A 129,184-nucleotide genomic window follows, 5' to 3' on the forward strand; every position below is an offset into this window, starting at 1 on the left:
CAACAAGGCCCAACCTAGGCTTAACCCGAGCCCATCATATGATAACCCAACAAAAATTAGGGTTTCAAAACCCTAAATCATCAGCTCAGCCGCCGCTTCTGTTGGACTTCCAGCTGCCGCCGACTTCAACTCCTCAGCTTCCCAGCAGTGAGCCAATCACCGAGCCACCACTCCGATGGTCCAGCCGCCGACCCAACTGCTCCACTATCGTCATCTACAGCAGAATCAATCAAACAGAAAATAAAACATCATCAACAGTAGACCAAATCACCCTCAAATCTGAAAACCCATTAAAAAAGTCCTAAATCCCTAAATATTTGGCTTTTGGTACTAACCCGAGCCTAGGAACATGATTCCTATCAAATGGAGATGATGATTCTCAGCAAAAAAAGGACCATAAAAAAGATACATGCAATGACAGGGGGGGCATTCGGGTTGTTCGAGAAAAGGGAAGAAAAAAACCTAGAGAGCCATTCTGTGAGAGCCCAAAAACGAAAAAAATAAACCAAAGAAGAAAAGGAAAGGAGGGATTCATACCTAGGTTGGAAGTTTGGGGAAGCTGAGTCGCCGGAGATGGAGAAACCGAAAGGTTTCTCCTCGGATTTACCACGTTTGAGCCACTTTTAGGCCAAACGGAGGCCAGATCCTTGCTCAGGGCCTGGAGACGCTTTGAATAGTGTCGTTTTCTCTCCCTCCGGCGCCGGCGTACGGCAGCGGCCGCCGGTCAGAGGCGGCCGGCACGGCGGAATCTCGCCGTTTCCCAGAGAGATCTCTGGATCTCTCTATCTCACTCTCTCTCTCCCTCTCTGTTTTTAAGCAATGAAAGAAATGAGGCAGAGACTGAATTTTGGCCTGATTTTGGTCATTTATGCGCGGACCAGAACGGCGTCGTTTAAGCCAAAGGGGTTTCCGTGTTTTCATATTAAGGGGTAACTACTCTTTTGGTCCCTGATTCTTTGTAACCGTGTTATTTAGCCATGGAATGAAGTTTACATTATTTCAATTTGAGCCTTTATCTTTTCACTTTTATATTTTAGTCACTATCCTAGGTTATATCATTTTTTGTTTATATTTGGTTCTGGGTTCAATATTTATAAATGTTGCATCTTAGCCACTGATTTAATATTTCATGTATGTTTCTTTGATATTCGAATCTGGCCACCACATTTATAAATCTTTTATTTTAGTCCTTGTTTTACTTTTGGTTTAATTATTATTCAGCCTTCATGTTTCTGTTTTAATTTCAATCTAGTCCTAAGCATTATTTATGGCTTATTCACATTTCTGATGTTTGTATTAGTTGTTGTTTGTGATTTGGGCCCTGTTTATTTTGTAATTATTTTTTAGCCCTGTTAATTTCTGCTTTTACTAATTTAGTCCATTATGTTTATGTATTTTTATTTTAGTCCTATTATTACATGTTATATTATTATACTCATATTTTACTTTGGCCACAATGTTTGTATTAGTTTCATTTTAGTCACTGATTTTGTATGTTATATATTGGCTGATTTTCGATTTTGACTTTAAGATTTGTAAATCTTTTTATTTTAGTCACTAGTTTGCATTCGGTTTAATTACTATTTTAGTTCTTACATTTCTGTTTTTGTCATTTTAGTATTTTAATTTTCTATTTTACTGTTTTGCCCTTTAAGTTGTTATTACCATATTAATCATTGTAATTATTAAATACTTACTTTATGACTATTTTATTTTGGGTTGTAATATTCATTTGTATTTATTTCACTATGTATGTACATTTTTCATGTTATGTATTTATTTGTACCATATGTAATTAAATATGCTTAATTTTATTTGTTGTAAATATTTATTTCACATATTTCTATTTCTATTTATTTCCATTTTTTCTTTATTTAAATATTGTCCAAATACTTTTAAGAACACGTATGCGTAGAATGAGCGTGGAAAGTATCACTTGGTCGAAGTGGTGCGATCCGATAAGGCATTTTAACGACATAGGAACTTGCAACAAGTCGAGTATATTTCACTAATTAATTTGTGCAAATGATGCGATGTGTGTTATTTTAAATAGTAATTTATTTTATTTTATGTAAATGTCAATCTCAAAATTTGCATTTGTATTCAATTCACATTTTAGTTAATCAATTTATTTTGTTGTATGCAAACATCAATTTTATTTATATTCGATTCACATTTTATCAAGAAGGAAATATTCTTTATGGATGAGAAATAGTCGAGTTAGCTTTCCCGATGGAGGATTGCTAATTTCGAGATTTCTTTTCGAGTTAAAGAATTTTCTCTAATTATTTAATTCGGAGCAAATTAATCAACGTTCGATAAATAGATCACATTTTAACTTTATATTCGACTCATAAATTCCACCATTTACAACGATGTGTAAGCGACACAGTACCAATTTTGGGCGTTGCGGGGTGTTTACCCTTCCCCGCACGTAACCGACTCCCGAATCCATTTAAATGAATCTTTGGTAACGCAGACCGAATCTTGTCTTAAAAAATGATTTTTCTTAAAATTGTTTTAAAAGACGTTTTTAGGTATTCGACCTACCTAACCCAAAGGTTGATGGCGACTCTTTTTAATTTTATTCAAATCAATTCAAAATCACCCATTTTTTTCAAAATAAAGTTGTAATCGTTTTTAAAATAATATTTAATTGTTTTTTATAAAAAATGGTTATGACACAAACCATTTCTACAAACATTGACAGAGACGATGATTTAACCCCTTCAGATCCATACCCTGTTGAAATTGCAGAATATAGACCCTATTGGGTCGAACAACCAAAAGAGGATTTGGAAGCTTGGGTGGAGTACATACGAATAAGGAAAGCTCAAAAGAGGAAGATTTTGATCGCCGGAAGCCATTTTAATCGAGTTGAAAAGAAAGGGTTGGAGTATTTGAAACATTGTAAATTGATCAGTGATCCCCCAAATCCCAGAGCTTATGCTTACTTCTTCCGCTACACTCCGCTACTGGGCAAGAGCATGATCGGAGATTACCTTGGGGATCCCGATGAATTTAACCTTCAAGTTCTTAAGGAATTCACAGGAACTTTTGAATTCAATTGCATGATTCTTGATTCTGCTCTTAGAACTTATCTTGAAACATTCAGGCTGCCAGGAGAATCCCAGAAGATTCAACGTATCCTCGAAGCTTTCTCCGAGAGATTTTTCGATCAACAATCATCCGAGATTTTTGTGGCTAAGGATTCAGTGTTCATACTTTGTTATTCTCTCATTATGTTGAACACGGATCAATATAACCCGCAAGTGAAGAAGAAGATGACTGAGGAAGAGTTTATAAGGAACAATAGAGCAATCAATGGAGGGCAAGATCTCCCTAGAGAGTACCTCTCCGAGCTTTTTCACTCTATTTCCAACAATACAATCACTCTTTTTGGTCAGGCTGGTCCAGTTGAGATGAACCCGAGCAGTGGATCGAGTTGATGAACCGAACCAAACTAACGCAAACCTATATCCTTTGCGATTTCGATCGTCGACTGGGAAGTGATATGTTCGCCAGTGTCGCTGGCCCGACAATTGCAGCCCTTTTGGCGTTCCTCGAACATGCCGACGAAGATGAAATGCTCCACGAATGCATCGAAGGTCTCATCTCTTTAGCCAGGATAGCTCAGTATAGACTGGCCGACACGCTGGATGAGCTCGTTGCCTTGTTCTGCAAATTCACAACACTATTGAATCCTTATGCATCTGCAGAAGAAACCTTGTTTGCATTCAGTAATGATATGAAACCGAGAATGGCTACACTCGCGGTGTTCACCATAGCAAACCACTTCGGAAAGTCACTTAAAGGCGGTTGGAGGAACATCGTGGACTGCTTGTTGAAACTCAAAAGGCTTAGGCTACTTCCTCAATCGGTCATTGAATTCGACGTCACTTCCTCTTCGTCGTCCGACGCCCTGGACGGTTTGAAATCAGAGTCCGGTATAATATTCCCCAGCCATGATCCTAAATTCGCCAAACGCGGAACAACATCCGATGTTGTTACTCGTTTCTCTCATTTTATATCACTAGATAGCTGGTAAAGGCCAAAAGTTCAGTACACCGATTGAAGAAGAAGAAACAGTTGGATTTTGTTGGGATTTGATCATTGTCATTTCTTTAGCCAACATTAACAGACTCCCTGCGTTTTGGGCTTCTTACCATGATTATTTGCTTGATGTTGCTCAATTCCCTCTATTTTCACCAATCCCATTTGCAGAGAAAGCCATTATGGGACTTTTCAAAGTCTGCCTCAAGCTACTAGCTTCATACCAAGCAGATAAAACACCGGAGGAACTCATTTTCAAGTCTATAAATTTGATGTGGAAGTTAGATAAAGAGATTCTCGACACATGTTGTGAGTTCATAATACAATCGGTTAGCAAGATTATCATAGAATACCCAGCAAATATGCAGACTCAACTGGGATGGAAATCGGTCCTTCATTTGCTATCAGCCACCGGTCGACACCCTGAGACCTATGACCAAGCAGTGGAAGCTTTGATCATGTTGATGTCCGATGCCTTCCATATCTCAAAGATAAATTACGCTTACTGTATCGATTGTGCATTTGGTTTCGTTGCCCTTAAAAACAGTCCCCTCGAGAAGAACTTGAAGATCCTCGATCTAACGGCGGAATCAGTGAAGTTGTTGATCCATTGGTATAGAACTGCATCATCATGGGAACAGCCGAGTAGTTACGGTATTTCAAGCACTTCATCAAGCGACGATAACCCGAAAAGAATAGAATCCGTTAACTTCATAATGAATTTATTCGTCAAGCTAGGCGAAGCCCTAAGGAAAACCAGCTTAGCACGTCGAGAAGAGATAAGGAACCACGCAATATTATCTCTTGGTAGATGCTTTAAACTAGCAGAAGATCTTGAACTCTCTCCAACAAGGTGTATAAACTGCTTTAACCTCGTGATTTTCGCGATGGTGGATGATCAACACGTGAAGATGATCGAATATTCTCGACGTGAAAACGCGGAGAGGGAGACGAGAAGCATGGAAGGGACACTAAAGCTTTCGATGGAGCTTTTAGCGGATGTTTATTTACAGTATTTGCATCAGATTGTTGGGAATCCAGGGTTTAGGACGTTCTGGTTGGGGGTTTTGAGAAGGATGGATACGTGCATGAAAGCTGATTTGGGGGAATATGGGGAGACAAGACTCAAGGAAGTGGTGCCCGAGTTGCTGAGAAAGATGTTAACGAAATGCAAGAGACTGGAATTTTAGTACGCAAGGAAGATGATGATCTATGGGATATTACCTACATTCAGATACAGTGGATTGCTCCTGCACTTAAACATGAGCTTTTTCCTGATGAAACCTGAACAGAGTCCAATACTAGTGAGATTAAGGTTAGTTTCAAAGTCTAATCATGAAGAGATTACCAACACGTAGCCAGGAAAATCAATGGCTTTTTTGTTCACTCATATATATATTCAAACTAATTTATAAGATTTAAATTTTTATAATAACCATTTAAGAGTATATAATATTCATCTTACAATACCAATCGGGTAATAATCGAACGGTGAGAAGGGCCCAGATAGGAGCTACTCGGTTCAGGCTTTGATTTGAGCCACCGTAGCAGGCCAACAAGATATTTGGGCCTCTCTAGTTGTATTTGGATCTCTCTAGGTAGCTGCTATGCTATTGGGTATATATCTCTATTATTATTTTTATTATTAAAAAATTTTATTACTAATTGTTATTTATTTTTATTATTAACACACACAAAAATATTTCATTTATTTTTTTTTTTGAAAAAATCATCACATCTTAAAATAAAATTTATATTCGTAATTTTATAAAATTGAGACAATACAATATTTTTTTAAAAAGATATCAATTTCTAAGTATCGTAGAATTGAAGTTTTCTCCTCGGGTAATTGATTTACGAACTTAACGCATATCATCAAAATTATGTTTCCAAAGAGAATTTTTATAAAATAAACTTAAAATTAATTTTCTCATTGCAGCCGACAGATAAAAAGAAATAGATGGATACTGTATTAGGGTTGGTAGATGGTTGAAGTAGTGATACATAGCTAATCTAAATGCTACTGATATTTGGTGGATTGTTCTCTTCGGTGTGGACAGTGGAGCCAGAACCGGATTCCGATCAATGTGAACGAATCATACATGAAATTTCATGTGGGACTTGAAATTAAAAAATCTTAATTCGTATCCCAGATGGACCTAACTCCACTGCATCGCGGTTTATTATCCTGCAGCATTCTATTTACATCTTACAAATTAACTTCAAATTTAGGTTGGACTAGAGTTATTTCCTTTCACATTTCATACTGTAATAGGAACGTATAACAAACAAGATAAAAAAAATATTTTCATATAAGAGAACAGAAATAGAAAGTATCCGAATATCAAGTTTTATGTTGATAACAAGTCTTTTGCCACTTAACACGTAATTCAATCGCCAATAATCTAACATCCTTGTTATGCTTAGGTCGGAATGATGAAGGGTGGAGTTTTTGTCGTCACATGCCGACAGCTTTGCAGATAAATATGGAAATCAAATAGATCCTGCCAAGCTTATTTTTCTGAAAATTCACATGAGATGGTTGGATTCAATTTGTCAAAACTCAGAAACATGTTCAGGTGTTGTAATGTCGACACGTGTGCGGCTTATCTTCCTCTCATAAATTCGGCTTTCCATTCCACTAACTCGTGATCAATTTATGAGCAAGTTAAACTCAATCGCTTTCTGTGTCTTTCCTTTGACGTTCCTTTGTTAACTTCCTTGTAAACAAATACTATATACTAATTGCCAATTTGCCATTTGCTACAACTTTACAACTCAAACTTACATTAAACTTTACATGAAAACTTTAAGACGCTGAAAAATAACAGTTGTGGTTAGCACCGTAAAAAGGGTTACGTCCATTGATGCTAGATCCTTATTTTTTTTGGCTATATTAAAAGATTGGAGCCCATCTCTTCCTACCATCCGAACTGGTTTTGGTGAAACGATATTTGATGCATGCATGCCCTTATGCATTGGCGTGACATCAAATCAACCCATCTACTGGTTATGTTTTCCATCAATGACCCAAAGCAGGGCAAAAGTGCCCAAAGTGGAAATGTTTAATTCTCAATCTAATGCACTCATCTAATTAATTTTTGATCTAGGGTGTTTTTTACAGGGTTTTAAGATCTCTCGGCGTTTTCAGGATCGAACCATATTTCTCGACTTATTTAGGGTGAATTCCATTGTTGAAATCCCGACGTCTTTAGCAAGAAAAAAAGTTAGTGTTTTTACATAAATATCACCTTAACAGAAATTAATTACTTTTTAGATACTATTTAAGAATATTTTACAGATTTAATAAATTTTTAAATATTTTCTATAAAATTATTCATGCATTAAATTACACAATACAATTATGTCTACTAATTATCACTTGACACTTTCTGATGCGTATATGATCCTTTCAAAATCCTATACGTATAGTATATTCTAGGATTTTGAAAAATAATTTTATAGAAAGTCGCGACACATTCACCGCATAGGATTTTGAAAAATAAATATTAGTTATAAAACTTTTATAAATATTTTTCAAAATCCTATGTGGTGCATGTACCGCGCCTTTCTACAAAATTATTTTCAAAATGATGATGATGATGATCCGTAATATTTTATAAAATTATTTATATTTTAAATTACTTACCCTCAAAGTTTTCTTAGAATATATTTATACGTATAGGATTTTGAAAGAGTCAAAACGCATCAGAAAGTGTCAAGTGGTAATTGGTAGACATAATTGTATTGTGTAATTTAATGCATGAATAATTTTAGAGAAAGTATTTAAAAATTTGTTAGATTCGTAAAATATTCTTAAACAGTGCCTAACAAATAATTAATTTCTGTTAAGGTGATATTTATGTAAAAATGTCAACTTTTTTTTCATGAATTTCAATTAAAGACGCCTATAGATCCCAAGAAATAATCAACACCCCTAAAGACACCGAGAGATCTCAAAATCCTGTAAAAAACATCTTAGATCAAAAATTAATCGGATGAATAAATTAGATTGTGAATTAAATATTCCCACATCCTTATTTGGGCCCTTTTGCCCCCAAAGCAGATAGGTCTCTGCCTTGTTTCTTTTTTCATTTGAAAAATAAAACATATATTTGTATTTATTTATATTAAGAAAAAGAGGGTGTTATCATTAGGTCCAATGGGGTACCAAGTTGTGGCTAAATTACACCGTTTGCTTTAAATTTTCCCTTTCTGACACCGTTTGACCAATATTTCCAGAAGTAGTACCCTTTATGCTGAGTTGGCAAAGGCGCGTCCCCGGGGACGCGCTTTACCCGTGTTTTCGCTGAGTTGGATGCCACGTGTGAAAGGCGCGTCCCCGGGGACGCGCCTTTGCCAACTTAGCAGACACTATTTTGTTTTATAATAAATAGTTTATTTTTATTATTATTATAATTAATAATATATTATGTAAAATGTTTCGATTATAATGTAAGAATTATCAAGTTTCGATTATTTTTGATTTTGATTATCGATCTATTAATTTTATCAGTTAATTATTTAAATGTTATCAATCTAGTCATCTCATATCAATATTTAACGAAAATATTGATGCATAAGTTAATAAATTAGTATAATTACATATTTAATCTTCAAGACTTACATATTTTATAAAATTAGTCTTATTGAAAATTTAATTTAATAAATATAATCCTCCAATCAGAACATGAAATGTGTCATCGTATACATAAATTTTTTAATAACTTTTAATTTGTTTAATTTAATGTTTTTCTCTACTTAGAAGGTGGAATTATTATATTTTAAAAAAAAATTATAACTAATAATATTAATTATTATATTAAATAAATATATTAAATATATTTATGTATTTAAAAGTTAAAAGTTAAAAAAAATTATATAGGTGTACATACATTGACAAATTATATAAATGCAATAACATTAAATTATTAGAAACAAAAACATTCATTTAAATACAATATTAATTACATAAGAGTTAACGGTTATATGATAACAGAGCTGGACATTTTTTTCTATTGTGCCCGATGTTTCTACAATGCCACATCGTTTTTGTTCTGTTGACTTCTCCCGAATATCCATATCACAATGTATTCTAGTAGATTTTGGACGACCTGAGTCCCTCAATAGCAATGGATCTGGTACAATTGTAAGCCAAGTTTGAATCTCATTTGGGTCTCTTTCATTTCCTATGGGCGGAAACTCAAATTCATATACCTTGAATACTTGTGAAAGTTGGTATACGGGATCAACATAATTTTTGTAGTCCAAATGCGAATGTGAGCAAGCAGCAATGACATGAGAGCATGGATATTTGATTGCTTGAAAGAAACCATAATCGCACCACCTCTCTTGCAGATTAACTCTGAAAGAGTTAGCTTCAATCCCTTGTAGCGGACGTGGCATTTCAGTTACACGAAACAATTCACGGGTGCAAGAAAAATTTGTAACTAACATCCCATTTGATGCAGCCACTTTTTTCTGTAAATCAACTACTAGTCTTGGGTGGTAAATATGTCCGTTTTGCATCCAAGTAAGAGCCTGTCCACCGAGCTTTGCAAAGAGTTGACCCAAACGAAAATAAGTCGTTTTAACCAACGCCGTGACTGGTAAATCAACTACTAGTCTTGGGTGGTAAATATGTCTCGTTGGCATTTCCATATGTAAGTCGAAAACATTGGCAGATGAATGTCTGCCCCTTGAAGTAGAAGAGATGTTTCCATATGGATTATTGTGAAGCCACGTGGGTTGAGATCATAAGCAGTTGCAGATGAATGCCTTTCCTATTGAACTTGATGGCATGGTATATGGCGTTGGATCCGCCATTAATGATGTGAAATCATTACAATTGTCGGGCTATCAACTTGATCAGTTTGATATGCAATGCCAAGTGAGAGGAATATGAGAGACCACAGTTGCACGAACCTCAATAAAAGTGGCATACATTTCAATAAGAGATTGTGAACTCCCCATATGAGCATCAACCATCATAGAAACATCATCATCGTTTGAAAGCTGAAATGATGTATACGTGAGCGGAAAAAGTTCAGTAGGAAATCTGTACTGAAGTGAAGATAGTCTTCTCTGGCCTGCTACACGAATCTTTAACGAAATTTTTGTGATTAACTCCTCAATTGTGATGTTTCTCTTCAAGGTTAAGGGGATATAATGATCTGACTCAAAACAACCCCCTCTTCAGCTTCCTTAATTTCTCCATCATACAAAACAACAGCAGAAAGACGACTCATTTTCAGAGAATTTGAGAATTTAGAGTTTGGGAATTTGAGAATTTGAAAGATTGTGAACTATTCACATGAAGGCACGTTCCCGGGGGGGCGCCTTTCATTATTTCGTCAGAGAATATGTTATCATTGCCCTATTATGTCCAGTCCCTCGGGGACACTAGATATATCAGTACCTATTATTTCACTATTCAAATGAAGGCGCGTTCCCGGGGGCGCGCCTTCCATTATTTCATCATAGAATATGTTATCATTGCCCTATTATGTCACTCAGTCCCTCGGAAACACTAGATATATTAGTACCTATTATTTCACTATTCACATGAAGGCGCGTTCCCGGGGGCGCGCCTTCCATTATTTCGTCAGAGATATGTTATCATTGCCCTATTATGTCACTCATGTCCCTCGGGACACTAGATATCATTACCTATTATTTCTCAGGGACATGAGGCGCGTTCCGGGGCACGCCTTCCATTATTTCGTCAGAGATATGTTATCATTGCCCTAGTATGTCACTCATGTCCCTCGGGACACTAGATATATCATACCTATTATTTCATTATTCACATGAAGGCGCGTTCCCGGGCGCGCCTTCCATTATTTCATCAGAGAATATGTTATCATTGCCCTATTATGTCACTCATGTCCCTCGGGGGCACTAGATATATCAGTAAACCAGGTAAATTATAACCAAAATTAACTTCTTTTGAAAACTCTTGCCAATTCACCCCCCTCTTGGCTGATTCCGTCGATCGATGAACTCAACATAAGTTGATTTTAATGTATACGTTTTAATATATATGTTAATGAAAATCATATGTATGGATAAATTTAATTTCAATTTAAGTATTGTGAACTATAATTGGAATATAACTTTTAATTTCGAATACAATTGGAATATTAAGTTGAAATTTAATGTTAAATTTCGAATACTATAATTTATATTTTAAATTTAAATTTGAATATATTATTTTTATTTTTATTTAAATTTCGAATAATATAATTTGTATTTTAAAAACATTTATCAAACATTTAATGTTAAATGTGAATAAAAAATAACATTAAAATATGTATGTAACAACCATGAAACATTTAAATAACATAACCAAATTACATAAAATTATGAAATATAATTATTTAAATAACATTAAATATAAATGGATCACCGATGTCGTCTTCTCGAATGAGTTCCACATGGCGGTGGTTGCCTATTTCGTGAAGGATTTCTTCGTGGAACTTGTTCTTCAGTCCTCTCTTCACTATCATCATCAGCAGCATTTTCTTCATTTGGTGTAGATGACGCTGAAGGGGCTGAAGGCCTGTATAAAATAACGACCTGAGAGGAGCTAAACAATCCCACCGCTCCCCGGGAACTGTGGAAACTGTGGAAACATTGGCATCGATATGTGATCCAGATGGAGATTGAGGTGTCTGCGGAGAAGCACCACCAGCCAAATAATGCATATGAACCATATGTTGGATCATTAAACATAGTCGTATATGCACCTCCATATGGTATAAAACCCTGCGGGCTAGGCATGTAACCTGGGCTAGGCATGTAACCTGGCGGGCTAGGAATGTAACCCTGCGGGCTCGGAATGTAACCCTGCGGAGATGGCATATAAAACTGGTGGGCTTGGCATATGAAGTGGAGGACTGGGCAGTACCCCTGCGGCATCGAGGAATAAGGATGTTGTGGTGGGATGATGCAGAACCGGTAGCGCCTTCTCTCCGTCCACGCGTCAGGGGACGATGATATTGAGACGGTTGACGTCTTTCTCGACGCCTAGGAAGTTAACCCCTCGTGCTTCCGCCGAAAGTAGAAACGGCTTCCCATTTTCATTAAACCAGTCCATAGTTATCCGTAACCATATGACCAGTTTCAGCGTAATATTGTCGAGGGGCCAACAATGTATATCGGTTCTCCCAAAGCGCAATCCAATCTCTGTGTCTCACCACCCAGTTAACATCTTTCTTTCCCCGTCTATCTATGTTACGCACGTCGTCTAAATTCCTAGGAGCTCCAGGAATATATTGCGTACAACCATACTGACGGAGCACGCGATCAACTGGATGCCACTCAATAATAGCATAACATATAAGAGGTATAACCGATATCCCTCTAATGACCCACTAATGTGGGGTGGGATGCAAGCTTTCACTTCATCGCTCGCATAAGGTATCCACTGAAATGAAATATAAATATACAATTCAAATAAATAAAATATTCTAATTATATCTAACATTTTAAATTAAAATATTAATAATTAAACAAATTTAAAAACATACCTCAGACCCAGCTTTCGTATCAATAAGTAAAACGAATTCCTCTAACCCAGTAGGTATACTTTTATGGTCATTTCTTTTCATCGACCACCTATGAAATATAATATAAACTAAATATCACCCTATTTAATTGAAAATATTTAAATCAAAATTTAGTTCGAAAATTACCTCAACAATAAGGGAAATACGTATCATTCACGATCGGGCATAAAAAGGCATGCGGAACCACGCCCATGATTGTAGAAGCAGAAAACATCCACCGATAGCAGTTTTCTTATAATTCGTCGCCCGACATTTCTCTAAAGAAATGCCAAAGCAGCACCCCAACTATATCTTCCAGCTTCATCAAAATCGATCAGATGCCGCAACCACATACAATGCACCTGGTTGCGAGATTTGTCGGGCATCAATATTCCTCCAATTATTCGTAGAATATATGCCCGAGCACATGCCTTTCCTTGATCCTCTGAAGCATTTTCATTAAAACCTCAAAATTAGCTTTCAACCAAGATAAAGCTATTCTACCTCCATTAAACTCTGGCGGAGCAGCTCCAAGATAATCAATGCACATTGATTGCCAATCACCATCCGCCATACCACATCATATTTCCGTCGACGGGAAGCCCCAGATGCATAGACATCCTCCAATGTAATTGTTGCCTCTCCACATGGAAGGTGAAAAGTGTGTGTCTCGGGCCTCCACCTCTCAATCAGTGCAGAAATTAGGACAGGTTCGAGTTTGCAACCGCCTATAATTGTTGCAATATACCTGAACCCGGCAAAGCCAATGGCAAAATACGTTCTGGTGTCGGTATACGTGGATTTTTAATAAAAGTCTCTAAAATACGATCAGCATCCTAAATAATATACATTAGAAAAAAATAAAATTAATATAAATTCATAATAACTTAAAATAAAATAATTTAAATATTAACATTAATTATAAAAAAAATTACCATATCGCTAAAATGTCTGGAGATATGATCAATATCCAATCGCAACAGCATTTCGTTTTCCATTAGAACTGTAGACAAAACATATAATTAGCAAAAAATTAATAATTCTAAATAAATAATAATTATATAAATATTATTTTTAAAAAAAATAATATTTACATAAATATATTAATATAAAAAATAATAACTATTTAAAAAATACTAACATAAAATTAAATTTCTTACCACTAATAACAAATTTAAAACTCAAATAGTTGGAGAATTTGAGTATATAAAGAGGAGAATATGATTTTGGTGTGAAGAATGAGGGAGGGTTGAGTGAGTTTATATAGGGGAGGAGGAGGGGTAGTTAGGAAAAACGGATGGGGGCATTTATGACATTTAATGGAAGGCGCGTTCCCAGGGATGCGCTTTCCACACGTGTCTGCTGATATGACAAAGGCGCGTCCCCGGGGACGCGCCTTCCACACGTGGCATCCAACTCAGCGAAAACACGGGTAAAGCGCGTCCCCGGGGACGCGCCTTTACCAACTCAGCAGAAAAGGTGCTACTTCTGAAAATATTGGTCAAACGGTATCAGAAAGAGAAAATTAAAAAAAACGATGTCAGTTATGTAATTTATCCCCAAAGTTGTCATCGATTAGATGAGAGAGACCAGACAGATGGAGATGGAGATGGTGATGGGATTTGATGCTTGAAGGGCAAAGTTGTTGGTTGAAGGGACCACCTGAAAGAAACAGTCGTATCTCTCTATAATGATTGGTTAATCACTTCTTTCCTATTCTATTTGCTCACTTAATAATAAACCTCATTTTTACTAATAATGTCATCGTCCTCGTAAAATAAACCAAACTTTAAAGTTATACAGTTTTTATTAATTAGAGAAAAAGTTAAGTACAACTTATATTCTCTATTAATAAAAGTAATTCAAACAACAAATATAGATATATTTATTTAAATTTTCTTTTTTAATCAATAATTTATTTAAATTTAATAAAAAAATATTATAAAAAATTCTTTTAATATTTTTTATTTACTTGATATATTTATTTAGCTAACAACGAGATGTAAAAAAACTAAATAAATACTTAATTAAAGCATATTTTGGCTCCGAATTGCGTGCGTATTCTTAACCTTATATTCTTATTAATTAAGAATTTAAGAGTACTTCTCCCTTTTCTTTTCTTTTCTTTATTTCTTTTTCATATATTGACTTTACACTATGTTTATTTGTTTGTTATTTGATTTTAAATTGTTTTCCCTCTCTCATCGTAATTACACCTTTCACAAGTCAAAGTATTCTTTCTTAAACTAAGGGTATGTTTATTTGTTTGTAATTGATTTTTCAGAAAATAAATTACTGGAATTTGAATTATTGGAACTGGGAAATGAATTACTGGAATTTAAATTCTGAAAAATGAATTACATTTCTGGAAAACATTTTCCGGAAAATGTTTTCCGTAAAATGAATTACATTTTTCTGAAAAACATATGAAAAACATTTTATGATGTTTGGAAGATGTTATTTAAACCTTTTTTCCACTAGTTGAAGAGTTTTTTAAAAATTATTTATTACAAATATTAAATATAATAAATAAATTATTTATCATAAATATTTAATATATTATTTTAAAATATTAAATAATTTATTTATTATTAAATATTATTTTTATAACTTTATTATAAAAATAATAATTTTTGTATATTTTAGTGAAATAAAAATATTATAAATTATATTATTATTTATTAAAGTAATAGTGTTATATTATATTTTAAAAATAATTAGTATATTTTAAATATATTTATTAAAATATTATTAAATATATAATAATATTATTCATTATTAAATATATTAATTTTTTATTATATATATTAAAATAAAATATAATATCTTATTATTATAATATAATTGATTATTTTATATAATATTAAAAATAATATTATATATTATAAATATTTAATAAATAAATAATATTTTGATGAAAATGATATTAAAATATTTTATTCATATTAAATTCATAAAATAAAATTAGTTTGAGTTTTTATTCTTTAAAGTAAAAAGTTCGGAAAATGACTTACGGAAAATGAATCCGTAAGTCATTTTACAGAAAACACATGAAATTCTATTACTAGGAAAATGAATTACATTCCGAAAAACCAATTACGTGAAACAAACACGGAAAATATTTTTCGAAAAACGAATTACATGAAATAAACACGGAAAAACATTTTTCAAAAAACGAATTACGTGAAACAAACACACCCTAAGAGAAAAGAAAATTAGAGAAAAGAAATATTATTCTCGTTTCTAAACATACACACGTTATTTGATTTGAACTAAGAAAAAAGAAAATATTCATCGATCCCACTTTAGCTTTAATCAAAGTTTTTTATTATTAATCTTTAATCAAAGTTGAATTACTGTTAATGCCACCTTACCAGCTCATATTAATCACATTCATTCTTAAACTCATTTTTTATATAGTTGACTGGTAATTAGGTTTTTTTAAATGATGCTTAATTAGGGTTAAATAATCCATTAAATACATTAAACAAATTAGTATCGTTTTACTCTACGAGATTATATTCTTATGAATTTGATTTACTGTTTGATTCAAAATGATTGGGAAAGTTAGATCCGTCAAGTTTCTCATATGTAGAATCATGTTGCGGACGCTTTGGTTAAACTATATAGATGACAACTTTATGGTGAGAGTGTATACATCGATCCACCTGCTACGGTCACTATGATCATTAATCACGAAACTCCTGAGACTTCTAAAGAGACTCAAACCAATAGACCAAAACCTTTTAAATTCTTTAATTTCTGGACCAAGCACCCAAATTTTCTTGAATAAGTTTTTTCCTCCTGGCACCTTCCTACTCAAGGAAACCCTATGCAAAAACTTTTCATTAAACTTAAACGTTTAAAGCCTTGCTTGAAGAAATTAAACAAGGATAATTATAGTGACATCTCTGCAAGGGTAAAGCAAAAGAGAACTGAGCTAGAGCAGATTCAATTATCTATTTTAAATGGGCAGAATTCTTTAGAAAAAGAACTAAATGTCCAAAAGGAGTTAATTGCCCTAGAGGATAATGAACTTATGTTCCTTAAACAGAAAGCAAAGGTGAGATGGATTAAAGAATGTGACAAATGCTCTAAACTCTTTCACACTACTATTGCCTCTAAATTCAAAAGAGATACCATCAGGGTTCTTATCAACAATGAGGGTAAAAGACTTGAGTCTTATGATGATATGGCCAATGAGATCATTGATTATTTCAAGAAGCAACTAGGAACTTCTGACCCTAATATTCTTCCTTCTTATTATGCTTTCTTGAAAAATCTGCTTCGGTTTTCTCTACCTACTGAGACTGCTGCTCAGCTTACTAAAACAGTTTCTGCTGAAGAGATCAAAGAAGCTTTGTTTAGTCAAAGAAACGACAAAGCTCCAGGCCCTCATGGATTCACTCATATATTCTTTAAAATCTCTTGGTTTGTGGTAGGTGAGGATGTTATCAATGTCGTAACATTCTTCTTTCAAGAGGCTATAATTCACCAAGCTTTCAACTCCACCATTTTAGCCTTGATTCCTAAAATTCATAACCCCATCAAAGTTAATGATTACAGACCCATTTCTTGCTATTCAGTGGTATACAAAATTATCACAAAAATTCTTATTAAAAGACTCTCTTTGGTGCTACCAGATCTTATTACTCTCAATCAATCTACTTTTGTGAAAGGGAGATCCATAATTGACAACACCCTTATTGCACAAGAATTAGTGAAAGGCTATGGCAGGAAAAATATTTCCCCAAGGTCTGGTGTAAAAATTGACTTACAAAAGGCCTTTGATTCTCTCAACTGTGACTTAATTTCTTCTACTCTTGTTGCCATAGGACTGCCTCACACTTTCATAGGATGGATTGAAGCTTGTTACAGAGAAGCTAGATACTCCATATCATTTAATGGATTTTTCGAATGACATAGAGGTATTAGGCAAGGAGACCATTTATCTCCTATTCTTTTTGTCCTGGTTATGAACATTCTCTCTAAAATCCTCAATCTTGCTGCTGCTAGAGGAATTTTTGGATATCATCCAAAAGGCAAGAAGTTATGTATCACTCATCTATCTTTTGCTGATGACCTTCTAATATTTTGCAAAGGTAATCTTGAGTCTATTGTTGGTGTTATCAGTGTTCTCAACCACTTCTATTCCCTGTCTGGCCTTAGTCTTAATGTCAATAAGATTGAATTCTATGTTGCTAGAATTTATACTGGAACTCTTGAATCTATCAAATCTGCCACTGGATTTAAACAAGGTTTTCTGCCAGTTAGATACCTTGGAGTTCCTTTGGTCACTAGGAAACTTACTAAAATAGATTGTTTTCCTCTTCTTGACAGCTTCAAAACTAGACTTCACCATTGGTCTGGAAAATATTTAAGCTATGTTGGTCGTTTTGAACTTATAAAAACTGTCCTCTATAGTGTTGTTAATTTCTGGTTCCAACAGTTCATCATTCCCCAAAAGGTTATCAATCGTCTTGAGCAGCTTTGCTCTCGTTTCCTTTGGAAAGGATTCGATAAAGCTGTCAAATGAGCCAGGATTAGCTGGAATAGACTATGCTGCCCCAAATCTGAAGGAGGCCTTGGTTTGAAGGATCTTAATTCGTGGAACAAGGCTTGCATGATTCAACTCATTCGAAAACTTATTGCGAGAAATGGTTCTATGTGGGTTGCTTGGATTCACTGTTATGTTATTAAAAATAGTGAATTAAGTGACATCAATGTTAGTTCTTCCTTTAGCTGGAGCATTAGAAAGCTTCTCAAACTTAGAATACAGGCCCTTCCTATTATTTCTGCTGGAATCACTAAAACCTCTGCTATCTGGGATGAATTAAGGGAGCATAGAGAAAAGGTTTCATGGCAAAAATTGCTCTGGTTTCCTCTCCACATTCCCAAACAAAGTATGATTTCTTGGATAATTATTCTTGTCCATCTTCCTACACGTGATAGACTTTTTAGAATGGGAATCTCAAATGACCAACTTTGTATCATTTGCAATAACGAATCGGAATCCAAAAACCACTTGTTTTTTTAACTGTCTATGCTTCTTCTATCTGGAACTCTATCATGACTCTTACCAACTTGTGAGATACTCATAGGACATGGAATTCAAGGATTGAATGTGCTGCTCAAAAATGGAAGGGAAAATCCTTACTTTCTATTATCCTAAGAATTGCTTGGAACGCTTCTAACTACTTAATTTGGGAGGAAAGAAACATAAGGATTTTTAAAGGTGGATCAAGAACAACATATCAAATTCTCAAGTCTATCAAGGAATTTGTTCGTATTCAGCTTAGTAATAAAGACATTAATAGGATTGATCATGTTAATTCTAATTTTTGTAGCCTTTGGGGCCTTGACTAATCAATTTTTTGTTGTAAATAGGGGCTTTTTATCCCTCTTGGGATGATTGTTATTTGTTGAACTTTCTTATTGGATAATAAAAATTTACTTATCCAAAAAAAACATTAATCAATTTGTTTGATAAATTCATAATTGTAGGTACATATGTATAATGTACATTGTCATCATAAAGTATGACACATAATTAAGTGACTAATTATGTTACACGTGTCATTGGTATTAAAGTGTCATAAAATAAAAGTGTAGATACTATAAGTTGTATTTATAATTTGATGAAGGTTAGAATCATAAATACTTAAAAGAATGACTTAATATTTGATCTATATAAAAAGGTAGTGATCCCAAAAAACAAATTAACTTGTATTACTCTTATCTCGCTAGAGAACTTTTACGACAAAAGAAAATATATCTTCTTGTAATAATAATCAAATAAAGATTTAAAAATTGTAATTTACTCAGTTAATTTAGATAAATTTTTTAATTTATTATTTTTGATGGTTTAAGATAATAATAATAATATTAAGTTGTTAATTTTATATCAAAGTCCTTTTGACTTATTTTCTTAGATTTATCATGCGGCTAATTAAGAGTATAAAATATATACCATTGGGGCCATCTAAACCACTGCTCATAGGCTCTGTCAGATATTAATACGATAACTATATGGTACAAATATAGATATGTAAGAATAATTTGTATAAAGAAAAGTTGAATATTTACATAATTAAAAAATATTATTTTATCAATTTTTACATAAAGATAAAATAAAAATTGGAAATATATGTGACATGTGAAAGTAGCCTTCGCTTGACACTTGTCGTTTATGACAAGAGTAGCTAGCATTGCCGGCTGGCATTTGTAACGGTTCAATTGTGATTAGGGGGTCCACGCGGGCTTTTGGTGACCTGTACCAGCCCCAAGTGATTATTTTTCGTTGGCATGATAATGATAATAAATTAGAATCGGTTAGTTCTACATAATAATAATTTGAATTATACTACAAAAGGATAACGATGAAGAACCTCTGCTTTCGCTTCTACTCATCGAGAACAACTTGACTTTTTTTTCCCGGTGATTATTTAATAAGAGTCAAATAAGTATAATTCAATATTGGCATGCAATTAATGAATTGCAAACACAATACATTAATATATGTTTATTGTTTAATGTATCATGAAATTTTGAATATTTATTTTTCAAATTTGAGTAGTTGAAGCAAGGGCAGTGAAATAAGATTATTATGGAGTTAGATTGTTAAGAAATGATTAATACGATAATAAAAGGTAATGTTGGCGATATAATATTTAATTTAATAATTAGAGATTGTTTAGAAATGGCTACCAGTGTTTTATTTTATATATAAAAAAAGTATCACATAGCAAGTATATGAAATTTGATATTTATAAAAAAAAATGCCAACTTGCCATTGCTATGATTGTGCAAGATAATAAGAATACATTAAACATTTCGTAAATGATTAAGCGTGAAACACTTTCCTTTTCTTAAGCATTTAGAACTGAAATTTGGGCATACGATTGGCTCAAAACTATCCCAAAAAAACGTATATATATATATATAAAAGATAAGATTCTGTTACACAATTTATTTATTTTTATATAGAGTTAGGATTGTTAGCTAACTGAAGTAGATGATTGAGATTAACAATATAAAATGAGAAGATATTCACTGAAAAAAATAATGAGTTAATCTCAACTATCTATTTTCACTTATCCAACAGTCTTAAATCTGTACGAAACTCAAAAAATTTACATTGTGTAACATGATCTTATCCCTATATATATTAATTATGAACAGAATTTCATTCATTTTACAATTAACAGATAATTTACCATGCTCAACGGACAGTGGCGGGTGCCAAATGCGGTTGGCGTTGGTGTGAGGTAATCCCAAACGCGTGCAACCCAAAAATAGTGTACTGGAAAAAAGTGGAATAAGGAAAACGGACGCGGTGCAATTCCATAGCGGGAACGCGGGGATAGAGGGCCCTTGTTATCTATCTTTTTCGACGCCTCCCTGCAAAACGTGACGCGTGGGACCCGTAAAAGGGGGGCCAAACGCTCCCTCGATTTATGTCGTTTTCTTTTGCGTTGAGCCACTTGATGTTGGTAAAATGCATTTGGACCAGATAGAAAGGGTAGCTATCTATGCAAGTTCAATGCTTAATGAATGATGATAATTCATCATCATTATCGAGCTTTGAAGGGGATGGGTAACATGCATCGAGTTCTAGACACATCATAAGCCATTGTGAATAAAAAAAATTACGATTATCATAATAATTTGTCTAGCAATATTTATTTATTGTAATAAATTCCATTATCATAATAATTTGTCTAGCAAATGAATTTGTTTATCAATCATAAAATTCTTTCTCAATTATTATATCACTTCATAACATACATAAAATACATTCAAAATACATAAAAATTTAAAATTAATCACTTTTATCATCTTTAACCTGTACCACTAGTTTTTCATTCTCTTTATTCCTCAATCTATTGTACCTTACGATTCACTATTCTATATTAAATAAAGTAAAATGTCTATATCCGCCATATTACCATCTGTGTATCAACAGTTAATTCTTTGTTTACTCCTAATACATCTCGTTATTGATAGTCCTTTTTTAATTAATCATCAATATTTATTGGTCAATTAATTCAAATCGGATTTTACAAATATTTATTACGGAGACAATCTTTCTAATTCAGTTTATTCCATTCGTAAATACTAAACTTCGAACATTTAACATTGTTTAATAAATCTAATGTCTCATTTCAATAAACCAATTCATCGTCTTTATTATCCTTTCCCAATTTTTTGTTCCCAATAACTAAATGAAATTTTTATATTACTAAATGCAACGAGAAGGTCATTTACCATTTGGCCTCGGAAACAACTGCATAGGTCGATTTCTTAAAAATCATTTCATAAACATAATTATATAAATCAATGTATATCTCACGTAATTTGCTTATTGATATTTATTTATTTTGAATGAATTTAATTTTTTAAAATCGTTTAATTATTTTTTAATAGTAGGGTATAATATATTCACTTATTATGAATGATTTTAAACATTAATGAAAATGTTTCACTTCACCTTTATCTTTCTAAAGAAATATTTCTATTTAAAGTAAAGTAATATTATGGAGTTGTGAAGATAATAATCAAAGTTGAAGCAGAAACTAAAGTGGCGTATTGCTTTTATTCACGACATACGGTTGAAAAGTTGTAAGCAAGCTGTTGTTTGGATCACAGGAAGTAAACTGGGAATCATCTGTCCCTATTCAAGGCTAAAAAGTTTTAAGGCATTGACAATCTTGCCACCAAATACGGGCGGCCGGAGAAATGCGCCCAACTGAAGTTTAAATTGTAGCTCAAGAAAAGTAAAGAAATGTGAGGAATTTCGAATTGACTCCTCACCGACAAATAGTAATAATAAATGTTAAACAAGTTTTCTAGAAATAATAAGGGTTAAAGTTCTTGAATTATTTTAAAATTTTATCCAATTAAATATTAAATCAGAACAAAATCAAGCCCTAAATGGTAAGTAGTAAATTAGAAAATTTAGAATAGGAATAAATGTAAACAGAGGAAACAGGGTAGAGTAGTAAATTAGAAAATTTAGAATAGGAATAAATGTAAACAGAGGAAACAGGGTAGTAAAGTATTTTGATAGAGCGTCGCTAGTAGTTAATTTAGTGCAAGAGTTTTGTGATTTGACAACAGAAATAAACGAAACTACTACAGCAACAAATCTTAAAAACTTGGATTAAATGTGCACTGTATCAATGTCACCTCTATGCCATTCATTGCCCACCACAAAAATTTATGGACCAATAACTCGTGATACCAACAAGCCACCCGTCGGATCTTTCTCGTGTGTGGCCAACCTTGGCCGGAATATTCTCCTCCACCGACTACCTTTTAACAACTATTACATTATTCTGTTGTCAACAATTATTGATAGTTACATAATTAGCATTTTGGGTAACATTTTGCCTAATATTGTATGGATTTGTTCTTGTTAGCTTTAGCTTTGTAGTTTGGGCTTCAATGAAAACTAAACTCAGCCTTCCAAATGAGTTACAATTTGTCTTCTTTTTATTATTAAAAAAGGGGGGGGAGTGGGATGTTCTGGTGGGCCTTGAGCTGTGATTTAGCTGTCATCTGGTTGAATTATTTATTTCTTCTATTTTTTTTTCTATTTCTCCTACACGCACACGCTTCTCCAAAATACCCCATTAAAAGTTCACCTCTTTGGTGTCTCTCTGCTCAAACCCCAAATACCTGTCTTCTTTCTTTATTTGATATCAGAGTGCACCCACATTTGGAACCCAAGCTTTGCTTGTAGCGAGAGAGAGAGAGGCACAAAGCGGCATTCGTTGAAGCAGATGACTTTTTTGAGATGAAGAAGAACAAGACTAACATCAAGCTCCATTTCTCTCATCTCTCACTTTTCATCCTCATTTCTTTCATTGTTGGGTTCTGTTCATGCGAGCAGCAGAATACCATTTCGAGCCATGGAGGTCTCAGTGACAAAGAAGTGTTGTACATCAGGCAGCGCCAGCTTCTCTATTACAGAGATGAGTTTGGCGACAGAGGGGAAAATGTCACTGTCGACCCGTCTCTTGTGTTTGAAAACCCCAGACTCAGAAATGCTTACATAGCTTTACAAGCTTGGAAGCAAGCTATTCTGTCTGACCCTTCTAATTTCACCGGAGATTGGGTTGGATCTGGTGTTTGTGATTACACCGGAGTGTTCTGTGCTCCTGCACCTGATAACAAGACAAACAGGACCGTTGCCGGCATTGATCTGAACCATGGTGATATTGCCGGGTACTTGCCGGAGGAGCTTGGGTTACTCACTGATCTTGCATTGTTCCACATCAACTCCAATCGCTTTTGTGGCAGTGTTCCGCACAATTTTATCAAACTGAAGTTACTGTTCGAGCTGGATCTTAGCAATAATAGGTTTGCTGGTAAGTTCCCTCAAGTGATTCTCAAGCTGCCTTCACTCAAGTTCTTGGATCTGAGGTTCAACGAGTTCGAAGGGACCGTACCCAAAGAACTGTTCGACAAGGACTTGGATGCCATTTTCATCAACCACAACCGCTTCAGGTTCAACCTTCCGGGCAACTTCGGCAACTCCCCTGTTTCTGTTATTGTGTTGGCCAACAACAGGTTCCATGGATGCGTGCCGTCCAGCCTTGGAAACATGACGGGTCTCGAGGAAATCATTCTCATGAACAATGGGTTGAGATCTTGTTTGCCCGAGGAAATTGGTGCGCTTAAAAATTTGACTGTTTTCGATGTTAGTTTTAATGAGTTGATGGGTCCTTTGCCTGAGAAAATTGGGCAATTGGTGAGCCTCGAGCAGCTCAATGTGGCTCATAATATGCTATCGGGGAAAATTCCGGCCAGTATTTGTCAGTTACCGAAGCTGCAGAACTTCACATTCTCGCTCCAGTTTACTCGCCTCCACCACCACCTCCACCTGTTTACTCTCCACCGCCCTCCACCACCATCACCTCCCCCCTCCAGTTTACTCGCCTCCACCACCACCACCTCCAGTTTACTCGCCTCCACCACCACCTCCACCTGTTTACTCTCCACCGCCTCCACCACACCCTCCCCCGCCTCACCACCACCTCCACCTCCGCCACCATCACCTCCACCGCCCTCACCACCCCTCCACCTGTTACTCTCCACCACCTCCGCCACCATCACCTCCCCGCCCTCACCGCCACCCCCGACCTCACCTCCACCACCTTCACCCCCACCCCCTACACCTGTATATTGTGTGAGGTCCCCGCCTCCACCAAATTCACCACCTCCACCACCTCCGTTGTTTTCCCCGCCGCCACCAGTTCCTTACTACTATAGCTCCCCTCCACCACCATCCCCGCCAAATTCTCCACCACCGCCTCCACATTCACCTCCCCCGCCAATTTACCCATATTTATCGCCGCCGCCACCACCACCTGTGGTTCACTCCCCACCACCACCTGTGGTTCACTCCCCACCACCACCTTCACCTCCACCATGTATAGAACCGCCTCCACCTCCACCATGTGTAGAGTACTCACCGCCGCCACCATCGCCACCTCCCCCAATTCATTACAAGCCACCCCCGTCACCTTCTCCACCGCCACCCTTTGTAAAATATTCCTCACCCCCACCACCAACAGTTCATTACTATTCACCTCCACCACCGCCAATTATTTATGAAAGCCCGCCACCACCAGCTCCTGTGTACGAGGGACCATTGCCACCGGTAATTGGAGTATCATATGCTTCACCTCCTCCACCACCTTTCTATTGATTCTATTAAGAATTTCTCCCCTCTAACCTTCTACACAAACCACAAAAAGAATGTTCACAAAATTGTATTTGGCTATCATCAAGATTTCTTTTTCTTCTCCTTTGCATTTCATTATGACCAAAAACAACTCTTCTTTCGCCTTGGGAGCAATTATCATCGCTCGCTGAAGAAACTCATTCAAAAAAAGTCTTACCATTTCGGAAAACCATAGGGTTGACCTCATCAATGTATGTTATTGAAGGTTGTGGAACGAAGAGAATTCTATATTTAGTTGAAATTGTTATGGATATTTGGAGTTGTGGAATAAAACTTGCAGAGAAAAAGAGATTAGGTTGCATAGAATGTTGTATGTATAGAGATGAACCATAGATTTTCCAGGCTTACAAAGGCAGCAGCCGCTGCTTCTGCTGCTGCTGGTTTGTGGTTTTTTTACTGTTATTATTCTCTTTTCTTTTTCTGTTTTACTATCATACTTTTGTTTAATTTTTTTTTTCTTTCTATAGTCCCTTGAACAATTCTGTATTTGATTGTTTTACAGAATTCAGTTATTGCTTTCATGTTCACCCTTTATTTTCCGTTGTGATTATTTTGTGTCTTGGTTGATCAATTATCTTGGCATTTTGGGTTTGAGATGAGATACTTTTGAAAGACCAGTTGATATCTGAATGTTGAACAAAATCACCCTCATCTTTCAACACACATTAAACTACCAATTTCCAGCTGTTGAGCATCATCAAGAAAGTCTCGGTTGCCTGTATAGTTCCAGCAATTCAGGTAAATTATTGGTAAATAAGAGGGGGATTTGTCTTGGATTGAATTTTTTCATCCAACTCCAGAAATTTCGATGGAGGCGGCAAGTGCTAACTGAGATCTTTTGTGAACTTGAAATGGGCCATTCAAGTCACCCCACCGAACAGCCACTTTAATTTATGGTTCTTTTATCATTAGATTAATGTTTGATGGGATTTAGTCCCATGTGCAACCCCCTAATGGTGGGTTTCCTTTGAAATTTCGAGTTTCAAACCAGATATCTTCACGCTTACCCTTTTTCTTTTGGAATATGGAATTTGAAATGTTCAACTCCCTCTATCAGCCATGATTGATGCTGTCTAGTGATGTTTGACTGTTGTCCTCCTTTCACACTAAAATTTACATTTTCTCCTCTGGATGGTGTGCCATTCTCAACTGTAGCACAAAATCTATCAAATTCCTAAAGGTTTTGTTTCCGTTGTTATCAAGCTTCTTTCGAGAATTTGAAGAAAACAACACAGCTAAACTCCTGTCTGGCTCTAACACGAACTGGGAGCATGTGAAATGTGTGAATCACCATAACTGTTGCTTTTTCTTTCTTTCTGTTTTTTTCACCCCTACTTTTAAGATGGGAGAGGATGGTGTTGGCCCAGTATTTCCCTAATTAAAAGTTAAAGAAAGCACACAACTTTCCACTCCATTGGTGGAACCCAGAATATTGCTTTCTGTATTCAACCGCTAAAACAATCCCATTAGTTAAAAGGAAAGATGCCTACTTTTTCAACCTTTGAGTACTGCGGTTTGATCTCCAATGTGTACACTATCTTGGACAAAGTGAAGTAAGCTTTTAATTTTATTTATTTCCCCAATTTGCATTATAATATATACAATTAATTCAAGGATCTATGTAATGTGCTTACTTGCTCTTGTGGTTTTCTGGCCTTGGAGCAATATTAAAAATAAAGGGTCCATGTACACACCTAATACTCCTCTGATAATAAATTAAAAACGAGAATGGAATATTAAAGAAAGAAGAGCCGGCTGTGGGATCATAGCATTATTAGTTACATCATAACAGAGTTTTCTACTTGTAATTGCCATTGAATGATAGTTGCAACTATATCCAAACAATAAATAATAAAGAGAGTCCTAAAAATGTTACAGCCACATGGGGCACATCAGAAAGGTAATGTCAATTTGAATGGCAAAATGATTTTTCTTTTGGGATTTTGTTTTACCTAAAAAATGGGACACAATTATCATTTAATTAGGGGAGTTTGGGGCTTGGACAGGCTGTTGGCTCACATTTATTAATGGCCTAATCATAAAGAGTCACTGTTATGGCATATGAAAATCGACCGACCCCTTCAACCAGCCACATGAAGAAATTAAATTAAATAACCTTGAACTAAACAAAGATCTCTCTACCAAATCCCCCAATGATAAGGCATTGTTAAAAAAAAACAAACGAATCCTTACAAAGAGATGAGAAGATGCCACTTATTAACACAAAATAATGCATTGTATTAAAGAGGATTTAAATCCCTATGAGAATCTAGAATACTAGTTGATAATTGTGAGAGTAGGGGAGGGCGGCCGATGCTAATTCTTCTGTTTTGGACATCACTTTCTGTAATATTCGCACCCCAAAGGTTTCTTTTAGTATTAAATAAATTAATTTTGATATTTAAGAGTTTAATTCGGTTCAGCCTTTAATTCAATTGAGTTTATATGGTTATAGAGGTGATAGGAAATATATAGCATTTAGCATTGGGAGTTGGATAGCCATTGATGTATGAAACCATAGTCAATAATTCCATCAACGAGTGTTGGGTAGTATTAACCACACATTATCATCTTCTTTACCAGAAACTGGTCGATGATGGAAAACAATAAATGATTTTGATTAAAATGCAACGAATTTGTATATTGAGAAAATTGTTAAGTTCATATAATGATGAGATAAGTCAAATCATGTGAATTTAGTTATTAATAAAACTTATGTAAAAATAAAATTATTTCTTAAATGTATATATAAAATACAACTATATCAATCAATTGATTGGTTAAATATGGAATTGAATTTTTATTTTTTAATATTCTCGAATTAGCACATGTTATCTAATACATAATCATCGTCTTTCTTTTCATGGAAAGAACAAATAGGCCTAAGATATAGTCCAAAGGTTATAAGGAGCCTATCCATTTGGACCCTTAAACTATATGATTTGGGCCCTATAACTAATTTTGAAGTTGAGCTCAGCCCTATTCACTCCCAATTTCAATGAACAAGTTTGCAAGTTAAAAAGCTTCTTTTATTCTATCAAAAGCCACATCCTACTTAAATATAATAATAAGATGGATCGAACTCTTGAATTAAGTGATTCAAGTTCGAACAATATTATCTATACATGTGTGTAGGTTTAGATCTGGATTTTTTCAAAAAATAATAATTAAAATCGAATTCCAACACCACACCACACTCGTCGGACTAAGATTCATGATTTCAGTCACATATTCAATGCTCTTCGATCGCTGCTTTATTTATTCCACTTTTATTTAATTCTGTATAAAATATAGTCATGAGCAATAATTATGAACTTTCATGAAAAGAGAGAAAAAGAAGAGGTTTTTAGCCTTGGATTTGAAGCTACCTTGATTGACGTTCTCCTAGTAATGATATAGCATTGTGTGTGGACAAGTCTCGAACAGCTAAAGCAGGTGATTCGAACATGGATCGCGAGAATAGTGAATCATTTTCCACGGCACTCATTAATTCTTACGTACTAAAACAAAACAGTTGAGTTATTGGTATTAATAATAAAAGTGGGAAAAAAAAATTAAACAGACATCGCACAATAAATTATTTTGTCCCGTTGCACTTTCAGCGTATGAGCCAGCTTCTTCTAAATTGATTTCTCTATTTAAAAAAAATAAAACGAAAAAGAAAGAGGAGAATGTTCTTTACATTCTGTTAGGTATTATATGGACGGTCCGATTTTGTATGGTCCAAAGAATAAATTCCATGTGATTTGCAAATTTAATAAGAATAAAACAAAATAAGAAAGATGTATGTATAGATCATAAGAGAACCCCATACTATGAATCTATCACATTTGCCGTGTCATGAATGGTAAAAATCCATTTAACCTCGTTTGTTTTGTTTTGTTTTTCGTCTAGTTTGCATAATTACATTTATACATCTTTCATTTCATTTCATTATTAAATATACATGGTTTTTTTTATATGTTAAAGTAAAGGAAATTACGAATAATTACTTTTTAAATAAGAAAAATATTCATTGGCACCTTTTCTTTTAAAGAAAATCCACCAGAAAATTGATAAATATGAAATGTTAATATGAATTTTTAAAATAATTGTAACTAATAATATCATAGTTTTTTTGTTACAAAATAATTATATCATAATTTAATACATTAAGAATAAACACATTCATTAATCGTTAGCTATGTATCTCTTTCTAAGAAAATCAATTATAAAAGCATAGGTTCAATGATTACTTGCGGTGGGTGTGCTGAAAATTGCACCATGCTTCTCCAAAAGCTGGTAAAGACATTTTTAGGACATATATTTTTTGAAAATGATAATTAATATTCATCGATATTGATCACAATTTACTTTTGAATTAATAAAAATAATTTATTAGTTAAATAAAATTCTCGTAAACAAAATGAAATACTTTTTTTGTATATATGTTTATTAATTTTGTGAATTAATGTCTGAGTTTTTATATATAAATATTTGCTAGTATCTATAGTTTTCTTCCATTGGTGTACAATTAAGCAAGCAGACGGAATCAAAAGATTTGCCTGAACCAATAAAATACCTTGTTCTTAAAGCAAAATCTAAACACGTAAGCTTTTTCAGAAGAATGATGAATTTTCTCACCGAAATCACTTCTTTTTCTCGACAACCAAACAACGAAAACAGAGATTGCATTTTTTATACGATAATTTCCTGCATCATCGTTTATCTTAAACGAAAACCTTTTGTGCCTTTGAGTGAAAACATCAATCAATAAACACCAATTTTCCTTTGCCATCTGCTGCCCCCACTTTCTCAACCAACGAGTGCTTCTTAAGCATTAGCCCTCAATATGATATGTGAAATATATTTTAAATTCGGTACGATATGTGAAGTAATAATAATAATACTAATATGAAAAAATCTAAATATTTTAAGATATTTTTTGTTTGAAAATTTAAAATAAAAAATGTTATTTTTAGGGAGCGTTAATAATTTTTTTACGGTAATAAAATTTTAAATAGTTTTAAACTAAATAAAATTACATGTATCTTTTTAATGTTCTTTTAAGATTTCAAAAATACGTAATAAATTTTTCGTTTACATAAAGCTTACGGCGGGAGAAGGAAAAAGAAAGCAAACAAAAACGCTCCAAAAGCAATCTCTCTGTATCTCTCTTTATATTTTCCTAAAAACACCATTCGGAAAGAACCAAATAATAAAATAAGATTGAGAGATCGCGCAATATCGCTCTGTTTGCATTTTCTTCGATTATTCTTTCTCTGTTTTCTGGTTCTGGAAAATAGTGATGAAGAAAGCTCTGCTTTGTTTGCTGCGACGATTCTGTTTTGGATCTTAATGCTTTGGGCCTAAGTGTTTTGAGGTAATTAAACATTCATTTCTTCATTGATTGCATTCCTCTGTAACTTCAGTTCAGTTATTTTTTTCCCGTTTTTAGTTTATGATTCTTGTGCTTAAGCATTTATATTGGGTTTCTGAAAGGAAATAAAATGATTTCGAAGCTCATGCAAATAGTGATAAAAGAAATGTTTCGGTTTCTGAAAGGAACTTAAATTTTCCTTATTTCATTGCGCAATCAGAACAAAGAAAAAATAGTTTAGGAGGCAAGTTGTCAATTAAGCCATATAAGATTGGAAGTTAACATCATTAATCCTGTTTTGAACTTCTGCTCAAATCAAATCACCGGATTAGGAAGTTTGCTAAAAACAAAAGGACTTCTTGCAACGGGAGAAAAGGATTTCAAAGATTCCTTTACTCATCTCTTAATCCTTTCACGCTTTTCCATGCAAAGAGAAACAAAACCATCTTTCTTTTTAATTCCGGGAAAAAAGAAAAATTAGACTGTTGTTTTAATTCTTATTCTGAATGTTGCATGAACCACAAGTAATACTCCATTGCCAAAATTTATTTCTCTTTACTCGTTAACAGCCAAAATTCGGTGCAACGGTTTGGTTTTAAACTTGGAATCCATTAAATTCAAAGGAAAGAGGAAAAAAAAAGTAGAAATTTGCCGTGAATTGCACGCAATTCTTTAGCTTCTTGCTTGTTGTACTTGTAACAGTATGTTATGTCAGATGAGAAATCAGAAATGGTTTTTCTTTGTGATTAGTTTTACTCTAATTAATGGTTTTAATTTATTGGATCAAGGTTGTTTAGAGCCTTTGAATTTTATTTATTTATTTAACTTTTTAATTAAAAAATTGGATCAAACAAGCTTATAAATTAAAAATCAGACTAATTAAGTCATTTAATTAATTTTAATAATTAAATGTTACTAACTTTTCTTTGAGATATTACTTTCACATAATATAGTTCTTTTTGCTGACATAAGGCAAAAAACATTATAACTTAATACGTGACACATCGATTGATCTGAAAAAATATTAAATTAATGATTAATATTAATCAAATTGATGAATTGATGAAATTTTAGAATACAAGAGAACAAGTACAAATCAAGCTCGTACCTAGTGGTTAAAAGTATAATTGTTATATTTATAGATTATAGGTTTGAGTATCAGAAATTGTAAGGGTGTTTAAGCTTTTATTGTTAAAATAATTAAAAATATTTAGAATAAATATATTAAATGCGTGAAAAAATTTTATAAACCTAATTTAAATTAATTTAATCACGTTTAATTTTCTTACGCTTTATTGTAAACCGAAATCATTAAAAGCCCAAATCCCGTTTTTCTTGAGCACAAATTTCGGAGTTTTAACTTTTTGGCATTTAGGTGGATCCACCGGGACAAAACATGATTATATAATGTTACTTTTTTTATTTTATTATTGTATTGGTTTAGTAATTTTACTGTAGATAACAAGATTCTCGGTGGACTGGAATCGACTGGTTTACTACATTCCTGGAAATATACGAATCCGTAATGTGATTAAGAGTGGAAGGTGAAAGTGAAATGGAGAGTGGTTTAGGAAGTAACAACCGCAATGAGAGGCAATGGGTTTTTAAGGATGACTCGTGGTTTAGCCAGTTCAGGAATGGCTTCAATCCTTGGATGGCTAGATATGTCTATGCTTTGATCTTTCTGGTTTCGAATTTGCTGGCTTGGGCAGTTCGAGATTATGGCCGCAATGCCTTCCCTGAAATGGAAAGTAAGTTGCTTGTTTGCATCAGCATTATTTGTCAAAATGTTACGTGGAATACACTATACTTGCTTTTGTATTTGCAATCAGTTTCTTCATGCTAGAGTTCTATGAAGGTGACTTCAATAATGTTAATCAGCATGTATGTGGGAATGTGGTTGCAGAACTGAAGAATTGCCAAGGTGGCCACGGTTGTTTGGGAGCCGAAGGAGTCCTACGTGTGAGCTTGGGATGTTTTGTATCCTCAAGTCATTATAATGGATATATATGTGTTTTTCTTTGTTGATAATAATGACATTAAGAGCTCAACGGCTAGATGTAGAATGCCAAATAACAGAATGCTGAATAGAACTTGGCTTACCAAAAGTAGCTCTCTTCTCAAACCTTATAGATAATGAAGAAAATAAGAACTAGAAGCTACCTTATTTATAGTTCTGTAATTCCAGTTTTTATTTGTTTATTTTTTTAATTTTTTGAATATGTCATTATTCCTTAATTTAATTTTAGGCATTCTATATTGTAATGTTTCTTTCCACTGCTGGCAACCCAAGGATGTACAATTGCAGAGACTCATGGCATTCTGGATGGTGGTCTCCAAAGTTTGGCCTCTGGATTGCCTTGACAGCTACCTCCTTTTTGATTCCTACCTTCATCGTACAGATATATGGTTCTGTTCTTCAACCCTCTTTCCATAATTAATTCCAGGACTTTAGCTTCAGTTTTCATGTTAATCTGATCAACATAAATGGTCTGACATGTTGTATTCTCTTCCTCCTTTTTCCTTCCGTTGCTCTTACTGACAGGGGAGATTGCTCATTTTGGTGCCGGGTATGGGTACCATAGATTCCTTTTTAAAATTCCCCTATGTAAAGATGTACAAATTTTATTGGAATAGTCTGTTCGGGAAGTTGAAGATGCTTCCTATGTTACACTTCAGTCATTCTTATATTCTGCCTATCATTTTCAGGGTCTTTCTCCTAGTTCAGCTCGTAAGCGTAATCAGTTTCATTACATGGCTGAATGATTGTTGTCAATCTGATAAAAATGCTGAAAGATGGTAAGACTCATCTCTTGTATGGTTCAATTCTGAGGCCGAGATAATGAACTTTAAATATGTATATTTGTTATTTTTCATATGGTTAAATTCTTGGAAATTTGGTATGGTTCTCGCACAATGCCTTCAATGCTTTTTGAGATTGGAAATAATTTTCTTAGAAGTAAAAAAAATGGTGACATAACCACTCCTTGGTATGTATTTTGGTTTTACTGCTGCTAAAAATATCACTTTCTTTTTGTAGCCACATCCATGTGATGTTAATTGCTACTGCCGCATATATTATATGCATAATTGGGATCATCTTGATGTATATCTGGTATGCACCAGAACCGTCCTGCCTTCTGAACATTTTCTTCATCACATGGACGCTGGTACTCCTGCAGCTAATGACCAGTGTTTCCCTCCACCCGAAAGTATGTTCCTGGCAATCCTTGCCCTTTCATTTCCTAAATTTTATAATACAATTTTGAATGAAACGCATGATACCCTTGTTTTTGCCAAAACAGATCAATGCGGGCTTCTTAACTCCAGGGCTTATGGGGCTCTATGTGGTATTCATCTGTTGGTGTGCCATTCGAAGGTATTTTTTAAGCTTTTTGGATTGAGATAAGTCTGTTCTATGGTTTTCAGAGTGCATCCATTAACATTTCAGGGTTATGAACTGCAACCATTGAAATTGGTGTTCAAACAAAGAAAATGGACCTATGGAGCAATACCCTTGAATCCCGTCACAGTCCTAGGAAAACCGAAAATATATAATCTTCCCACTTTCTGTGCCAATATGACGGATTAACAATTATGAGAATCAAAAGTATTTTATCAATTTATTGTTAAATTCAATTAGATAAGCTCTTCTTTCTTTGCAGTGAACCAGCAGGGGAAAGTTGCAACAGAAAGGCAGAGGCATCAAACAAGACAGACTGGCTCACCATCATAGTAATATGTCATTCTCTGAAAAATCTATTGAACGTTTTGACCCAAGTACCGATGACTGCTCTTTTAACTTTCATAACTTAACGAAATATGATATGTTATAATGAAAGAAAAAGACTTTATTTTCCTGATTTGAAGAGATTCTAAGACGTATAACTGTATCTTGTAAAGTTTACCTGGAGCATGATAATAACTCTGTGAATTCTTTCAGAGCTTTGTTGTTGCGCTACTGTCTATGGTTATTGCTACATTTTCAACCGGCATCGATTCTCAATGTTTTCAGGTTTGTTCTGCTTGAATCATAAATGTTTTATTTCTTGTCTCCTTATTTTCCATGAAAATGCATCTGACAACAGATTCAGTTCGGGAAAAAGGAAGCACGTGCTGAAGATGCTGTACCATACGGTTACGGTTTCTTCCACTTCGTTTTTGCCACTGGTGCGATGTACTTCGCAATGCTGCTGATTGGCTGGAATACTCATCACACCATTAAAAAGTATGTCCCCCTCGTGCATTTGTAGTTTGATTTATATTGAATTTCGAATAAATGGAATCATACATATATTATAAGACGCTACTGCACTCCATCTTCTCGATGACTAATTTACTTCTTGGTAACATCTTATCCGATGACATCAGATGTTTTACTCCATTGTACTTCTACAGATGGACAATCGATGTTGGTTGGACAAGTACTTGGGTCAGGATAGTGAATGAATGGCTAGCTGTCTGTGTTTACTGTAAGTACTTTAACTAGAACTAGAGATGTCCATTTCTCTTGTGTTACTCAAATTCGGGTACAATAAGATATTGTGGTTGCAGTGTGGATGCTGGTTGCTCCTGTCATATTGAGGTGGAGACGAACGACGAGTGAAGCTGTTTGAACAAAAGCTTTTGGAAGGTGCTCAAAATGCCATTACAGTCTTACTCTGAACACAGAGGGATGGAATTGAAGCATATATAGTAAGCATTGTTGAAATGGAGAAAGTGCCTGGGATCTGCACATGTCAAATTCTTTTGCCTCGCTCCCCTGGGGGGGGGGGGTAATACAGTAAATTACATATATTTAATTAAAATCTGTTGACACTTGTTATTTGTAAATACGCAACCGAGTGAAAGATATGAATTATCTTTGTCCAAAGGATAAAAAAAAGCAAAGGAAATTGTAGGGAAAATTACATTTTTGGTAGGGTTGCAAAAATCAAAAGGCAAGAATTAAAAGTGACACTAGTTTCCTATTTTTATTTTTAAATTCAAAAATTAAAAAGGAAAACCGTATATTGAAATTGTAACATTGTCATGCATCCAAATGAGATTGTATTAATTTAATGTCTTTATTACGGAATAGATGAATTTAATTTTTCTATTAGAGAGATTGATTCAAATCAAATTCTATATTATTAAATATATAAATGTAATCATTACACTAATAAAAAACTAAATAAAAATATTATTTTACAGATTTAATATTTACTATTAATGGCATTGAAATATGAAGAACTATGGAAAATAATATAAAACTGATTTTATCAAAATTTCTTTTTTTATTGCTTTTTCAAAATTTTAAGGATTTATTTTGATTAATCAAAAATTGATTCATGTTGTACACTTGATTTTAATGAATAAATCTCCTAATAATTTTTTTTTATATATATAAAATCTTAAATTAAAGATTTATTCAAGTAATATTAAATTTAACCACCATCGGCAGTAATATGAAGAAAAGGGCTTTGTTCTATGCAGTCGGCCTTTTGCTCGACGGTTTTGGTCTACTTTTTGACCGTCAATAAGCTTTATTTACTTAATTGTCATTCCCTAATTGTGATTTTTTTTGTCAAACTGTGAAGATACTAAATTTTTTATCCATATTATTATTATTAATATTATTATTATCCTTATTATTATTAATATTATTATTATCATTATTATTATTAATATTATTATTATCCATATTATTATTATTATTATTATTATTATTAATTTATATTAAATATATTAAATACATAATAATAATTACAGACCCATTACATTTGGACCGGCCCAGTTACAAATCAACCAGAACCGGTCCAGATCCAACCAGAAACCCTAAATATTTGGGTTTCCAGTTAGGGTTTCTTAACCCTAATCTAATCAGCCGCCTCAGCTCATAGCCGTTGGATCTGGCAAGATCCAACGGTCCAGATGGCTCCAGAAAGGAACCCTAGGGTTTGATACCCTAGGGCCACGCGGCGCCGCCCCAGCTTCCACGCGGCTGCCGACAGTCTTCTCGCCGCCTCCGCCGCTGCCACGTCCCAACCGAAGACTCCAGAAGATAAAATGGCAGCCGTCCACGCCATGGCTACTCGGTGAGTCACCACTGGTAGTCCGGTGACTCACCGAGAGCCCTTCTTCGGACCGGTCCGACGGATACAATGGTGGTGGCTATAAAAGCCACCACCCCACCTGCGAAGAAAAAAAAAAAAGGAGACAGAAACCGGAGACAAAAAAACCAGAGACAGAGACAGAAAAAAAAACAGAGAAAGGAAAAAAAAACTATACCAACGATCTCAGTCAACATCAACAAAAGGAAAAAAAAAAGGAAAAGAGAGGAAAGAAGCTTACCATGTCAACGGAGAACCACAACCGTCGCCGGATCTCACCAAAACCTTCGAAAAGCCGAAGGTATTATTTTAGATTTGCTCCGATTGGGAGCCGTTTAACGGAAAAAAACATCGGAACCGTCATTAGGACGGTCCGATCTACGTTTAGATAAAAGAAAAATTTTTTCCGGCCACCGAAGACCAAGAGAATCATTACAAAGACTACTGAAACTTACAAAGATTGGCACGAGAAGTTACCTTTTGCTCTATATGCATACCGAACTACTGTTCGAACATCTACTGGGGCAACGCCTTTTTCTTTAGTCTACGGGATGGAAGCAGTCTTACCAATTGAAGTGGAGATTCCATCGCTCCGAATATTGAGAGAAATAAAATTGGATGAATCTGAATGGATCCAAGCTAGATTTGATCAATTGAACCTTATTGAGGAGAAAAGATTGAAAGCTATTTGCCATAGACAGATGTATCAGAAACGAATGATGAAGTCTCATGACAAAAAAGTACATCCAAGAGAATTCCAAGAGGGTGATCTAGTATTAAAAAAGATCTTGCCTATACATAAAGATTTCCGTGGGAAATGGATGCATAATTGGGAAGGACCATACGTTGTGAAAAAGGCCTTTTCCGGAGGAGCGTTGATCTTGGCAGAAATGGATGGAAAAATTCTGAGAAATCCAATAAACTTGGATTCTGTCAAGAAATATTATGCTTGAAGAAAAAGAAAAGAAAGAAAAGAAAAAAGAAAAGAAAAATAAAAAAATAAAAAAGAGAAGAAAAAAAGAAAGGGGGTCAAGGTGAAAACCCGCAAAGGGCATCTTGTAACCAAAGGAAGGATTTGAGTTGAAAACCTGAAAAGGCGGCTCAAATGCAGGTTGATATTAGGCATCTGGCAATTGAACCCTCTTAAGATTTTGACAGTTTGGGAGAAACTTCACATCTACAAGCATTTTGACAACGTTTGAGATCTTCCAGACAAAAGCTTACATCATCTCTAAATTGTGTCAACTTGATTAATTTAGAAATACTTATGCTTATAATTTGTTGAGACATTTGAATTTTTATTCTTATGCTTGTCATAACTTTGAATACAATTATATCTATTTCAAATTCAATTTATTTGAGATTCAATTTATTTTTGGAAATTCAATTTATTCTTTTCTATTGAATTAACATAATTTTGAAATAATTAAAGATTTCTGAATATCACTTTATGTTAATACTTTTAAATACATGGAATACAAAGTAGGCAAATCATCACTAGCTTAAAGCCATGAACATCAAGATTGTTACAAATGGTGCTACCGACAACAAGGTCGAATCCGCCAAATCTACTCATCAATTGCTCCAACCGATCACCAGTCAGTTCTTGCACATCTGTTTTCAAAGATATACTAAAACAGTAGAAGATGATCTTTGCAGTACTGATTCCAGCAAAAAGAAACAAGACATTGATATTAATGGGAAATATGTCTCTATACAGATCCTTATGTATGGTTTTTAAGGAAACCTAGAAGTATTTCCACCTCATCAAGTTCAAGTGGAGCAACTTTATTCCTTCCAACCCATACTAGATTCCATTTTCAGCATTCATTAAGAACATACTTCTGGACACTCTAAGGTGGCTCATTGTCATAAGCTTCAAGAACCTTACAGATCCTTTCTGTCAATTTGGCACTTCCTGTACATGTTTATAAACAGTTTAACTTTATTCTTGGATTCCAAGAAGGCCATCATTTCTTTGTCAATGGAAAAGCATCAGCACATGAAAGAAGCAGAATAAGAGAAACTCTGTTGGCAGATTATGAATATAGCCTTTTTTAGTGTAGCAGCATGGAAATGCTTCGAATCTACAAATTCTGGCTTTACATCGACTAAGTACTGTGATATCCCATTCCAAACATTAAATGGAAGATGAATTTACCAATAACATCTTCTGGAAGTGTTCTTTGAGTTATCTAATCTGGTTGGACAAAACCAATCATTGAATTTGGAAGATGAATTTGCTCATAGTAGAAATAAGGAGACTCAATAGCATCTTCTGGAAGTGTTCTTTGAGTTATCTGATCTGATTCGGTAGGAACCCCAGAACCGATCATTGGAATAGAAAGATGAACTGCATGATCATCTTCATTAAGAAGCTTCTTTTCAAGCTTCCTCTGCTTCTTCCTTTTCCACAAATCATAGCCCAAGTTTTGCATTTGCTTGTAATTGGGATCATTGCATAATGACTTCCTATTTTTTACCAGAAGAAATGCATCAGCAGCCTTAGTCATTTGAGCAGCACATATGAAATTTGCCAATTCTGCAATTGATGAATCTGGACCACATTTCTTCAGGGCTATTGAAGTTTCAGCCCATGAGAATCCCATTTTTGTCAAGTATAACAGTTTATTCTCCTCAGAATTCAAGATTTCTCGGTATTAAAAGAACTATCGATATCTGTGAAATCATCTTGAAAGGTCACTTCATAATCAGATGAGTTGTTATCAGAATCAACATGTTGCCTGAATACAAGCTTTTCAAGAGTTTATACTATTGAGTTTTATTCTCAAGAGGTTTTGTGACATTATATCTACATCTACATTTGTCAAAGATGATAGATTCTTTGATTTGAAGAAGACAGATATATTGGGTTTTTATAATTGAAGAAATACTCAATTTACCAGTCTGAAATCAAACAACTTAATATTCATGCATCATATTTAGGCATTTGCAAAAATAGATGCATTTTCATTCATTTTTATTCTTGTTGAATTTTTAACAGAAATTTCAAAGATTTTAGCAAAGATTTCAAATCCACTTGATGGATCATACGTTGCCAGAGAAAGTTCATAATGAGAAGAACTCATCTGAAGAAGGAAGAGAAAGTTCATAATGAGAAGAACTTGTTCAACTTTTTGTTTGAATTCATCATTTGATGAATCAACATTGCCAGAGAAAGTTCATAATGAGAAGAACTCATCTGAAGAAGGAAGAAGAAGTTCATAATGAGAAGAACTTGTTCAACTTTTTGTTTGAATTCATCATTTGATGGATCAACATTGCCAGAGAAAGTTCATAATGAGAAGAACTCATCTGAAGAAGGAAGAAGAAGTTCATAATGAGAAGAACTTGTTCAACTTTTTGTTTAAATTCATCATTTGATGGATTATTTTTGCCAGAGAAGGTTCATAATGAGAAGAACTCATCTGAAGAAGGAAGAAGAAGTTCATAATGAGAAGAATTTGTTCAACCTTTTGTTTGAATTCATCACTTGATGGATTATTTTTGCCAGAGAAGGTTCATAATGAGAAGAACTCATCTGAAGAAGGAAGAAGAAGTTCATAATGAGAAGAATTTGTTCAACCTTTTGCTTGAATTCATCATTTGATGGATCAACATTGCCAGGTAAAGTTCATAATGAGAAGAACTCATCTGAAGAAGGAAGAGAAAGTTCATAATGAGAAGAACTCATCAAGAGCTTATTCAACCTTTTGAATGACTCTATCACAAAAAGAAGGTCATCATCATCCCCAGCAGAAAGTTCATAATAAGAAGAATTTATTTGGAGAAAAAGAAGAATTTATTCAATATCTCCATAATGATCAAAGTAAAGTCAAATGGATAAAAAAATTTATTATCTTTTCATCTTTGCCCTATTCTTGTTAACACAAGAATGAGCAAAGAGGGGCAGCTGAAGATACTAAATTTTTTATCCATATTTTTATTATTAATATTATTATTATCCTTATTATTATTAATATTATTATTATCATTATTATTATTAATATTATTATTATCCATATTATTATTATTATTATTATTATTAATTTATATTAAATATATTAAATACATAATAATAATTACAGACCCATTACATTTGGACCGGCCCAGTTACAAACCAACCAGAACCGGTCCAGATCTAACCAGAAACCCTAAATATTTGGGTTTCCAGTTAGGGTTTCCTAACCCTAATCTAATCAGCCGCCTCAGCTCATAGCCGTTGGATCTGGCAAGATCCAACGGTCCAGATGGCTCCAGAGAGGAACCCTAGGGTTTGATACCCTAGGGCCACGCGGCGCCGCCCCAGCTTCCACGCGGCTGCCGACAGTCTTCTCGCCGCCTCCGCCGCTGCCACGTCCCAACCGAAGACTCCAGAAGATAAAATGGCAGCTGTCCACGCCATGGCTACTCGGTGAGTCACCACTGGTAGTCCGGTGACTCACCGAGAGCCCTTCTTCGGACCGGTCCGACGGATACAATGGTGGTGGCTATAAAAGCCACCACCCCACCTGCGAAGAAAAAAAAAAGGAGACAGAAACCGGAGACAAAAAAACCAGAGACAGAGACAGAAAAAAAAACAGAGAAAGGAAAAAAAACTATACCAACGATCTCAGTCAACATCAACAAAAGGAAAAAAAAAGGAAAAGAGAGGAAAGAAGCTTACCCTGTCAACGGAGAACTACAACCGTCGCCGGATCTCACCAAAACCTTCGAAAAGCCGAAGGTATTATTTTAGATTTGCTCCGATTGGGAGCCGTTTAACGGAAAAAAACATCGGAACCGTCATTAGGACGGTCCGATCTACGTTTAGATAAAAGAAAAATTTTTTCCGGCCACCGAAGACGGTGGCCGGCGGCGGCGGTTGACGGCGGATGAACGCCGGCTAACGGCTGCCGGCCGGCTGGGCTTCTCTCTGTGTTAGAGAGAAGCGAGAGAAATTTCTCTCTCTCAGAGAAGAGAGAGAGAAGGAAGAAAAGAAATGAAATGGCTGGCCCTTCGGGCCAGCCGATTTGGACTTTTATAGTCCTTCCCGAACGACGTCGTTTCGGGAAGGACTATACGCGTAATTTTGAAATAATTAAACCCTGTCCGCAGTCCCTTGTATTTGTAAATTTTACATTTTAGTCACTAAATTGAATTTATAATATTTTTAATTCAGTTTTCAAATTTTAATTTCTTTTATTTTAGTCCTTCATATTAAAATAATATATTTAGGATAAATTACAGATTTAATCCCTTAATTTTAATAAATAATTTTTTAATCCCTAGTTCATATTTTTAATTTATTCTATTATAAAATTTGGATTTTAAATAATTTCCTTTTGGTCACTAAATTATTAAATTAGAAAATAAAATATTTAAACCCTATAATTTCAATTAATTAGTAATTAGTAATTAGTTTTATTTTTATAATTTAGTTATTCATTTTATATGTCTTCATTTATTTTATTGTTTTTAAATATATTGTTTTAGTAATATTTTTATTTTATTATATTGTTAAACATTTTTTATATATTCATAAATATACATATAATAAATAGTATTTTTTTAAATATTTATTTTTAATATCGAAGAAAAGGACAGTCTTAATACAACTAGATGTCCTATTATGATATTTTAAAATTAAAAAGTAAGCAATACTATTTAAATTAATATTTATCAATATCAAAGAAAAGAGCTGTCTTAAGGCACCTAGAAGTTCTTTTCGGATATTTTTAAATAAATATTTTTTATATAATTTTGAAATAATAGGATTATAAATTTATATTTTTGAATTTTTAAATTTTAATAATAGAGACAATTTATAATTAAAAAGTACCAATTTTGGGCGTTGTAGGGGTGCTAATCCTTCCCTAAACGTAACCGACCACGAATCCCTTTTTATTATTAAAAAGAACGAATTTTTGGTTATAAAACGCAGATCAGTGCATCTTTTAAATAATGTTTTCTTAAAAACTTTTTTTTAAAAGATAATTTTTAGGTATTCGACCTACCTGACCCAAAAGGCCGATGGCGACTCTCAAATTATTTTCAAAATTATTTATTCACATCAATTTCCCCGCCAAAATAAATATTTCGTGCCCGTACGAAAACCGGTTACGACAGCTTGGCGACTCCGCTGGGGACTGGTCAAACTTTTAAAAATTTAATTATAAATTGTCTCTATTAACTAAAAATTAAAAATTCATATATTTAATTTTTAATTCTTTCTTTTCAAATTTTTTATGTATTTATTATTTTTATAATATTTATATGTTTTATTTGCAAGTATTTTATTTTATTAGTTATTTTGTCAGAGGTATGAACATTTCTCCTCACACACAACACTTGCATTGCATAACATAAAGCTCTATAATTGAGTTGTCCCTTTTAAGTGGGAGTGAAAGCGACGTCTTCGTGAGAATTTATTCTCCGTGTCAGACCTAGCAAGTAACTTTCGGGGTTCATATGCTCTATGTCTTCGTGAGAATTTATTCTCCGTGTCAGACATAGAGAAATGTATCCCCTCGAATTGAACTCGATCCACTTTAGTCTGTAATGGACTAGGATTGAGGGTTAGCAACCCAAGGGGGCACTAACAAGGACAATTCGGGTACCTTTACTCCTAGATCTGAAACCCTGCATATAAAAAACCTTAGAAACTCTTCCAATCCGAAGTCATGCCGAAATTTTTTCCAAAATAGGTGTACACACAGGAGAAATAATTCTGTCTTTTCTGTTAATTTATTTATTGTTTAAATTACATGCTTATTTAAATTATTTAAATTTAGAAAAGCATGTTTAAATAAAGAATATTTATGTAAATGTTATTATTAAATTTCTTTATTATGTAAACTAATTTTCTTTTTGTGTGTTATTTATTTTTCTGTTTGCATTGCATCATACAGGATAAAAGACATTGATCCTTGTGTTAATTGTCTCATTGGAAAGCCTTCATCTATGGATAAAAAGTGTTCAAGTCAAGTAATTCTAAACTCAGAAGTAAGACAGTGGGCTGAAAATTTACAAAGACAAGAAGGAGACAGTCTGCAGGATGATTATGTATCTGACTTGGCCAGTTATGCTCCAGTTTCATTAAAAAGAAATGATATGCAAGATTTGCGAAGCATTTGGGAAAGTTGGGATTCAAACAAAAAATTGCAGTTTTATCAGACTTACGGAGACATTCCATATCTGCTCTATGTAGAAGTTAATGATGAATTACTCCGAGCCCTAGTTCAATTCTGGAATCCAGGGTACAATTGCTTCACTTTCAATAAGGAGGACTTGGTCCCTACTATTGAAGAATATACAACTCTGTTACACCTTGAAGGTGCTTTGAAGAATCGAATCTATTCAAAGTCAATTAAAACTCAACCTTTTCAAGTTAAATTAGCAAAGATTGCTGGGGTACGAGAAGAATGGGTAGCATCCCGTACCAAACAAAAAGGCGAAAGCGAAGGCATTGCTTGGACCAACATCAGAGAGCTTATTCAGAGTCATCCAGACGCTAAAGTACGATTCGATCTATTTGCTCTGGGTATATATGGTATGGTCATCTTCCCAAAAGTATTGGGATATGTTGAAGCTGCAGTGGTAGACTTGTTTGAACAGCTACCGAAGAAGATTAATCCTGTTTCTGCAATCCTAGCAGAGACCTTCAGATCGTTAAATTCTTGTAGAAGACTAGGAGGTGGACGATTCTCAGGGTGTACTCAGTTGTTATATGTGTGGATCCGTAGTCATTTCTGGAGAACAGAAAAGGTTTCATATCGACGCTTTAATACGGATTATTCACCATTAAAGGAATTTCTGGAGCAGGAATGGCCAAAAGAAATTAAGAAAGATATGTGGATTAATGCCTTTCGAAATCTGCAAAGCAATGACGTTGTTTGGCGAGCCCCGTGGCAAATACAAAGGGAATTCTTTTACAGGTGTGGTGATTACAACTGGATAATGCTGCTCGGATTATGGGGAGGAATTGGATATGCACCACTTCTGGTTATAAGACAGTATGAAGGTCGTCAATTTGTACCTGTCACTGCTGGACTACAGTCATCTGAGTTCGCATTCCACAGCAAAAATTATAAAAGAAATATCATGGAAGCCGTTACAGCTTGGAAAACAACTTTTTGTATTCGAGCTAAAGCAGCAAAAGAAATGCTAACTCCTGATTATGAAGATTGGAGATCTGTCAGAAAAAACGAAAATATTCCTCTACCAGATCAAAATGAGGATATTTCTATGGAAGATCGCGTTAAGGTGGTTCCATCAGAGATTGAAATCTTGAGAGCTGAGTTTAAAGCAGAAAGAGATGGCTGGTCGAAAGAGTTAGAGCAAATGAGACAAGATAAAGTTATGTTGGGGGTTGACATTGACTTTCATTCATCACAATGTGCAATGTTGAGAAAAGATAAAGAAAAAGGTGAGGATGAGTACAGAGCCTTACAGAAAAATTACCAGGAGTTATATAAATCCCGAAAATCATCAGGACCCAGCCAATCGACGGTACAGATGACCAGAGAATTGAACATTGAGAAAAGACGAGTTGAAGATCTGAAAGGAAAGAATAGCCGTCTACTCAAAAGCCTGGAAAAAGGAAAGCAAAAAATGGAATATTTCGAGGTCGACAGAAGAGAGCGAATTATAAAACACAAGGCTGAACACCGTGAGATCATGAATGAAATGCAAAAAGAAAGAGATCGAGCCAAAGATTTAGAAGAGATGAAGAATGACATCTTTGTTAAATTTGAAAGCGAGAAAAGTATCATGTTCAAGGAATTTGAATCTGAAATGAACCAGTTGATTGCTGAGCTTGAAGTCAGAGGCCAAAAGATGGAAGAATCCAATGTTGAAAAAGAAAAATGGGAGCTAGAAAGAAAAAATTTCAACACCAGACTTGAGGTAGAGCAGGAAGTGGCTAGCAACTGGATGCAAAGATGCAGAAACAAAGATGTTCAAATCCAGAAGCTTAATCAAAGAACGCAAGAAGCACGAACAAAACTTGAAGAGGATCTGGATCAGTCTAGAAACAAAAACTCAGAGTTTAATGCTTACATTTTGCAACTTGAAGAATCATTGTTTCAAGAAAAGGTTCGTCTAGGGCCTAATGATCTCAAAGAAAGTAATGAAGAAAATGCTTCACTGCGAAGACGCATTAGAGATCTTGAAAAAATTCTGCACAATTGTCAAGTCAGGATCACTGAGTTAGAGCAGACTCTTGGAGAAATGAATGAACAGTGGCAAAAGTCAACTGAGTTTTATGTTGAAAGAAGTGAAGAAAGAAGCAATATGGTGTTCGAGGCCATGGTTCAAATGAGCGAAGTTGCCAGATATGTTGGGGAACTAGCTGTTGAAGCCAAAATAATTGAGCATCAAGTTGATCCAGTTTTTAAGTATGGAAAGAAGGTGTCATGGTTAATGAAAGAAATTATAGAGCTTAATAGGAAAGCTACGCCTTATCTGTAGTTCTGAACTATTATAAAGAAACTTTTGTATGCCGATGAAAGTTGTTCTATGACAGTTAACTTTTTAGGATCAATATCTTTTTTGCATACATACATTTTGCATACATTCATCAGTCATTTCATAATTTTCACTATGAATTATTTTATTAAGTTAAAATTCATCAATTAAAATTTGAAAAAATAATATTAAAAGATTTTTCAATCGCAGTTACTCTGGCCAAAAGAGAAATACTACATCACTACAGTACTAGACAAGCTACTAAGAGAATTATGGAGGATAAAATACAGCGTATTGAGGAACAGCATCATAAAGAACAAGAAGAAATGAGAATGAAGTTGGAAAAAATTGAAGCCAGTATTGCAAATTCACAAGACAGTATGATGAAGAAGATATAGGACATGTTTAAAAGGCAGGCTATCAGTGGAAAAATGCATGAAAATCCTGTATCTTTTGACCAAGAACCCATATACCCTCTAGGTTTTCCACCAGAACCAATTTATCACTCTGGTACTACCCCTATACAAATCAATGCTCGTACATCTGCGTTACAAGAAGTCAAACCACATGAGGAACAACAAGTGGATCCTGCATCTTCAAGCAAAAATCCGCTTATATCCGATGTGAAAATAGGGGACCTTAATACTGAGCTTTTGATCCCAGATTTAAATGAGCTGAATGAGAAACAAAAAGTAAATGAAGAACTGACCAGACAGATCAAGAGCTTAGAAGAGCGAATGAAATCCGTGGAAATAACTGAATCATTCTATGGATTTGATGCTAGTGAGCTGAGTTTGGTTCCAGACCTAATCCTCCCTATCAAGTTTAAAGCTCCCGAATTTGATAAATATAACGGTACTACATGCCCTTCATCCCACATTACTATGTTTTGTCGAAGAATGGCAGGATATGTGAAGGACGAAAAATTGTTAATTCACTGCTTCCAGGATAGTTTGACAGGACCGGCTTTAAAATGGTATACTCAATTGACCAAAGCCAACATTAGATCTTGGAAAGATTTGGCTAAAGCATTTTTAGAGCAGTACCGCCATGTGACAGACATGGTCCCTGATAGATGGACTCTCCAAAACCTGGAGAAAAAGAATAATGAAACATTCAGACAGTATGCCCAGAGATGGCGTGACACTGCGGCCCAAGTTCAACCACCTTTGTCAGAAAAAGAGGCCACAGTGATGTTTGTCCATACATTGAAGGCTCCTTATTTAAACCATCTAATGGGGAATGCAACCAGAAATTTTGCGGATTTGGTCATTTCTGGAGAATTAATTGAAAATGTCTTGAAAAGTGGCAAGATTGAATCAAATGATGGGTCTAGTTCCAAAAGACCTACGTACCGGAAAAAGGAGAATGAAGTCAACAATGCAAATTCTTACAGCAAGGATTCATCGAAAAGTGTTACAATAACCCAGCCAAGGGTTAAGAAAGAGGAAACAAACACTAATCGAGCAGATTCCAGAGGATCTCGAAAGGAAAATGAAAGGTTATCTTTTACACCTTTACCAGTACCATATGCAGAGATCTATGATTCGCTGTTAAAAGCAGATGTTATAAGGCCCTATCCTTTGGTTCCCATGCAACCACCATTCCCTCCTTGGTATGATACAAAGGCACACTGTGTTTACCATGAAGGAATTACAGGACATTCTATTGAAAACTTTCTAGCATTCAAAAGGGTGGTTCAAAATTTGATCAACACTGGGAAGTTGGAATTCAATACATCATCCGCATCAAGTCATCCATTGCCAAATCATGGAGATAAAAACGTGAATGCAATTCAGGAAGAGAACAGAAAGAAAACAAAGACTGACATTTCTGAAATTAAATCTCCATTTGTTTGGATATTCCAACAACTTTCTTTAGCCGGTATAATTCCACAACAATTCAGGCCAAAGCAGAATGAAGGCAAGAATTATTGTGAATATCATCAGGAGAAAGGGCATAAAATTCAACTATGTCATGAGTTTAGAAATTTGGTGCAAAAATTGATGAACAACAGAGAAATAGAATTCTTTGAAGAAGAACCCGGGAAAAAAGAAGATGATGTTTGCTCATCAGAGGATTCTAAACCAAATCAAAGAATAAATGATCCTGTCATCATTAATGTGAAATCATCCACGGTGATTCCGGCACCAATAAGGCCAAAAGTAGTTATTACCACTCCTCTACCATTTCCATACAAAGATACCCGTAGGGTACCTTGGAATTATACTACCAATGTTTCAATGGTAGGAGGACCTGTTTCTTTAGAAAAAACAGAAGAGAAAATACAGAGTTTGAGTACTACATTGACGTCTGAAGCAGTGAGCGAGGTCGGTTTCTTTACAAGAAGTGGGAGATGTTACTCTCCCGAAACATCTAATGCTTCAGAACAAGTGAAAGCAAAAGGAAAAGCCATGGCAATACCTCAGAAGGTATTTGAGGATGAATCCCTTCCAGCATTCAATGAACCTGTGACAGAAAAACAAGCTCAAGAATTTTTGAAATTCTTGAAACATAGTGAGTATAGTGTGGTTGAACAACTACACAAACAACAGGCGAGAATTTCTATTCTTGATCTTTTGATGAATTCAGAAGCGCATAGGAATGCTTTGATGAAAATCCTCAATCAAACATTTATCCCCGAAGATATATCCCTCAATAAACTTGACAGAATTGTGGGACATATAGCCGCTGACAATTACATAACATTCACAGACGATGAAATACCAGAAGGCGGAATGGGGTCAGTAAAAGCTTTGAACATCACGACACATTGTCATGGTCATGTGTTGCCAGGAGTATTGATTGACAATGGGTCTGCTCTCAATTTGATGCCTCTAGTCACACTTCAAAGAATGCCTCTGGATCAATCACACATGAAGAGTTATCAGAATGTGGTACGAGCATTTGATGGTACTCAAAAAGAAGTGCTTGGGAAAATGGAAATACCTTTGTTAATCGGCCCAGTCGTGTACAATATTGACTTTGTGGTGATGGACATCCACCCCACATATAATTGTCTATTAGGAAGGCCATGGATTCATTCAGCAGGAGCCGTTCCTTCTTCATTACATCAAAAATTGAAATTTGTTGTTGATGGACAACTAATATGCGTCAGTGCTGAAGAAGAAATCATTGCGTCTGTAACAAGCGATGTTCCATATATTAACACCAATGATGAGACTCTTGAATGCTCTTTTCGAGCTCTTGAATTTGTAAATGCAACCTATATTGCAGAAGGAAGCAAAATTCCATATCCCAGATTGTCTGATTGCACCAAGATGACGGTACAACAAACTTTAGGCATCGGAGCTAAAGCTGGGAGAGGTCTAGGAAAGAATCTTCAAGGGATTTCAGTTCCTATCAGTATAAAGATGAAAAAAGACCGTTTTGGGCTGGGATTTAAGCCCAATCTTCAGCAAAAGAACAAAGAGATGAAAAGAAGATGTGAAGACAGAAAGGCAAAATTGAAAGGGGGAGAAATCCTTTGGAAACACATGTCTTTCCCACAGTTGAAGACCACATTCAGATCAGGGGGAACAATTAATGTGGAACAGCAGCTTGTTGAAGCCTTTAAAGAAGAAAAGTTGACGAAAGATCAAGACATAGTTGAAGAAGCTATGAATGGATTATTTATCAACATGATCATGAATGACAACAAGACTGGCAAGTACTTGGATAGGATTCGACCATGTCTTCCTGGAGAAACACTCACCAATTGGACCACTAAAGATCTTCCTATAGTTTTTAAAATTAATGCAGAGTAATATTCAGAACTAATCTTTATGTTTAGCTCAAAAATATGAAAACTTTTTGTTATCTTGTAAAAGAAATTATGTTAAATATAAGAAATTTTCTTTAAAATTTTCAAATGGCAATCATTCTTTACATTTTCTTACATTTTTACATTTATTTATTTTCATAAATTTACTATATTCTTTCGGAAATGTTCCGACTTAAATTTGCAGGTGTCACCGTGTTAATAGCATGTGTATTCCTAAATTTAATCCAGTGATAAATTTAGAGCAGCCTATATGTCTGGAAGAAATCAATGGTTGTGAAGATGAACTGGAATGTGATATTCCTACTGAACTATTAAGATTGGTAGAAAAAGAAGACAAACAAATTCTACCCCACAAGGAAAGGGTTGAGACTGTGAATTTGGGAACAGATGAAAAAATAAAAGAGGTGAAAATTGGTACCACTCAGACAGTCCAGACAAAACAAGAATTGATAAATCTCCTTCAAGAGTTCAAAGATATATTTGCCTGGTCTTATCAAGATATGCCTGGTTTGAGCACAGATATAGTAATACATAAGCTTCCAATCAATCCAGAATATAAACCAGTCCAACAAAAGCTCAGACGAATGAGGCCAGAAATGTTATTGCAAATCAAAGAAGAAGTGATGAAACAGATCAATGCAGGGTTCCTACAGGCAGCTAAATACCCAGAATGGGTAGCTAACATTGTTCCCGTACCAAAGAAAAATGGGAAAGTTCGAATGTGTGTGGATTACAGAGATCTCAACAAAGCTAGTCCAAAAGATAGCTTTCCATTACCCCACATAGACACATTGGTGGACAATACTGCAGGGCATGCATGGTTTTCATTTATGGATGGCTTTTCAGGATATAATCAGATAAAAATGAATCCTGAAGACATGGAGAAAACAACATTTATAACCATGTGGGGCACATTCTGTTATAAAGTGATGCCATTTGGATTGAAAAATGCAGGGGCAACATATCAAAGAGCCATGGTAACTTTGTTTCATGACATGATGCACAAAGAGATTGAAGTATATGTAGATGACATGATTGCCAAATCCCGAACTGAAGAAGAACATATTCAAAATTTGAGGAAGCTTTTCCAGAGATTGAGGAAGTATCAATTAAAGCTCAACCCCGCTAAATGCACTTTTGGAGTAACTTCTGGGAAACTTTTGGGATTTGTAGTCAGCAAAAAAGGAATTGAGATTGATCCAGATAAAGTAAAAGCAATTCAAGATCTTCCACCACCCAACACAAAAAAAGAAGTTCGAGGCTTTTTGGGGAGATTAAATTATATCTCGGTTCATTTCTCAATTAACTGACAAATGTGATCCAGTGTTCAAATTACTTCGAAAGAACAATCCTGAAGTCTGGAATGAAGAATGTCAAGAAACTTTGGATATTATTAAGAAATATTTATCCAATGCCCCAATTTTAGTATCACCAATGCCTGATAGACCATTAATTCTCTACTTGACGGTCTTCGAAAATTCGATGGGATGTGTACTAGGACAGCATGATGAATCAGGAAGGAAAGAAAAAGCTATTTATTATCTGAGCAAGAAATTTACCGATTGTGAAGTTCGATATCCACCAATACAAAAATTATGTTGTGCTTTGGTGTGGACTACTCGAAGACTCAGACAATATATGTTATACCATACTACTTGGTTGATATCCAAACTTGATCCTTTAAAGTTCTTAATGGAATCACCAGCTTTGACAGGCAGAATGGCTAGATGGCAGATGTTATTATCTGAGTTTGATATTATCTATGTCAACCAAAAAGCGATAAAAGGAAGTGTCATAGCTGATTTTTTGGCCAGTCGTGTATCAAAAGATTATCAGCCTTTGAACTTCAATTTTCCCGATGAAGATCTGTTATGCATATCCATGAATGAAGAAGTCAAAACAAATGATGCATTTGCAACTTGGAAGCTTTATTTTGACGGAGCATCTAATGCTTTGGGACGAGGAATTGGGGCAGTGTTAATTTCTCCAGAAAATATTTATTATCCCTTTACAAGCAGACTGGAGTTCTTTTGCACCAATAACATGGCGGAATATGAAGCTTGTGTCATGGGGTTGAAAGCAGCTATAGAAAGAAAAATCAAATTTCTCAAGATATATGGAGATTCATCGTTAGTGGTGTATCAATTGCAAGGAGAATGGGAAACAAAAGATCCCAAATTGTTGGAATACCGAAATTTTACCCTCGAATTAGTAAAAGAATTTGAGAGAGTTACCTTCAATTATCTCCCTCGAGAAGAAAATCAAATGGCAGATGCTTTGGCTACATTAGCTGCTATGTTTCAGGCAACTAAGAAAGTTGATATGATGCCAATCAAAATGCAAGTATATGAAATTCCTGCACATTGTTATAGTATGGAAGAAGAGGTAGATGGTAAACCGTGGTATCATGATATTCTGCAATATATCAAAAATCAAAGTTATCCACCAAATGCATCGGAAATTGATAAAAGAACTTTGAGAAGAATGGCTGCTGGATATTTTCTTGATGGAGAGATTATGTATAGAAGAAGCAGTGATCAAATGCTATTGAGATGTTTAAATACTAGCGAAGCTCGAAATGTCATTGAAGAAGTACACAGCGGAATATGTGGAACACATGCAAATAGTCTTTCCATGGCCAGAAAAATAATGAGATATGGATACTATTGGGCTACCATGTACACAGATTGCATTGATTACGCAAGGAAATGTCATAAATGCCAGATATATGCAGACAAGATTCATGTACCCCCATCTCCTTTACATGTAATGACAGCACCCTGGTCATTTTCTATGTGGGGAATAGATGTCATTGGGGCAATCACACCAAAAGCATCAAATGGACATTGCTTCATCCTTGTGGCAATTGATTATTTTACCAAATGGGTTGAAGCTGCTTCATACACCAATATTAAGAGGTCCACAGTCTGCAAATTCATAAAGAAAGAGATAGTTTGCCGATATGGCCTACCAGAAAGGATCATTACAGATAATGCTCTGAACCTGAACAACAAAATGATGACCGAACTTTGTGCACAGTTCAAGATCAAACATGCAAACTCAGTGGCATATCGTCCAAAGATGAATGGGGCAGTTGAAGCAGCAAATAAGAACATCAAGAGAATCATTACAAAGACTACTGAAACTTACAAAGATTGGCACGAGAAGTTACCTTTTGCTCTATATGCATACCGAACTACTGTTCGAACATCTACTGGGGCAACGCCTTTTTCTTTAGTCTACGGGATGGAAGCAGTCTTACCAATTGAAGTGGAGATTCCATCGCTCCGAATATTGAGAGAAATAAAATTGGATGAATCTGAATGGATCCAAGCTAGATTTGATCAATTGAACCTTATTGAGGAGAAAAGATTGAAAGCTATTTGCCATAGACAGATGTATCAGAAACGAATGATGAAGTCTCATGACAAAAAAGTACATCCAAGAGAATTCCAAGAGGGTGATCTAGTATTAAAAAAGATCTTGCCTATACATAAAGATTTCCGTGGGAAATGGATGCATAATTGGGAAGGACCATACGTTGTGAAAAAGGCCTTTTCCGGAGGAGCGTTGATCTTGGCAGAAATGGATGGAAAAATTCTGAGAAATCCAATAAACTTGGATTCTGTCAAGAAATATTATGCTTGAAGAAAAAGAAAAGAAAGAAAAGAAAAAAGAAAAGAAAAATAAAAAAAATAAAAAAAGAGAAGAAAAAAAGAAAGGGGGTCAAGGTGAAAACCCGCAAAGGGCATCTTGTAACCAAAGGAAGGATTTGAGTTGAAAACCTGAAAAGGCGGCTCAAATGCAGGTTGATATTAGGCATCTGGCAATTGAACCCTCTTAAGATTTTGACAGTTTGGGAGAAACTTCACATCTACAAGCATTTTGACAACGTTTGAGATCTTCCAGACAAAAGCTTACATCATCTCTAAATTGTGTCAACTTGATTAATTTAGAAATACTTATGCTTATAATTTGTTGAGACATTTGAATTTTTATTCTTATGCTTGTCATAACTTTGAATACAATTATATCTATTTCAAATTCAATTTATTTGAGATTCAATTTATTTTTGGAAATTCAATTTATTCTTTTCTATTGAATTAACATAATTTTGAAATAATTTAAAGATTTCTGAATATCACTTTATGTTAATACTTTTAAATACATGGAATACAAAGTAGGCAAATCATCACTAGCTTAAAGCCATGAACATCAAGATTGTTACAAATGGTGCTACCGACAACAAGGTCGAATCCGCCAAATCTACTCATCAATTGCTCCAACCGATCACCAGTCAGTTCTTGCACATCTGTTTTCAAAGATATACTAAAACAGTAGAAGATGATCTTTGCAGTACTGATTCCAGCAAAAAGAAACAAGACATTGATATTAATGGGAAATATGTCTCTATACAGATCCTTATGTATGGTTTTTAAGGAAACCTAGAAGTATTTCCACCTCATCAAGTTCAAGTGGAGCAACTTTATTCCTTCCAACCCATACTAGATTCCATTTTCAGCATTCATTAAGAACATACTTCTGGACACTCTAAGGTGGCTCATTGTCATAAGCTTCAAGAACCTTACAGATCCTTTCTGTCAATTTGGCACTTCCTGTACATGTTTATAAACAGTTTAACTTTATTCTTGGATTCCAAGAAGGCCATCATTTCTTTGTCAATGGAAAAGCATCAGCACATGAAAGAAGCAGAATAAGAGAAACTCTGTTGGCAGATTATGAATATAGCCTTTTTTAGTGTAGCAGCATGGAAATGCTTCGAATCTACAAATTCTGGCTTTACATCGACTAAGTACTGTGATATCCCATTCCAAACATTAAATGGAAGATGAATTTACCAATAACATCTTCTGGAAGTGTTCTTTGAGTTATCTAATCTGGTTGGACAAAACCAATCATTGAATTTGGAAGATGAATTTGCTCATAGTAGAAATAAGGAGACTCAATAGCATCTTCTGGAAGTGTTCTTTGAGTTATCTGATCTGATTCGGTAGGAACCCCAGAACCGATCATTGGAATAGAAAGATGAACTGCATGATCATCTTCATTAAGAAGCTTCTTTCAAGCTTCCTCTGCTTCTTCCTTTTCCACAAATCATAGCCCAAGTTTTGCATTTGCTTGTAATTGGGATCATTGCATAATGACTTCCTATTTTTTACCAGAAGAAATGCATCAGCAGCCTTAGTCATTTGAGCAGCACATATGAAATTTGCCAATTCTGCAATTGATGAATCTGGACCACATTTCTTCAGGGCTATTGAAGTTTCAGCCCATGAGAATCCCATTTTTGTCAAGTATAACAGTTTATTCTCCTCAGAATTCAAGATTTCTCGGTATTAAAAGAACTATCGATATCTGTGAAATCATCTTGAAAGGTCACTTCATAATCAGATGAGTTGTTATCAGAATCAACATGTTGCCTGAATACAAGCTTTTCAAGAGTTTATACTATTGAGTTTTATTCTCAAGAGGTTTTGTGACATTATATCTACATCTACATTTGTCAAAGATGATAGATTCTTTGATTTGAAGAAGACAAATATATTGGGTTTTTATAATTGAAGAAATACTCAATTTACCAGTCTGAAATCAAACAACTTAATATTCATGCATCATATTTAGGCATTTGCAAAAATAGATGCATTTTCATTCATTTTTATTCTTGTTGAATTTTTAACAGAAATTTCAAAGATTTTAGCAAAGATTTCAAATCCACTTGATGGATCATACGTTGCCAGAGAAAGTTCATAATGAGAAGAACTCATCTGAAGAAGGAAGAGAAAGTTCATAATGAGAAGAACTTGTTCAACTTTTTGTTTGAATTCATCATTTGATGAATCAACATTGCCAGAGAAAGTTCATAATGAGAAGAACTCATCTGAAGAAGGAAGAAGAAGTTCATAATGAGAAGAACTTGTTCAACTTTTTGTTTGAATTCATCATTTGATGGATCAACATTGCCAGAGAAAGTTCATAATGAGAAGAACTCATCTGAAGAAGGAAGAAGAAGTTCATAATGAGAAGAACTTGTTCAACTTTTTGTTTAAATTCATCATTTGATGGATTATTTTTGCCAGAGAAGGTTCATAATGAGAAGAACTCATCTGAAGAAGGAAGAAGAAGTTCATAATGAGAAGAATTTGTTCAACCTTTTGTTTGAATTCATCACTTGATGGATTATTTTTGCCAGAGAAGGTTCATAATGAGAAGAACTCATCTGAAGAAGGAAGAAGAAGTTCATAATGAGAAGAATTTGTTCAACCTTTTGCTTGAATTCATCATTTGATGGATCAACATTGCCAGGTAAAGTTCATAATGAGAAGAACTCATCTGAAGAAGGAAGAGAAAGTTCATAATGAGAAGAACTCATCAAGAGCTTATTCAACCTTTTGAATGACTCTATCACAAAAAGAAGGTCATCATCATCCCCAGCAGAAAGTTCATAATAAGAAGAATTTATTTGGAGAAAAAGAAGAATTTATTCAATATCTCCATAATGATCAAAGTAAAGTCAAATGGATAAAAAATTTTATTATCTTTTCATCTTTGCCCTATTCTTGTTAACACAAGAATGAGCAAAGAGGGGCAGCTGAAGATACTAAATTTTTTATCCATATTATTATTATATTATTATTATCCTTATTATTATTAATATTATTATCATTATTATTATTAATTATTATTATCCATATTATTATTATTTATTATTAATTTATATTAAATATATTAAATACATAATAATAATTACAGACCCATTACATTTGGACCGGCCCAGTTACAAACCAACCAGAACCGGTCCAGATCTAACCAGAAACCCTAAATATTTGGGTTTCCAGTTAGGGTTTCCTAACCCTAATCTAATCAGCCGCCTCAGCTCATAGCCGTTGGATCTGGCAAGATCCAACGGTCCAGATGGCTCCAGAGAGGAACCCTAGGGTTTGATACCCTAGGGCCACGCGGCGCCGCCCCAGCTTCCACGCGGCTGCCGACAGTCTTCTCGCCGCCTCCGCCGCTGCCACGTCCCAACCGAAGACTCCAGAAGATAAAATGGCAGCCGTCCACGCCATGGCTACTCGGTGAGTCACCACTGGTAGTCCGGTGACTCACCGAGAGCCCTTCTTCGGACCGGTCCGACGGATACAATGGTGGTGGCTATAAAAGCCACCACCCCACCTGCGAAGAAAAAAAAAAGGAGACAGAAACCGGAGACAAAAAAACCAGAGACAGAGACAGAAAAAAAAACAGAGAAAGGAAAAAAAACTATACCAACGATCTCAGTCAACATCAACAAAAGGAAAAAAAAAGGAAAAGAGAGGAAAGAAGCTTACCCTGTCAACGGAGAACCACAACCGTCGCCGGATCTCACCAAAACCTTCGAAAAGCCGAAGGTATTATTTTAGATTTGCTCCGATTGGGAGCCGTTTAACGGAAAAAAACATCGGAATCGTCATTAGGACGGTCCGATCTACGTTTAGATAAAAGAAAAATTTTTTCCGGCCACCGAAGACGGTGGCCGGCGGCGGTGGTTGACGGCGGATGAACGCCGGCTAACGGCTGCCGGCCGGCTGGGCTTCTCTCTGTGTTAGAGAGAAGCGAGAGAAATTTCTCTCTCTCAGAGAAGAGAGAGAGAAGGAAGAAAAGAAATGAAATGGCTGGCCCTTCGGGCCAGCCGATTTGGACTTTTATAGTCCTTCCCGAACGACGTCGTTTCGGGAAGGACTATACGCGTAATTTTGAAATAATTAAACCCTGTCCGCAGTCCCTTGTATTTGTAAATTTTACATTTTAGTCACTAAATTGAATTTATAATATTTTTAATTCAGTTTTCAAATTTTAATTTCTTTTATTTTAGTCCTTCATATTAAAATAATATATTTAGGATAAATTACAGATTTAATCCCTTAATTTTAATAAATAATTTTTTAATCCCTAGTTCATATTTTTAATTTATTCTATTATAAAATTTGGATTTTAAATAATTTCCTTTTGGTCACTAAATTATTAAATTAGAAAATAAAATATTTAAACCCTATAATTTCAATTAATTAGTAATTAGTAATTAGTTTTATTTTTATAATTTAGTTATTCATTTTATATGTCTTCATTTATTTTATTGTTTTTAAATATATTGTTTTAGTAATATTTTTATTTTATTATATTGTTAAACATTTTTTATATATTCATAAATATACATATAATAAATAGTATTTTTTTAAATATTTATTTTTAATATCGAAGAAAAGGACAGTCTTAATACAACTAGATGTCCTATTATGATATTTTAAAATTAAAAAGTAAGCAATACTATTTAAATTAATATTTATCAATATCAAAGAAAAGAGCTGTCTTAAGGCACCTAGAAGTTCTTTTCGGATATTTTTAAATAAATATTTTTTATATAATTTTGAAATAATAGGATTATAAATTAAATATATTTTTGAATTTTTAAATTTTAATAATAGAGACAATTTATAATTAAAAAGTACCAATTTTGGGCGTTGTAGGGGTGCTAATCCTTCCCTAAACGTAACCGACCACGAATCCCTTTTTATTATTAAAAAGAACGAATTTTTGGTTATAAAACGCAGATCAGTGCATCTTTTAAATAATGTTTTCTTAAAAACTTTTTTTTAAAAGATAATTTTTAGGTATTCGACCTACCTGACCCAAAAGGCCGATGACGACTCTCAAATTATTTTCAAAATTATTTATTCACATCAATTTCCCCGCCAAAATAAATATTTCGTGCCCGGACGAAAACCGGTTACGACAAACTGTTTTATCAGTCCCTATACTATTTGTAAATTATAAATTTAGTGTCTTTAATTTTAATTCGATATTTTAAAAAGTTGGGTTTCACTCCATCTTCACCATTTTACTAAGAGGCATCAAATCTCATTATTTTGTGGCAAATATCATTACTTAATAGATGAGCCATATTAAGCATACACGTAAGTAATCAACAAAGGATGTTAAGAATGTGTGCCCTTAGTCCTTACGTGAAGTTACGGGTTGCAGCGAATCTAGCAAGTGGACAGTGTTAATAAGAAAACCAAGAATGTCAACCATGTGATAATTTTTTCTTTATAGAATTAGGTTGCTTGATTTCTGCTGCCACTGTCTACCGGAGGTCCTATTGCCATTTGTTAACTGAGTTTTTAAGCTATTGAATGTGAAACGATGGAGCATTGACGCATAACTTCGAATCTTGATAACTTATAAATATTGAAGTTGGATAATGTTTCTTATTATGGAAGTGTGAACTGTGAAGTGTCAATCAAAGATTATAATAATATTATTTGGTTGTTTAATTTTTAAGAACATGCATGACCGTCTCCAGAATATAATTACGATTGCAGATGGACAGTTGTAGCGAATGGGCACCCCCAAAATTTTAACTATTTAATCACATGGAATTAGGTAAGCTTATTAATTATTTCAAGGTTCTGCATGATCAATGTTATTCTCTTTGTTTTTGAAGGGAGTGAAATGTTGCTTTGGATGAGCCCATGCTTCTTAAACAAACATTATATTACGTAATGCCACCTTCATCCCACATTAAAATTAATATTACTTTATATTTGCCTCCAAATGAAAATTTGGTTTATTGCATGCCCAAAGGTCAGGTGAGACCAACACACATGCGTTATGCGTACACGACTTCACCACTCTAAATTTTTCTTTTCAATAATTCGTTCATTTCCTCCCACTAAAAGGACCCATCATCATGTGGACCAACCTGTTAGAGAATAGTCCCATTAATATTGTAGAAAATAAACGATATATGATGTAGACTACTACCTAATATTATATTCAAATATTCAATCATCCAATAATTTATAATCTTTTCTGAGCTCAGGGGCAGCAGCAATAATTCGGTGCCGCCTGTCCCCATCTTCTCTATATTGATATCGAAAGGAATGGCGATGAGGACAATTTTGCCAACAACTTCAACTCACTCACTGTTTTCTTTGAGTTATTACATCCATCCCATCCCATCTCCCTTTAATTGAACTAGTTTAATCAAATCAAACATACCCTTAACCTCTACTTACATATAAGCTTGATTAGATATAGACCATATTCTTCAATAGTTAGATAATCAAAGATTGTTTTGCTTAACCATGCATGCTTAAGGTAATGTACACTACTAAAGAATCTTATCCAATCTTTGGGTATAAAAATTTCTTCTGATTATTTCTTAGCTAACATCACATGCCATGCCTGGTTTAGGTTTGTTCAGCAGTTTCTTGCGCTGGTGACCATGACCCATGTTTTATATTTTTTTTATATCATGTGAATATTATTTTGCTTCTTTCAAGATCAAAAACATTAGTTCAAATGAAAGAGTGAAGCAACTCTCACTTTCTAAACCAACTGCAAATCTCACATGAACGCTTGCCTTCTTTCATCTCTCAATCCCATTCAAGCTTTATAGTGTGTAAATTGTTCATGTGTATTCGTGCTGTCTTTATTAATACCTCACCACATGAAAAACGCTGCTTGCTTGGAGAGTTCATTTCTTCTTCAATAGCTTCATTAGGTTCTGTTTAGCTTTTGCTTTTCCCGAGAAAATTTGGCCTCTAGTTTTCCTTCTCTGTCTCCCTGCACACATATATATGATTATAGCGTTGGGGTTTGTAAACATGATTTCTTTTGATTGATTTTCTTCCTATAAGATGGACAATTGGTTATGTAGCCATGTTTCAGTTTCCTAAGTGAGGGTCAAGGAGATTACATTTGTCTTCGTCGTGTTTGAACATCTGGGAGCAATTGGGAAACTCGGTATTGGCAAGATGCTAGATTGTTTATATCTGTCTTCAGGCTCTTGTACTTGTTTCTGCATGAACACCTTGGATGATGAGTTTGAGAAAAAATCTTTGGTATCATCTGAAAAAACCCAGTTGCTGAGATTGAAAGATGTTGTGTCTGGCAATCAGACCTTGGTCTTTCAACTTAAGCCTAAGGTAATATTATTTTACATCTCCAAGTGTTTGCTTTATCCTCTGAAAGAGAAACAAATGTCAAATGAAAGCTTAAGGAATTTTCAGTTGAGTAACTTTTCATTCATTGATTTGAGCTTGCAGATGGTGGTACTGAGGGTTTCCATGCATTGCCATGGATGTGCAAGAAAAGTTGAGAAACACGTTTCAAAGATGGATGGTAAGCAATGGAAGACCTGTTTAGATTCCTTTTGGTTTTGTTTTGATTTTATCATTATTGTCACTGTATTATAATTCCATGACGTCCCATTAAATACAGGAGTGAGCTCATATAAAGTAGACCTGGAAAACAAAAGGGTAGTTGTTATTGGTGATGTAATCCCTTTTGAAGTGCTGGAGAGTGTCTCAAAGGTTAAAAGTGCAGAGCTTTGGACTTCTGATCCTTCTTGATGGAAGAACAACTTGTAAATGTAGAAAGGATTTATATAACATATAGTACCATATATATTTGATACATATGCCAAAGTTTTTGTTGGCCTGGCCTGTGTAGAGGAGAGCAAAAGGAAGAACCATAGGCCATTCCTTATCCGGTATCCATGTTTGATATTTGAACCCGATACGTATCTGGACATGGATATAAATATAAAAATTTGATGTTCCAAATATGTATGAGTGTGTTTGTGTCCTATATTCAATCAATGTTTGTAATTGTCACCATGTTTCCATAGTTGTATTCTGTGTACTTTTGATTTTGCGTTTCACTGTTGGAATAGCCAGATATGAAGATATAAAAGTGGGTATTTTGCATTAAGAGAAATGGGACAGTGTGATTGGTAATTAACACCTAAAAACACTGTTTTGGAATTTGAGGCTGTCTTTGATATTAGCAAGGCATGGCATGTGATTGTTGGAGTCTGATCAGCTCAAAAACTGAGTTGGACCCATTTCTAATTTGATCCCAAACTTGTGGTACTCGTGCATGTAAAATTAGAAAACAACCTTATACATATCTAAAAATCCACTTCTACTTAGACAAGACGATTTAATTTGTTTAATCATCCTCTTTGGTCGAAGAGGACGTGTGATATCAAATTGACATAATAAATTTTATGTTATAGATCTTATACATGCCATCTAAAAATCCACTTTGTTATGCGATATCAAAGACATAAGATACGTAAGACACTCTTCCTCTTTAATAAAAGAGTGAAAAAATCCAAATTTAGACAACTATCAATTAAGATCTCCAAGTCCTTTTTCACTCAAATTTGAAGAAATGAACTACGGCCATGATTTTTTTTTTAATTATTAGTAAAAAAAATTATTGAAAGGATTTTATTTTAAAAAATAAATCTTTAATTTTACTTTGCTGGTACTACTACTATAAAAGAAACTGAGACATTCTTATAACTTAAAAGGAGCATAGTGGCAATAACGTAAATGACAAAGCAGGAAACTTCTGTTTGTACCTTGTACTTCCAAAAGGAGGTTTCGGTGAGAAAGAGGAATCCACTTCCCTCTGCACCAAACCCAGAAAAAGAAAAGATCAAACCTCCCCAAGGACTCATCTTACAGAGTTAACTGCTAATTATATAATCCGACACGTAATTAAAAAATAAATACGATATATATAACACTAGCGAGCTATGGGCCTCAAGAAGCATGAAACTAGTATGGGCTAGATTGAAGACCAGTACGGTACCGTTTCACTCAACCGCAGCTTTACCACGACAACACGGCACCCAACTCTTCCCCGCTTCCTTCCTCCTCTCAACAACAGACTTCCTGAACATTCATTAAATACGTTCGGTATAGATTGAAAATAAAAAGCAAAGCTATACAAAAAACCAGGGCAAAAGGAAACACAATTCTCATCGACATAAAATTAAAGGAAAAATAACGATGAAGTCTATCTTTCTCCTTTCGTTTCTCCTTCTAATCTTACCCTTCTCCTCCCAAACCCCAAACCCCAATCTCAAACCCCCACTCCACCAGGCCGAGCTTATAAACTTTGGTTTTCCGGTCGGTCTTCTTCCGGCCTCTGTCAAGAAGTACACTCTTAACCAAACTTCCGGTCACTTCGCCGTTGATCTAGGCGGCACGTGTAAGATCACGCTCCCGCCAGACAACTACCTGGCTGCTTACTCCAAGAGGATAACGGGGAAAATTGAAAACGGAAAGATAGCGGAGTTGGATGGGATCCGGGTCAGGGCTTTGTTCAAGTGGTGGTCCATTACCGGCATTCGATCCAGTGGGGATAATTTGGTCTTTGAAGTCGGGATGGTTACGGCTAAATATCCAGCTAAGAACTTTGATGAAAGCCCTTTCTGTGAAGGCCGTCACTCGTCTTCTTAAAAGCTAAAACCAAAGTAAAAATTAAGGTTCGACTTTTTTAATTTGAAACTTTCTCTTAAATTGTTTAGTTGGAAAACTTCGAAACGAATATTCAGATGCTAATTGGTTATTTTTTCAGTGCTATATTCTTTTTTTTAATAATAGTCTTTGAAAACGATATATGACTATCTTTTCCTATACTTTTTTAGGATGAGTTATAAGTTCTCTGCCAATCTAAATGGATTAGCCATGATTGAGAATAAATCATTGGTTTGATTGTCTAATATGAGATTTTACTTGCTTGACGTTGGATATTTGTAGTGTATGGTATGTAGAGTTTTGTTTAGTTTTATGAAGCTTTGTTTAACATAAACTAAAGCTATTGTACATTGCTATAATATATTATTACACATCTAGAGTTGTGTGCTTTTAGGCGTGTCGTAACCGATATAACTGTTACATTTAGCAGGTTAATTAATTGAACCATCAACTTTAAACAGTTTCGGTTAACCGAACTGCTGAAAATGAAGATTAACAATTAAGGTTACCGTTACAAATTTTGATAAATGGTTAACCGTTAATAAATTAAATTTATAATTATATTAGGAGATGTACATAATTACACCATTGTAAGTATGTTTTAAGTGCTACACTTTTTGGGAGATGTACCTACTTACAGCGGTGGAAGTATGTGTTAAGTGCTACACTTTTTTGTAGTATGAATTATGAAACTTTAAAATGTTCATGTTGTGTTATTTTTGAAAAATAATTGTAATAGATTAACCTATAACCAAATCGTTAATAACAGTTAACCGTTAGCAGTTAACCGTTTCGGTTAGAAAAATTTCGTAACTGTTATAACGGTTAACCGACCGTTTATTCTAAATGGTACAGTTAACCGTCCATGAACATTCCTACTTTTAGGTAATGTGCTGATTATTTTAATTCTTCTGTCTGGGATTATGTTGTTATATGTCTGCTGATGAGTTTGTCTCTTACTGCAATGGCACTTTCTCATGACTTTTTTTTTAAATTTGATTATCTTAATGTGCATAACTAAGTAAGCTGAAAAGCGTGCTATGGGTTTATAACCTATCTTACTCAGATTTGGGTGTAAGCCTCGGATATGAGTATGTTCATTTCCAGCTCTTGATATGCATGGTATATGAGTTTAGGATCGTATACCTTAAGATAACTGGAGTAGAGCAATATAGGTTGTAGCCCGACTTTGGTAAGTTTTACTAACGAAGTAACACTTTTAGATTTTAACTTATTCAGGCCATTAATTTTATAAATGTAAATACAAATTTATATCTCGTTGAATAAGCTTATCTGGAGTTTAGGGTTGTTATTACTTATTTATCTAAACCTTCATAAGGAACATCCCCAAAGTATGTTATATGTTCTCATGAAAGGAGCTATTTCTGATGTATTTAGGCAGGTTCAAAATTCAATTTTCATGCGGCTAGTGTATCATGTTGGCTGACTTTGTTTGCACTCCACTTGATTAAGCTTTGTCTTCAAAGATGCTAGTATCGAAAAGTTAGAATTTTTTTTTGGAGCGACGAGGATAAAATAATCTGTTCATTTCATTTGAACTATATGATTTCACCTCTAATATAAGCAATATCCTATAAGATATTACCATGATATGAACACTACAATAAATAAATCTTGTAGCAATGATAAGAGATCATGCTATCAATGTGCACAAGATATCATCGAACACATTTTTTACCAGAATGATTTATTAGGACTGATGGTGTGATAATTATTTATCTTGGAATGCAATACTGTGCATATTTTACAAGTTTTAGTTTACCTGTCAGGTTTTCATAACACACTAGTTTTCTGATTTTCTTTCACAGGGCTTCTCGGTTTGCTGCATGGATTAGGTTATTACGTATGTTCTCTGTGATAGTAAGATGTTTGTCTCATCTAAGACGAAATGAATACTCTGTATCTTAAGATGTTTGTCTCATCTAAGACTAAAATATAGGGCAAACGTTATCTTCCCCTGCATATTTATGTTACCACGGATTTCTGCACTAGATTTCTGCACTAGTGCAGACCCCTATCATTTAAGGTGTTGTGGATGTTCCTAAAGCTCTGTATGCAAAACCTGAAACTGATAAGTTAAAGTTATGTTACCTTTTGAATTGTGAGTTACCTTGTTTAATTTTCATGTCTTATCAACAAGTTGCAAGAGCAATAAATGCATGCCAATAATTGATAGATATAGATAAGATTGGAATGTGTCAAATGGAATGGGTTGGCATATGGGAAACGTGGGTTAGAATCTTGTGAGTGGTGTTTTGGGAAGACCCGGTTTCAACAAAATTTTAGGGTGGTGTTCAGGCAGGTAATCAAGTCGAGTTGAATTGAAGTTGTAAGAAGCTCAACTTTAGTGTTTCAGTTTTGAGTTTTATTCTAGATAAAAGACATTGTTTGAGTTTTGAGCTTTGGTGTGTAAAAGCAGGAACTTGATGTCCATCGAGATACAGTAGTATTACATGCATCTGAGCTGAGATTGCTGCGCACTTTGGGCTTTGATAATAGCTTTCTTGGACATTGGAGAACTCAACATTCAACAAAAGCAATACTATGTAGTAAAGCAGGACAAACAAACAAGTTGTTATAATTAGGTTGCTATTACTTTAGCCATCACCGAATCTCTCATCGGAAATACCACCATCAATTAGTATATGGTCAATCAATGTTATTCAACAACCTAAAAACTTAACACCTTCTTGGACTATGTCTTTGAAACTTTTCCTAATTAATTATTGCCAACCATTTTTGCATTCAAACACAGCTTGCGCCGTTCGAGCCAACTTGAATTATAAAATTATACCAAATTGAAGCATAAAAATTATGTTTTAAATTATAGCATAATAGAGGTCTCAGAATTATAATTTGACCAATGAATGTGAAATTTGAAAATTTGAACCACCGATTCAATTTTGTTAGTTGGATAATGAATAAGATATTATTTTTAATGAGAATAAATTATACTATAATTTATTTTTTCCTATAAAACGCTGATAAATCTATAGAAATGAAAAAAAAACAATGTAATAGAAATTGAATTTTGTCCGTGGGAAAATATTTTTTACCTCGTCTCAAAGAAGTATTGACGATATATTTGATATTAAAGTTTTTTTTTATTAATTGAGGTGAATACAAAAGGTAATATATATTTAAAGATCTTCAATCATTTAATAATAAATATTCATAAATTATTATATACATGATATTTAAATTTAAAATTTTAAAAATTAAATATCAATCTCTTAATTATGAAGTAACGAATCGTGCTTGGTATTAAAGTTGTAAATAATGATAATATGTTAGTAGTTTTATATGATAAAAAATGTACACAAGAATACTAAATGAAAATCAAACTCCTTTTCTATATTTGACGTGGCAATTTTTTGTCAACTGGTTTTATCGGCTCCATTGCTTTCAAGATTCTATGTCGACGTGTTGAATTTTTATTTGTCTTATCAATCTTAAAAGTTGTGTTAAGTTTATAATATTCCACAAGAATATATTATTATTATTTAAAAATTTAAATAGATTTAGCTATAAAATAACAACTTTATTTAATAAAAATTAAACGCTGAAAATATTAATGAAAAATACATTTCAACTTCCTGAAATTAAAATTAAAATTTTAATTAGAACAAACTGGAATATTTAAATATCCGATAATTCGAACAGGATCTAACATTACGATTTCTAGATTTTACGTTTTGTGAGACCTTCGGCAGAGTATTTAATGGCAATCAATTAAAAATCATTACTCTTCAGCCAATAATTAAATAATTAAAATTATCCTGATCCAACGGGTCTAAACGTCCAAGGATTTTGATTTGATCACTAATCTTTTGCCGGCAGACCCTACTGATAAAAGAACCAATCACGCGCTAAGCCGGTAAGTGTTATATCACGAATCAATCAGGAAAAGCAACAGTTCTTTAACGTACTTTTTCTGTTCAACCATAAACCAGCACTGCTTAATACCAAACAACCAAGACGCGTTCCTGCTCGCGCGTGACTGTCCCATGAACTTTTTACCTCCAAAGCATTAGCAACTGGTACAAGCATTCTCGTATCTCTCTTCAAAACCCAACTCACAACGAAGAAGAAACTCTCTCTCTCTCTCTCTCTCTCTGTTCTTGGATTAAAAGGAAAAAACTTCATTTTTTCTCTATTTTTTGGTGGGTTTTTGGCTTCGTTAGATTCCTCCCATTACACGAAGGTATTTATTTGATCTTAAATTTATTTTTCTCTTTTAATTTGTTCTTTTTAGTTTTTTAGATTTAAAAAAAATTGCTCAGACCGGCCTTGTTTCAGTTTTGGCTCTTGACTTCCTTTCTGTCAAATTACGCTCCTTTTTTCTCGTACATTATCATCTTTAAATTTACGCTGTTTTCTATATCCTACATTTGATTTTCCTTATTTTTTAATAATTTGTTTCGTTTATATTTGTCTGTTTTGCTTGGTCATGTTACATTCACAGGCATTGGTGTTATTTTTTTTAAATAAGATATTCTGCTTGGAGTTTATTATTATTATTTAGTTTCTCCTTTTTTGTGCAATCAAATTTCTTTTCTTTTAGGTTGAATGGAGCTCGCAAGCTTCTTTTTTTTTTTTTGCACTTATTCTGTTTTTTTATCAACAAAATGTGTTTTTTTTGTTATTGGTGCGAAGTTTTTCATTTGCTATTTGTTGTATATATGTTTTGGGTTGATAGTGAGCTACATTGCAGAGACGGGGAAAGGAAGAGTAAGATTTAAATAAATATGAAATTTTCTTCCACATGCAGACCGTGGGGAAGCTTTCAATTTCATTGCTTTCGTTTTGTTTATCTTTTCCTTGTTTGGTTTCATTCATGCGGAAACTGGATTTCTTTTCATTTGGGGTTGAAGGAATTAGTCTTGTATTGATGGTAGATTATTTGCTAGTGGTGCTGAATTCAAACCCTGGTCATTTTTTTACAGGGGGGAAGAGGTAAGGTTTGCAGGTTTCGACATTTAAATTATGGATTTGGAGGATAAATACCTTGCTAAAGGTATGATCTTAATGTCTACTTTTTGTTCATTTTAATAACTCCCCCCTCCTTTCTCTGTATTTGTTACTTGATGAATCCTTTATCTTAAAAGTGATTATATGTTGATGCACAGTAATGAGATAGTTATGTCACTCTTGCTTCATGTTGTGATAGCATTGTTGTACCAGGAACTGACTTGAGACATTGGGAGAAGATACTTTCTATAACTTGGATGAACCTTAATCTAATTGTGGTAGCAAATGCTTCTACTTTCCCATTAAGTTCCATGCTTTTCAGGGAAAAATATCATGACTATTTTTAATGCCAAATCAGGATTCTGAATTGCCTTTCTTTTCTAGCTATTTTAGTCTTCAAATATTTAATATTGCGAAGTTTGTTTAGGCTTTAGATAAAAATACCTTTTATATGCATCAAGTGTCTTGTTCAACTGGTACTGATTTAATATGGTATTCTTTCATCTTTTATTTTTCTCAACATTTTTGTGGTAAGACTTATTGACAATTTGACATATTACAGTTCAATTTCCTTACCGTCAACATCTTTCCTTTTGAGAACCTGTTGGCAACTTTCAATAGCGAATTTAGATAACGAGTTCAGATACCAACTTCCATCACGACTTTTTCCAATAATGGAGTTTCCGGCATACAAAGTCTTTCTTCCAGTGTGCAAAGTACTCCAGAGAAAAATGGCCATTCAGATGATGCTTCGAGAAGTCCAGAACTCCTGCAAGAGTTCCTGAAATCTGGTCCAAGAAAGGAGCTTCTGCGAACCTGTTTTCATAAGGACAAGAAAAACTCAGCTTCTTCAAAGAGCAAAATGTCTGAAGCTTTAAAGTTGGGTAACAATATCATCAAAAAGTCAGACTCGAGAAAGGCTTTATCCACTTCCAACAGTCAGTCTTCTGCTAGGAAGCAAAACAGAAAGGGAGAGAACCCAATGAGAGTGCTCTCAGTTACTGAGCAGCCTGCAGACCATGGATTTTCTACCTCATGGATATGTAAAAATTCTGCTTGCAGAGCTGTTCTTTCCATAGATGAAACATTTTGTAAGAGGTGCTCATGTTGTATCTGTCACCTATTTGATGACAACAAGGACCCGAGTCTTTGGTTGGTATGCACCTCTGAATCTGGTGAGGGGGACTATTGTGGGTTGTCTTGCCATATTGAATGTGCTCTTCAACGTGAGAAGGTGGGGGTTGTTGATCTTGGACAATTGATGCAGCTAGATGGTAGTTATTGTTGTGCTTCTTGTGGTAAAGTGTCAAGTATACTTGGGTAAGTAATTGGCTTGCAGCTCATGCCTCATTCAGCTTTCTTTTTTGTTCTTTCCCAACCTTACAAACTGCTGTTTTAGTTCTTCCAAAACTGTTATTTTTCTATGTATGGAAAATGGTTACAATGTGATGAACCATGTTTCAGAGAATAAGGTAAAATGCTATTTCTCTATATCTGGTTTAGGTTTTTCCGGTTTGGGCTGGTAGGATTGATGTGATTTACTTGCTCCTGGCAGATGTTGGAAGAAGCAGCTAATGATAGCTAGAGAAGCTCGCCGCCTGGATGTACTCTGTTATAGGATATACTTGAGTTACAGGCTCTTAGATGAGACTTCTCGCTTTGAAGAACTGCATAAGTTTGTGAAAGATGCAAAGGCCAAACTAGAAACCGAAGTGGGCCCTGTGAATGGAATTTCTGCTAAAATGGCACGAGGAATAGTGAGCAGGCTTTCAGTTGCTGGTGATATACAGAAACTATGCTCTGTTGCAATTGAAAAAGCAGATGAATTGTTAGTGATGATGTCTAATACTAATTCAAAGTGCCAAGGTTAGAACCAACAACGGCTTCTTTTATTTCTTATTGGTTATTTTGAAGTTAGTTATATGATAAACTTGTTTTCCCTTTTTTGGGCAGGTTCACGTCCTGCTGCTTGCAAGTTTCTATTTGAAGAAGTGATGTTGTCATCTGTTGTAATTATTCTAATTGAACTGTCTACTGAATCGTCTAATGATATTAAGGGCTACAAGCTCTGGTATTTCAAGAGTAGAGATGAGACACATACAAAAGAACCTATCTCTGTCTTTCCAAGAACTCAGAGAAGGATTTTGATATCGAATCTGCAGCCCTGTACCGAGTACACCTTTCGAATTGTTTCTTATACTGAAGCTGGTGATTTGGGCCATTCTGAGGCTAAATGCTTTACCAAAAGTGTAGAGATAATTCACAAGAATCCTAATTCAGCTGTTGTGATGAATCGGAATAATGAGAATAAACTTACTGAAGGAAGTTCTTTAGGTTCAAAGGAGCTCCCAGCAGTTGGTTCTTCTGGATTTAAGGTTCGAGAGCTTGGAAAGATCCCGTGTCTTGCTTTGACTCAAAAGCAAGGCTGCTTTGAAGGGTTTTGCAGTGCCGATTTAGAAAAATGCTGTGGAGCCATAAAAAATATTAAGCCTGAAACTCGAGAAGAGGGTCATATGCCATCCGTTTCACGTGGGCTCGACTTAAATGTTGTCTCGGTGCCTGATCTAAATGAAGAACTAACTCCTCCATTTGAGTCCTCCAGGGATGAAGATAATGGTTGCACTTTAGAACTGGCTGTTGAGGCAGATGCTGCTGCTGCTGCACTTGAAATAGAAAAGAACGGGCTAGCAAGATCACATGGTAGTGGAGATTCCCAGACCTGGACTAATGGGCCAAGGGGGGAAGTGCCTGCTGTTGACTCCCATACAGAGTTGTGCAGGAAAAGAGCAGCAAACTCAAATGAAGAGACACATGACTGTGATAGCACTCTTATAAACAGCTCACCATTCCGAATCACCAATGGTTCAGGTTCCTTGGATGAAAATTTCGAGTATAGTGTGAAGGTAATCAGATCACTAGAATGCGAGGGTTATATCAACCAGGATTTCAGACTGAAATTACTAACATGGTTTAGCTTGAGGTCTACGGATCAAGAACGCAGGGTGGTCAATACATTCATTCAAACCCTGAACGATGATCCAAGTAGCTTGGCAGGGCAGTTAGTTGATTCATTTTCAGATATCATATCTAGCAAGAGGCCACGGAATGGGTTTTGTAGTAAGCTATGGCACTAAATTAGTGCAGGCCTTTCTAAAACAACAGAATTGCAATTTGCTCTGGATTTATTCTTTTCTCTGGCGATAACATTACCCCTGATTGTTTCACCAACCTTGTACAGATGTTTCCTTTTTACACTAAATCACTCCCTAAAGTCTAGTCTTTGTTGGTTCGCTGATTGCTGCCACATTTCCCAGTTTAGTTGGAAAGGGAAAAAGGGGGAGGGGGTGCTTGCCCTCGGACGTACGCCTGATTTGATGCAGTACTTTTTAAGCATGGAGAAAATATATATGTATTTATGGATGCTTTTGATTAATACTGCCTTCTGAAATTCAATGAAGGGTATATGAATTAAGTTACCTATTTGTCCTCTAATTTTAATGCTGCTACTCTTGACCACCTGGTTAGAACCATTCCATGGTGATTTTGTAATAACCAGGTTATATGATGTCTCTGTCATTGTCTATCGGTTGAGATTTGAATGTTTTTCTTGTGTATGCTTTGCTTCAAAGTTATCATATTTCAGCACCCTTTATCTTGATTGGTACTTGTCTTGCGAAAATGCCTCTTTTGAGGGAGAAGCTTTTGGTTCAAACAAAGAAAAGCACACTTGCGGATTAAATCTTCTCGGGTCAGCCAGATATGGTGTTCAAAAAAGTCGGTTGAAATCAATGAAATTGAAGATGGTTGTTAATGAATGCATTTAAAAAGGCAAAACAGGTGGACTATTCCCAAATCTTGTATTCCAGACAAAGACCAGTATGGGATGTGGGACAAGTCAGCAACTTGAAACTTTGTCGTTTGGTCTAGAAAGATTAGATTTTGAACCATTAATTTTTATCACTAGAACAACTGAAACATGAGGCTCACAACGGGCGAGTGCTAATTTCTTATCCTTTCTTTTTGCTAACACTGAAAAAAGAAAAGTTCTCTTCACAGTATTCTCTAAAATGCAACTTCTTCATGCTCCATCTTGGTCTCACCTATCTTTTCAAACTACAGACCGAAATTCAAAAGGAGGTACTTTTTTTTTCTGTTAACATAAGCCTCATGTTGGAACAACTACTGAAAGTAGTTCCAGTTTTTACTTGAAATGCTCTGTTTCTTTTATTGTAGGATTGCTTTCACTTGAGAAATGTCTTCAACGGTCAACTGCCAACTGTTTCTTTCAGCCTCAAAAACTGGAAAGGTCGATATGGGTATCGCACAAAAGGTCCAATTTTAGCTTCTTTGCTCCAAAAGCTACCTCAGTTGATGGTATTACTTCGTATCTTATCCAGAGCTAAACCCAGGAACGCTAGAATTTTCTCGTTCTTCCTTTATTGTAAAAACCCAACGTGTAGTGCATTTCGTTTTAAGCTGGAGAGATTTTTTTAAGTTGAAAACATTGGGTTCTTATTAAGTTTGGAATATGGTTTTAAAATGAATAATATTGCTGTTTTGCTTAATGATCTGTTTGAAAGTTGTAGAAATCAGAGTAATTATCTATAATTTCTTATTCTTTTCAATATGACATATTACATATTTATATACAAAATATCTCTCTAAAGTAGGAAACTCTAAAAAAGAAAAAATAATAATCCTAGGATATGATCCCTTAAAATAAGGGATTGTAGAAATCTATTTACAAAATCATATCTCTATAGGAATTATAACAAATCATATCTCTATAGGAATGGTAACAAATCATCTCTATAATTCCTACACTCCCCCTCAAGCTGAAGAATATACATTGTATAATCCCAGCTTGAATAGAAATTTATTGAAAACAGGCTTTAGCAAAGCCTTAGTAAGAATGTCTGCAACTTGTTCTCCTGAAGGAATATATGAAAGTGTGGCTGTCTTTTTTGTTAACTTGATCAACAATAAAATGCCTATCAATCTCAACATGCTTTGTCTGATCATGTTGAACTGGGTTCTTGGCAATTTGAATAGCAAATTGATTATTACACAAAACTTCAAAGTGATCCTCTTGATTAGTGACAAGTTCTTTCAGTAGTTTAAGTAGCCAAATTCCTTCGCATATTCCCAATGCTAGTGCTCTAAATTCAGCTTCAGCACTACTTCTTGAACGACAGATTGTTTCTTACTTCTCCAAGTTGTAAGGTTTCCCCAAACAAAGGTGCAGTAGCCACTAGTGGATCTCCTTTCAGTAAGGTCTCCGGCCCAACTAGAATCTGTAAAGATCTTAACAGTTCTGTCTTGTGTCTTCTTAAACATTAAACCGTATCTTGGAGTTTTCTTCAAGTACTTGAGAATTCTATTTGCTGCTGCCATATTCTCTTCAGTAGGATTAGTCATGTGTTGACTTATCACATTTACAGAAAATGCTATATCTGGCCTTGTCAAGGATAAATAAATTAGTTTCCCAACTAATCTTTGAAATTTCTCTTTGTCTACCAAGGACCCATCTTCTTTGTTAAATTTCAAGCTTGCCTCCATTGGTGTATCAATCGGCTTACAACCAAGAAAACCAGTTTATTTGAGTAAATCAATTACATATTTTCTTTGGTTGATCACAAGTCCTTCTTTTGACCTTGCCACCTCCATTCTTAGGAAATACCTTAGCTTTCCCAAGTCTTTGGTTTCGAATTCCTTATTTAACAACTTCTTCAAATTGCAAATATCTTCTTCATCATCTCCGGTAAGAATTATGTCGTCCACGTACACAATAAGGATAATTTTCTTATTTGTAGAAGTTACCTTGATGAAAAGTGTGATCGGCAAGGGATTGCTTGTAGCCGTTTTTTAGGATGACTTTAGTGAGCCTCTCGAACCAAGCTCTGGGTGATTGTTTTAACCCGTATAGAGACTTGTTGAGCTTGCACACCTTGTTACTTCCTTCAACAGACTTTAAGCCAGGTGGCGACTTTAAGCCAGGTGGCAACTTCATATAGACTTCTTCTTCTAGCTTGCCATTAAGAAAAGCGTTTTTTACATCAAGTTTTTGTAATTTCCAATCGCAATTTACAGCCAAACTTAGGAGTACTCGAACAGTATTCAGCTTCGCCACAGGTGCAAAAGTTTCTGTGAAATCTATCCCATATGTTTGTGTAAAGCCTCTGGCCACTAGTCTCGTTTTGTATCGTTGGATGCTACCATTTGAGTTATACTTTACAGTAAAGATCCATTTACAGTAAAGATCCATTTACAGCTAACAACCTTTTTTCCTTGAGGAAGGTCCGTAACAGTCCAAGTAGCATTTTTCTCCAGTGCACAAATTTCATCTTCAACAGCCCTTCTCCATTTGAATCCTTTAGAGCTTCAGCTATGCTTGTGGGAACCTGTTCTTTATCCAAGTTTGCTGTAAATGCTTGAAAAGACGGCATCAATGAATTATAACCAGCAAATTTTTCAATAGGATGCTTGGTGCACTGTCTAACTCCTTTTCTAATAGCAATAGGGAAGTCATCTAGAGTGGGGGAAGTGGACTTACTGATTTCTTCTTCTATTTCGGCAGCTGGACCCAAATCCAATTCTCGGCAAGCATCAGATTGCAAAACAGCCTCAGGAATATGTTTTTTTTTCCTTGTATAGAAACGGAGTTGTTTGATTGGTGTTGTTTGTGGAATATTTTGAATGGGAGTAGGTGTATTTTCATGAATGGTATTTAAAGTGGGTATGGGTGAAGTAGTGATAGGTACTACCAGTGGATCAATGGGAGTAGTTACAGGTGACAAATCTGTAGGTAAGAACAAAATTGGTGGCAATTTTGAAGGTTGAGAATGAAGAGTAGGAGGAGATACCTGATGTGGCTGAAAATCCTTCCATGTCTCCCCCTGAATTTCAGCCTGAGTGAAATAGGGATCCTGCTCATAAAATGTTATATTCATAGTGGTAAAAAATCATTTTGAAGGAGGATAGCATTTATAACCCTTCTTAAGTGAAGAATACCCAACCAGTACACACTTTAATGATTTAGGATCTAACTTGGACTTATTAGGAGCAATGTTTTGGATAAAAACAGTACAGCCAAATATTTTAAGTGGAAGAATAGAGGAGATAGGTTTAAAATGGGGAAAGTATTGCAAAAATATAGATTGAGGTGTTTGAAATTGTAAAACTTTACTAGGCATTCGATTGATTAAATATGTGGCAGTTAATAAGGCTTCCCCCCACAAATATTTTGGAACATTAGTGGTAAATAAAAGAGAACGAGTAACTTCAAGGAGGTGTCTATTTTTTCTTTCGGCAATACCGTTTTGTTGTGGGGTGTCAACACAAGAACTAATCTGAACTATGACATTTTCCCTGAAAAACGCACCCAAAGACTTAGCAAAAAAATTACTACCATTATCAGATTTAAAGAGCTGAATTTTAGACCCAAATTGAGTGAGAACCATGTTATAAAATTGGGTAAAAACACCTGCAGTTTCAGATTTATCTTTTAGCAAATAAGTCATAGTTATCCTACTATGATCATCAATGAAAGTGATAAACCACTTACAATTATCATCATTATTTACCCGAGAAAGACCCCAAATATCACTGTGGATCAAAGCAAAAGGGTGAGAAGGCTTATATGTAGAAGGAGAATAAGTTGATTTAGTATGTTTGGCAAGAGAGCAAACTTTGCAAGAAAAAGAATTTGGCCTTTTATGAATGAATAGAGCAGGAAAAACTTTTGCAAGATAGTGAAAACTAGGATGACCTAAACGATAGTGCCATAACATAACATTATCAACTTTTTCTAAAGTGGTGAAAGATTTCGAGATTTCGGTTTTAGTAGAGGCAGAAAGAATGTAGAGACCATTCTGCAAGCTGGCCTTACCAATCATCTTCTTCGAGTTCAGTGCCTGCAAAGTACAATCAATATCATTAAAAATTACAGAGCAGTGCAAGTCGGTGGAAAGTTTACTAACGGAAACGAGATTGCAAGCCAGATTTGGTACGAAGAGGACATTTTTAAGTACAATCTGGTCATTGAGAATAACAGTGCCATGTCCTTCTATTTTGCACAAAGAACCATCAGCCGTTTTGACAGCTTTACCAAAGTTTGGAAAAAAAATTGCAAAACAAATTTTTATTACCAGTCATATGATCCGTAGCACCAGAATCGAGGATCCAATTAGGGGATGACTGGGAGGAGAAAAAAACTGTAGCATGAGGTTTACCTTCTGGTTCTTTCATGACCAGATTACCTTCTGATTGAGCAACAGAACCAGAAAAATTTCCTGGATTTGAAGTGATCTCCGGAGTAGGAGAAGAAGTTGTGGACATCATCTAGGTTTGAAAGAAACCGTAACCTAAGCTGATACCATGTAGAAATCAGAGTAATTCTCTGTAATTTCTTATTCTTTTCAGTATGACAAATTACATATTTATATACAAAATATCTCTCTAAAGTAGGAAACTCTAAGAAAGGAAAAATAATAATCCTAGGATATGATCCCTTAAAATAAGGGATTGTAGAAATCTATTTACAAAATCAAATCTCTATAGGAATGGTAACAAATCATATCTATATAGGAATGACAACAAATCATCTCTATAATTCCTACAAAAGTAGTATTTTAATTGTGTTTAATTTTCTTTTGATTTGGGTCCTTTTACTATTCGTTTTCTGGCAATCACCAGAAAAGATCCATTTCCTAAGTTTTTTTGCTGTAAAATTGCAATTTTCTCACTTGTAAAGCTTGAATGTATTCATGCAACGTATGCTTCATTTGGTCTCTTAATTTAAGTGAAATAACAGCCTTAATAAATTAAATATTCATGTCATCTTTTGAGGTTGAAACCTATGATGTTAGGATGTAGGAGCTGATCAAGTCATCTTATCGCCATCTTTGCTGTTATTGCTTGCACAAAGATACATTTCAACCTCATTTTTGCCCCCTAAAAATGGTGGCTTAGTACTTAGGAGCAATATTATTGTTTAAGGTGTTTTCTGGATTTCTATGTTGTCATTTAAATTTAAATTTTGTTGATGGCAGCTGGCTCTTCTGCTGCAACAACTGGAACAGCTGAGGGTGACGTATTAAAGGCCTTGTCTCAAATCATTGATCCGGACTTTGGAACGGATATTGTCTCCTGTGGTTTTGTGAAAGATCTGCTCGTTGATGAAGCTTCAGGAGAGGTCAATTCTATGTTGGAAGATTTCCATAAAATACCCTAAAAAGAGTGGGGGGGGGGGAAACACCTGCTAAGAAGTTTCAACTTCACATTGCAGGTTTCCTTCCGCTTGGAGCTTACTACACCAGCATGTCCAATCAAGGAAATGGTAAATCATATAACCACCATTGTTTGATCAACAACTGACGTATATTTGGAATGGTAGACCTTTGTTTCATATATTAAACTTAAAACTGACTAGTAAAATTGATGGTACTCTTTTGAAACGTAGAACTTACATAGGCTAGTCTGATGATGCTTTTGGTATTTTTCCTTTTTGCTTTCTGTAATTTTCTACATGAAAAAGCAAAAGAAGTAAATAGTAAAAGCATCAACTAGACAGAAGGAGCCTTAGTTTTCCTTTTCCTTTCTTGCTTGTCCATTGTGCACATTTTGTGTGTGGATATAACTGCACTATGCAGATTATTTTCGGGTGATGCATCTTCAATGATCAATAATGTTATGTCTACCGCCACATGCATTTGCAAATGGAAATAGATATGATCTTTGGGACGATTGTGAAATGGCAAATCTAACAAGATTCTTAGTGCTTGACAGTTTGAGCAACAAGCAAATGAGGTAGTGGCTCGGCTTCCATGGGTGAAGAAGGTCAATGTGACCATGTCAGCACAACCAGCCAAACCTATTTTTGCTGGAGAACTTCCAGTTGGTCTGCAGAGAATTTCAAATATTGTGGCGGTTTCAAGTTGCAAGGTTAAGTTTTCAGAAATAATTGGTTATTGTCTTCCTCGAAACTACGGTTTAATGTTGAATGTGTTGTTTATTTTTGTCATAACTCCTGCTTGGGAAAAACTCTGTAGGGAGGTGTAGGGAAATCAACTGTTGCTGTAAATCTTGCATATACTTTGGCTGGAATGGGAGCTAGAGTAGGTGTTTTTGATGCTGATGTTTATGGACCAAGTTTACCAACAATGGTCTCCCCAGAAAACCGATTGCTAGAGATGGTAGTATTCAGAGCTTGAAATTTCATTTACTTGCACATAGGTGCTGTTCTGACTCTTTAAAATCTTACTGTAGAACCCAGAAAAGAGGACAATCATTCCAACTGATTATTTAGGAGTCAAGTTGGTATCCTTTGGATTTGCTGGACAAGGTCGTGCAATAATGCGAGGTCCAATGGTTTCTGGGGTCATCAATCAACTTCTAACAACTTCTGAATGGTATGATGTGCTACTAAATATGTTTGAGGTTGTTTAGAAGCATTTTTTGAACTCGTGACTTAAAAGATTTTTTTTTGTGAATTGCTTTAATAAATCTGCATATTTTCTATCTTGTTGGAATTCTTAACTCTGTGGAATTCTATGCACTTTGAAAACCTGACTAATTCTACTTTATAGGGGAGAGCTTGATTATCTTGTTATTGACATGCCTCCTGGAACTGGTGATATCCAGCTAACTCTATGCCAGGTTCTTTTCTATGGTCATCTCCCCCCCCCAACATATCATATCTTCTTTATAGTTTTTATATTTTTCTATTCGTTTTGTAGAAGGAAATTAGAATAATTATCTTGTTATTGACATGCCTCCTCAAACTGTTTTTTACTGTTGCTTAAAATGAATATCAGGTAGTCCCATTAACAGCTGCCGTTATTGTTACCACCCCTCAGAAGCTAGCATTTATTGATGTGGCCAAAGGAGTTCGCATGTTTTCGAAACTTAAGGTTTCCCCTTTACCAGACAAAAAATTCTCCTTTATGCCTTATAATCACTTAACTTTAGATCATTTCATACACTCTACTTGCTTTTATGTATATTTCAACATAAATGTCTGAAAATATGGTTTGACAGTTATCAGAAGGTAAAACTTTTCTTCTTGCCTCGTATATTCAAATTCTGTGCCATTGTTAATGCATATAGGTGCCATGTGTTGCTGTGGTAGAAAATATGTGTCACTTTGATGCGGATGGCAAACGCTACTACCCATTTGGCCAAGGTTCAGGTTCTCAGGCATGCACTATTTTCCAGAACTTAATTTTCATGCCTAATAGATAGTCAAATAATTTATAGCGCTATACTCAGCTCGTTATTGGTATATCTTTTGTGCACACAAAAAACTGCATAACTGATCATTTTACCGGCTTTGCAGGTTGTCCAGCAGTTTGGGATCCCTCATCTTTTTGATCTTCCCATTAGACCAACTGTATGTCCTATGATTTCTGTCCATGCTTATCTAGTAAAGCTTGATTTTCTGTTGCATACATGAGACTAGTCCTGTTATTAATTGGCTAGAAAACACACTGCATCAGTTTTTGCTCTGCACTTACACGACATACAGCTAGTATATTTTCCATAATATAATTATGCACTGAACATCCTTCTCTATGGTAGACAAATTTGCATTTAAGCATTAAGACCCTTTTATGCAAAGTTTACGGCTTAATAGATAATATCATTGACGTGCTTCTTTGTAATTAAATCCTATAATTATTTACTAATAAGAATTTAAAAAAGAATGTGTTGAATTTGCTGGAAGTCCTATTCAAGTTTATAGTTCATTACATTTAATTTTTGCAGCTCTCTGCATCTGGTGATGGTGGAACGCCTGAAGTGGTGGCTGATCCTCAAGGCGAAGTTGCCAAGACATTTCAAGACCTTGGAGTATGTGTCGTGCAACAGTGTGCCAAGATTCGCCAGCAAGGTACTTACATTATCATTTGCTTTTCCGATACTTGGTCCTTTACGAGTTGCTCTTGATGAAAGAAACGCGTTTTTTTCTCTTATCTCCTTTGGTTCTAGTATCAACAGCAGTTACCTATGACAAATCCATCAAGGCCATAAGGGTTAAGGTACCCGATTCAGAGGAAGAATTCCTTCTACATCCTGCAACAGTAAGACGGAATGACCGCTCTGCCCAAAGTGTGGTAAGTATGTTTTTTCTTATACATCCGCGTGTGTGTGGTGCTTCAGAATTGTCTAACCAATTATTTGCAAGTATATCATCTTGTCTCGTTCCCGTAGAACTGGTGCAAAAGAAACTCCAAGTCCACAGGCACATTCTTAGAATTTTTAGCCTTCACGTAGTCCACAGATTAATCTAGATGGTAGAAGCAATCAAAATTCTTTGTTAGAACAGTGGAACGGCGATTTTCCGCCAACGAAGTGTTTCTTTCTAGCAATTTAAATGCTATTCAATAGACCATTTGACTAATGATCAGAACAAACAATTTGTTACTTTCTAATAAGAAAATGTGAGCCTTGAAAAGTCTGCCCATGTGTTTCACCAGAAGTTTGAAATTTCTTCTTTCCCCCCCCCCCTTTATGTTTAGTCTTCTTTTTCTTGGTTTAAAACAGGATGAGTGGACCGGGGAGCAAAAGCTGCAGTACACTGACATTCCGGAAGATATCGAACCTGAAGAAATTCGGCCTATGGGAAACTATGCCGTGTCAATTACATGGCCAGATGGATTTAGCCAGGTGATAATACTTGTTTCCTTTGCCTTGGATGACTGGTTTTTGTTCACTTCTACACTGTGACAGATATTATTATCAGTCAGATATCTACCTACCAACCTAATGCTAACATTAAGATAAACATCATTTCCTAGTTAGGACTTAACAGGACAACGGAGTACTCCGTATTCGACTACACTTCCATGCTTTCGGCTTAACCTTCAGTATTATCAGTTTCTATAATAAAATGGATTAGCAGTTCAACGATTGACAGAGTACCATTATGCCTTTTAATGTACCATTGTCATTCTTTTTTTTTAAAAAAAAAATACCATGACGCAGATAGCACCGTATGATCAGCTCCAGATGATTGAGCGTTTAGTTGATGTTCCTCAACCAACAGCCGTCCAATCATGATGATATAAGTTTCCTCTTATCGTCTGTGGCGTATTCTGATGGACACCTTGATTCCGCCAAACAAAGCCTGTTGGAGTCAAATGAAACCGAAGGGAGTTTAGGGCATGACTTGGAACACAGTTACCTCAATTTTAAGGATAGAGCTTCCATGCAATTCCAGGCATACTATACATATGTATGTATTAGGCAGAAACAATTCAAGTATAAATTTTCTCTTCAATAATTCTACGCATATAATTTAATTTCGCCTGCAATTGCATTTCTGAACCTCATCTATTGGTGGGAAGTCAAGGTTCAAGAGAAGCTTTACTCTGCAACAACAAAAATGTGTTATTCAACGTTCCAAACAAAATCAACAGTCGAGTTAGAATCTAATAATCAAAGATCCAATTATAGTAAAATACTTAAGCTTTTAAATTATTGAGTTCTCGGGATCATATAATGATTTCTGTCTGAGATGTACAGTAATATTTTCCCCATATATTTTTGGGAAGTAAACTTTTTATGTATCTTTTCTACATTTTTTTAGAACCCAAAAAATTGAGGGACTAGATAAAAATTATCCCGATAATTGGGGACTATTTCCGTATTTTATCCTAGATTTTATTATAATTAAAGTATCATAATAAAAGTCAACCCAAGCTTTTCTTCCACAAACAAGGATCAGTTATCATCACGTTAATCATTTCGGTGAGGTTTATACTTGCTTTATGACTTCTGCTACGGAACGGGCAAAACGTTGCCGTTTGGCTATATATTTCCTCTATATATTTTAATGAACCACTGCTCCCTATAACCAAACCCAGACCAGTAGCAGAGAGATGTAACCAAAAATCAGCTTCAGTTTCAGTTTTCACCTTCCTGTCTCTCTTGTCTAGGAATAACTAGTTCCTGCTACTTAATTTGTTCCTAATATGTCGATGCCACAAACGAATCTTCAAGCAGCCATGAACGCAAGAATACTTGGGTCTGGGTCCGAGACAATGGTTCTTGCTCACGGATTTGGAGGAGACCAGTCTCTCTGGGACAAAATCCTTCCTTACTTGACGAAACATTACCAGGTTCTCGTTTTCGACTGGCCCTTTTCTGGAGCTGTAAAAGATCCCAACCTCTATGATCCTTTGAAATACTCGTCGTTCGATGCCTTTGTTAACGACTTAATAGCTCTAATGGATGAGCTTCACTTGACATCCTCAGTCTTTGTCGGTCATTCCATGTCTGGTATGATCGGATGCATTGCTTCCATTAAAAAACCACAACTTTTTAACAGGCTCATACTAGTTGGAGCATCTCCTAGGTACTTGTTTCTTCTTTCCTTTACAGTGCCCCTGTTTTTTAATTCTAGAAAAAAAATGCTTTTGCTATAGATAAATGAGTTTTTTTTTTTGTAATTTAATTAACACAGGTACATTAATATAGACGATTATGAAGGTGGGTTTGATGCTGCAGCAGTTGCCGACATGCTCACCAGCATAGAATCAGACTATGAGAATTGGACAACTAGTTTCGCCAAGCTTCTTGTGGACAACAATGATCCACACTCCGTTGAACACTACTTAAAATGCTTGAAGAGTACGAACCAAGAATTTGTGCTCCCATTAGCCAAGACGGTGTTCCACAGCGACGAGAGGGAAACTCTGGAGAAGGTTACCATTCCCTGCACCATTATTCAGACAAATGACCTTGTGGTTCCAGATTCTGTCGCCTACTACATGCAGAAGAAGATCAAAGGGGAGACAACAGTGGAGATCGTCAAGGCTGATAGGCATTATCCTCAATTGACTGCACCTCTTGACTTCCTTCATGTGCTGGCTCGAGTTTTGGGCTTTCAGATTTGAACAGAAAATAATATAAAATTAGAAATATTAAGATATCTATCTATCTACCCACACCAAAAAAAAATACTTCTTATGAAGTGAAAAACATTTTCATAATTGTACGATGGGTTTTTCTTTTATGACAAGCAATGTTCTAAAGTTAGTGTGATTTGCGCCATTATAGTTGGCTTTAATCTTATTTTATTAGTATAAACTTAAGATAAAGGCCCTTAAGTAGTCCAAAACTGTCCCTTCTATCAGTGATCCAAATTCCAAAATTAATTGCCATTGGAAAGGTCCTTAAGTGCGTTCCTTGTTGGTTGTATGTAAATCGGGCCGATCGGCCCCATAAGGGAAAGAGCCAAGAAGAACCGCTGCCCGTAATAGAAAATTCATGCCCATCATTTAGAAGATAAGGTGGGTCCAAATCGGATATGTTCCTTGTTATATATATATATAAAGAAGTCTAAAAGCGTTTGTTGATTGAACTGAATAAATTATCTGATGAAAAAATTTGTGTTATTTAAAGTGAGTCCAATTTAGTTATTGTTACATCTATTATAAATGATTTAATTTAATAAATGCATTATAATATAATCATAAATGGAATAATAAATAATTTATATAAATCTTCTTCCACTCTTATGAAGTTAATTTAAGGAGTGTTGTTCCTTTTTAGATAATTTTAATTAAGCAATTCCAATAATTGCTCATTATACTAGTAAAGAATAAAAGCCAATGTTTTTAAAACAGGACCGGACCTTGAACCGATGAAGATACTGGTTCACTAGTTCAATCAGATTCAACTACGGTTCAACCGGATTCAACTGCGGTTCAATCGGATTTTATATAAATTAATATTTTTTTAAAATTTTACATAATATTCAAAACAATATTAATATATACATAACACTTTTTTTAAGTTTACAATATTAAAAGGTATAAAAATATCACAAGTCATAACATATATAAGTTAAAAAAACATAAAATCAAGTTAAACAAAATGATTCAAATCAACTACAACATAATATTTAATGTAAAACATATTAAATAATAAATATAATTATATAACTATAATCAAAAAATAAAATTGGGGCTGAAAAAAATCATAACAAACGATGTTGTTTGGTTTAATTTTTTTTTAAAACAATCTCACATGACTAAGAAACATAGAAGAGCATCCCAAAAGTCTAAAGAGTAAAAATATGATAACAAAACAATCTCACATGGCTAAAAAACATAGAAGAGCGTCCCAACTGACTTCTATAAATACTAGAAGTAATTTGACATTCAAAATCATGAAGCCTTTTGGTGAGCACATAGCGAATTATTCTTTCGCTTCAATTGAGCTCGAATTTCAGGCTTCAATCGAGTTTCTAAATTTTTTTTTGAGTTCGATCCATTTTGAGTTCAAGTTTCAATATTATATTTTGAGTTCGAGTTGAACTTGATAATTTTTATCTTGTGAGTTTTTGAGTCGAGTTGAGTTTACTTTTAAAGTTTTCGAATTCGAGTCGAGCTTAGCAGTACTCGAGTTCGACTCGGCTCGTTTAACAAATGACGTTGTTTGGTTTAATTTTTTTAAAGAAAAAAAGAGAACCGACGGTTTACACCAATTTTACTGGTTTTCAGCCGGTTCATCCCGGTTTTACCGGTTCTCAGCCGGTTCTTTACCGATTCTGTGCTCATCCGATTTTAAAAGATAACCGAATCATACAGACATCCGATTCACGGTTCAACCGGTCGAACCGACCGACCTGATAAAAGCACGTGATATTTTATAATATTAGAGATATAAATTATATTCATGATTTTTATTCTCCGTGAGATGTTTAGGTCCCAGGAAAAACACGTGCAAAATGACGACAAGAAGGGAAGTTCTTTCCGCTAAACAAATGCGTTATCGATTTTAATAATAATAAAATCGATAATATTTTTTTAATTGTATATTAAGAATACAAAGTAAAAAATGCTACGTATGGAATAGACGATAATCAAATGTGGTGGGGGCGGCATGGTTCTTTTTCAGCAATCGGCACTCAGCACTTTTAAGTTGAAATCCTTGTTAGATGTTTTCTCTTTCGAATTTACTGTTTTGTCCTTTTCTAGTATGCTCTTAGTATTTCATCTTATTTTCAAGAAAAATGGATATTTGGATTATTTTATATTTTTACAAAATAATATTTTTTAGAATATGCGTGCGTTATTTTTTTACTGTCAAAACAAAAACATTTTTTAGTTAATCAATCTATTTTTTTCTTTTTTGAAAATAATCGCCGGATTTATTAATAATAAATAAAAGAATCTTGAGAATGTAAATGGACATTGGTGCTAGAACTAAAATGAACGGCTTAGAAAATAACACCTTTCCTAAAAAATAAAATTCACTCTAACCCAAGTATCTGGCCATTCTTCTTCTCACAGTTCTTGAAAAAATCCTCGATGCCTTGCTCTCTGTAAGAAGCTTAAAATTAGAAGCTAAATCGACCCTTCTCCATTTTCTTCTTCCAGTCTAGGGTGGATCGATCCACCGACGGTCTTCAGCGGCCTGTCTTGCTGGCTTATCTGGGATGTCCTCAACCCAGAAACGATCCTCCTCTCCTTCTTCTTTCGCGGTGGCTATCAGTTGAGCCACTTTGTTACCTTCGCGGGGGGTGTAGTTGAATACGCATCGTTGGAGATTTTAAGCCATTTGCTGCGCGTTCCAGATTAGCGCGCTGTTCTCGGATTTGTCTGGGCTTGACGATTTCAACTTCTCCGTCACTGACCTAGAGTCTTCCTCGATTATTACTTGTTGAAACCCTAAATCTAATGCAAGTTGGATTGCATGGCCCGCCGCCACTGCCTCCGCTGCAAAGGCCGTCGATATTCTATGGGTAAGTCTCCTGCATGCACCCCTTTCAAATCCTTTATTAGTTTTGATAATGACTCCTGACCAACTTTTGTTTTCTTGGATTTTGAAACTTGCATCATAAATCGCCTTCACCGTGTTTGGGGGAGGTGCCATTTTGAATCAAGACGTGGGTGCGGTCCAGAGATGCCGGTGTTAGCTATTGCGTATTCTCGGATTTCGCTTCTCACTAAGGTAATGATTTCCTCGCTCCGTATATTCATGTATTCGAACGTTTCGAGCGTACCATAGTGCCCAAATGCATATTAACGTCTCTGTATGTTTATCGTTCGAGGTTTTTTTAAACACCAACTGATACACTCCTTGAAGCTCCACTGGGTACTCTGGGAAGGCCACAGGTAATGTAATTTTTACCAAACTTCTTCGGCAAGTGAGCACTCCTTTAGGATGTGTAAGCTGGACTCTGTCTGTTCTGGGCAGAGAGGACATTGTGAATTGTTTGTGATGTGCTTATTGTAAAGCATTTGTCCAGTTGGGGCATAATTGTGGTAGTGTTTCCACGCATTTATCTTGATCTTTTGCTGACATGTACATGTCCATATCTTTTGCAAAACTGCTGCATCTGATTCTGTGTTTTCACTGTTCTCCATCAACATACGATATCCACTGCGTACTGTATATGTTCATGTATGTTCACCACACCACACCTGCACGTCTTGTTGTTCATAACTTGAAGCTGGAATGGATTTGATCTTTTCAGCATCTGTACTTAGGAAAACCCTGTCAATCAAGTCTTCACGCCACTTATTAGTACCTGGGTTGAGTAGTTCAACTACTGTTTCGAGTTCATCATTCTTTGGGGTGCTTATTAGTTTTGGTATTTTCCCTGGTAGCCAGTAATCACTCCAAATTGATATGTTCAGTCCATTACCTACTTTCCAGCGTATTCCTTTTTCTAGTAGTCCCCGAGCGTTCCATAAGCTCCTCCATATGTAAGACGGCTGCAATCCCAGTTTTGCTTTTAAAAAGTGTCGATGGGAAATATTTAGCTCGTAGTACTCGGCTAACTAAGGAATTAGGTTGATCATGTATTCTCCAGCCTTGTTTTGCCAATAATGCAATGTTGAACTTGGCTAGATCACGAAATCCCATCCCTCCATCTTCTTTCATCTTACTCAATTGCTCCCATGTACACCAATGTATGCCTTTTTTTCTTCTCGGACTTCTGCCACCAAAACCTCGCCAATAATGTTTTTTTAATTCTTTATATAGTGCCTTAGGTAACAGAAAACAATTCGTAGCACATAACGTTAAAGCTTGTAACACTGATTTGATGAAAATTTCTTTGCCTCCTTGTGAAAGTGTTCTAACGCTTCAAGATTTAATTCGGGTCCAGTAATTCTCTTTCATAGCCACAAAAGCTTTTTTTTGGGGTTCCTTCCAACTATTGTTGGTAACCCCAAATACTTTTCCAAATTTGATGTGTTCTCCACCTCCATGGTCCTTCTGACATCCACTCTGTTCGAATTGCATACGTTTGAGCTAAAGAATAATCCAAACTTATCGAAAACCTGGCCTGAGCTGCTCCCGTAAATTCTGAGTAAATCCTTAGTTAATTAAACTATTGAAATAAAATAAATACAAAATATATTATTAAGGTTGGTTTCTTACTTTCCTTACTTTATACGATGCATTCGTCAATTTCGTAATCCAAAAGGAAAAAATGGGCAAAACACGGGGGCAGCAATGTCAGCACAGTAAAGAGGGTCAGCTTCCAGGAAATGACGACTACACGTAATCTAAAATAAAAGGGGGACCATAACCGTTAAGCGTTTATATAAAGCTTTAAGCAGCCATTTGCATTAGTGTTCCAAGGCAGGACAGAAGACTCATCATCATCCACCAAACCCCCTGTGAAAGAGAGCTTCGCTTCCGATTCCTCCATGTCGAGTGATCCTTTCTTTTTATCAAGCTCCAAATCCAATCCTTGTCTCAGGTCACAGAAACCTCGGCAACCCAGTTTCGGAAATCGTTGTTTGTTGGCGGCAAAACAACAGAAGACACGGTTTTACATCTTGGGACGTTGTATCTCCATGCTTTTGTGTTGGCACGATCATTCTATTTCAGATTGAGTTCTAAGACAATACTCCGTTTGCAGGCATCCCCTCGTCCCTTGGATTTTGTAAATCAAGCACTGGAAAACCGGATCAGCATAGAGTTAGGGAATTTGGGTTAAGGGGCAAAGCATTCATTTGTCTGCCAAAACCAAAGGAGCAACAAAGTGTATATAATAAATTTTGCTTCTTCAAATCTGTTTTCCTTTTTTTTTTTTTACAGTTAAGTAAAATTCATAAAAATATCAGATTTTTTAATCCAAATATGTGTGCGTGTATATATGCTTCACCGCCGCACCAGCAGTTGGTTCCTCTGCAAAACAGTAAGGTGTCGTAAGGCGGAGACAACAATTCATGACTTAAGCAGTATCTTTACACAACTATCAACGAAGGTTTCTGAGCGAGTTTGCAAATAAGGATCGTCGAGCACCTCAACTGTCTGTTGATTTTCCCACCCACTGAAAGAATATGCTTGAAATTAGATGGGAATTTATGCTGAGATTGGGTTGTTAAATGCCTATTCTAGAATTTTCCCTATTACTCGTTATGAGCTCTAGGCAAAAGCATCTCAGCCAAATGACGGGGGTTGGGTTGGTCTCTCTCTTGGTCTTGGGCTTTATCAGGGCTTCTTCACTGCTTTAGTTGTGTTTGGTCTTCATAGTCATTGTTTTCCTTTTCTTCTTTTTTTGTACTTTTTTTAATCAGGACTTTTTTATTATTATTATGTTCAAACTTAAGAAGAAATCTTTATACTTTTATTTGATATAATTTTTATATTAATTTAATTTAAAAACTTGTATATTTATATAGATTTAATTTTATATATCTTTTATTCTTGTCGATTAAAGATAAAAACAAAATTATTTTTTTTAATGTTTTTTTTAAAAAATAATTAATTTTATGATTAATAAAAAAATCAATCAAATCAAAATTTTAAACTATCATAATGAACAGAAGGGATCCCGAGCATCCAGCGACTAAAGAAGCCATGTAGTAAGTTATAATAGGTTTTTAATAAATATAAAATAAATGGTTGTCATTTGTTCCGATATGTAATGGGGTAAGGGGAGGTAAGATAGTAGGTTGACCTCAACACTAGGTTGAGAGCAGCTTCGTAGGAGACCTCCAAATTATGAAATGCCCTCCATGAGACTCGATCCCACGACCTCAAGGTTAAGAACCTTGTGCTCTACCAACTGAGCTGGATGGTCATTTCGTTTTTAATAAATATAAGATTATCTTAATAGTTTATTATTATTATAATATAATGTATGTTTATAATTTTTCTAGCCACTAATAGTGTTTACATATACCCTGTAGATATAACTACTCAAACTTCATGACCTCAAGGGAGAACAATACTCTTTCTACCACTTAAGTCGTTCAATGCGTTTAATAAATATAATATTAAAATATATCTTTAATGATTTATTCATTAATCATTTCATCTATCATTCTTTATATATATTGATATCATGTTAAAAATATATATTTAACATTTGATTGAATTGTCATTTTGACCTTTGTTTTTTTAATATTTAACCATTATAGTTTCATTTTGGGTCAAGGTGATCTCACTATATATGAAAAATCATTAATTAAGTATTAACATTTTAAGATGACACATATACAATAATACTAATGTGACATAATATAATAATATTAATTTTGTAAAACTTGTTCATAATGTCAAAAACATATTACTAACATTTCACTGAATTTTCATTTTATCTTTTATTTTTTGAAAGTATCCTAATCTTAAAATGTTAATTTTTTTTATCAAAATAATATTTTTTTCTAATGAAATTTTAATTTATTAAAGATCAATTTATCTTACTAATTGGCAAAACCATATGAGATGGATTGTTGACATGATAATGTTATATTAACGTGATATATCATATGGTGATAACGTGATATCAACATGTATGTAAAAAGAATTATGCTATTAAATAAAAATAATTTAATAAAATAATTTTTATTGACGTAGTAGTGTCATATTATTATTTACTCAGATGTGGATATGTGACATTAGCGTTTCTTCTCATATAATTTAATCCAATCATCAAAATACATTAATCATATATCGATGATTTTATTATTCAGATAAATTATTTGATAAAAATAAAATTATTTAATTTAAATATTCTAGAAAAATAAAGGTTTAATATAAAAATTGCTCAAATTATACCTCATTTTTCATTTAGATGTCCAAACTTTTTATGGTTAATATAGGTGGATAACGTTACAAACGTTATCATTCTAAGTGTTTAATCCATAAATGCTGTTAAAAATTATGTTAGCTAACACGTGTCGTGTTTATAGAATTTTAAAAAATTTATTTAAAATAAAAAAACTTAAAATTATATTTAAAATCCCAACATTTCCTTAAATCTAAAAACCCTCAAAATACTAAAAACTTTAATTTTAAACCCCAAATTTCAGCTGCTATCATTGTCGCCCTAGTCATTGTCATCGACAAGTCATCGCCACTGCTCCAATTTCCTAAATCCTGAACTTAAATCCCTAAAATCTCAAATATTCAAATTTTTAAAAATTTCCTAAATCCTATTGATCGGCCATTTGAAACAATAATAACAGTGATAGCCGATCCTTTAACCACCCATTGAATGATCGTTTAAATGGCTGGTCGTTTGACATAGGTTTGCACCTACTGTATTTGTGATTAAGAGAAGGGAAGGGGAATGACACGTAGGGATGGGCATGGGTCAGGTTAGGTCGGGTTTTTGGTCCACCCGACCCGAAAACAAGAGAGCCTCCACTTGAGACCCGACCCGACCCGACCAAAACAAGGTTTCACCCGACCCGACCTGAATATATGATATAGAAACCCGACCCGAAATAATAATAAAAATTATTTATATTCAATAAAAACAATGACTTAATTGAAAAAAATTATATATAGAGGGGTATTATTGTAATTATCCCTAACAATATAGGGTAAAATTATATATATTTTTCGGGTCGGGTCGGGTCGGATTTTTTCACCATGAACCCGACCCGACCCATGTCAGATAATAGAATTTTATCTGCCAATATGAACCACACTTAAAACAGTAATATTTGTAATGTTAGACAATTGTATTTGTAGAAAAAAAAGTTTAGACACCTAAATAATAAAAGAAGTATGATTTGGATATTTTTTATATTAAAAATATAGGTGGCTAACGTTACAAACGTTACCATTCTAAGTGTTTGATCCATAAATGCTGTTAAAAATTATGTTAGCTAACACATGTCGTGTTTATAGAATTTTAAATTTTTTATTTAAAATAAAAAACTTAAAATTATATTTAAAAACCCAACATTTTCTTAAAGCTAAAAACCCTCAAAATACTAAAAACTTTAATTTTAAATCCCAAATATCAGCTGCTATCATTGTTGCCCTAGTCATTGTCATCGACAAGTCACCGCCACTACCACTTAGGTGGTGTTTGTTTTGTAGAAGTAAAATGTCTGCAGTCTGCGGATCACATCTGCATGCATCTACAGCAGAAGAGGTGCACCAAAAGTCTGCAGTCTGCAAGAAGAAGACTGTTTATTTTTTAATGTCTACAGACTGCTAAAATAAACTGAAATATAAATAAATTGATTTTTTAAACTTAAAAGAGTTTTGCAATACTGATATTTAAATAATTTTAGTTTTACAATACTGAAATTTAAATAATTCATACAACTACAATAATAATTTTTTTAGAAAAACAAACATCACCTTATTAATTCTATTATAAGTCTCACATAATCACATGTATTATTAGTTTTATAAGTTTTATAGAATAAAATTTAGAAATAATCATTAAATTATATGATTTTTTTTAAATATGCGATTATGTAATACTTTTAATTTTTTAAATATATATTCATAATTTATTTTTATAATTATATGATATTTTTAGAAAATATTTTTAATTTATCAAATTATTTTATGATTATTTTTTATTTAATTGTGATTATATTTTAAATTTTTAAAAACATAATTTATAATTTTTTATATTTTAAAATCTTAATTATCAAACAATGAAATCATTTTTTATTAAGCAATATGGTTTAAATACTTACATTTTGTATAAAAAGTTTAAATATAATTTAAAAATAACAAATCCAAAAAACTTAATATTTAATTTATTTAAAAAATTAATATTAAAATTAATATCTATAATATAATATTAAAAAATAATATTTAATTTATTTAAAAAATAATATTAAAATTAAAATCAAATATAATATAAAACCTCTTTGAAGAGGTTAGAAGACGTCTGCAGACATAAGACCACGTCTGTGCCGCGCAGACCACGCGCAGACGTTAGAAGAGTTTATGTCTTCTAAAAAACAAACAGTCTGCGAAGCTCAATGTCTGCACGTGGTCTGCGTGGCGCAGACATAAGAGCTTTACAGACCTTACACAGTAAAAACAAACACCAGTACACCACCTTAGTGATCATCCCTCGCTCCAATTTCCTAAATCCTGAACTTAAATCTCTAAAATCCCAAATATTCAAATTTTTAAAAATTTCCTAAATCCTATTGACCGGCCATTTGAAACAATAATAACAGTGACAACCGATCCTTTAACCACCCATTGAATGATCGTTTAAATGGCTGGTCGTTTGACATAGGTTTGCACCTACTGTATTTGTGATTAAGAGAAGGGAAGGGGAATGACACGTAGGGATGGGCATGATTTAGGTTGGGTCGGGTTTTTGGTCCACCCGACCCGAAAACAAGAGAGCCTCCACTTGAGACCCGACCAAAACAAGGTTTCACCCGACCCGACCCAAATATATGATATAGAAACCCGACCCGACCCGAAATAATAATAAAAATTATTTCTATTCAATAAAAACAACGACTTAATTGAAAAAATTTATATATAGAGGGGTATTATTGTAATTATCCCTAATAATATAGGGTAAAATTATATATATTTTTCGGGTCGGGTCGAGTTGGATTTTTTCACCATAAACCCGAACTCGACCCGACCCATGTCAGATAATAGAATTTTATCTTCCAATATGAACTACACTTAAAACAGTAATATTTGTAACGTTAGACAATTGTATTTGTAGAAAAAAAGTTTAGACACCTAAATAATAAAAGAAGTATAATTTGGATATTTTTTATATTAAAAATATAGGTGGCCAACGTTACAAACGTTACCATTCTAAGTGTTTGATCCATAAATGCTGTTAAAAATTATGTTAGTTGACACATGTCGTGTTTATAGAATTTTAAATTTTTTATTTAAAATAAAAAACTTAAAATTATATTTAAAAACCCAACATTTTCTTAAAGCTAAAAACCCTCAAAATACTAAAAACTTTAATTTTAAATCCCAAATATCAGCTGCTATCATTGTCGCCCTAGTCATTGTCATCGACAAGTCACCGCCACTGCCACTTAGGTGGTGTTTGTTTTGTAGAAGTAAAATGTATGCAGTCTGCGGATCACATCTGCATGCATCTACAGCAGAAGAGGTGCACCAAAAGTCTGCAGTCTGCAAGAAGAAGACTGTTTGTTTTTTAACGTCTACAGACTGCTAAAATAAACTGAAATATAAATAAATTGATTTTTTAAACTTAAAATAGTTTTGCAATACTGATATTTAAATAATTTTAGTTTTACAATACTGAAATTTAAATAATTCATACAACTACAATAATAATATTTTTAGAAAAACAAACATCACCTTATTAATTATATTATAAGTCTCACATAATCACATGTATTATTAGTTTTATAAGTTTTATAGAATAAAAATTAGAAATAATCATTAAATTATATGATTTTTTAAATATGCAATTATGTAATACTTTTAATTTTTTTAAATATATATTCATAATTTATTTTTATAATTATATGATATTTTTAGAAAATATTTTTTAATTTATCAAATTATTTTATGATTATTTTTTATTTAATTGTGATTATATTTTAAATTTTTAAAAACATAATTTATAATTTTTTATATTTTAAAATCTTAATTATCAAACAATGAAATCATTTTTTATTAGGCAATATGGTTTAAATACTTACATTTTGTATAAAAAGTTTAAATATAATTTAAAAATAACAAATCCAAAAAACTTAATATTTAATTTATTTAAAAAAGTAATATTAAAATTAATATATATAATATAATATTAAAAAAATAATATTTAATTTATTTAAAAAATTAATATGAAAATTAAAATCAAATATAATATAAAACCTCTTTGAAGAGGTTAGAAGACGTCTGCAGACATAAGACCACGTCTATGCCGCGCAGACCACGCGCATACGTTAAAAGAGTTTCTGTCTTCTAAAAACCAAACAGTCTGCGAAGCTCAATGTCTGCGCGTGGTCTGCGTGGCGCAGACATAAGAGCTTTACAGACCTTACACAGTAAAAACAAACACCACCTTAGTGATCATCCCTCGCTCCAATTTCCTAAATCCTGAACTTAAATCTCTAAAATCCCAAATATTCAAAATTTTAAAAATTTCCTAAATCCTATTGACCGGCCATTTGAAACAATAATAACAGTGACAGCCGATCCTTTAACCACCCATTGAATGATCATTTAAATGGCTGGTCGTTTGACATAGGTTTGCACCTACTGTATTTGTGATTAAGAGAAGGGAAGGGGAATGACACGCAGGGATGGGCATGGGTCAAGTTGGGTCGGGTTTTTGGTCCACCCGACCCGAAAACAAGAGAGCCTCCACTAGAGACCCGACCCGACCCGACCAAAACAAGGTTTCACCAGACCCGACCCGAATATATGATATAGAAACCCGACCTGACCCGAAATAATAATAAAAATTATTTCTATTCAATAAAAACAATGACTTAATTGAAAAAAAATTATATATAGAGGGGTATTATTGTAATTATCCCTAACAATATATGGTAAAATTATATATATTTTCGGGTCGGGTCAGATTTTTTCACCATAAACCTGAACCCGACCCGACCCGACCCGACCCATGTCAGATAATAGACCTTTATCTGCCAATATGAACCACACTTAAAACAGTAACATTTGTAACGTTAGACAATTGTATTTGTAGAAAAAAAGTTTAAACACCTAAATAATAAAAGAAGTATAATTTAGATATTTTTTTATATTAAAAATATAGGTGGCTAACGTTACAAACGTTACCATTCTAATTGTTTGATCCATAAATGCTGTTAAAAATTATGTTAGCTGACACATGTCGTGTTTATAGAATTTTAAATTTTTTATTTAAAATAAAAAACTTAAAATTATATTTAAAAACCCAACATTTTCTTAAAGCTAAAAACCCTCAAAATACTAAAAACTTTAACTTTAAATCCCAAATATCAGCTGGTATCATTGTCGCCCTAGTCATTGTCATCGACAAGTCACCGCCACTGCCACTTAGGTGGTGTTTGTTTTGTAGAGGTAAAATGTCTGTAGTCTACGGACCACATCTGCAGACATCTACAGCAGAAGAGGTGCACCAAAAGTCTGCAGTCTGCAAGAAGAAGACTGTTTGTTTTTTAACGTATACAGACTGCTAAAATAAACTGAAATATAAATAAATTGATTTTTTAAACTTAAAAGAGTTTTGCAATACTGATATTTAAATAATTTTAGTTTTACAATACTGAAATTTAAATAATTCATACAACTACAATAATAATTTTTTTAGAAAAACAAACATCACCTTATTAATTATATTATAAGTCTCACATAATCACATGTATTATTAGTTTTATAAGTTTTATAGAATAAAATTTAGAAATAATCATTAAATTATATGATTTTTTTAAATATGCAATTATGTAATACTTTTAATTTTTTTAAATATATATTCATAATTTATTTTTATAATTATATGATATTTTTAGAAAATATTTTTTAATTTATCAAATTATTTTATGATTATTTTTTATTTAATTGTGATTATATTTTAAATTTTTAAAAACATAACTTATAATTTTTTATATTTTAAAATCTTAATTATCAAACAATGAAATCATTTTTCATTAAGCAATATGGTTTAAATACTTACATTTTGTATAAAAAGTTTAAATATAATTTAAAAATAACAAATCCAAAAAACTTAATATTTAATTTATTTAAAAAATTAATATTAAAATTAATATCTATAATATAATATTAAAAAATAAAATTTAATTTATTTAAAAAATTAATATTAAAATTAAAATCAAATATAATATAAAACCTCTTTGAAGAGGTTAGAAGACGTCTGCAGACATAAGACCACGTCTGTGCCGCGCAGACGTTAGAAGAGTTTCTGTCTTCTAAAAAACAAACAGTCTGCGAAGCTCAATGTCTGCGCGTGGTCTACGTGGCGCAGACATAAGAACTTTACAGACCTTACACAGTAAAAACAAACACCACCTTAGTGATCATCCCTCGCTCCAATTTCCTAAATCCTGAACTTAAATCTCTAAAATCCCAAATATTCAAATTTTTAAAAATTTCCTAAATCCTATTGACCGGCCATTTGTAACAATAATAACAGTGACAGCCGATCCTTTAACCACCCATTGAATGATCATTTAAATGGCTGGTCGTTTGACATAGGTTTGCACCTACTGTATTTGTGATTAAGAGAAGGGAGGGAGAATGACACGGGGGAGGGGCAAATGCTAGTGGGATTTTTATTATAAATATTTTTTAAATAACATTTTTATTTTTTTCAAAAATCAAAATTCTATAAGCCCATGTCAAATAATAGATTTTTATCTGTCAATATAAACCACACTTAAAACAGTAGTTTTGTAACGTTAGATATTTGTATTTGTAGAAAAAAAGTTTAGACACCTAAATAATAAAAGAAGTATAATTTGGAAATTTTTTATATTAAAATAAAAAATTATTATTTAATAAAACATTAATGCATAATTTTATATTACGTCCTTTCAATACTACACTATTATTTAGGAGATTTACATAAATATAATCTAAAAATAATTAATTATCAAAATAGTATATTGATTAATTCTCGATATATCACGTATCTTTGTTACGTAGTAAAAAGACGCATTCTACTAGTGCTTTATCAAGATGATATCCTAATTAGCAAATATATTTTATGCAAAAAGAACATGCTTGTGTGAGTGTATACTTGGAATGTGCTTTTTCTTTTTCGAAGTCATTGATGTCATTTTTTTCTTAATTTTTCATAGTTCTTATTAAGTAGTGTGATTGTTAGTCACATACATCCGCATTTGTTATTCCACGAAGGTCCTTCTTTGTCATCGATTCCGACACAACATATTAAAACCAATGTTGATGAAAGACAATGAGAATGAAGATCTTGATGAAGAGCAACCTATACGAAGAAATTTTGCTTGAATCAGACAATTATCATCATGTAGAATTCATTTGTGAAGAAGTTATCATTAGTTTATATTATTATTATTTTATTATTATAATAATTTTAATATAAATCTTTACATTATATTTGAATTAAATTTCAGATTTAGTTATTATATTCATTGCTATATTTTTTATGTTATATTCAAAATTTATTTTCAAATTCTATTTTATAGATCAATTCTTTAATTTAAAAAAAATTAAATGGAAAGATGCTCTACGTAAAAAGCACCTTCTAAGTGGAAAATCACATTAATAAAAGATGTTTTTTTCTTTTTACAAAAAAACGCCTTTAATAACTAGGATATCACCTCAATACTTTTTATTTTATAAAACGCAACTTCTTTTCATATAACAAAAATAGATATTAGATAAAAAAATAATCAACAATGAATATTATTTTGAGGATTAATTACTTTTTAGATGATGTTTGGATAAAATTGCGTATTATTTACCCCTCTTCTCCTGTGGAAAAAAAAAATAGCGTAACGGTAGAGTACAGCTTTCAGCTTTGCCACGAGACCCGGTCCCACCTGAATTCAAATGATAGAAAAGAAATAATATTACTGGGCTTTTAAATTTGAATCTGGCTATGGCTTCGCTTAACCCTCCCCCGACCAGCCCCTCACTCCTCTCTTGCTATGGCTTCGCTTAACCCTGGGATCCTTCTAAAGCTCCTGCAGTGCATGAACTCTCCCGCGCGCGTCACCGGCGACCACCGATCTGCTCTTCTCCAAGTAATTGGTATTGTCCCAGCTCTCGCCGGCTCCGACCTCTGGCCCAACCATGGTTTCTACGTTCAACTCTCCGATTCCCTCAACTCCACCTACGTCTCCCTCTCCGAGCGCGACACTGAATTAATCCTCTCCAACCGGCTCCAGTTGGGCCAGTTCGTCTACGTAGATCGCTTCCACTTTGACTCTCCCATGCCACGTGTCTCCGGCATACGCCCCATTGCAGGTCGCCATGCTTTCGTTGGCTCCCCTGACCCTCTAATCGCCCGCATTTCGTCTTCTAAAAGAGATTTCGTTATACAACCCGTTTCGCAATCCGAATACTCCATGGATCCCATTGCGGTTTACTTGTCTAATAAGAAATTTGATCAACAACAAACTTCAACTGAAAACAAGGATTCAGAAACTGAAAAGTCCAAAGGAAGGCAGCCTCTTGCGCCTAAAGATAATGTTAGAGTTAATGAAAATTTGGAGTGCGAATCCAAGGTTTCAGAAAAGCTTCCACAGAGGTTTTCGTCACCGGCCACCGCCAAACGTTCTGCTTCAGCTGTTAAAAAGACCAATGTGGCGGTTGTGCAAAGAGATCCATCTCCGGCTGGGAAAGGTAAGAGATCTGCGTCTCCTGTACCATCAAAATGCGTGGTACCAAGCCTGGTAGCATCCAAGGAAGAGAACAGGAAAGTGGCGAGAGAGCCGGCCATCATAGTACCGTCGAGGTATAGGCAACCTTCCCCTAATGGAAGGAAGCAGGCATCACCAAGTGCTCGAAGGGCATCACTTTCTCCAGGGAGGAGGTTATCCGGGGTATTTAAGGTTTCGCCGGCTGTTGGGGATTCGAAGAAGAAGATGGCAACGATTGTTGCTGGGATTTCAAAGGTGTCCGAAGCTCTGGTGGGGTCGGCAAAGAGTAGTAGGAAGGGCTGGGATGAGCAGCCAGAGAAAGGTTCAGGGGAGCACAAGGAGAAAGCTTCTGTGAAGTCTAAACCGGATCTGCAAGCAATTTTTCGGACTCAGGTAAATAAGTATCTTTCTTAATTTGTTAACTTTATGTTTATTTGGAAAATTCGAAGTTGATATGCAATTTGAGTTTGTGATAATCTTGTTATTCTCATTTCAACTTCAACTGAAATATCCCACAGTCGGCTTTGAGGAAGCAAGAATGAGAATGCCAAATTTTTATATAATAGATTTGTCCTTTTAAATTGAGTTGTAGGTGCAGTTCTCCATCTAGTTAACTTCCGGATTTTTTACATGATTTTCTTCAGGCGTCCATTTCAAGACGTTTAAGTGATGTACATAGTCAGAAATCCAATGACGAACATTCTTCAAGCAACGAGAAAACAAATGCCAGCCCACCCGAAAATGGTTCGGCCCCAGAGAAACCAACATGTGCGAGCGGAGCAGCTGGAATCACCCTTCATGAAAAGAAATGGACTGATGGCAGTGTTCTATGGGATACCATTTCTACTGACCTTGCAAAGCTTGGAAAGGTATGAGACAGTAAAGGAATTATCAAGGAGATAATCAAACCATTCTTTTAACTTCACAAATGCAAATTTATGTGTTTTGCTTTTCTGTTTGTTACCCATTTAAGATAGTGCTTTACTGCTTTTGTTTGATCAGTATTTCTTATTTAAGTTGCAGTGTTTTATATTATATCTTCTACTCTAAATTGACAAAGATGATGTGATGCATTTAGCTTGGTTTTAACTTCATTTATGTCTCTTCAACATTGGGTCGATAAGATCAATTCACTACCTGTCAAGGTCTCAATGATATTGAACTTTCATTATAAACATGTATAAGCTAATAGTTACTCTGTTTGTGTACAAGAACTAGCATCACCATTTATATCGCCATCATTGAACTAGTGGAGCACATGAACTAGTGCACTAGAACTTCATTATAAATACTTGACCCAATGATTTACGGAGATGAAATGGAAACAAAATATTCGGTTATCTGATTTGTTATGTAGCTGATTAACCCTTGAGATGAAAAAAGCTAAAGTCTTGCGAACTGAATTTGTATTTTCAATACTTCGTCTTAATGCAGGAGGCTATGCAAAGTAGAGTTCTTGCCTCCAAAGCTGCAGCAGAAGCATTGGAAGAGGCCATTGTTACCGAGTCTGTTGTCAGGAATTTAAGGTTAGGATTCACGCTAACATGCATATGCATGAAACATAAGGTGTTGCAATGTTCAGCATGTAAATGATGTGACATAACTTGACAGATCAATATTTCTTTTGACATCTCATATGGTCAGAAACTCAGATTTATCAGCTTAATTTATTTGGCATAAATAACTCATGCGTCATATTTTCTCAACAAAACTTCTATGGGCCTAATTTTGTGTCCCTCGTATTTTCCAGCATGTTTTCTGCACTCTCCTCAAAATCGAAGGCTGCCAATCCTTTGCCCACCATCGACAAATTTTTATTGATCTATGATGATGTTGTGAAGTTTACTGGGATTGGTGAGACTGTTGCAGCTAGCCACAACTCTGACACTGAAAACTCCTTTGTGGAGCACTCAAAATCTTCTCTATGGGTTGAAGTCGCACTGGCTACTGATCTTGAGATAGTCTCCCTTCTAAGCCCCCAAAACAATGAATCTCCATCAGCTTTGCAGAGGAGTTTGTCAAAAGTGCAACCTCATCATGCTTCACCCATAAACCAACTCAAAGATGATTCATTGCCACAGCAGGAACCTACTGCTACAATGTGGACCAGGGGTCAGGGAATGAAAGAGACGGTGTGTTTTGCACAGAACATAAAGTCCGATATGGAAATATGGTTTCTTTGCTTCATTGAGGAGTCCTTGGATGCCGGTTTCCGGATGATTGGAGAGTGTGCATCTGGCGGTAGTAAAGCATTACCGTTGGACTGTGGCTCCATTGCAGGTGTCTTATCACAGTTGAAACGTGTCAATGATTGGTTAGACAGGGCTGTATCAAATGGGGATGAGGCATTGATAGAAAAGGTTGAGAAGTTGAAGAGGAAAATCTATGGCTTTGTCATTCAGCATGTTGGAACCAGTTTTGACAATTCCTCCAATCTTTCTTCGTCTTGATTATTGGTCTGCCATGTTTTTAAAACAAGAACGTTTATTTTTGTCTCAAGTTATTTGCTGTATAAAGTTGATCCTTGTGATAAAGTTATGCAGACATGTATTTTAGTACATCAACATTCAAGTTTTTCAGTTGATCGTTTGTTATAGTTCTGTTTTTACAAAACAAACTAATAACTGATTAATAATAGTATTTGATGCCATTATTTTCATTAATTTTTAGTTCATTGTTATTATTTTCTATCATTTGGTAACAAAGAATTCTGCATTGTTTTAATATAATTAATATTATCTTGAACGATTATTTTTTAAAAAATTTCACGTCATGAATAAGTTTGTATATTTTTGTTAATGTTAAGGGCAAAGTATACAAATAATCCCCAAACTTTTAAGCCGTCTTGCATTTTGATCACTTAACTTTTAAAATTTGCAATACAGTCACTGAACTTTTAGTTTGTTTTCAGTAAGGTCCCTGATGTTACCCGCATGAGTTTTATCTGACGTGGCGCCTTAAGTCATGATTAGAAAAGTCTTTTAAAGAGTCTCATGTATTTTCCCTTCTCATGTGCAGCCGCCCAACAACATTGCAGGACAGAACAAGGGATAGCGACGAAGATGATCTTCATGATAGAAATTATGTTGTTGCTGCTTTAGCAAATAACCTAAGCCAAACTTTCAGATACAAAATAAATGGGAATGATAATAATGAAGTATGTAGTTTGGTTTTTCTAACCATGTCTTAATTCTCCCTGGGTTCTCTACTAATTGTTTTTATTTATCTGCTTTCAGGAGCATGGTGCTCTTGAGCGAGATGGTGAGGTTAGTTGCAGTTCTTTTAATTAATTGGAGATTGTTTCTAGGTGATTGTTTAGATCAGAACCAAACAAATGGCGATTTTTTTCTCTTCATTTTTTAGCATCAAATCAATTGTGTGTGTGTGTGTGTATATATATATATACGTTTTCAATTTGCAGGACACATACTTTGATGATGAATCTGCTGAGGTTGTCATATCATCCTTGAGGCTTGGAGATGAACAAGGAAGGTGAGCTTGTCATCTTTACCCATAGTAATGAAGTAATTAGTTGGTGAGGCTCATAATGCACCACCTGATGGGTAGTTTTGTTGAAGAACTTCCTAGTCCCTTGGCTTTCATAAATGTACAGTTTTATTGTTTTGTTAAAGCAGTCATGCTAATGGAGATTACAACCCATGTGTTTTAATGCAGTCTGTTCACAAATTCGAACTGGTTTGCATTCGAAGATGACAGAATCGGTAATGCACATGCGGCATCATCCCCCACAGAGGTGATGAATGGCACCACGAATGGTGGTAACAGCGGTAGTGATGATGAAGTGGTAGTTGGAGAGGAAGATGAGTTGAATGATAACAAACAGTCGGTGAATAGCACATCTACTTCCGATGCGATGAATGAATTTAACAATTTTTGTGAGTGGTGGAGACTTGAATCCACTAGGGGAGAAAGCCAATGTAAAAAGAAGAAGAAGAAGAAGAAGAAGAGGGTAAAGTCAGGGACTTCACTGAAAACGAATTAAAAGTTTAGTGACTATATTACAAGTTTTAAAAATTAGGTGACCAAAATGTAAACGCCCTAAAAGAAATAGATTTCTGCATTGTTGTTATTGTTATTATATTCATTAATTTTTAGTTCATTGTTATTATTTTCTATCATTTGGTAACAAAGAATTCTGCATTGTTTTTATATAATTAATATTATTTTGTAGGATTATTTTTTAAAAAAATTCTCACGTCATGAATAAATTTGTATATTTTTGTTAATTTTAATTAACTAATCGGCGTGGTGTTGAAAGAAATAACCGGAACGGGTAAATAGATGAAAGAGTTTTTAGGCCAAGATCCGACTCGACCCAACTGCAATAGAATTATTTTGGTGGTCTATTCTCGAAGCCGTTCATTCTATCTCTCTATGTTTTTATTCCTCTTTTCTGTTTCAATCCAATTTATTTTCGCTTTTGATTGACCTTTCGATCAACATTGCTTAATCGGTATCTTAGAATTGATGCGAAACGGGAAAAAAGAAACTGGCAATAGTGGCAGATCTTGCGAATTCGGTTAGAAGCTGAGAGCAGATCAGTCATTGTCTCAACGTACCCCCTCCGCTATACGTGTGGGACTCTGGACCTTCCTCCGCCTCAACAATGCAATTCCTCTCCACTCCCTCCAGTACCTCAACTCTTTAACAATCCGCCCCTTACCTTCCACCCGACCCGCTTCCTCCATGGACCAACACCGTCTGTCAAACGCGACACCTCCTCCCCACGAAGAGCCCGAGTACATTGCCCGTTATTTCGTCATCAAGCACTCGTGGCGCGGTCGTTATAAGCGAATCCTTTGTATTTCTGACGACGCGATCATCACGCTCGATCCCTCGACTTTGTCCGTAACGAATTCTTACGATGTCTCGACCGATTTCGAATCCGCCATGCCGATTATCGGTAGGGGTGATAATTCTCCTGAGTTTAATATGAACGTGAGGACCGATGGTAAAGGGAAATTTAAGGCGATAAAATTTTCGTCTCCGTATCGGGCAAGTATTTTAACTGACTTGCATCGAATTAGGTGGAACCGGTTGGGACCGGTAGCGGAGTTCCCGGTGTTGCTTATACAGAGACGACATGCCGAATGGACCCTCTTTGTAAGTTTTGCTCTTGCATTTGTTGATTGACTTCGTAAAGTTCTATGTATGGAGTTCTAATGAAAATAGTAGCTAATTTCTTGATTTTGCTCTTATCAGCTTTTGTTTTTAAAATGTAATTGAATTTCTTTTAATTTTTTTTTATGTCGGCATTGTAAAAGTCAATAGAATAAATTCTGAATTAAGGCAGAGTTGATGCAAAGATTAAAAAAGAAGCTGATTAAACTTTAAAGAATTAAAATTGGCTAAGATTTAAATTATTTGCTGTTTATTATTATTTATTATTTTGATTATTTTGAGGGATATTAGTTGTTTATTATGATTTTTAGTATTGAATGCAATTATTGGGTTATATTTAGTACTTAGTTGCTGTAAGGGTTTAAGGTTTAGCCTAGAAGTGCTTATGTCATTTTAGTTTATAGTAGTTGTAGAGTATTAGGAATTATTGGGACTCAAATCAGACATTTTGAGTGTTGAAATTTCGATAATGAGAATGGAGATATTAAAATTAAAGACTTGTATTTATTAAAGGAAAAAAGTTAAAGATCTGACTATTGTGATTTGAGATTAGAGATAAGAGATTTTGGTAATTGAGATTGGATTGTTTTTGAGAATGTGCTTGAAATTAACTGGTTGTAGATCTGTTGTATTTCTAAATTGCAGAATGCACCGGTAGTTTTATAACTGCCTATGCTCTCTGATTAGTAGTGGTTACCTTGAATTTATGTATTGAATTGCCTGTTCAAGCTTTTAACATATGTTTTTCCGTTCAGAAATTGAAGGTCACATATGTTGGAGTTGAACTTATTGATTTGAAATCTGGAGATCCTCGCTGGTGCTTAGATTTTAGAGACATGTCTTCCCCGGCCATTGTTCTACTCTCAGATGTTTATGGGAAGAAAATCGTTGATCATGGTGGCTTCGTTCTTCGCCCTTTATATGGAAGGAAATCTAAAGCTTTTCAAGCTGCTTCAGGGACCACAAATTCTGCTATAATTTCGAATCTGGTATTGATAATATCTTTAATGTACTTTCATCATTTTTTTTTGCATTTGTGAACTTGAAAGAACAAAGGGAGAGGGATCTTGAATTAGTACAAATATAGGAGATAGAATTCATGATGGTTTTCTTGATTACTTTCAGAGTCATGGACTTGGTAGATTTATACTAAATATTGGATACCAATTGTCCAATCCCTTAATGATTTAGTAAACTTGAAATTCGGCTGCGTATACCTCTCAAATACATACGTGCACCCAGTTTTAACTAGTTTTCAGATAACTTTTTTACCTCTATCCCTCAGACACACACACACACACACTCTCTCTCTGTGTGTTCATACAAGAATCCAAATCCAAACCTATTCTCCAAAAATTCTTGTTTTCAACCATAGCATTTGTGTTTCCATTTCTCTTGAAATTCTTCTTGTTCAATGAATATGTTTTCAGTTTCAACCATGGCTTCTTTTACTATATTTTTTACATTGATAATTAATTTTAAACAAAATTTGCAGGCTAAAGCTGCGAAGTCAATGGTTGGAGTGTCACTTTCTGTAGACAAGTCACAATCTCTCACTGCAACAGAGTATATAAAGCAAAGAGGTAATTCAATAAAAAGAACTTCCTTGTTGTTTTCAGACTTTAACTTCCTCTGTATCCCTCTTTTCTGCTTCTCTTTCTCGGATGTAATTCTTATGATGTTTCTTTCATTAATATGCAACTATAAAAAAATTGCAGCCAAAGAAGCTGTTGGAGCAGCAGAAACCCCTTGCGGAGGTTGGTTTGTGACAAGATTGCGTTCTGCTGCTCATGGAACTTTATATGTTCCTGGATTGAGTTTCAGTGTTGGCCCAAAAGGAGGACTTGGAGAGCATGGGGATGCTGTCTCTCGTCAACTCATCCTCACAAAAGCCTCCCTTCTTGAAAGGCGGCTAGATAATTATGAAGTAAGCTAACGACCTTCATCCTCTAATAAAAGTTTTTCGAGTAGATGCTATATACCGATTGCATAACTTGTTTTAACACTTTATCTGTGTTTCACTTAATGGACTTCAACCATTGCTCCAATTGGAGTTATAATTGAAAATTGCCCTTTAAATGAGGCTTACTGAATGCTAGATATGGTCATCCTTGCTAATATGTTAAAAACCAAAGGCAAACTGTGGTAACTTGTAACTGTTCCTTAATTATTTTAACAATAAGTCAAAATCTTTATGTTGGAAAATGTTGCTGCAAAATTACTGCTTTTTTAAATTCAAAATGGGTTAGAATAGAACATGCATCTTTGAATGAGCTAAAGTGCAGTGAGAGTTTACTACCTACATTTCGTAAAAGCAATAAAAGTGTGAAAATGTTAGTTCAACACATAGAGGCAATCCAGAGGTTAATGTTAAAGGCTTAATCTTTTAAGGAATTTTCTGAACTAGGAATTATCAAATGCTGAGAATCTTCCTTAGATGTGTGCAGGCTGTTGTTGTTCGTCCTTTATCGTCTGTGAGCTCGCTTGTTCGATTTGCAGAGGAGCCCCAGATGTTTGCAATTGAATTCAATGATGGGTGCCCTATCCATGTGAGAATAAGTTTTTGTTTCAAAAGCTTAATTGTTTATAGTATGCTCTATGCAACTAACATGTAATCCATGACTTGCAGGTCTATGCAAGCACCTCACGAGATAATTTACTTGCTGCGATTTGTGATGTGTTGCAAATAGAAGTAGGTCTATGTGTTCTATATAGTACACAAACAGGGTTTCTTTTCTTTACATATCATACTTTCTATTTTTAGCTATGGCTGTAAGTTCTATTAGTGCTTGATAAATTAAATTGTTAATGTGGTTTGATTGACCCCTGGCTTGTCCAGGGTCAGCTTCCTGTACCTGTTTTACCAAGGTTGACAATGCCCGGTCATCGCATTGATCCACCTTGTGGAAAAGTTACTTTGCAATTTGGTCAACAGCCCGCTCTTCCTGATATGGAAAGTGCATCCATGCATTTGAAACACTTGTCTGCTGCTGCCAAAGATGCTGTTGCTGAAGGTGGTTCTATTCCTGGTTCAAGAGCTAAGCTATGGCGTAGAATAAGGGAGTTCAATGCTTGCATTCCATATGCTGGAGTGCCTCCTGATATTGAAGTACCTGAGGTTACTGTGATGGCCTTGGTTACAATGCTTCCGGCAACACCAAATCTTCCTCCAGAGTCCCCTCCCCTGCCTCCTCCTTCGACTAAAGCTGCTGCAACAGTGATGGGATTTGTTGCATGTTTACGTAGATTGTTAGCTTCTAAAAGTGCTGCTTCTCATGTCATGTCTTTTCCTGCTGCTGTTGGAAGAATAATGGGCTTACTTAGAAATGGATCTGAGGGTGTAGCTGCTGAAGCAGCAGGGCTTGTTGCATCACTCATTGGAGGTGGTCCTGGGGATACAAATCTTCTAACAGATTCTAAAGGGGAGCAACATGCCACAATTATGCATACCAAATCTGTATTGTTCTCTCAACAGGGTTATGTTGTTATCCTTGTAAACAGATTGAAATCAACATCTGTGTCGCCTTTACTTTCCATGGCTTTTATTGAAGTTTTGGAGGCTATGATATGTGATCCACATGGTGAAACTACACATTACAAAGTTTTTGTTGAGCTGTTGCGACAAGTAGCTGGTTTGAAGTGCCATTTATTTGCTTTGTTTGGCCATCCTGCAGAGAGTGTCAGGGAAACAGTTGCTGTGATAATGCGTACAATTGCGGAAGAAGATGCAATTGCCGCTGAGTCCATGCGGGATGCTTCTTTACGCGATGGTGCTCTATTGAGGCATTTATTACATGCATTTTTCCTTTCTGCTGGTGAGCGGCGTGAGGTTAGTCGACAGCTTGTTGCTTTATGGGCAGATTCCTACAAACCAGCTCTAGAGTTATTGTCGAGAGTTTTGCCTCCAGGACTTGTTGCTTATTTGCACACACGTCCTGATGGAGTACTTGAAGATTCAAGTCAAGAAGGATCATTGACCAGCAAAAGGCAGAGTCGCTTACTTAAGCATAGGAGATGTCGGACAGGACAGGGAATTTCATCGCAAGAGCAACCCTTTTCTTCTGTTAATAGTTCTGAGGCTGGTGATTCTGTCAGGCAGATGAATACTGGTTACCACAAAGTGGCAGAAAACTACCAGAAATCTACCATAGACCATAATTCCAGTCAAGTTTCAAACCAATCTCCTGCTGCTCACACTCTGGAAAGTTTGACCAGCGATGCGTACTACACAGGGATTTCACAAAATGGCCATTCAGTTATGGCTGCATCCATTGATTCCCCATCAGCAAATGTGCGTGGCACATCAGAAATAAATGCTTCAAATGTGGTTGATTCCAACAGCAATGTAGTTGGGTCACATAACACTGGTCTTCCAACACCTGATCAGGTGGTTGTGGAGAACACACCTGTTGGTTCCGGTCACCTACTTTGTAATTGGCCTGAATTCTGGCGAGTTTTCAGTCTTGATCATAACCGTGCAGATTTGATTTGGAATGAGCGTACTAGGCAAGAACTGAGGGGGGCTTTGCAATCTGAGGTTCATAAGTTGGATGTTGAGAAGGAACGCACTGAAGATATTGTTCCCGGAGGTGCTACAGTAGAGAGTACGAGTGACCAAGATAGTGCTCCAAGGATCTCTTGGAACTATTATGAATTCTCTGTCAGTTATCATAGTTTGTCCAAGGAGGTTTGTGTTGGTCAATATTATCTCCGCTTGTTGCTTGAGAGTGGTAGTAGTGGCAGGGCACAGGATTTTCCACTTCGTGATCCTGTTGCTTTCTTCAGAGCACTCTATCACCGGTTTTTATGTGATGCTGACATAGGCCTCACAGTTGGTGGTGCTGTTCCAGATGAGCTGGGTTCATCTGATGATTGGTGCGATATGGGAAGATTAGACGGCTTTGGAGGAGGTGGAGGATCTTCAGTTAGGGAGCTTTGTGCAAGGGCTATGTCAATTGTGTATGAGCAACATTGCAATTTAATAGGTCCTTTTGAAGGGACTGCACATATCACAGTTCTCTTGGACAGGACTGATGATAGAGCTTTGAGACACCGTCTACTACTTCTTTTGAAGGTATCTTTACTAATGTATTTGGGTGTGATGATACATATTCTCAATTGTAGGTATTTCTATATAAAATTTGTGATAGAGGTAAGAGAGGGAGTAGACTTCTTGTTCTTTGTCAGAAGTTGGTTTTGATTTCTATTCTTGATAATTTCCAAAGTAATATCAACACTTTGTTTACACGTCCGTGCAGGTTTTGGTGAAGGTTTTAGCTAATGTGGAATCTTGTGTTATAGTGGGAGGGTGCGTACTAGCTGTTGATTTACTAACAATGGTTCATGAAGCTTCAGAGAGGACTGCTATCCCTTTGCAATCGAATTTGATAGCTGCTACTGCTTTTATGGAGCCACTTAAGGAATGGATGTATGCTGACAAAAGATGGTGAAGAGGTTGGACCTCTAGAGAAGGATGCTATCAGAAGGTTGTGGTCAAAGAAAGCCATTGATTGGACAACAAGGTGCTGGGCTTTTGGGATGATGGAGTGGAAGAGATTACGAGATATTCGTGAACTTCGTTGGGCACTATCTGTTCGGATTCCTGCCCTCACACCAACTCAGGTATTGTTTTCTCTGTGTCATGCTGACCTGCATTATATATTACTTGAAAAAGTATTTTTGCACCATACATAAACAATAATAACTTTGGTGTATGAGTTGAATTCTTGTTATTAATCAATTTCTGCTTGTTAGTACTTGATACTTGAAAATCTAAATTTCTTCAGCTGATTGTTCTCTTCTATTGAGTTTTTTATTCCTTTTTTCTGGACATACTTGTAGCAAATTGGTATATGCAATCATGTTTGGATTTCTTCATCTATAGTTTAAGAACCTAGCATCTGAAATTTTGTACTAGACTTATTTAAGGCTTTATTAAAGAGGCAATACTTATCTGTTGCTTGCATTTTAGTTTCTTAAGTGATGAATCTTTGTGCATTGTCTAATGGTTTGGGAACATTGGAAAGGCATGATCCAACATATTTTGTGGTATAAACTGTTAACTGGTATTATCTCACATCTATTTAGTGTTGGGTTTCCTGTGGTCTTACAATCATAGACATCTCTAGAGGCCCAACCTTATCTTTACCCTCTCTTGATGCCTTCTAATTGACAATCCTATTTGCAGCTAGGAGAGGCGGCCTTGTCTGTGTTACATAGTATGGTTTCTGCACATTCAGATTTAGATGATGCTGGTGAGATGGTTACCCCAACTCCAAGGGTAAAATGGATTTTGTCAAGTCCACGTTGCATTCCACATATTGCACAGGTTCCATATGCCATATTAAATTGATAATTTAGTCATGCCTTTCTGATACTGCAAATTGGAAGTTGAATGATGACTTTTTAAGTTGTCTTTTTCTTTTTCCTTAAAAGGCTATGCTATCTGGGGAGCCAAGTATTGTAGAGGCCGCTGCTGCATTGCTCAAGGCTATAGTTACCAGAAACCTAAAGGCCATGATGCGTCTGTACTGCACAGGTGCATTTTATTTTGCCCTGGCATACCCTGGATCCAACCTTCTTTCTATTGCACAACTCTTCTCGGTAACCCATGTACATCAAGCTTTTCATGGTGGAGAAGAAGCTGCAGTTTCCTCTTCATTGCCCCTTGCAAAACGTAGTGTATTAGGCGGGCTTCTGCCTGAATCTTTGCTGTATGTGTTAGAGTGTGGTGGCCCTCTTGCATTTGCTGCAGCAATGGTTTCTGACTCTGATACCCCTGAGATCATTTGGACACATAAAATGCGAGCAGAGAATCTGATTTGTCAGGTGAATCATTTTTAAATATGCTATGGTGATTCATTAGAGTAGAAAATCATTTTTTTTCAATTATGTTAAGTTTGCCCTGCACTTTCACCTCCAGAAAAGATACAGGCAGGGGCGGAGCAGGGAAACTTTCAGGGGCCTATATGGAATTTAAGTATATAATCATATAAATACTGATAATATAAAGTAGTTTAATGCCTTATTTGGTCAATTCTAACATCAATTATTTACAATATTGAAGAAATGCAATTAGCAAGTTCATAATTTATTGACATCTTCTATTTGATATCTGAAGAAAAATAGATAAAATAATTTGTATAGTATAATCTTAGAAATCAAAGCATGTAAACTAGATGAGATGATATATGATGATTTTTTTCTCTTTTTTCCTGAATTATTTCTGCCACCATCTTCGTCTTTGTGTGTGTGTGTGCGTGAGAGAGAGAGAGAGAGAGAGAGAGAGAGAGAGAAAGAGAGATCCTTCTTCTTTCCTCTCTCTTCCAAGGAGTTTCCTTCTTTGCAACTTATGGTTTTCTGAATACAGAAACCTAATAATGTAAACAAATAGATGAATGGGAACTACTAAATCAAACTATAGTATAACCTTAGAAATGAAAGCATGTAAACTAGATGAGAAGATATATGATGATTCTTTTCTCTCTTTTTCCTGAATTCTTTCTGCCACCATCTTTATCTTTGTGTGTGTGTGAGAGAGAGAGAGAGAGAGAGAGATCCTTCTTTCCTCTTTTTTCTCTCCAAGGAGTTTCCCTTCTCCTTTGCAACTTATGGTTTTCTGAATACAGAAACCTAATCATGTAAGCAAATAGATGAATGAGAACTACTTCGTCAAACTATAGCTAGAAGTTGATATCTCTTGAAGCCAGTTACTTAGGATAAAGTTTCAATTCTACATTTGACTACTAGTTGGAAAATCTGCATTTGATACATTTTTTTTGCCTTCCAAAAGGTTTTGCAGCATCTTGGTGATTTCCCCCAGAAGTTGTCACAGCACTGTCATTCTTTATATGATTATTCTCCTATGCCACCAGTCACTTATCCAGAGCTTAGAGATGAAATGTGGTGTCACCGTTATTATCTTCGAAATCTATGTGATGAGATCCGTTTTCCTAATTGGCCAATTGTTGAGCATGTAGAGTTTCTACAGTCCTTGCTAGTAATGTGGCGAGAAGAGTTAACACGGAAACCAATGGATCTTTCTGAAGAAGAAGCTTGCAAAATCTTAGAGATTACCTTGGACGATGTATCTGGTGATGTTGCTGATCAGAAGTATTCTCACAATGTGACAGGAGAGATATCTAGCATATCCTGGCAAATTGAGAATATTGATGAAGAAACACTCAAGAGACAATATAAGAAACTTGCAATGAAATACCATCCTGACAAAAACCCTGAAGGGAGGGAGAAATTTCTTGCTGTACAAAAGGCTTATGAACGAATTCAGGTCGATGTTTGCTCCCAAATTCAATGCGTAATATCTTGCATGAATACATTTGAATAATTTATCCTCACTTTGATTTGCAAAATATACCATATCTTTCTCTTTATATAGGCCACTATGCAAGGTTTGCAAGGTCCTCAGCCTTGGAGGCTGTTGCTTTTGTTGAAAGGACAATGCATTTTGTACAGACGATACGGAGATGTATTGGAACCATTTAAATATGCTGGTTATCTCATGCTGCTCAGTGCTGTGACTGTCGAAAAAGAAGATAACAATTTTCTTGCCTCGGAGAGGGCATCTCTTCTTGTTGCAGCATCAGAGCTTGTTTGGCTTACGTAAATCCTCTTCCTACAAACAGATATTTTTGTAACTTCCGTTTATTAGTTAAATTTGACTAGGAGGTTTCATCTCTGTGTGTGTCTTTAATGTTAGGTGTGCATCTTCCTCGTTGAATGGTGAAGAACTTGTTAGAGATGGTGGGATAAAACTTCTTGCAACTCTTCTCTCTCGTTGCATGTGTGTGGTCCAACCAACTACTACTGCAAATGAACCATCTGCTATCATTGTTGCCAGTGTGATGCAAACCTTTTCTGTTCTAAGTCAGTTGGAGACTGCTAGGGTTGAGATGCTTGAGCTTTCTGGACTTGTTGAGGACATAGTGCACTGCACTGAACTTGAGCTTGTACCTGCAGCAGTTGATGCTGCCCTCCAGACTGTTGCTCATGTTTCTGTGTCTTCTGATTTGCAAGATGCCTTCATAAAGGCTGGAGTGCTATGGTACGTTGGTTTATCTTTCAGTATTCGATCTATGTTTGTTCCATGAATTTTCATGCATGTTTGCAACACTATTAGTCAAATTTTCTGTGCCATATTTTAGTCGGTAATATTTGATATCTTATTCGGAAAATTTTCTTTAAAACTTCTGTCCAACTCCATTTAGACTTTCTGTTATTTACATAGTCTTTTGTTACTAACTTACTATTGTCTTCCTTTTGCTTGAAGGCAAGTACTCTGAAAACTACAGGAACCTCCTATTCAATGTAAAATATTTTAGGCCATTTCTTCTGTTGTGGATGAACATTTCATATATGGGTCGTTATTCAAGTCTTTTGGTGTCATTAGTTTCTATATGCTTTTATGTTACAATAAACGTATTTAGGATTTTGCTTTCCTTTATCTGCTTCATGTAAAAACCCTTCCCCCATTTGTTTACATTTTTTCCTGGATATGGGTGAACATAACATTCTGGAAGCTGAGTTTCAGATAACTGCTTGTACATTTTTCAGTTTGACCTTATTGCTGCTGAAGCTGTTATTCTTTTTGCTTCTGCTTGTTTGTTAAGAAAATGTCAGATTTAATATTAAATTGTTTGGAAATCATGTGTATTAACTCTATCCTTATTTACTTTATTAACCTCTTTTATTTTGTTAATATGTTTTCTGTAGGTACCTTTTGCCCTTGTTGCTTCAATATGACTCAACTGCAGAGGAATCTGATATGTCAGAGTCGCATGGTGTGGGTGCTAGTGTTCAAATAGCAAAAAACATGCATGCTATACGAGCATCACAGGCTATATCTAAGCTTAGTGGGTTGTGCAGCGATGAGAGCTCAACACCTTATAATGCACCTGTTGTCAAAGCCCTCAAAGCTTTGCTAACTCCTAAACTTGCCAGTATGTTGAGAAATCAAGTACCAAAAGACCTACTGTCCAAGTTGAACACAACCTTGGAGTCACCAGAGGTAAACAATGTGCTTTTATGTTGTCCCATTTTAGCTGCCTTGACATTGTTAGTCTCAGTTATTCTGTGTCATAGATCATCTGGAACTCTTCAACTCGAGCGGAACTGCTGAAATTTGTGGATCAGCAACGTGCTAGCCTGGGTCCAAATGGTTCATATGACATCAAAGATTCTCATATCTTTTCCTATGAAGCACTTTCAAAGGAACTTTTTGTTGGCAATGTTTATTTGAGGGTTTATAATAATCAACCAGACTCTGAGATCAGTGAACCAGAAGCATTTTGTATGGCTTTGATTGATTTTATAGCTTCTCTAGTGCACGATCATTGCTCTGTGGATTATGATGCTCGGGAAACACTTAATGTCAACAACTCATCCCATAAGTCTGATGAGCATCAGGGCGACACAACTGGTACATCAGTAGATGAGCAACACGTTCCTGATTATTCTATTGCCAGATCTGATGAAAGACCGAAAGATGAGGAAGAAAATGTGCTGACTAAGAACCTTCAATTTGGGCTTAAATCACTTAAGGTAATTTTTTTTTCTCGTGTGTACTAGGTTATTAAGAATTTAATGTTTCCGACAACTTTTCTCTTTTTGCAGAACTTGCTAACCACGCATTCGAATTTGGCATTTGTATTTACTACTAAAGAGAGGCTATTACCCCTTTTTGAATGCTTTTCTGTGCCTGTTGCTTCAGAAAGCAACATTCCTCAGCTTTGCCTGAAGGTTCTCTCTCTCTTGACTGCATATGCTCATTGCTTGGAAGCAATAGTTGCAGATGGATCTAGTCTTATTCTTTTGCTGCAAATGCTTCACTCTGCCCCGGCTTGCAGAGAAGGGGCGCTTCAGGTTCTCTATGCTTTGGCAAGCACACCTGAACTTGCTTGGGCAGCTGCCAAGCATGGTGGTATTGTTTACATTCTTGAACTTCTGTTGCCTTCACAAGGTAATGATGTCTTTCCAGTTTTTCATTTCTTAACCATTTAGAAGACCATCTTATTGATGTTAAAAATGGCTATGTGCAGAAGAAATACCCTTGCAGCAAAGAGCAGCCGCAGCCTCTTTACTGGGTAAACTTGTTGCGCAGCCGATGCATGGACCTAGAGTTGCTATAACATTAGCAAGGTTTTTTCCAGATGGCCTAGTATCAATCATAAGGGATGGGCCTGGTGAAGCTGTTGTCTTTGCCCTTGATAAGAATACTGAAACACCAGAACTTGTATGGACTCCAGCCATGGCAGCTTCTTTGTCTGCACAAATTGCAACTATGGTGTCAAATCTGTACCATGAACAAATGAAAGGCCGTGTCATTGATTGGGATGTACCTGAGCAACCTTCGCCGCAGAAGGAAATGAGAGATGAACCACAGGTATTAGTTGGTATATTATTTATCTAATTTTTCTGCCATTATTTCCTAGTGTACAAATAAGTTCATAGTTGATGCAGGTTGGTGGGATCTATGTCAGACTATTCCTTAAAGATCCCAAATTTCCTCTTAGAAATCCTAAGAGATTCCTGGAAGGGCTTCTGGACCAGTACTTGTCTTCTATTGCTGCCACACATTATGAGTCACAATCTGTGGACCCTGAGCTTCCTTTGCTTCTTTCTGCTGCTTTGGTTTCATTATTGCGAGTACACCCTGCACTTGCAGATCATGTTGGCTATCTTGGGTATGTTTCCAAACTTGTTGCTGTTGTGGCTTTTGAGGGAAGACGAGAAACAATGTCATCTGGGGAGACGAAAGATGGAAATAGTATGGCAGGCAGAGCATATGAACCTGACGAGCAACCTGCACAAACTCCACAAGAACTTGTGCGTCTTAGTTGTCTGCGGGTTCTGCATCAGCTTGCTGCCAGTACAATATGCGCTGAAGCCATGGCCACAACAAGTGTTGAAACACCTCAAGTATGTATTCTAACAGCTGTTTTATGTGTGTGATGTTCTTTCTAATTTTATTGCTGCTCAACTCCTTTCAGTTTCATGCATTCTTCAATGTAATTGGTTCCTTTCTTACTATGGTTTTCCTGGTTCTTTAATCCTCTTTGAATATTTTTATGGGCAAGGATGTTGAGTTGTTTAGCTGTGTATATACTTTCGGTCAGACTAATATTCTGCCTTGAAATTTAGTGCCCTCTTATTTACTGAAGAAAATGTTATTGCAGGTTGTTCCACTTCTAATGAAAGCTATAGGATGGCAAGGTGGAAGCATTCTAGCTCTGGAAACTCTAAAACGTCTTGTTAGTGCTGGTAATAGAGCTAGGGATGCACTTGTTGCCCAAGGACTTAAGTAAGTAATGTAATAAAGTACATGCACAAAGATGCATCTTCTTTTCTTAGTAGAAGAAACATTTTCTAAGAATTCCGTCATTATTCTGATAAAATTTCTTGAAGGGTGCTATATTTGGTTGATACATTAAATATTATGTACCTGATGATCATATATTTCTCAGTGCTAAGGGCTTCATATCATGTTATCATTTGAGCTCTGTTCTGTTTTTTCTGATGTTACAAAATCTTGAATAATGCAGGGTTGGTCTGGTTGAAGTTCTTCTGGGAATTCTTGATTGGAGATCTGCCAGGAGGAGTGGATTTTGCTCTCAGATGAAATGGAATGAATCTGAAGCATCTATTGGCCGGGTGCTTGCTATTGAGGTTATACTACTATCATTCTCAGTAAACTTCCATTTCACCCTCGACTGACACTATTGCTCATTATTGTTATTTTTCCAGTTCTATGTTTCTTTTGTGAATATTCGTTTAAAGTGTATAATTATAGGTAAAATTTCCAGTAATGATCTTCTTGAATCGTAAATGGACAATAATTTCCATTTCATCGAAGCCAATAGTTGTGGATTTCTTTGAAGTCATATGAGTTATATATGAAATGATGTCTTTAAATTTGTTGATCCAGGTTTTGCATGCATTTGCAACAGAAGGCGCTCATTGTTTTAAAGTGCGTCAGATATTGACTGCATCTAGTGTATGTCCTCAAACATGCTTTTGTCCGAATAACGAGTTTTATGAACCTCTAAAGATTGGCATTTTATTGCGAATTACAGTGTGTTTTCATGTATTATGCATTCACTCAGCGTATCCACGTCTCCTCTCTTAGCTGTCACCGTGCCCGTTCTGCAGGTCTGGAGTGTCTATAAATATCAGAAACACGATCTTTTCCTTCCTTCGAATGCTCAATCTGCTGCAGCTGGAGTTGCTGGCCTAATGAGAATTCTCGTCTAGACTCACTTACGCCCTCACAGCCCCGCCGCAAACCGCGCAAGCAAGGACACCTGCTTCCAAGGCATCGGATTGGGATGGAAGTCGGGATCAGCTTTCATAGTTGAAGGCTCAAGGGAGTATTTTATACATGGCACATATGTACAGTTCAATGTAGAGTTTATTTCCATTCCTCTTTCTTTTACTTACCATCTCAGCAAAGGTGGTGGTTACAATTTTTCTAGTGAAAACAATATGATGGATTACATAGAGGAAGTATTCAATTTTCTCGTGTAGATAAAAATCTTGTTTGCAATTTGACTATAAATGACTGAGGTGATCTTATTCTATGAGTTCATTATATTTTTTTTTACAAAAAAATAACAAAGTCATAAATGCTTATTTAATTCCTTGAATGCAACTTATTATTTTCTAATTAAGTTCAAATAACAATATCTTATTAAATTATCAGTAATTTGAACATAATTTAAAAAAAATATATTACATATGGACTGTGAATATAGAACTATAATTATATCTGCATTGTTTTGTGCAACCCCAGCCACCTCATTTATTGATGTTTCTCTTTCATTTTCTTAAAAAAAGTAAGAACTGCCTTAACATGTCATGCCCTCCTCCGTAATTAATTAACTAATTAATTGAAAGCTGTTTTTTTAACCTAAAGCTACTGAATAAATAAATATATAGATAGAGAATGAGATTTTCTAAAATATTAAGAAAGTATACTTAATCTCATCAATTTGGTTTACAGTGAAGAACACTTAAAGCTAACTTTTGTTCAGTCTCTTTTTGCAACCTTTATGAACGTCAAATATGTGGGGGGAGAGGCGGTTAAAATAACGGCGTCACTAGTTAAATAGTTGATTGGTTACAGTAAATATTATATGTGTTGTAATAATAATCGTAATAATCGGTAATATTATTGTTGTATGTAAAATACACCATTTTTTTTTACTTTAACATAACTAATTAATTACGGTAAACATCATCAACTATAATAACATAACAGGTAGCGCTTATTTAATGTAATATGCAGTGCCTTTTTAAAGCTGATTGGACCTTAGAAATTCGACGATACAAAATAGGTTAATTACTTAATTTGTTATTAATATTATCAACATATTAGGTAGCGCCTAAAATGTTACCAAAGTTTAAGCTGATGGAGTCTAAGAAATCTGACGATAACAAAATGGGTTAATTACCGGAAATATTATCAACCATAACAACATAACAATAGCGTTTATTTAATGTAATAAGTAGCGTCTGTTTAAAGCTGATTGGGACTTAGAAATCCGACGATAACAAAATAAGTTAATTACTCGATTTGTTTTCAATATTATTAACATATTACCGTGTACATTGTTAATTTACCTATTACTTTAAAGTAATAGGTTTCAAAATTATAAGTATCGATACTTATATGACAGTATCGATACTTGTACATTTACGCCTATTTTCATTATATCGATAAAAACGTTTACCGTGTACATTGTTAATTTACATATTACTTTAAAGTAATAGGTTTCGAAATTTTAAGTATCGATACTTAGACATTTATGCCTATTTTCATTATATCGGTAGAAATGTTTACCGTGTACATTGTTAATTTACCTATTACTTTAAAGTAATAGGTTTTGAAATTATAAGTATCGATACTTTGTATATGAGTATCGATACTTGGACATTTACGCCTATTTTCATTCCGGTAGAAACGTTTACCATGTACATTGTTAATTTACCTATTACTTTAAAGTATTAGGTTTTAAATTATAAATATCGATACTTTATATATGTGTATTAATACATTTTGCGTGCAAATTGTTTGAGAAGCATATTAGAATAAAGGTATTGATACTTGGTATTTACACCTATTATCAATATACCGGTAGACTTTTACCGTTTACTTTGTTAATTAACATATTACTTTAAAGTAATAGGTTTCGAAATTCAAGTATCGATACTTTATATATGTGTATCGATACGTTTTGCATGCAAATTGTTTGAGAAGCATACTGAAATAAAAGTATCAGTACGGACATGAGAAGTATATGTACTTGGGCACTTACGCCTATTTTATTTTACCGTTTATATTATTAGTAATCTTTAAACAAACCTGTATGTATTTTAACGTAATTGGTAGCGTTTATTTTATTTTAATAGGTTAAGTTTTAAATATTTAACCTTTTAATTTTATATTTCAAAATTAATATTGTCGATATTATGTCTATTTTACTATGTTGTCTTAAATTTTTAATGCTTATTTATAATTTCAATCTCTCTATTACGTCTCAGGACAACGACGACCTTTATAATACTGCAAATACCGATCTACATATATCGTAAATATCATAACACATGGTATGTGTAACAAACATATACAACATTATTTACTAACTTTGGTAATTACATATATAATTTCATTCACATACAAAATTTGTTGTAACTTTGGTAATCACGTACATAACTTCATTCACATACAAAATTTGTTATAACTTTGGTAATCACATTTCATTCCATACAAAATTTCATTCACATACAAAATTTACAAGCTAACTCTGCTAAATAAATACATACAAAATTAGGCTTACATCATCACATCTATTTTTCCATGTGTCTCGTGCAAACATTTGTCAACGCATCTCTCCTTTTATTTCGATCGTGACTTATGAGATCATTTAATATTCTCATACGATCTCACTCTCCAACAACCTATATTCAAATTGTCAGTATGTTAAGAGTTTTAACATTTTAACTGCAAAATACTTTTTCAAATCACTTACCACTTCATTCGTTGACCCTCTAGCAACGATCCCTTCCATCCGCATCATCACATAAATGCCACTATCATGTGTGTTAAAAAAATTGAATACCACAAATGTCAAATATGAATACCACAAATGTCAAATGTCTCAATCATTTCTATAATAACTATATTTAAAAGTTTTCTAACCCAACACATCCTTCAACTCATTTATCTCTAAGATTGCTATACACCCTTTGAGGTATGTGTGGCTTCGGCCCTTCTGAAAGCTAATGATTGAATCAATCAATTTATCATGGACATATTCAGCCCAATTTAATTCACTCTTAAACCTTTCGTCGCAAATCAACTTCATATTGTCCTTGCTCGGGGATGTATCACCCTTTGGACAAAGAAAGATTCTGACAAGGTATAATAGTACCCGAGCCTTCAGGTTATCCCCGTCATAACGGCAACTTTTAATTTTCTCCTCAAGTCCAGCATATATAACATTGGGCTTTAAATCATATTTGTTAGCAAGTGTTTTCCAGTTCTTTGTCTTAATTAGTTCTTCGATACTAATGACTTTATCTTGTAGACCTAATACGGCTACAACACATGTGACTCCCAAAGGAAATAAATATTCACCATATCGAACTCTACAATTTTGTACATCAAATTCCTCCATCAACGATCGACACAACTCCCTCCGAATTGGTCGATCCCTCACTCCTATCAAAGATCCAAACCCCATTTCTTCCACCATATGTACTTTATTCTTCTCCTTCAAGTGTTCAATTATGTCGTTCACTCTTTTGATGCTACACATTGTCGACACTTCCTATATTTTTAAAAAATATATAATGTTAGTGTTTTTATATATCGTTTATCACAATATTTACAAGTTTAATGAATACCTTCTTCTTTTATGTGCTTTCCTCCAAGCTTTATATTATTCTCTATCATTTTTGGACAGTGCCACATACAGTTTCTTCTCAACATCACTCATCGACTTCCATTTCTCCAACACCTCATGTTTCACCTAAAATTAAGAATAAACATTTCTTAATCAATAAATTAGCACTCAATAATACTCATTCTAAATTCAGTTTACATATCGAACTGGTTTTGTAAATACCAACTTCATTCATCCTTTAGCATTCAGTCATAGTGTCAAGATTTGAAATTTGTAATCAATTTCAAGTTCTTAAATACTTTAATCCAATTACCATTTCAACAAAAATGCATTGATACTTACTAGAAGTACATATATCCACCCAATGGTTGCTTTCGATTTTCTTCATTGTTGATACTCTAGGGCTCCATTTCAATGTCATCTTCGGAAGAACAATTGTGAGATCCATTGACTTCATTTTTCCTTCATATATCAGTTTATGAACATTCAAGCATTAAATTAAATCAAATCAAATACAAGTTACATATAGTTTATTTAATATACAAGTATCGATAACTAATCCTATAGTAACCGCTTGCGTTCAAAGGAATGAGAATAGTATCTAATACAAGTATCGATGCCTTTATAAACCTACGATATCAATTTCTACCTATAACATTATATAAAAGTATCGATGTTTATTTTCTACCTAAAATATCAGTTTCTACCTATAATCGGTCCCAAACCATTCTTTACTTTGAAAACCCCAAACCCTAAAACCTAACCTCTATTTCTAAATACTACAATACTAAAAAATTAGGGTTTCGACAACATACATTTTGATTCGATTGCAGCAACAAACAACTATGCTTTCAAAAATGCCTTGCTTCTATTTTGCAGCAACTAATATGCTTCGATTTCAAAAACTACGATTGTCTTCTATCTATTTCGCAGAACGTAATGCCTTTGATATTTTAACCAATTATGTTATTTAAATTTAGTCAATATCATTCCCTAAGTGTCGATACTTTTATGTAAGATATCGATATTTTCGAGACGTTTTTCTTTTTTTTCATTTCTTTTAAATTCCTAAAGTATCGATACTATGGTACTTGTATCGATACTTTCAACAATTCCAGTAGCGCTTTAACGATTTTATCAAATTGAAACAGGTTTTGTCAAATTTCAACCTGTTATATTGTCATGTATTGATACATGTGTCTAAGGTATCGATACTTTACTGGTTTTGTTAAATTGAACCTGGTTTTGTCAAATTTCAACATGTTATATTGTCATGTTATATTAATATATGTTATATTGTCATGTATCGATACATGTGTATAAGGTATCGATACTTTATAGCCGCTATTATTGCAATTCTTTTAAATTCCTAAAGTACTGATACTTTGACACATATACTTATAAATATATCGATGCAAATTTCAACAATTCTAGTAGCTCTTTTCCGGTTTTGTCAAATTTCAACCTGTTATATTATCATGTATCGATACATGTGTGTAAAGTATCGATACTTTATAGGCGTTTTTATTGCAATTCTTTTAAATTACTAAAGTACCAATACTTTTATACATATACTTATAAAGGTATCGATACATGTATACTTTTAACCGGTTTTCTTCACTTTCTTATATATTACTATATATATCGATATTTCTGTACACGGTATCGATACCTACCGATAAACAAAGTTTGCCCGTTGTCAAATTTTTTAATATTTATTCATGTTTTCCACCTACAACATTATTATTAGTCAACATTTCCAATAGCACTTAACCTTCTTTGTTAATTATCTTATTAAATTTCCGATCATGCTATTTTTTAGTCGTATATTAATGTGTATTTCCTTATATATTCCCAAATCTATGACAGTTTGGAAAAAACAAGAGTTTCAAAAGTAGTGGTTTTCTTATAAATACGCCACTGCATCATGTTCGAAAATCAATGGCATTTTAGTTTCTAAACACCACTGAAGATCATCATATATTCAGAGACGTTTTCTTTTATAAGTGACTAAATATTTTATTTTAAAAAATTTGCTATTTTTAATTTATTACTTTAAATATTTATATTAAAAATGAAATTGTAATGTATTTAAATCAAATGTAAAACATTATTATATTAAATAATATTACAAATAAATTATCACAATCACCTACAAAAATATCTTCTAAAATTATTTTTTGACCAAATATTTTAATCACATATAGAGATTACATGAACCTCTTGTCTTGATACATAATATAGTAAAGAAAATTTTCTGACGCATATATAACATAAGTTTAGACATAATTAAGAATGGTGTTAACTTTTTTATTAACTAATTCAAATGATTAACATAGTTCTAGGGTTACAAGTTACATGAATTTATCTGTACATTCAATGCATATCAATCTAAATATATACACTACCATGATTTTAGGAAGACATGCGTAACGATATGAAAATAATTAAAACAAATACATTTAATTCTATGGTTTTTATTATAATAATAAAATTAAATATTTTATTAAATGATGGTGTATGATATTGTATATTATCGGTGCATCAAATTTTAATCTTAATTGTAATATTTTTATGATTTTTAAAAATAATTAAAAATATTTTTTAATTATAACATTATCGTAAATTTTATTTTAATTTTTAATATAATTAACTTTTTAATAAAAATAATAAATACATATATTAAAAATATTTTTTTATTAAATTAAAAAGACTTTTTAAAAGATCTTGAAAGTAATGAAATCTCATCAATTAGATTTATTATTTTCTTATAAAATATAGGTAAAAGGAAACACCTAAAAGATACATCACATTTATGAATGCTTTGATGTCATACAATGGTCTGATCATATCAAGAATCATATAATTTCCTAATTTTTATGAATCAAGAATCAACACCCTGTATTGTAATTAATGAGAATAAAATCTCTTTTCTCTCATTTATAAAAGACTAAGAGAAGCTCCATGTTTATTATTTTGTTCATTATTAAGGTTTTTCAGAAACAGGCTAGCGGAAAATCTAAGGTGAGCCCCCTCTCCTTTTTATTTTTATGGTTAATCAAACTAGGTTTATCGTTTTGACTTTTATTGTCCTTTTCTCTTCCAAGTGCTAATCTTGTTTATTACAGTTAATTAGGTTTAAAGTTTAAACAATAACGACACCTTGAAATATATAAACATTCATGGTTAAAATTCGGTTTATGATGATTGAATTTAACTCGGTTAATATTATTATTGTAACAGTTTAGAAATTACGAGTTCGAATATGATTAAGTGCAGGATCAGTTATGTTCTATATGTTAATTTCATGGTTATGGTACTGTCAGATTTATGGCCCGTAGAAAATTGAGAATGAAACTTATAGACAAGGAGAAGACTCGATCTGCAACACTAAAGAAGCGATTGCAGAGCTTGGAAAAGAAGGCTTATGAATTCTCAGTTCTTTGTGATGTGGACGTATGCATGATCATCTTCACACCTGGGTTGAAAGACGATCCTCCTAATGTCCAAGTTTGGCCTTCGGATCCTCTCCGGGTTCATGGCACCATCCACAGATACAAGCGAACTATGGCTGCTTCGGGTTCGCAAAAGAGGACCTTCAGTATTTCCCATTTTTTAGACATGCGCAGGAGACAGGATCTCGAAGAGGTTGCCCAAGTGTGCAAAGCTAATTTTGAAGCAAAGTTTCCGACATGGGATGATCGTATCGACAATTTCTCCCCTGAACAGATCTCGTCTTGTCTCGCTAAACTCGATTCGAGCATAGAAGTGGTTAAGAGGAAGATCATGTTGATGAAGGGAGATGATAAGCATAAGTTGCTGCAATCTGAATCAAGGAGTATTCTAGGTAGTTTCGATGCTCGATCAAGGCCGAGCCCTTCTGATAATTTCAACATCCCTGCAGCAGCCTTACATCCTTGGAATCGAAACCTTTCGGATAATCACATCAATGCTCATGCCATCCAAGCCTTTTCTCCAAAAAACGCGGAATTCGGAGTTATTAGGGAGCAGTCTTCTTCTCTCCCGCCTAAATCTATTGACATACATCGACCTTCCCTTTCCCCTGCTGACGAGGCTTTGGTGAAGCTTTCCCTTGGCCTGAATCCCAACGACAAATTGCTGAGAATGTCCATGATGAATAACGATATTAATTTCGAACTCCGATCAGGGATAGCGTCTAGTAGCAACAACAGCATTCCGAACAATGTGATGTACAACACTCCTCCGTTTTTCATTCATGGCAATCCTATATACGGGATGCCGAACAATGATGTACTGTTCGATCCGATTTCATCGATTCAGGTTCTTCATGATCCGAGCAGGTCAAGTGGCATGCAAAACTATGCGATGCTCAAGGAACCAAAGGCAGGAATGGGAACTTGGCTCAATGCTGCTCCATCCATGCAACCAGCAGAGTTGGCAACTGCTTATAACCATCGACAACAGCTGATGATGCCACATGCGTTTCATCAAACGCTTCCTCCTGATTTCTCCGACGATTTCTGCCATGATATCAATGAACATGAGATGAAAAACAAGAAACCAAGGTTCTTCTAGTTGATTTTTTCAAAACTACTTCAAACTTACTAGCTGATTACTTTGATTATACATTCGGACTAAATCTACTTGCACTGTGTTATTTGGTTTTACTTTAAATTATTAGGTGTTTTGAAATTTATTATTTTTTTTACTTTTAACTTTTCTCATTTGTAACTCAATTCTAGAGTTGGCTAACACACGATAAGCAATTTCAATGGGGAATTGATATTTTATTAAAACCTAATTAACCGTCTTTGGATTAATTGAGATCTTTGTTTAAAGTCAATAATTTTTTTGACTTATCAACAACCAAATAATATAAACAATTAAATTTATATTAAAAATGTATTTCTCGAACTCAAATTTATTATAATATTCATGTTCCATAAAAAAAGTATTATAATATTCTCCAAATAAATATATACATGATTCAAAATGCACACCTTATCAAAATTTTACTTAAATCATTAATATTTAATAATAGCAATGGAATTCATTAGCACTCTTTAGTTTCTTTAGTTTTATTAATTAATCCATAGACTTAAATTAATTTAATGTATAAATATAGGTGATATAATTCATGCAAATTGTAATTACAGCATTGACCTATTTTCTTAATGAAAATGGAGAAATAATAATTTAAACATGTTTTAATCCATGGTATGTTCCTCAATGATGTCCTAAAAGCACAAATGGAATTCTCTAAGAATTTCCAAATACAACAAATGAGAGAAGAGAACCAAATGGGAGAGATGGTTTGAAATTGGGACGATGTCGAATGAAAATAGTTAAGCCTATTTATAGTTGAGCTCTAAGGATGATCTTATAAATTAGGGATCAAATAACAATTATCACATACACCATTTAATATCAAACTTATGCTTCATTTAATTCCAAATTAAATAGCTTTGAACCCCTACGTTTCAAACTATTATTAACAAGAACCACAACTGAAACTAGAGATTGATCGAAGGAAGGGTAGGTAGAGACAATTGTCTCTTGAAATTTTAAATTAGAATATATTTTAAATATTTTTATATTTTTAATTGATAATTTTTTTATTGTCCCTTTAAAAATTTAGAAATTAACCTCTCTAGCATTAAATCATCCATATATCCCTGACTGAAATTGTTGAATTTTGGTTAAGTTACAATAGCTTTAAAGCAACCCCTTTTTGTCCCTTTGTTTTTAGTTAGGCCTGTAAACGAACCGAACGCACACGAACGGATGTATGTTCATGTTCGTTCATTTAATAAATAAGCGAACATAAACGAACACGAACATAAACGAACAAAATTTTTTTTGTTCATGTTCGTTCATTAAGGAATATAGCTTGTTCATGTTCGTTCATTTAATAAATAAACGAACATAAACGAACACAAACATAAACGAACACGAACATAAATGAACACGAACATAAACATTGGAGACCCTACCTTCCATTGTTCTTTCATGAAAAATAGTCGACAATGCAAATCAACCAAATCTACAGTGATAATAGCGTAAGATCTGATTAGCAGTGATGAAATGTTTGAAGATATCAATATTTCGATCAATTTTAAAGATATTAAATGATTCACAACTTTAGAGTTAATTGTTCGAACACGACAAAAACATACATAAATCATAAGTAAGCTATATGAATATAATAAAGTAAAGTTTGTTCAACAAAACAATCTTCTTGAAATCCAAACAACTTCATAATATTTGTAACATATTCAACTTGCATTCATAATCAGTCGTTAATTCATCATCCATCTTGATCAAAATCAAACAAATAAAATTATATTAAATTAAAGGAGTTATAACAAAAGATGAAAAATATACTAAATTAGCGAGGTTATACCAATTCATTCATCCTCATTTTCAAGGAATCTCAACATGTATGATATCTTCGTTTTGCTACAACAAATCAAAAAACCAAAAATATATTAGTCATTGTAAAACCAAATTCAATAAAACTTAAAACAAAAATACCTTGTTTTTATTTTTCCAACCCATAGTATTGACGATACCAATCAACTCCACAAACAAGCATATCTACCATATTAGTTCCTAAAGAGGATCGATGCGGATCAATAACCCCTCCCACTAGCACTGAAAGCGATCAGAAGCAACAGTAGTGACCGGAATTGCCAATATGTCAGCAGCCATTTTTGACAAAATGTTAAATTTAATATTGTTCTCCTTCCACCATCCCAGTCCACAGTCTTCATCTTTCCCAAGCCCTGAACCTTCCTACCATGCGAGTCTCTCATCTTCCTTATGCCCGAGTCTGACTCGTTTCAATTCAAATACCTCGACTCACCTCCTTCCATTCCTCCGCAACATTGCAGCCATATCCAACAACGCTCCCTGACCACGCCACTTTCTTCCCCCCACTAGAGGATATAAGTGCAAATCTGACTGGGACTCCCTAAGGGCAACTCTAACACGGACTGGGCAACGAGGGGTGGGCTGGAAGACCGACTGGTCGAATGCCGTTCATCGCGGTACAAGGGGTTCCACATCGTTCAAGATGCCACAAAAAATCCCTAAATTCACACCCCAAAATTAACAGACCAAAAAAAATTCAAATTATTTACCTTATGAAATCACGTTCAAGAAGGGAAAGAGATGAAGCTCTGTCGAATCGTTGCAGTTGAAGACTTGAAGCTCCGTCGAATCGTTGCAGAAATGAAAATTGTGGAGGGTGGGGAGAGTTGAGAATCAAGAACAGCTGAATGACGGGTTGAAGAAGAGTTGAGAAAATATTGTTTTTAGATTTAGGGTTTTTTGTATTATCGCTTAATCAGGCTGTAAAATTGGGTTAATTATGAAGTTGGTCATCAAAATATCATATTAATTAATATTTTTAAGATACATACAAATTGGTCACCAAAATTGATTTAAGAATATTAGGTTAAACATAAATGAACGCACATAAACGAATATAACTAAACGCATATAAACGAACATAACCGAACGTTCACGAACGTAAATGAACGAACGAGACCTATGTTCATGTTCGTTCATTTAATTAAACGAACACAAAATCTTGTTCATGTTCGTTCATTTAATAAATAAACGCACATAAACGAACTTCCCGCCGCACGGTTCATGAACGGTTCGCTGAACGTTCAGTTCATTTACAGGCCTATTTTTAGTGACGAATGCTTACAATCCCTGTTGCTCTAATATGGAAGGCGGCTTCTTGCAGAAAATAGTAAAGCTTACCCCATGCCAATTTCTTTATGGTGACATCTACATTTCACTATAGTACAGCTACGGGACATTTATTTTTCAGGTTTTCTTTTACTCGAAATTTATTGTTTTAAAATATTTTATATAAAATTCTTTCTTTTCTATGTTTAGTTCTTGAAAATATTCCAATTTAGTTATAAATTTCATTTCTTCGTTTTATAAAATTTATAAAATATTCCAATTTCATTTCTTCGTGTTATAAATTCCTTTTTTCTATAAATTTCATTTATATATTTAGTTCTTGAAAATAATCCAATTTAGTTATAAATTTCATTTCTTCGTTTTATAAAATTTATAAAATATTCCAATTTCATTTCTTCGTGTTATAAATTTCTTTTTTTATAAATTTCATTTCTATATTTAGTTCTTGAAAATATTCCAATTTAGTTCGTCGATTTATTTTATAATCCT

At 34.6% G+C, this 129,184-nt stretch overlaps 11 protein-coding genes and 1 pseudogene across 15 annotated transcripts; all 12 read left to right on the forward strand.

Moving 5' to 3' along the window:
- The first annotated feature begins 17,577 nt into the window (after window positions 1-17,577).
- On the forward strand, window positions 17,578-18,196 carry LOC120218923. Its single transcript, XM_039215808.1, has 2 exons — window positions 17,578-17,966; window positions 18,052-18,196. Exons 1-2 carry the CDS (start codon window positions 17,578-17,580, stop codon window positions 18,194-18,196), a joined length of 534 nt encoding a protein of 177 aa, XP_039071739.1.
- A 5,081-nt stretch (window positions 18,197-23,277) lies between these two features.
- Window positions 23,278-25,797, forward strand: LOC120218844 (annotated as a pseudogene).
- Window positions 25,798-30,464: 4,667 nt separating this feature from the next.
- LOC120218845 (probable serine incorporator) lies at window positions 30,465-35,488 on the forward strand. 4 transcript variants are annotated; one of them, XM_039215745.1, is made up of 13 exons: window positions 30,466-30,715; window positions 32,157-32,463; window positions 32,619-32,692; window positions 32,962-33,121; window positions 33,258-33,282; window positions 33,422-33,511; window positions 33,753-33,924; window positions 34,018-34,091; window positions 34,378-34,447; window positions 34,656-34,727; window positions 34,801-34,940; window positions 35,111-35,184; window positions 35,267-35,488. In XM_039215745.1, exons 2-13 carry the CDS (start codon window positions 32,268-32,270, stop codon window positions 35,326-35,328), a joined length of 1,209 nt encoding a protein of 402 aa, XP_039071676.1. In that variant the 5' UTR covers window positions 30,466-30,715; window positions 32,157-32,267; the 3' UTR covers window positions 35,329-35,488. The 4 variants fall into 4 exon arrangements, 3 of the variants coding, with proteins under 3 accessions (XP_039071676.1, XP_039071675.1, XP_039071677.1); XM_039215744.1 differs by having other exon boundaries at window positions 32,171-32,463; XM_039215746.1 differs by having other exon boundaries at window positions 30,467-30,715; window positions 32,171-32,463; window positions 34,807-34,940.
- Window positions 35,489-60,508: 25,020 nt separating this feature from the next.
- LOC120218924 lies at window positions 60,509-61,716 on the forward strand. The gene is made up of 4 exons (XM_039215809.1): window positions 60,509-60,599; window positions 60,776-61,023; window positions 61,144-61,219; window positions 61,319-61,716. The coding sequence occupies exons 1-4, from the start codon at window positions 60,509-60,511 to the stop codon at window positions 61,447-61,449; spliced, it is 546 nt and encodes a 181-aa protein (XP_039071740.1). The 3' UTR covers window positions 61,450-61,716.
- Window positions 61,717-62,837: 1,121 nt separating this feature from the next.
- LOC120218848 lies at window positions 62,838-65,366 on the forward strand. The gene is made up of 2 exons (XM_039215750.1): window positions 62,838-63,380; window positions 65,202-65,366. Exon 1 carries the CDS (start codon window positions 62,902-62,904, stop codon window positions 63,352-63,354), a length of 453 nt encoding a protein of 150 aa, XP_039071681.1. The 5' UTR covers window positions 62,838-62,901; the 3' UTR covers window positions 63,355-63,380; window positions 65,202-65,366.
- Window positions 65,367-67,516: 2,150 nt separating this feature from the next.
- Window positions 67,517-71,856, forward strand: LOC120218846 (VIN3-like protein 1). The gene is made up of 6 exons (XM_039215747.1): window positions 67,517-67,597; window positions 68,341-68,410; window positions 69,045-69,684; window positions 69,920-70,230; window positions 70,318-71,508; window positions 71,568-71,856. The coding sequence occupies exons 2-5, from the start codon at window positions 68,380-68,382 to the stop codon at window positions 71,496-71,498; spliced, it is 2,163 nt and encodes a 720-aa protein (XP_039071678.1). The 5' UTR covers window positions 67,517-67,597; window positions 68,341-68,379; the 3' UTR covers window positions 71,499-71,508; window positions 71,568-71,856.
- A 406-nt stretch (window positions 71,857-72,262) lies between these two features.
- On the forward strand, window positions 72,263-81,692 carry LOC120218847 (fe-S cluster assembly factor HCF101, chloroplastic-like). Of its 2 annotated transcripts, none has more exons than XM_039215748.1 (15): window positions 72,263-72,501; window positions 72,598-72,738; window positions 77,415-77,557; window positions 77,651-77,701; window positions 78,151-78,306; window positions 78,414-78,557; window positions 78,631-78,773; window positions 78,951-79,020; window positions 79,179-79,274; window positions 79,471-79,560; window positions 79,700-79,786; window positions 80,128-80,251; window positions 80,350-80,474; window positions 80,905-81,027; window positions 81,346-81,692. In XM_039215748.1, exons 1-15 carry the CDS (start codon window positions 72,432-72,434, stop codon window positions 81,418-81,420), a joined length of 1,638 nt encoding a protein of 545 aa, XP_039071679.1. In that variant the 5' UTR covers window positions 72,263-72,431; the 3' UTR covers window positions 81,421-81,692. The 2 variants fall into 2 exon arrangements, with proteins under 2 accessions (XP_039071679.1, XP_039071680.1); XM_039215749.1 differs by having other exon boundaries at window positions 72,265-72,501; window positions 79,700-79,753.
- Window positions 81,693-82,183: 491 nt separating this feature from the next.
- Window positions 82,184-94,427, forward strand: LOC120218852 (strigolactone esterase D14-like). Its single transcript, XM_039215753.1, has 3 exons — window positions 82,184-82,717; window positions 82,826-83,268; window positions 94,396-94,427. The coding sequence occupies exons 1-2, from the start codon at window positions 82,335-82,337 to the stop codon at window positions 83,256-83,258; spliced, it is 816 nt and encodes a 271-aa protein (XP_039071684.1). The 5' UTR covers window positions 82,184-82,334; the 3' UTR covers window positions 83,259-83,268; window positions 94,396-94,427.
- Window positions 94,428-98,182: 3,755 nt separating this feature from the next.
- Window positions 98,183-119,109, forward strand: LOC120218851. The gene is made up of 6 exons (XM_039215752.1): window positions 98,183-99,323; window positions 99,575-99,799; window positions 100,365-100,456; window positions 100,681-101,398; window positions 113,863-113,869; window positions 119,095-119,109. Exons 1-4 carry the CDS (start codon window positions 98,217-98,219, stop codon window positions 101,378-101,380), a joined length of 2,124 nt encoding a protein of 707 aa, XP_039071683.1. The 5' UTR covers window positions 98,183-98,216; the 3' UTR covers window positions 101,381-101,398; window positions 113,863-113,869; window positions 119,095-119,109.
- LOC120218925 lies at window positions 101,907-102,933 on the forward strand. Its single transcript, XM_039215810.1, has 4 exons — window positions 101,907-102,087; window positions 102,167-102,196; window positions 102,352-102,422; window positions 102,606-102,933. Exons 1-4 carry the CDS (start codon window positions 101,941-101,943, stop codon window positions 102,931-102,933), a joined length of 576 nt encoding a protein of 191 aa, XP_039071741.1. The 5' UTR covers window positions 101,907-101,940.
- LOC120218850 (dnaJ homolog subfamily C GRV2-like) lies at window positions 103,316-117,618 on the forward strand. The gene is given in 24 exon segments (XM_039215751.1): window positions 103,316-104,054; window positions 104,828-105,061; window positions 105,568-105,655; window positions 105,791-105,999; window positions 106,520-106,621; window positions 106,702-106,764; window positions 106,912-109,146; window positions 109,331-109,510; window positions 109,512-109,694; window positions 110,260-110,400; window positions 110,508-110,900; window positions 111,865-112,359; window positions 112,468-112,691; window positions 112,789-113,133; window positions 113,802-114,096; window positions 114,171-114,629; window positions 114,702-115,047; window positions 115,127-115,470; window positions 115,548-116,006; window positions 116,264-116,388; window positions 116,630-116,753; window positions 117,013-117,081; window positions 117,237-117,322; window positions 117,324-117,618. Coding segments are annotated over 24 exon segments (7,731 nt in total). The 5' UTR covers window positions 103,316-103,637; the 3' UTR covers window positions 117,439-117,618.
- Window positions 119,110-124,321: 5,212 nt separating the features above from the next.
- On the forward strand, window positions 124,322-125,548 carry LOC120218926 (MADS-box transcription factor 15-like). The gene has a single exon (XM_039215811.1). It carries the CDS (start codon window positions 124,322-124,324, stop codon window positions 125,546-125,548), a length of 1,227 nt encoding a protein of 408 aa, XP_039071742.1.
- The last annotated feature ends 3,636 nt before the right edge of the window (window positions 125,549-129,184 follow it).

This window comes from Hibiscus syriacus, unplaced genomic scaffold, assembly GCF_006381635.1.
Source record: "Hibiscus syriacus cultivar Baekdansim isolate YM2019G1 unplaced genomic scaffold, ASM638163v2 tig00110201_pilon, whole genome shotgun sequence".
Taxonomy (NCBI): domain Eukaryota; kingdom Viridiplantae; phylum Streptophyta; class Magnoliopsida; order Malvales; family Malvaceae; genus Hibiscus; species Hibiscus syriacus.

Excerpts from the sequence above, each read along its gene's own strand:
- LOC120218846 (XM_039215747.1), top strand. The coding sequence starts at position 68,380 with ATGGATTTGGAGGATAAATACCTTGCTAAAG. Across the intron at positions 68,411-69,044 it reads GGATAAATACCTTGCTAAAG|TTTCCGGCATACAAAGTCTT; the intron begins GTATGATCTTAA and ends CCAATAATGGAG. Across the intron at positions 70,231-70,317 it reads TACTAATTCAAAGTGCCAAG|GTTCACGTCCTGCTGCTTGC; the intron begins GTTAGAACCAAC and ends TTTTTTGGGCAG.
- LOC120218926 (XM_039215811.1), top strand. The coding sequence starts at position 124,322 with ATGGCCCGTAGAAAATTGAGAATGAAACTTATAGACAAGGAGAAGACT.
- LOC120218852 (XM_039215753.1), top strand. The coding sequence starts at position 82,335 with ATGTCGATGCCACAAACGAATCTTCAAGCAGCCATGAACGCAAGAATA. Across the intron at positions 82,718-82,825 it reads CTAGTTGGAGCATCTCCTAG|GTACATTAATATAGACGATT; the intron begins GTACTTGTTTCT and ends TAATTAACACAG.
- LOC120218923 (XM_039215808.1), top strand. The coding sequence starts at position 17,578 with ATGAACATTCTCTCTAAAATCCTCAATCTTGCTGCTGCTAGAGGAATT. Across the intron at positions 17,967-18,051 it reads AAAACTAGACTTCACCATTG|TTCATCATTCCCCAAAAGGT; the intron begins GTCTGGAAAATA and ends TGGTTCCAACAG.
- LOC120218845 (XM_039215745.1), top strand. The coding sequence starts at position 32,268 with ATGGAGAGTGGTTTAGGAAGTAACAACCGCAATGAGAGGCAATGGGTT. Across the intron at positions 32,693-32,961 it reads GTGTGAGCTTGGGATGTTTT|GCATTCTATATTGTAATGTT; the intron begins GTATCCTCAAGT and ends ATTTAATTTTAG. Across the intron at positions 34,728-34,800 it reads TCGATTCTCAATGTTTTCAG|ATTCAGTTCGGGAAAAAGGA; the intron begins GTTTGTTCTGCT and ends ATCTGACAACAG.
- LOC120218848 (XM_039215750.1), top strand. The coding sequence starts at position 62,902 with ATGAAGTCTATCTTTCTCCTTTCGTTTCTCCTTCTAATCTTACCCTTC.
- LOC120218851 (XM_039215752.1), top strand. The coding sequence starts at position 98,217 with ATGGCTTCGCTTAACCCTGGGATCCTTCTAAAGCTCCTGCAGTGCATG. Across the intron at positions 99,800-100,364 it reads ACCTTGCAAAGCTTGGAAAG|GAGGCTATGCAAAGTAGAGT; the intron begins GTATGAGACAGT and ends GTCTTAATGCAG. Across the intron at positions 100,457-100,680 it reads TCTGTTGTCAGGAATTTAAG|CATGTTTTCTGCACTCTCCT; the intron begins GTTAGGATTCAC and ends CGTATTTTCCAG.
- LOC120218925 (XM_039215810.1), top strand. The coding sequence starts at position 101,941 with ATGTGCAGCCGCCCAACAACATTGCAGGACAGAACAAGGGATAGCGAC. Across the intron at positions 102,197-102,351 it reads CTCTTGAGCGAGATGGTGAG|GACACATACTTTGATGATGA; the intron begins GTTAGTTGCAGT and ends TTCAATTTGCAG. Across the intron at positions 102,423-102,605 it reads CTTGGAGATGAACAAGGAAG|TCTGTTCACAAATTCGAACT; the intron begins GTGAGCTTGTCA and ends GTTTTAATGCAG.
- LOC120218847 (XM_039215748.1), top strand. The coding sequence starts at position 72,432 with ATGCAACTTCTTCATGCTCCATCTTGGTCTCACCTATCTTTTCAAACT. Across the intron at positions 78,774-78,950 it reads CTTCTAACAACTTCTGAATG|GGGAGAGCTTGATTATCTTG; the intron begins GTATGATGTGCT and ends TCTACTTTATAG. Across the intron at positions 79,021-79,178 it reads TCCAGCTAACTCTATGCCAG|GTAGTCCCATTAACAGCTGC; the intron begins GTTCTTTTCTAT and ends AATGAATATCAG.
- LOC120218924 (XM_039215809.1), top strand. The coding sequence starts at position 60,509 with ATGTGTATTCGTGCTGTCTTTATTAATACCTCACCACATGAAAAACGC. Across the intron at positions 61,024-61,143 it reads TCTTTCAACTTAAGCCTAAG|ATGGTGGTACTGAGGGTTTC; the intron begins GTAATATTATTT and ends TTGAGCTTGCAG. Across the intron at positions 61,220-61,318 it reads ACACGTTTCAAAGATGGATG|GAGTGAGCTCATATAAAGTA; the intron begins GTAAGCAATGGA and ends CATTAAATACAG.